Raw genomic sequence first — 144,179 nt, 5'->3', positions numbered from 1 at the left:
TAAAAACAATAACGAGGCTATACACAAGGAGTACCAGTACTGAGTCAATGTGCAGGGGTACGAGGTAAGGTGATTGAGGTAATACAACATTTAGATGTAGGTAGGGGTAAAAGTCACTTGGCAATCAGAATATACACAGAGTATACCAAATATTAGGAACACAGTCCCAATATTAAGTTACCCCCCCCACCCCCACTCTCCCTTTTGCTCTCAGAACAGGCTCAATTCAACAGGGCATGGACTCTACAAGGTGTCGAAAGTGATCCACAGGGATGCTGGCCCATGTTGACTCCAATGCTTCCCACAGTTGTGTCAAGTTGGCTGGATGTCCTTTGGGTGGTGGACCATTCTTGGTACACACAGGAAACTGTTAAGCGTGAAAAAACAGACGGCGTTGCAGTTCTTGACACAAACCGATGCAGTTCTACTACCATACCCATCCAAAGGCGCTTATGTATTTTGTCTTGCCCATTCACCCTCTGAATAGCAGACATACAGTCCATGTCTCAATTGTCTCAAAGCTTAAAAATGATTATTTGACATGACTCCTCCACGTCAGCTACACTGACAGAAGTGGCTTTAATAACAAATGACATGAATAAGAATCATAGCCGTTCTGTACCTGCCTGACTTTGACCCGTTTACGAACCTCTGCCTGTCCTGATCCCGAGTCTGCCTGCTGTTCTGTACCTTATTGACTCTGTCCTGGATTACGGACCTCTGCCTGCCTTTGACCTGACTTTGGCCTGCCCCCTGTTTGGGTCAATAAACATCTGCGACTCTAGCTGTCTGCATCTGGGTCTTATCCTGAGTTTTGATAAGTGTGTGTGAGCATAGAAAGGGGGATACCTAGTCAGCTGTACAACTGAATGCATTCAACTGAAATGTGTCTTCCGCATTTAACCCAACCCCTCTGAATCAGAGAAGTGCGGGGGGCTGCCATAATCCATATCCACATCTTTGGCGCCAGGGGAACAGTTGGTTAACTGCCTTGCTCAGGGGCAGGATGACAGATGTTACCTTGTTCGCTCAGGGATTCGATACAGCAACCTTTCGGTTACTGCCCAACGCTCTAACCACTAGGTTAACTGTACGTGTGTGTGTAGGAGTGTCATTGTAGTAAATGTGAGTGTGTGGGTAGAGTCTAGTGTCGGTGCAAAAAAACATACAATAATAAAGGGGGTCAACGTAAATAGTCAGGGTGGCCACTTGATTAACTGTTCACCAGTCTTATGGCTTGGGGGTAGAAGCGGTTCACGAGACTTTTGGTCCCAGACTTGGTTCTCAGGTACTGCTTGTGGTGCGTTAGCAGAGAACAGTCAATGACTTGGGTGGCAGGAGTCCTGGGTGAACAGGGAGTACAGGAGGGGACTGACCATGAACCCATGAGGGGCCCCTGGGGGCAGCCCGTCCGGAAGTCCGGGACCCAGTTGCAGAATGAGGTGTTCAATCGCAGACTTCTTAGCTAAGTGATGAGCTTGGAGGGAACTGTGGTTTTGAACGCTGAGCTGTAGTCAGTGAATAGCATTCTCACGTAGTTGTTCCTTTTTGTCCAGGTGGGAAAGGGCAGAGTGGAGTGCAATAGAGATATATATACATATCCCAATCAATTATAGCCAGCATCTGTACATCTTGCGTCATCTGTGGATCTGTTGGGGCGGTATGCGAATTGAAATGGGTTCACAGTTTCTGGGATGATGGTGTTGACGTGAGCCATGACCAGCCTTTCAAAGCATTTCATGGCTACAGAGGTGAGTGCTACTGGGCAGTAGTCATTTAGGCACGTTACCTTGGCGTTCTTGGGTACAGGGATTATGGTGGTTTGCTTGAAACATGTAGGTATTACAGACTCGGTCAGAGAGTGGTTGAAAATGTCAGTGAAGACACTTGCCAGCTGGTCAGCACATGCTCTGAGTATGATCTCTGGTAATCTGTCTGGCCCTGCGGCCTTGTGAATGTTGACCTATTTAAATGTCTTACTCACATCAGCTAGAGAGAGTGTGATCATACCTTCCTCCGGAACACCTGGTGCTCTCACGCAGGGTTCAGTGTTGCTTGCCTAGAAGGGAGCATAGAAGGCCTTTAGCTCATCTGGTAGGCTTGTGTCATTGGGCAGCTCTCGGCTGGGTTTCCCTTTGTAATCCGTAATAATCTGAAAGCTCTGCCACATCCGATGAGCGCCAGAGCCGGTGTAGTAGGATTCAATCTTAGTCCTCTATTGACGCTTGCCTGTTTGATGGTTCATCGGAGGGCATATCGGGAATTCTTATAAACTTCCGGATTAGTGTCCCCTCCTTGAAAACAGCAGCTCTAGACTTTAGCTCAGTACAGATGTTGCCTATAATTGATTGGGATACGTATATACAGTGCCTTGCGAAAGTATTCGGCCCCCTTGAACTTTGCGACCTTTTGCCACATTTCAGGCTTCAAACATAAAGATATAAAACTGTATTTTTTTGTGAAGAATCAACAACAAGTGGGACACAATCATGAAGTGGAACAACATTTATTGGATATTTCAAACTTTTTTAACAAATCAAAAACTGAAAAATTGGGCGTGCAAAATTATTCAGCCCCCTTATGTTAATACTTTGTAGCGCCACCTTTTGCTGCGATTACAGCTGTAAGTCGCTTGGGGTATGTCTCTATCAGTTTTGCACATCGAGAGACTGACATTTTTTCCCATTCCTCCTTGCAAAACAGCTCGAGCTCAGTGAGGTTGGATGGAGAGCATTTGTGAACAGCAGTTTTCAGTTCTTTCCACAGATTCTCGATTGGATTCAGGTCTGGACTTTGACTTGTCCATTCTAACACCTGGATATGTTTATTTTTGAACCATTCCATTGTAGATTTTGCTTTATGTTTTGGATCATTGTCTTGTTGGAAGACAAATCTCCGTCCCAGTCTCAGGTCTTTTGCAGACTCCATCAGGTTTTCTTCCAGAATGGTCCTGTATTTGGCTCCATCCATCTTCCCATCAATTTTAACCATCTTCCCTGTCCCTGCTGAAGAAAAGCAGGCCCAAACCATGATGCTGCCACCACCATGTTTGACAGTGGGGATGGTGTGTTCAGCTGTGTTGCTTTTACGCCAAACATAACGTTTTGCATTGTTGCCAAAAAGTTCAATTTTGGTTTCATCTGACCAGAGCACCTTCTTCCACATGTTTGGTGTGTCTCCCAGGTGACTTGTGGCAAACTTTAAACGACACTTTTTATGGATATCTTTAAGAAATGGCTTTCTTCTTGCCACTCTTCCATAAAGGCCAGATTTGTGCAATATACGACTGATTGTTGTCCTATGGACAGAGTCTCCCACCTCAGCTGTAGATCTCTGCAGTTCATCCAGAGTGATCATGGGCCTCTTGGCTGCATCTCTGATCAGTCTTCTCCTTGTATGAGCTGAAAGTTTAGAGGGACGGCCAGGTCTTGGTAGATTTGCAGTGGTCTGATACTCCTTCCATTTCAATATTATCGCTTGCACAGTGCTCCTTGGGATGTTTAAAGCTTGGGAAATCTTTTTGTATCCAAATCCGGCTTTAAACTTCTTCACAACAGTATCTCGGACCTGCCTGGTGTGTTCCTTGTTCTTCATGATGCTCTCTGCGCTTTTAACGGACCTCTGAGACTATCACAGTGCAGGTGCATTTATTCGGAGACTTGATTACACACAGGTGGATTGTATTTATCATCATTAGTCATTTAGGTCAACATTGGATCATTCAGAGATCCTCACTGAACTTCTGGAGAGAGTTTGCTGCACTGAAAGTAAAGGGGCTGAATAATTTTGCACGCCCAATTTTTCAGTTTTTGATTTGTTAAAAAAGTTTGAAATATCCAATAAATGTCGTTCCACTTCATGATTGTGTCCCACTTGTTGTTGATTCTTCACAAAAAAATACAGTTTTATATCTTTATGTTTGAAGCCTGAAATGTGGCAAAAGGTCACAAAGTTCAAGGGGGCCGAATACTTTCGCAAGGCACTGTAAGTTCACTGTGGGGATGACGTCGTCGATGCTTTTATTAAGGAAGCCAGTGACTGATGTTGCAAACTCCTCAATGACATCAGATGAATCTCAGAATATTCCAGTCTGTGCTAATGACACAGTCCTGTAGCTTAGCATCCGCTTCATCGGACAACTTCGAATTGAGTGTGTCACTGGTACTTTCTGTTTGAGTTTTTGCTTGTAAGTAGGAATCAGGAGGATAGAGTTATGGTCCGATTTGCCAAACGGAGAGCTTTGTATGCACCTCTGTGTGTGGAGTAAAGGTGATCTAGAGATGATTTCCTGTAGCTGCACAGGTGACATGCTGGTAGAAATGAGGTAAAACGGATTTCAGCTTTCCTGCATTAAAATCACAGGCCACTAGGAGCGCTGCCTCTGGATGAGCATTTTCTTGTTTGATTATGACTCAATACAGATTGTTGAGTGCTGTCTTAGTGCCAGCATCGGATTGTGGTGCAACAACAATGGCGCTGCACTGGAAAGCAGCTGTTTTACGTGCTTTACGGATTTTACAGACTCCTGACCAATGTTGTGTATTTTTTGGCACTGATCTGAACTTTTTTTGCATACTGTTTCCGAAAGAGCTTCTGGACATCAGAACAGCTTTCACTAACCTCAATTTGGACAAGGGCTTTTACTTCAATGAGTCAGAGGCGAAAGACATATTGATTTTTCCGGACCAGGCCTAAATCCCCAAAACTCGAAGAAGGAGTAGACAACGCTGTAGAGGCTGCACACTGCACACCCTAATGAGACTACACACCAAGATGTCCACATTCAAGGCCAACACTGCACATCACTGTTTACATTATTGAGCATTTCCCTCCATGGAACCAAAGACTGACCAACCACCTGTCATCATCACTCCAAGTACTAAATACTTCAGAACCAATCAATACCTCATAACCAATCAAAAAGATCCAAGGATCAATCACAAGGAACTGTAGAACATTAGAATACTTCAAGCCTCCGAACCTTAATAAACTGCAGTTCAGATTTGATTGTCATTATTTGACAGTGATAAAATGTAAAGTCGTACATTTCCTGACCATAAATATATTTTTATTAACCACTAAGCCTTTTGTTCTTATAGGAAATTGACAATATAGTACATTTAGTTATTTCTGGCAAGGCCATTGAGTGATATCCAGCTAAAGTTCAGCCACAACCTTCTACCATTACTAGGAAACATGATGCTGCCTGATTATAGGGTGGCAGGTAGCCTAGCAGTTAATGAGTGTTGGACCAGCAACTGCAAGGTTGCTGGTTCGATTCCCCGAGCTGGCAAGGTGGAAACATCTGCTGTTCTGCCATTGAGCAAGGCATTTAACCCCCAATGGAGGGGTTTGGTTAAATGCGGAAGACAGATTTCAGTTTAATGTATTCAGTTGTGTAACTGGCTAGGTGTCTCCTAAACAATGATCTTCTTCCACAACCCCCTTTGAAGATTTCTTTATCCGTTTTCCCTCACAATGACAGCATGCATAACCAAAGGTCGTGCGAGTGGCTGCTTTGGCGTTAAGTAAAATAGACGAATGTCAGAGCAGCAAAGGTCAACATGTAATCTCCTCTTATTGTCTCGTCCACATCGGCCCACCGAGTGCCGAACGCCCAGCAGTATCGACATGTTTACAGTAACGATTTATCTTCAGGTTTATTATTCACCTCGTTGGGTCCAGTTGTAATTACAGAAGTATGTTTCTATAGTAACTAGAATTGACACAGAACACGTTTGACATAAATACTATGTTTGTTGGTCTTCTGTCTTTATGTTAACGGTTGTCAGTGGTGTACATTGTTGTTTTACTAGTTATTTCTAATCATTGTTTTGTCCATGCTGAATGAATGATACGTTTACACCAAATATAGTGTTTGTGATTCTTTAATAGTAATTATCTCATATTTTCAAATAAACAACATTATGATTGTTGATCATTGACTACTGTTTCATTTCAGAAGAGTGTCCACACCTGATACTCTCTGTTATCTGCTTGAATAATCCTGTCCAGACTAATTAATAACTGATCTGGGATTTCAGAAAGCATTTTAAAGACTACTCAGTGATATTAAGCCTCACAAAGTAAACAACATTCACGATTGGACTGACTGGGTGGGTGCCTTAGCTGTGAGGCAATAGCCAAGTCTCCAGCAAAAATAACATATTGTTTGATTACGGATATGAGTAGGGGAAGATCGGACACCACAACGATGTCTCCAATAGTTTTATAATGAGTACTATCTCTTCTCTGACCCTGGTTCAGCAGTATCGACCATTATCTGACCACGCGTCGTGTGATTTGTATTTTAATGGCTGCGGTAGTGACAGTGTCAGGGAACCCAATAGCCAATAGCCATTTACAGTCATTTGTAAACCAGATGGTGACAAAGTTTGCCTCTGTGAAGTAAGTCTAAATGTTGCAACAATTAACTACAAAATACATTGAAATCCATTTGACAGAACTACAAATGAAAGAACAGTTCCCTGATGCTAACTATTGACTATGATCTACTTCATAAATCACTCATGGGGAAAATTGCTCATCTGGAAATAAGAACGATGACGTTCAACAGTTTAGTCTGCGACAGTTTACTACCATGTGTATATGGTTTAAAATCATCTGTTTAAAACCTGAGTAGATTCACAGTTCATCCTGGCAGAATCATAAATGATAAAAACAGAGACGTTTGAATCATTTTCCTTTTGGCTGTATCTGCTGTACATAATTCACACAAGCTATTCTGACACATTTTAATTGAACTAACAGAGCATCGAACACAGTGTAATCATTAATATCTAGTCACAGTGTCCTTGTGGACACATACCATACACACTGTCCAATGAAGTCTTCTCTCACCAATCCACCGCCTATCATCATCATAATGTTGTTGATTCTTCACAAAAAAATACAGTTTTATATCTTTATGTTTGAAGCCTGAAATGTGGCAAAAGGTCACAAAGTTCAAGGGGGCCGAATACTTTCGCAAGGCACTGTAAGTTCACTGTGGGGATGACGTCGTCGATGCTTTTATTAAGGAAGCCAGTGACTGATGTTGCAAACTCCTCAATGACATCAGATGAATCTCAGAATATTCCAGTCTGTGCTAATGACACAGTCCTGTAGCTTAGCATCCGCTTCATCGGACAACTTCGAATTGAGTGTGTCACTGGTACTTTCTGTTTGAGTTTTTGCTTGTAAGTAGGAATCAGGAGGATAGAGTTATGGTCCGATTTGCCAAACGGAGAGCTTTGTATGCACCTCTGTGTGTGGAGTAAAGGTGATCTAGAGATGATTTCCTGTAGCTGCACAGGTGACATGCTGGTAGAAATGAGGTAAAACGGATTTCAGCTTTCCTGCATTAAAATCACAGGCCACTAGGAGCGCTGCCTCTGGATGAGCATTTTCTTGTTTGATTATGACTCAATACAGATTGTTGAGTGCTGTCTTAGTGCCAGCATCGGATTGTGGTGCAACAACAATGGCGCTGCACTGGAAAGCAGCTGTTTTACGTGCTTTACGGATTTTACAGACTCCTGACCAATGTTGTGTATTTTTTGGCACTGATCTGAACTTTTTTTGCATACTGTTTCCGAAAGAGCTTCTGGACATCAGAACAGCTTTCACTAACCTCAATTTGGACAAGGGCTTTTACTTCAATGAGTCAGAGGCGAAAGACATATTGATTTTTCCGGACCAGGCCTAAATCCCCAAAACTCGAAGAAGGAGTAGACAACGCTGTAGAGGCTGCACACTGCACACCCTAATGAGACTACACACCAAGATGTCCACATTCAAGGCCAACACTGCACATCACTGTTTACATTATTGAGCATTTCCCTCCATGGAACCAAAGACTGACCAACCACCTGTCATCATCACTCCAAGTACTAAATACTTCAGAACCAATCAATACCTCATAACCAATCAAAAAGATCCAAGGATCAATCACAAGGAACTGTAGAACATTAGAATACTTCAAGCCTCCGAACCTTAATAAACTGCAGTTCAGATTTGATTGTCATTATTTGACAGTGATAAAATGTAAAGTCGTACATTTCCTGACCATAAATATATTTTTATTAACCACTAAGCCTTTTGTTCTTATAGGAAATTGACAATATAGTACATTTAGTTATTTCTGGCAAGGCCATTGAGTGATATCCAGCTAAAGTTCAGCCACAACCTTCTACCATTACTAGGAAACATGATGCTGCCTGATTATAGGGTGGCAGGTAGCCTAGCAGTTAATGAGTGTTGGACCAGCAACTGCAAGGTTGCTGGTTCGATTCCCCGAGCTGGCAAGGTGGAAACATCTGCTGTTCTGCCATTGAGCAAGGCATTTAACCCCCAATGGAGGGGTTTGGTTAAATGCGGAAGACAGATTTCAGTTTAATGTATTCAGTTGTGTAACTGGCTAGGTGTCTCCTAAACAATGATCTTCTTCCACAACCCCCTTTGAAGATTTCTTTATCCGTTTTCCCTCACAATGACAGCATGCATAACCAAAGGTCGTGCGAGTGGCTGCTTTGGCGTTAAGTAAAATAGACGAATGTCAGAGCAGCAAAGGTCAACATGTAATCTCCTCTTATTGTCTCGTCCACATCGGCCCACCGAGTGCCGAACGCCCAGCAGTATCGACATGTTTACAGTAACGATTTATCTTCAGGTTTATTATTCACCTCGTTGGGTCCAGTTGTAATTACAGAAGTATGTTTCTATAGTAACTAGAATTGACACAGAACACGTTTGACATAAATACTATGTTTGTTGGTCTTCTGTCTTTATGTTAACGGTTGTCAGTGGTGTACATTGTTGTTTTACTAGTTATTTCTAATCATTGTTTTGTCCATGCTGAATGAATGATACGTTTACACCAAATATAGTGTTTGTGATTCTTTAATAGTAATTATCTCATATTTTCAAATAAACAACATTATGATTGTTGATCATTGACTACTGTTTCATTTCAGAAGAGTGTCCACACCTGATACTCTCTGTTATCTGCTTGAATAATCCTGTCCAGACTAATTAATAACTGATCTGGGATTTCAGAAAGCATTTTAAAGACTACTCAGTGATATTAAGCCTCACAAAGTAAACAACATTCACGATTGGACTGACTGGGTGGGTGCCTTAGCTGTGAGGCAATAGCCAAGTCTCCAGCAAAAATAACATATTGTTTGATTACGGATATGAGTAGGGGAAGATCGGACACCACAACGATGTCTCCAATAGTTTTATAATGAGTACTATCTCTTCTCTGACCCTGGTTCAGCAGTATCGACCATTATCTGACCACGCGTCGTGTGATTTGTATTTTAATGGCTGCGGTAGTGACAGTGTCAGGGAACCCAATAGCCAATAGCCATTTACAGTCATTTGTAAACCAGATGGTGACAAAGTTTGCCTCTGTGAAGTAAGTCTAAATGTTGCAACAATTAACTACAAAATACATTGAAATCCATTTGACAGAACTACAAATGAAAGAACAGTTCCCTGATGCTAACTATTGACTATGATCTACTTCATAAATCACTCATGGGGAAAATTGCTCATCTGGAAATAAGAACGATGACGTTCAACAGTTTAGTCTGCGACAGTTTACTACCATGTGTATATGGTTTAAAATCATCTGTTTAAAACCTGAGTAGATTCACAGTTCATCCTGGCAGAATCATAAATGATAAAAACAGAGACGTTTGAATCATTTTCCTTTTGGCTGTATCTGCTGTACATAATTCACACAAGCTATTCTGACACATTTTAATTGAACTAACAGAGCATCGAACACAGTGTAATCATTAATATCTAGTCACAGTGTCCTTGTGGACACATACCATACACACTGTCCAATGAAGTCTTCTCTCACCAATCCACCGCCTATCATCATCATAATGTCCATGCCAGTTCATACAGTGAGGACATTTTGATCATTCATGTTCTTCGGTTAGAAGCGGGGGTTTGTGGCACGCATCCAATCAACCCCCACTGTTCCTGCACGGCTCTCTACTCAGCAGGTTACCCCTGCTATGTGGCCTGCATCCATTTTGGTCATGTCCTGGGGTGTGGACTGTGTGTGTGGTGGGGGAAGGGGTGGGTTTGCGGTTGGGTTGGGTGGGTGGGTGGGTGGGATGTGTGGTGTGTGTGTGTTTGCACAAGTGTATGTGTGTATTTTTCCCAGCCCCTGGACTGCTTGGCACTAAGCTCAGTCTCCTCTCCTGGCTGTTTAGAATCATTAATGTTCTCCAAACGGCTCAGTGCTCCCGCATCCTGCAGAGTACAGTGGACTGTAACACATAGCCTGTTGGGAAGCTGATAAAAACCCAGGGAGCTGGGGGATTTGGAAATAGAATCAAAGTCCAGCTTTAAAAAAAAAAAGACTGCATTCGATCTTTCCTGCACTGCTCCTTATGAAGATGTGAGAAAAATAGAGAGAAGGAGGAAGAGGGAAAGCGGGAGATGGAAAACATGAAGTTGGTCAGATACGCTTGGTTGACTGTTTGGGGAAGTCATATCAGACTCTGTAATGGGAATTTGTGATGGGACCCAGAGATGAGCGAAGAGCAGAAGTCTGTTTTCTCTCTCTCTCTCTCTCTCCCTCTCTCTTTTTCACACTCACAGATGGACCTCCAAATGTTTTGGGGGAGGAGGACGCTCATCGTGTTGGTAGCGAGGGTATATTTGGAAGTGAAACAGACAGTGTGGGACATGAAACAGACCACTGTTGTTGCTCACTGCTGATGCACAAGGGACCATCATGCAGACTGTGGCTTGTTGCTCATCATAGCCACTCATTCACCGCCCAGCATAACAAACTTCAGTCAGAGTCAGGATCATTAGTCTAATGGTTGATTTGATATATTGATTGTAAATAAAGGACAGATTGATCAGTGGGCTCATTTTGTGTCCTTTAGGGCTGCTATATTATTGCACCTTTCACATATACTACTGAAACCAGCCAAGTATGGGTAGCTGCAGCCCAATATGGCGACCGGAATATGGCCGAGTGGTTGTGTTGAAAGGAGTGGGTGTATGGAAAGCAAATCAGCTAATTGGGCAGATTTGTTGCCTCTCAAGACCGTTTTGAGTGGCTGATTGGGCTGCACAACTAAAGTGGCCATCTTTTTCCCTCCCATGATTTTATTTCAAGTAGGATAGCAGCCTACACAAGAAATAACTAATATTGATAACCATCTAGTCATCTTGATACACACATACAGTCTACTACTCAATGGGGAGGGCATGAACGTCAAGAACACCTGGACACAGTGCTCTTCACTCCCGCTTGCCAAGTACTGTTAACAGTGTGGGAAGTAACAGTATACCCATAATCAGTACTTTTTTATTTTTTTTAATTGTCAGTTTTATAACTGAAAATTATTACAATTATTTGTGTAAAACGTACAATGAAATAGGACTCAGAATCCTGTGGCTTCAAAAGTCCAAACTCTTGTGCTCCAAAAAAAAATCTCAATAAAACATAGCTCAATCAAAACCGTCTAACCGATAACAGTCTTTTTGACACACCCACTCCTTTCCACACGCCCACTACTTTCCTTGACTCTCAAAGCACTCCATGATGATGGAAGTGATAGTTGTTTAGCTCAGTTACCTTTGCTTTCTTGGGAACAGGAACAATGGTTGAAGCATGTGGGAACAGCAGACTGGGATTGAATATGTCCATAAACACACCAGCCAGCTGGTCTGCGCATGCTCTGAGGACGCGGCTGGGTATGCCGTCTGGGCCTGCAGCCTTGCGAGGGTTAACACGTTTAAATGTTTTACTCAAGTCGGCTGCAGTGAAGGAGAGTCCGCAGGTTTTGGTAGCGGGCTGTGTCAGTGGCACTGTATTGTCCTCAACGCGAGCAAAGAAGTTGTTTAGTCTGTCTGGGAGCAAGACATCCTGGTACGCAACGGGGCAGGTTTTCTTTTTGTAATCCGTGATTGACTGTAGACCCTGCCACATACCTCTTCTCTACTTGGTCTCTATACTGACGCTTAATATAATGTTTACATACCCTACATTACTCACCTCATATGTACAGTGCCTTGCGAAAGTATTCAGCCCCCTTGAACTTTGCGACCTTTTGCCACAGTTCAGGCTTCAAACATAAAGATATAAAACTGTATTTTTTTGTGAAGAATCAACAACAAGTGGGACACAATCATGAAGTGGAACGACATTTATTGGATATTTCAAACTTTTTTAACAAATCAAAAACTGAAAAATTGGGCGTGCAAAATTATTCAGCCCCCTTAAGTTAATACATTGTAGCGCCACCTTTTGCTGCGATTACAGCTGTAAGTCGCTTGGGGTATGTCTCTATCAATTTTGCACATCGAGAGACTGAATTTTTTTCCCATTCCTCCTTGCAAAACAGCTCGAGCTCAGTGAGGTTGGATGGAGAGCATTTGTGAACAGCAGTTTTCAGTTCTTTCCACAGATTCTCGATTGGATTCAGGTCTGGACTTTGACTTGGCCATTCTAACACCTGGATATGTTTATTTTTGAACCATTCCATTGTAGATTTTGCTTTATGTTTTGGATCATTGTCTTGTTGGAAGACAAATCTCCGTCCCAGTCTCAGGTCTTTTGCAGACTCCATCAGGTTTTCTTCCAGAATGGTCCTGTATTTGGCTCCATCCATCTTCCCATCAATTTTAACCATCTTCCCTGTCCCTGCTGAAGAAAAGCAGGCCCAAACCATGATGCTGCCACCACCATGTTTGACAGTTGGGATGGTGTGTTCAGCTGTGTTGCTTTTACGCCAAACATAACGTTTTGCATTGTTGCCAAAAAGTTCAATTTTGGTTTCATCTGACCAGAGCACCTTCTTCCACATGTTTGGTGTGTCTCCCAGGTGGCTTGTGGCAAACTTTAAACAACACTTTTTTATGGATATCTTTAAGAAATGGCTTTCTTCTTGCCACTCTTCCATAAAGGCCAGATTTGTGCAATATACGACTGATTGTTGTCCTATGGACAGAGTCTCCCACCTCAGCTGTAGATCTCTGCAGTTCATCCAGAGTGATCATGGGCCTCTTGGCTGCATCTCTGATCAGTCTTCTCCTTGTATGAGCTGAAAGTTTAGAGGGACGGCCAGGTCTTGGTAGATTTGCAGTGGTCTGATACTCCTTCCATTTCAATATTATCGCTTGCACAGTGCTCCTTGGGATGTTTAAAGCTTGGGAAATCTTTTTGTATCCACCTGCCTGGTGTGTTCCTTGTTCTTCATGATGCTCTCTGCGCTTTTGACGGACCTCTGAGACTATCACAGTGCAGGTGCATTTATACGGAGACTTGATTACACACAGGTGGATTGTATTTATCATCATTAGTCATTTAGGTCAACATTGGATCATTCAGAGATCCTCACTGAACTTCTGGAGAGAGTTTGCTGCACTGAAAGTAAAGGGGCTGAATAATTTTGCACGCCCAATTTTTCAGTTTTTGATTTGTTAAAAAAGTTTGAAATATCCAATAAATGTCGTTCCACTTCATGATTGTGTCCCACTTGTTGTTGATTCTTCACAAAAAAATACAGTTTTATATCTTTATGTTTGAAGCCTGAAATGTGGTAAAAGGTCGCAAAGTTCAAGGGGGCCGAATACTTTCGCAAGGCACTGTATATACTGTACTCTATGCCATTTACTGCATCTTGCCATCTTTATGTAATACATGTATCACTAGCCACTTTAAACAATGACTCTTTTATATGTTTACATACCCTACATTTCTCATCTCATATGTATATACTGTACTCGATACCATCTACTGCATCTTGCCTATGCCGTTCTGTACCATCACTCATTCATATATCTTTATGTACATATTCTTCATCCCTTTACACTTGTGTAAATAAGGTAGTTATTGTGAAATTGTTAGGTTAGATTACTCGTTGGTTATTACTGCAGTGTCGGAACTAGAAGCACATGCATTTCGCTACACTCGCATTAACATCTGCATGTAACAAATACAATTTGTTTGATTTGATTTGACACACCCACTCGCCCATACTCCGGTCACCATATTAGGCTGCAGCTACCCCCTTCTCAATCCAGCAGGAACCACTAGCAGAAACCAGATTTCCATATCAGAGGTAGGTAAGGGCCCTGGAGTTCTTTTGACATGGATGCTTCTAGGCTGATTTCATGCAAGAGAGGGAAGCTGAGGAATGGACATGTTTGGCAAGGGATAGTGTCATGATGAGTACTGACATACCTACTGACTAAATACAGTAACAAGAGTTTGGTTAGGCAATTGAATATGACTATGTTCTCTTACCACAGGAACAAGCCAAGCCATGCTGATGTGTCCCGACAGATGACAGGTCTCTGATCAGTGCGGTTATGGGCAGACCTGCACAGCAGCTTCAAAACTTCCCTCTCTACTGATCTGGTGTCAGGGGTCTGGGATGAGAGGATGAGGGTAATTTAAGGCAGGGGGAGGTGGGTTACAGAGGGTAATGGCACACATGGGACTGCCAGACACACACACACGCACGCGCATACAAACACACACAAACACACACACGTACAGACCCCCCCCCCCCCCACACACACACACGCACACACACCAACACTTACTCCTACATACTTTGCAAGCACTGCACGTTTGGCCACGCGCTCCCTCTGCCCTCTGACATAAAACAATGGCACCCTTGTTGCTGCTCACAAGGGGGAGTCATTAAAAGTGAACACTGCTGTGACATACCAGGTGGAGATCAATGGAGGCTGCAGCATACATGAAGAGATGGCAGCTCAATGGAAACACACTCCTAGCTTTGAAGCTGACACTGTCAGCTACTGCATACAGCTGAACCAGGCGACATTGTAATCATTTTTATTTATATATTTTTTTAAAGTGAACCCAATGAGCAAGGTGCAGTATAAAGACCTGCAATGCCTTTTAAATTCAGCCTAGAGTTCTTTAGGATATGGTTTCTATTGTAAAAGAGAATGACTTAGAGACCTGGTTAAACAAAGATTATACAGTGTCCAGGATGTACAATGTCAACAAATTAATCCGTCTGATTTCCATATAAATGTGTAATACTGTTGCCACAAAACTGCTTAGATAATGTTATATCCTTCCTTCTCAAGTGTCTTGTTGTATAAAGCCAGTGGAACCATGCCATTTCGAAACTGGTGTAAGGTGCGCCCAGTTTAAGTCTAATCTCCTGTGTGTTTAGGCCAAATATTGTCCCCTTCTTCCAATCCACACTCAGGGGTGGACAGCTCCATTACAACTCCCATAGCCGGAGGCATTGTCTCTCCCCAGCCGTCCACTGCACTCTGTAGACGTAAATAAAAGCACAGGTTTTTATTTCGACTGGGGATGAAATATTCATGGCATATATTTTATTCACAGGCCAAGCCGCTACTGCTACACCGGTGCAGCTCTACAGCTGTTGCAGTCAGGTTTTCGGGAAAGGCTGTGGTTTCTCTCTCTCTCTCTGTGTGTGTGTATTGTTTACATATGCCCTTAAGAGACAATACATTTCACTTCAAAAACTGCAGGATGTATCAGAATATATAAATATCTCATTCATGTGTATGTGGTGTACAACTACCTCCCTCCCCCCAACGCATACAAATATACACACGTGCGCACATGCACACACACACACACACACACACACACACACACACACACACACACACACACACACACACACACACACACACACACACACACACACACACACACACACACACTGTGTTCACAGCCTTTGAAACAACCGCAGAGCGATACAAAACTGTGTTTTTATTCAAGACCTGTATGCATTTAATTCTGTCTTGCGTTTTTTGTTGTTGTTTTGTGTATCGTCTGGAGAGGGATGTTTTGACACTGTATACAGTCACTCGTATTATCCCGTTTTTAGGAGACTTTACAGGATATTTTCAGATCTGAAAGACTGTATCAGGTTATTCACACTATCCCACCGACCATGGGGTTTGATTACTGGCATATAACCTCAGTGACTGTAAACAGCGAAGCAGAGACAAGACTAATAACTGGCTTGTTTTGTTTCTATTTAGAATTTAAAATATGACAATTGCTTCTCCACTTGGAAAGCCGGTATTAACACCCCTGGGAAAAGACAGGGAATTACTCAGATGGAAGCAGAGTAGAAATGATTTACAGGATTCACCTTGACTTTTAAAATGTTTTGTTACTTTACAGCCTTAATCTAAAATGTATTAAATTGTTTTTCCCCCTCATTAATCTACACACAATACCCCATAATGACAAAGCAAAAACAGTTTTTATTTCAATTTTTGCAAATTATACTAAAAATAAATGGAAAAATCACATTTACATAAGTATTCAGACCATTTACTCAGTATTTTGTTGAAGCACAGCGATTACAGCTTCAAGACTTCTTGGGTATGACGATAGAAGCTTGGCACACCTGTATTTGGGGAGATTCTCGCATTCTTCTCTGCAGATCCTCTCAAACTATGTCAGGTTGGATGGAGAGCAGTGGTGCACATCTATTTTCAGGTCTCTCCAGAGAAGTTCGATCTGGTTCAAGTCCGGGCTCTGGCTGGGCTACTCAAGGACATTCAGAGACTTGTTCGGAAGCCACTCCTGCGTTGTCTTGGCTCTGTGCTTAAGGTCGTTGTCCTGTTGGAAGAAAAAACATCACCCCAATCTCGCTCTGGAGCAGGTTTTCATCAATGATCTTTATGTACCTTGCTCCGTTCATCTTTCCCTCGATCCTGACTAGTCTCCCTGTCCCTGCCTCTGAAAAACATCCCCACAGCATGATGCTGCCACCACCATGCTTCACCGCAGGGATGGTGCCAGGTTTCCTCCAGACGTGACGCTTGGCATACAGGCTCTTTGTGGTTGAATCTGTGTTTGAAATGCACTGCTTAGATGAGGCTCCCGAGTGGTGCAGTGGTCTAAGGCACTGTATCTCAGTGCTAGAGGCATCACTACAGACCCTATTTTAATTCCAGGCTGTATCACAACTGGCTGTGATTGGGAGTCCCATAGGGCGGTGCACAATTGGTCTGGGTTTGGCCGGGTTAGGCTGTCATTGTAAATAAGAATTTGTTCTTAACTGACTTGCCTAGTTAAAGATAATTGTATGTGTGGAGTACATAGATGAGGTAGTCATTCATTGTAATGATTCTCTTCTTCGTCTGAGGAAGAGTAGTCAAGATCGGACCAATATGCAGCGTGGTAAGTGTCCATGTGAATTTATTAGAACTGAACACACAAAACAAAATAACAAAGTGAATGAAAGAAACGAAACAGTCCTGTCAGGTGAAACAACACACTAAACAGAAAATAACTACCCACAACTCAAGGGCGAAACCAGGCTGCCTAAGTATGGTTCTCAATCAGAGACAACGATTGACAGCTGCCTCTGATTGGGAACCATACCAGGCCAAACACATAGAAATACAAACATAGAACAAAACATAGAATACCCCACCCACACCCTGACCAAACTAAAAATAGAAACATACAAAGCAATCTACGGTCAGGCCTTGACATTCATGTTAAACACTATGATTGTAAACAGAGTGAGCACGTGTTATTTGTTAAACCGGTTTTTATTCCTGAACTTATTTGGCTTGCCATAACAAATTGTTTGAATACTTATTGACTCAAGACATTTCAGCTTTTCATTTTTTATTAATTTGTAAATATTTCTAAAAACATCATTCCACTTTGACAAATTCAGGTTGTAACGCAAGAAAACATGGAAAAAGTCAAGTGGTGTGAATACTTTCTGAAGGCATTGTATGTTTGTAAATTAATTTGATCAAGCTATGTAGCCTATTGATTAATAAAGAAAACAAACATGTTTTTTTTGTTTTTTTTGTAATTCTAGTCAACTAGTAGTTGACTTCAGCTAGCCAGCAAGATAGATTCCCAATTTCCCAACCTCATAATTAGCAACCAAGCCATTTCAGGCTATCAATCAAGTTAGAGTAGCTTGTCTAACTGTAATGGCTGGCATGCCTGCTGGCAAGGTTGCTAGACTTTTAAAAAAGCAAGCAATTACTAAATGTACTGAATAAGACTCACGTTCCTTTAAATCTTTTACCCAGATTTAATCAGAGACGCAAAGAGGCATATTGAGTTTCTTAAAAAAGAGAACAACCAATCAGGAGGATACAGACAGCTCAAGAGGTATGCTTAGATATGCAGAAAAATACTTGGTTTAAATGTAATCTGGCACCTTATGATCATACCATGATATTTGTGTATTAATATTGATTCCGTGATATGTGATATGTGTATTTATGAGGTGTGTTATAATCACCATGTTCTGGGTTGAAATGTGGACATAATATCCTGGGCATGTTAGTGTAGTATATTGTGATGTGTGATATACAACAGTCAGAATGACAATTCAACAGGTAAAGAGGTATGCTTAGGTAACCTGTGCAGAAAAATAGACTTATATATTTTTACATACATTAGACATAATGATTATGGCTCTAGATTGCAAGAAAAAGCAGTTTCAGGTTTTAGATTTTTTTAAAGTTCTCTTCCATCCCCCCACTCCATCCTCCCATACTTCGTGACCCCTCTAAAATAACGGGTGCATGACGCCCCTGGACCAGCTGGTCATCGGTGGCACTGAAAACAGAACAGCAGAGCAGCACTCTGCGTAGCATCTCTGATTAGCTAAACCGGTGCAAATGGGCATCCTGTTCTAACAGTGCATGATAATGAGAAGTCTAAATCAATATCAGTGAGGCGAGGGCGAGCAGAAGAGCCCTGAAACAGGGCCAAATCACTGCTCCTTCACAATGGGCTCATTAAAGCCTTAGGTTACTGCAGGCCGTCATCACTGGGATCTATAGCAGCCTGCCCACCCACCCAGACTCTCTCGCACACAGGCACACACACACAGGCACACACACACACACAGGCACGCACGCACGCACTCACGCACACACACACACACACACACACACACACACACACACACACACACACACACACACACACACACACACACACACACACACACACACACACACACACACACACACACACACACACACACCCTTGTTCACCCCCACTTCCCCATGATATACGTGGCTATGCGAGGTCATAGTGGTCAGGCTGATACTGATACTCTCCTATGCAGTGGAGGATGCATGCAGAGGTGATGTGGAGGATAGAGCATCCTCGCTGCATGGGGGGTCTTGACTGGGGTTGAATTAGGAAATGAAGGGAATTGGTTACAGCAGCGTGTTCACATCATACCTATTCTGTTCATAGTGGAATGTGTGAGTTGTTTTACAGCATTTGTGTATGTGACAAGTATGTGAGTGAATATGTGTATATGCATAAATCTGTCTGTGTGAATGCCTTTCAGCATGTCACATACAATTGCTAAAAACGTTAACATGGTCAGCCTTAACAGCACAAACAACAACTAGCTAAATGCATTGAGTGAGGGATTTGGCATTAGGTCAGAAAATTATGGGGAGAATGGGAGAGTATGCTCGGTGAAGCTGCCATAAGCCTAATTATTTAAATAGGCTCAGTCTCCTCTGTACAGACGAGTAGCTGCTCCCCGTTTGGAAAAACTCATCTCTCTTTCTCTTTAAGTCTGTCTATCTCGCAGTATGTATGTGTATTGTACAGTATAGTAAAATACTGTATGTCTCTCTGTGTGTCTGTGTGTGTGTGTCTTGCTCTCTCCCTCAGTCACGCCCTCTCAGTCTCTCTGTCTGTTTCTGTCTCTATCCTCTACCCTTCCAACCCCCTTCCCACCTCCCCTCTCAGCCCCTCTGTCTGTTTCGGACTCAATCACTCTCTACCCCTCTATTTTGTTTTTGAGCTTGCCTCTGACTTCCATTATGTGTTCTCTCTTTTTTTTTTTTTATCCACTCTCTCCAGTGATGGAGCCTCGTTACTGGAACGACATCCGTGCTTGTTTACAATAATACAGGTGCAATATCCTCTGTTTCAGATGCTGGGGAAATCAGTGTGGCACATGGCTGACAACTACCTCTGCTGAGATGTCACGTCCAGCTTGCCTTCCCATCAGCACGGTGTCAGAGAGTTCACCAGTGTTTCTGTATGTGTGTGTGTGTGTGTGTGTGTGTGTGTGTTACTGTGGGTGTGTGCGTGTGTTTCTAAATTGTTTTACAACTTCTAAATTGTATTTCACTTGACCCTTTCTTCTGGGAGCCATCGGAAACCCCCACTGATCACTGTAACACCAGTGTACTGCAACATATTCTCACTGTAGTAAATGAGAGTTGGTCTTTGTGTGACTCCAGTGGAGGGAGGGAGAGGGTGAGTGGGAGAGCGAGAGAAAGTAAGAGAGAGAGAGGAAGATAGAGCAAGAGCGTGTGAGAGAGAGTGAGAATGAGAGAGAGAGAGAGAGAGAGAGAGAGAGAGGGAGAGAGACTGGAGAGAGAGAGAGAGAGAGAGAGAGAGAGAGAGAGAGAGAGAGACTGGAGGAACAGAGAGGATTATGAGAATGTGCTGAGATAAAGTGAAGCGAGAGATCTGAGGAAAAGACAGTCAGAGAACAGAGGAAGAGATACAGAGAACACAGGAGGATAAAAGAGTGGCGACACCCACCATTACAGTACAGACTGTTAGGGTGTATGTGTATGTGTATGTGTGTGTGTGTGTGTGTGTGTGCATGTGCGCATGTGCGTGTGCATGCGTGTTTATGTGCATTTGTACATGCACGCCTGGGTGTGTGCCTGCGTCTGTGCATAAGTGTCCTTGCTGGTGGATTCTTCATTGAGTGTGTGTGCGCCCTGACTTACATCATACGCAAGGGCACCTTTGAAGTCCATACAGTCCAATCTTGGGTACACGTATCTACCAAAGCCTAAGAAACTTCCTGGCCTCTTGCTACAGAGATAGCATGTTTATATCCACCTTAATCTCTGCTTAGGAGCAAAGCATTATTCAAGAGACTATCTTCTTCCAAACACTGGTATGGGCTCATTGGTAGCACAGTTACAGTCCAACAGGCTGCAACTCTATCAACTGGGTGAATAAGGTTATCTCAGGTGCATTGGCTATTCTAATACAGACTACAACATTATTGTACACCCGCACCGACCATCACCGTTTAATGGACATCTATCTACATTCATTTTGGGGAATCCTTAAAGGGTGACCACACTTCCTGATTTGGCCTCGTTTTAGATTTGGTTAATTAAGAAACGCTATCGGCCATGACAGAATTCAAGTGTGAGTTGGTTTCAGGGTGGGGTTCGATGTTGGTGTCTTGTGTGTGTCCGCTGGTGGGAAGAGTAAGCCAAACTATTTAGCCAATTAGCTTCAGCTGTCTGGTGTGCAACCGTGGCAAAGTTGGTTTGGCTTTGGATACCCTATCTCTGGGGCTAGTTAGAGTGTCAATAAATGAGACAATATAAATATATGTTCTACACCTTTTAGTTTTCTCATTAAATGCTTTCAATATTTGTATATGAATTTCTACAATTTATAGTTGGTTTGAGGTTTTTATGTCATTTAAATTTGTAGCTATTGGAATTTGTACACATTGTCTCATGTACATTGTGTAATATATCTATGGTCCCTTACTAGCCCCATAAGGATATCCAAACCAAATTTACCACAGCATTACGATTGGGTCGTGTGCAGCTGCACTCCAAACTGAGCATTACTTGTTTGCTGCCAGCTATGGGCATGTTGACAGAATTGAAACAAACCCAACCTTCACTTACATTGTAATGCAGTCATGACAACAAGCCTCACAAAACTCAGTTTTGGATGAAATTGACATTATGACAAAATAAATCCTATTTGCACTTTGTAGTCAATTTTGACCATAGAATATATATTTTATATCGACGCCACATATATTGTTTTCTAAATGAGAAGTTGGTTTTTAGGGGCAGTTGCTCTTTGACATAATCGATAATAGCATTAGCCATCAATTCACATCCTTACTCTGACCAAGCCTTTCTCCTCTTACTCTCTTGGAATAAAGGTGCTATCTAGAACTAAATAGGGTTATTCGACTGTCCCCATAGGATAACCCTTTGAAGAACCCCTTTTGGTTCCAGGTAGAACTGTTTTGGTTCCAGATGAAGTTCTACATGGAACCAAAAAGGGTTCTCCTATGGGGACAGTTGCAGAACCTATTTGGAACCCTTTTTTTCTAAAGGGATCAAAATGTACTGTGGGGGAGGGGTGGTCCAAATTAAGGGGGAGGTTTGTCCAAAAAAAATTGTCGCTTTGGGGAGGGTTGTGTGTTTGGTTTTTTGGACATGACCAAAAGTTTAAGAGCAGCTACTAATTCAAGGGTTTTTCTTTATTTTTACTATTTTCTACATTGTAGACTAATAGTGAAGACATCAAAACTATAAAAAATAATACATAAGGAATCATGTAGTAAACAAAAAAGTGTTCAAATGTATTTTATATTTGAGATTCTTCAAAGTAGCCACCCTTTGCCTTGATGACAGCTTTGCACACTTGGCATTCTCTCAAACAGCTTCATGAGGTAGTCACCTGGAATGCATTTCAATTAACAGGTGTGCCTTGTTAAAAGTTAATTTGCATAATGTCTTTCCTTCTTAGTGCGTTTGAGCCAATCAGTTGTGTTGTGACAATGTAGGTGTGGTATACAGAAGATATCCCTATTTGGTAAAAGACCAAGTCCATATTATGGCAATAACATCTCAAATAAGCAAAGAGAAATGACAGACCATCATTACTTTAAGATATGAAGGTCAGTCAATCTGGAAAATGGCAAGAACTTTGAAAGTTTCTTCAAGTGGAGTGGCAAAAACCCTCAAGCGCTATGATGTTACTTGCTCTCATGAGGACTGCCACAGGAAACGAAGACTCCTCTGCTGCAGGATAAGTTCATTACAGTTAACTGCACCTCAGATTGCAGCCAAAATATATGCTTCACAGAGTTCAAGTAACAGACACATCTCAACATCAACTGTTCAGAGGAGACTGCATGAATCAGGCCTTCATGGTCAAATTACTTTAAAGAAACCACTACTAAAGGACACCAATAAGAAGAAGAGACATGCTTGGGCCAAGAAAAACGAGCAATGGACATTAGACCGGTGGAAATCTGTCCTTTGGTCTGATGAGTCCAAATTTTTGTATTTTGGTTCCAAACTCCATGTCTTTGTGAGATGCAGAGTAGGTGAATGGATGATCTCCACATGTGAGGTTCCCAACGTGAATCATGGAGGAAGAAGTGTGATGGTTTGGGGGTGCTTTGCTGGTGACACTGTTGGTGATTTCCTTAGAATTCAAGGCACACTTAACCAGCATGGCTACCACAGCATTCTGCAGCGATATGCCATCCCATCTGGTTTGCGCTTAGTGGGACTATCATTTGTTGTTCAACAGGACAATAACCCAAAACACACCTCCAGGCTGTGTAAGGGCTATTTGACCAAGAAGGAGAGTGATGGCGTGCTGCATCAGATGACCTGGCCTCCACAATCACCCGACCTGGGATGAGTTGGACAGAGAGGTGAAGGAAAAGCAGCCAACAAGTGCTCAGCATATGTGAGAACTCCTTCAAGACTCTTGGAAAAGCTTTCCTTGTGAAACTGGTTGAGAGAATGCCAAGAGTGTGCAAAGCTGTCATCAATACAAAGGGTGGCTACTTTGAAGAATCTCAAATATAAAATATATATAGATTTGTTTAACACTTTTTTTTCGATTACCACATGATTCCACATGATTCCACATTACCACATGATTCCATACGCGTTAGTTCACAGTTTTGGCTAAAACTTAACAAAATGTGGAATAAAGTCAAGGGGTCTGAATACTTTCTGAAATGCACAGTATGCAAGTGTATATGTATTTATGTAAAAAAAAGTAGGGACCAAAATGGAAATAAATCCCCAACTAAGGTTGTTCAATCCCAGTCACTTTTAAAATATTTTTTATCTACACACAATACCCCATAATGACAAAGAAAATAAAGGCTTTTTCATTTTTTAAATAATATCACATTTACATAAGTGTTCAGACCCTTTACTCAGTACTTTGTTGAAGCACCTTTTGCAGCGATTGCAGCCTCAAGTCTTCTTAGGTATGATGCTACAAGCTTGGCACACCTGTATTTGGGGAGTTTCTCGCATTTTTCTCTGCAGATCCTCTCAAGCTCTGTCATGTTAGATAGGGAGACTCTTTGCACAGATATTTTCTCTCCAGAGATGTTCGATCTGGTTCAAGGCTCTGGCTGGGCCACTCAAGGACATTCAGAGACTTAACCCGAAGCCACTAATGTGTTGTCTTGGCTGTGTGCTTTGGTCGTTGTCCTCCTGGAAGGTGAACCTTCGCCCCAGTCTGAGGTCCTGAGCGCACTGGAGCAGGTTTTCATCTTTCCCTCGATCCTGACTAGTCTCCCAGTCCCTACAACTGATAAACATTCCCACAGCATGATGCTGCCACCACCATGCTTCACCATAGGGATGGTGCCAGGTTTACTTCAGACGTGACACTTGGCATTCAGACCAAAGAGTTCAATCTTGGTTTTAGGTGCCTTTTGGCAAACTCCAAGCGGGCTGTCATGTACTTTTACTGAGAAGTGGCTTCCGTCAGGCCACTCTACCCTAAAGGCCTGATTGGTGGAGTGCTGAAATGGTTGTCTTTCTGGAAGGTTCTACCATCGCCACAAAAGATCTCTGGAGCTCTGTTACTTCCCTGACCAAGGCCCTTCTCCCCCGATTGCTCAGTTTGGCCGGGCGGCCAGCTCTTGGAAGAGTCTTGTTGGTTCCAAACTTTTTTAATTTAAGAATGATGGAGACCACAATGTTCTTGAGGACCTTCAATGCTATAAAAAAAATGTTGGTACCCTTCCCCAGATCTGTGTCTTGACACAATCCTGTTTCGGAGCTCTACGGACAATTTCTTCGACCTCATGGCTTGATTTTTGCTCTGACATGCACTCTCAACTGTGGAACCTTATATAGACAGGTGAGTGCCTTTCCAAATCATGTCCAATCAATTGAATTTACCACAGGTGGACTCCAATCAACAATCAAGTTGTAGAAACTTCTCAAGGATGATCAATGGAAACAGGATGCAGCTGAGCTCAATTTCGAGCCTCATAGTAAAGGGTCTGAATATTTATGCAAATAAGGTATTTTTTTATTTTTTTATCATACATTTGCAAAAAAATGATTGCTTTGTAATTTTCTCTTTGCCATTATGTGGTAGTGTGTTTAGATTGATGAGGAATTGTTTTTTTATAATCCATTTTAGAAAAAGGCTGTAACTTAACAATATGTGGAAAAGGTCAAGGGGTCGAAATACTTTCCGACAATTTTTTTTTTACTGACAATTCAAATCTATCAATCAATTCAAACTGTGCAGCGGTCAATTGATGAATGGAAAGAGACACCTGTTACAAAACATCAAAACGTTTAATGACCCTCGGAGATTGTCAAGCCAAGCCTTCTGTATTGGCTAAGCTTACGAAGTAGGGAGGGATGTATTATTTTCTGTTCAAAGAGATTGACATAGTTTATTTTTTTGTGGTGTTAAATGCAAACCATGGTATTGAAGTGCCCGAAGTAGGTATGCTTTGTTTATGGGTTGTGATGTGCATTGGCACAGAAACCTGTTGCTGGAAAATGGATATAATTATAAATGAAAATCTGATTTCCCCCTTGCTGATCATTTTCTGCAGCCAGCTCTGATGGTAGTCTAAAGAAACAGGCAAGGAGAGTGAGTTCATCTATGGTGATCAGCAAACCCCCAACATTCTGGCTTTTAGCCCTGCGTGGCCTCGACTGTGCTACAAAAGCATGCTGAAGTGGCAAAGTCGATATCCATGTCTATAAACAAAGGGTTGCTACAGTTATTGTTATTTGTGGCCATTAACATTCTTTTTATTTCATTCGGTGAAGGGGTAGGGTGTTCAATTTATTTTATTGTACAAGGAGAGGGTGATGTGGAAATATGTTTAATGTCAGGGAGGGGGGTGCATCTTTTATTATGACACCTTGAGTTGGACCAGACCCTCAACCCCAGTAAATTTGTCCCTAGGAGTGTACAATACCATTCTATCCAGACAGGGTATCTTGAGGAGCCTTCACAGCAGCCAGCCTGACCAATGACACTAATATATCCCACTGTCAGGGATAGTGGGAGAGATAGGATGTGACATTAGGGAGGGCTGATCTATGGAACCTGCTGTTGAGTGGGCGGCTAGGTTAGTGATAGCTATAGCGTTAACCATGATGAGTGGGTGGCTAGGTTAGCGATAGCGTTAGCCATGATCTGATTACCAGCTTGCATTGATGGAGGTCTGGGACAGCCACATCAGCATCGCCAGCCCCCAATTCAGGACAGGATGCATGGCCTTCCTTCTCACTACAGGCAAATGCTGGAGAGCAGCTAAGAAGGCATTTATCTTCATGGCGTTATGGGGTTTTCTGTCTCCCTGCATGTGTTTGGTATAAAGTTGTGTCTCCATGTTGTCTAGCTAGCAGGCTGACTTCCATCATCTCTAAACGTATTAGACCCAGGGTTTGTTCTCCTGCTTTTATGCAATGCCATTTATACATTGTGCCAATGCCATCAAAGTCGATCTTTAATCAATGTACAACGATTGTCATGTTAGAATTTTTGATTTCTTTATCTCTGTGTAATTCCATTTTTTTTTGTGGTTTCAGATTTTTGTTTTCATGTATACATGTTTTTATCTGGGAATGCGTTTCAGATTTGAAATTAATCGGGTTTGAATGAATCTTATATAATCTGATAAAGATAAAATGCCATTATGAAGTTAGTTGGATGAATAGGGTCTGGTTTACTTGACCTTTTCTGTGTCTGTTGCCACAGCAGGCTGATATCCCACCAGTGCCAGGGCTGACCTTTGTCAAAATGCCCTGATGTCACCCAGTCTGAGGGGAGGGCAATGCCCAACTCACTTCCCTATAGCTTGTCTAAAAGGTTAGAGACAATTTGACAGTGACAATGAAAGCAATCAATGGCTGCAGCACACACCACACACCAAACCATAGCCCCTATGCTCTATCCCCTACTCTCTACGCACCACAGTAGATCAGCAAGGATTAGACAGGGAGAAGAAAAAGCTCTACCTGGTCTATTAGAGGGCAAGGTGGAGACATTACCATATTGATTATACCTGGCAGAGATAGGTGTTGCATACATGTTTTGACCTTACTGTACCTTACCCTAAATACGCCATTGGAAATGCTTAAAAATATACGTGTATAGGAAAAACATGGGATCGTATGAAACACATAATCCATTTGCCAATAGAACCATGCTCTAATTATTTCAGTACATTATGGAAATTATAAATTAAGCCAAAACTATCAAGTGGATTATTTTGACCATGTTACACAAAGGGTTTCCCTTATGGCATGACATGCAGATGCACCAATAAACTCCCAGAACAACAGTGACACCTTTTGGATGAATCACAGAATAGAGACACAACATAATCTGACCAATGATCAAGGATCAGTCTGCAGCATTTACAGAAATACTGGGTGGACGGACACTGGATCTCAGATGAATCGGTAATGTCATATAGGATAAGTATGGCCTCTGTACCAAACGATTGATGATCAATTATTGTATTTATGGCAATCGAAATGGAGGTAGTACTCAAAAATGTGGGGCAAAAGATCAGAATTGGCTGCCTGTGTAAACGCAGCCTTATACTTACTGTGCTTCAAATGATATTTCAGGGATCGCGTAGCAAAAATCTTGGAGTTCACTTCATACCTCTTAAAATGTTCCAATTAGGAGTAGATTAGAGCTGTTTTCCTGGAGCTGTTTCGGCAGGGTACATGTGAGCCCTGTTCCTTTGTGAGAGGAAGCCAGTCCTGTGCCGTATCTGCCGGTGCTGGATGGAGAGGCCTAAGACAGCTGGAGATGGGGAAAGTCAGCCGTCTGACAAAAGCCTCTAATTTCTCTCTCATTAGAGTCACTCATTCACCCAATAGGTTTATAGTCCCTTTGGAGCACATTTAAAAAAAAAAAAAACTTTTTTTAAGGATTCTCTTCCTTATCTTTTTTTTGTGAAAGTGGATTTCTCTACTGGTGTTATAATCACTGTCCTGAATCCACGGAGGGCTTGTTCACATTATGGGATAATCCAATTTGAACTCAGCATTGAGGAGTAGGCTCTCACACCCTCAGTGATGTATCCATTTTTTTTTTCTCGATGGAAATTTCCAAATAAATATATACATGCAACATTAAAAGAAGCATGAATCGTGTATACAAACCTTTTAATATGTGTAGAGGATGTATGTCTATCGTATGTCGTGTTACATCTATTTGAATTTGATGGTGCATTTCAACCTTATCGATCTCCTCTCCTCTACTATTCCTGTAAAGTGTTGAGCTGCTGGCAGCTTTGACCTGAGAAAAAAAGGTCGGTGAAAAAAAATCCAAAGAGGATAAAGAGGTGATGATGAAACTGATTAAAAAAAACACAGGGTTCATTAGCTTATACAGCTCATATTGTGGCGTCTTACCTCACCCTTCCTTCTCTGCAGTAAATAAAAAAAGACTACGGATTGTTTGATTTCAATTTGATTTGATTTTCAAAACAACTATAGTATCGTTAGTCATTAAAGCTGCTGAAACATTCCACAAAGCAATGCAACCACATGATTTCAAAAAAACTTCCTGAGAGGTAAATCACCTTTTAAATGAATACCATAATATACCAAAATATTGAGTTTCTAGCCATGATATTGGGTATTGGAGACCTGCGCCATTTAAGGCACAATGTTTGTTTATTTGCATGTGGAGCTGCACAACTGTCCTACCTGATGCAAATCAAATCAAAACAAAGGTGTACTAACAGCTTTAATCCAATAGGTGGGGGCATTGCAATAACAAAATAAGTACCCACTCAGAAAAACCATCTTGCTCTTTTCCTGATTTACCTTGGGAAAGCAGAAATGTTACAATTAATTAACAAATAACATAGTATATTTTAGTTAGCAATCAATATAATACACCCAAATCAATTTTGAGTCCACTTAGGGAGTTTTGCCTGACAACTGACAACTTCCTAATATGGAGGCCATAAAAAGCCAAACAATCTAAGGGAGTTCACCAAGTTCACAGTGGCTCAGTTGGTGTTTAAAAAATATATATTTTAGTGTTTCCACGGCAATGTTGTTTTAACAGCAGGCTTAGTCATTGTAACTAATAAGATGACCTGGCTAGAGAGAGAGACAGTACCGGACACAGAGATCACTGAGAACAGTATGCACAACCCAGCAGCTAGCGCATTTGGTTCCTTGGAAGTTGTTGGAACGTAGGTTTTTGGTTTCCCATTGGTTCTGGGAATGAAGCCACAAGTTTCCTGACCGGTGAAACTGAAAGTTTAAAAAAATATATATAGAACGGAAGTGAAAATGTCACCTGTTCTCGGAATGTTAAAGCTGCAATATGTGACTTTTTGGATTATCCGACCAAATTCAGATAGAGATGTGAGTTATAGCTTTGCCATTCTTATTGAAAGTAAGTCTAATAAACGGTAGATCTGTTCTATGTGAGCTATTTCTATGTTTCCCGTTCTTAAATTTCATTTTCGCATCTTTTGCTTTCGGGTTTGTACACCAGCTTCAAACATCTAAAAATACAATATTTTTGGTTATGGAAAATATATTTTTCTGTGATTTAGATGGTACAATGATTCCCTACTACACCATACTGCCATGTTTTGTCACATAAACTGAAATTAGGGGAACTGTTTACATTTTTGCAACCAGGATATGGTGGAGTGATTTCTATATAGTGCAAGCTTAAATGTTTTGTTTGCAGGGAGGTTCTGACAACGTTTCATTATGGTTCCCTGAATGTTTTCAGGGAACATGTTTCAATAACAATGCACACTTAGTTTAACTGTTTTACACACCTGAACACACTTAACAAGATAGAGGATAGAGAGAGTTTTGTTGACACTGAGAACGGAATGTATATGTTTTAAAATAACATTCTTAGAACGTCCTTTGAACATTACTAATGTTTTCTTGTGGGTTTTTTTAGAACATTTTCTTAGTGTTCTGAGGACATGACTTTGAATAGAACCACGAGGAAACCTCTAGAAACATTATGCTGAAGTACTGAAATTTCTCTTAACGTTCTCGGAACAATTTGAGAACATTACTCAGAGGAGGATTGGCCACTGGCAATTCTGGCAAATGCCAGATGGGCCGGACAATTTTTCTGTTGGGTGGGCTGGTCGAAATTGACACACACACATTTTTTTTTAAATATATAAAATTAAAAAACTAAAACGGTGACATGGCCAGAAGTTCATGGGCCTGTTAATTAGGATTTTTGTTTTAAGATTTTTGCTCAATTTCTCTGTTACGCGTATCTATAATGACCCCCTACCATGATGGGCTAGGCTGAGTTGAGGTCACGCAAGCTCACATTCAAAGTCAAACGCAACATCAGCCTAGAAGACCTGCTCCGATTCTGTTATCAGTTAGACAGCCAAGATCGTGAATCGTAAAAAAACGAAATGCATTCAACCAAAATGCGTCTTCCGCATCTAACCCAACCCCTCTGAATCAGAGAGGTGCAGGGGGCTTCCTTAATCAAGCTGCCTGGGGATAACTGCCTTGCTCAAAGGCAGAACAGATTTATCCAGCTTGCCAGCTCGCCAGCTCGGGGATTTGAACCAGCAACGTTTTGGTTCCTTGTCCAATGCTCTTAACCACTAGATTACCTGCTGCCCGTTCTACATTGTCACCTCAATGTAGGGTGGCTAAACCCATGTTTTGGTCAAACAGGAAAGTGTATTATCCTCATGATTCCTGTAATGAAAGTGGGATCCTGCCCCTGAGCCTGTTTCGCTGTGGCCTGCTGCTGTATGAGCGAACCACTCTCCTCTCTCCCCATGCGATGGCGAGACCATTTAGTTCAGATTGTATAACATTTCAAAATGCAATTGTGGGAAAACACTGCTTTGGAAGGTTCATCCCCTTGTCCCTGTCGAAGTGAGGAGGATCTCAGCTTTCTGTAGGTATAATTTTTATTCCTCAACTGTCAATATTCAGGTCAATAGCAACTATTTTAATACCAAGATATTTTATGTGGCTTTGAGATATGGAGTGGCGCGAGCTCGAAATGCGCACTGGCCATTGCAAGGGCATAGGCCCATAGGTCTCATGGGTAGTATCTTCCAACTGCCATTTCTTTAAGGACATTCAATTTACCGTTACTAGCAGTGGAAATTGTGTTTAGAGTTAGTGATCTAATTAATGTGTTCGTAGTTTACACTTCCTCAGGTGTTGAACCCCAAAGTAATTATCCGATGATAGTTGGTGCACAAAAAGATGTATACAATTCAAATCAACTGAACAAAATAAAAATATGGAAATTCTGGAGTCCTATTTTGACAGTAAAACATAGCAAAATTCATGACAATCATTAGATTAGGTTGTACGAAATAACTCCTGCTTGGACGTGTTAGATGAAACAACGTATTTCTTGAATACCTCAGTAGTCTATTCATTACACTTCTTAATAAAGTACTATGAAATACTTTATACGATGATTACTCATGATTTGGGTCTGATGGTGAGTTGGTGGCAAGCACAGTGATGTGGGCTCGTGTGGATAAAATGCCAGGGCCGAATGATTGTACCAGTCCGCCCCTGACATTACTTTAAATAGAGGAAATCTGTAGGAAACTTTATGCTGAACAGTGGTGTAAAGTACTTGAGTAAAAATACTTGAAAGTACTACTCAAGTAGTTTTTTGGGGTATCTGTTCTTTACTTTACTATTTATATTTTTGACAACTTTTACTTTTACTCACTACATTCCTAAAGAAAATAATAAAGAAAACAAAGATAACTAAGGTCAGGGCGTGACAATGTTGGTATTTGAAGTCGGTCTTGTTAGCGTTTATTATGTATCTATTTCATGTTGCACTGTTCCACAAGTAGGCTAAAATGTTTTTTCCATTATTTTATTTACCTATAGCAAGGGGCACGCTCCAACACTCAGACATGATTTAAAAACAAAGCATGTCTTTATTGAGTCCGCTGGATCAGAGACAGTATGGATGACCAGTTCTCTTGATACTGTAAGCGTGTGAATTAGATCATTTTCCTGTCCTGCTAAGCATTCAAAATGTAAAGAGTATGCTACTTTTTGGTGTCGGGGAAAATGTATGGAGTAAAAAGTACATAATTGTGGTTAGGTCAGGGTGTGACGAGAGTGGTATGTGTGTTTTTGACTTGTCTAGGGTTTTTTGTGTATCTATGGGGTTTTTGTTTGTCTAGGTAAATGTAGGTCTGTGGTGGCATGAATTGCTTCCCAATCAGAGGCAGCTGTTTATCGTTGTCTCTGATTGGGGATCCTATTTAGGTTGCCATTTTACGTTTTGGTTTTGTGGGTTATTGTCTATGTGTAGTTGCCTGTCAGCACTCGTGTTAAATAGTTTCATGTTCATGTTGTTTTGTTAGTTTGTTTAGTGTTCTTTGTTAAGAACGTATGCTTTTCACGCAGCGCCTCGGTCTCCTCGTTATGACGAACGTGACAGAATAACCCACCTAATAAGGACCAAGCAGCGTGTGAATGAGGAGTGGACATTCTGGGCCCAGGAGAAATATGAGTGGAGGACATCCTGGACCTGGGAGGAGGTAATGGCAGGGACAAGACCCTGCCATGGAAGCAGGTGGAGATAGCACAGGAGGAAAGGCGATGATACGAGGAGTCAAGGCAACCACAGAAACTCCAATATTTTTTTGGGGGGGGGCACATGGAGCAGTCGGCGGTGCAGGGGAGTAAACCAGTGCCAGTCTTGGAGAAGAAGGAAGATTCGGGGGAGAGAGAAATGGGGGAGCTGTTGAGTTGGTGGAGGACGCACAGATTTGGAATAAAATAATGTGTTTGGTGCCACCTAAGTCAGCTCTCCGTACTCATCCTGAAACGTGTGTTAAAGTTCCGTAACAATTGATGCCGGCTATACACACCAGGTCTCCAGTGTACCTTCAAGATCCAGTGCGTCCTGAGCCAACTCCTCGCACTCTCCCTCAAGTGCGCTTTCCCAATCAGGTGTGTCCAGTGCCGGCACCACGCACCAGGCCTACAGTGCGCCTCGGCAGTCCAGAGCGTCCGGCGACAGTACCCAGTCCAGAGCGTCCGGCGACAGTACCCAGTCCAGAGCGTCCGGCGACAGTACCCAGTCCAGAGCGTCCGGCGACAGTACCCAGTCCAGAGCGTCCGGCGACAGTACCCAGTCCAGAGCGTCCGGCGACAGTACCCAGTCCAGAGCGTCTGGCGACAGTACCCAGTCCAGAGCGTCTGGCGACAGTACCCAGTCCAGAGCGTCCGGCGACAGTACCCAGTCCAGAGGGTCCGGCGACAGTACCCAGTCCAGAGCGTCCGGCGACAGTACCCAGTCCAGAGCGTCTGGCGACAGTACCCAGTCCAGAGCGTCTGGCGACAGTACCCAGTCCAGAGCGTCCGGCGACAGTACCCAGTCCAGAGCGTCTCGCGACAGTACCCAGTCCAGAGCGTCCGGCGACAGTACCCAGTCCAGAGCGTCCGGCGACAGTACCCAGTCCAGAGCGTCCGGCGACAGTACCCAGTCCAGAGCGTCCGGCGACAGTACCCAGTCCAGAGCGTCCGGCGACAGTACCCAGTCCAGAGCGTCTGGCGACAGTACCCAGTCCAGAGCGTCTGGCGACAGTACCCAGTCCAGAGCGTCCGGCGACAGTACCCAGTCCAGAGCGTCCGGCGACAGTACCCAGTCCAGAGCGTCCGGCGACAGTACCCAGTCCAGAGCGTCAGGCGACAGTACCCAGTCCAGAGCGTCAGGCGACAGTACCCAGTCCAGAGCGTCCGGCGACAGTACCCAGTCCAGAGCGTCCGGCGACAGTACCCAGTCCAGAGCGTCCGGCGACAGTACCCAGTCCAGAGCGTCCGGCGACAGTACCCAGTCCAGAGCGTAATTTTTTTTTTTTACATAAATCAAATGATTTCTTAGGCCTTCAGCCGACAAGGACGCGTAGAGACAAACAAACTCGACCATGGAATGAAGAAAATCATGAAATACTAAAGGACAAAATCTAGATTAAGGCCGTACCCTTGATTCAGAAACTCCTCGGGAACAGGTAGGCATGGAGCTCCATGGCGTATTACTGAATGGACAGTGTCTCTGTACTAGCCAGCTAGAATTAGGCTATGCAGTTTGTGGGCAGTTATCATTTTTTTTGTGCACAGTTGAGTAGCCTACAATGCTTATACGAAAATCATAAATTGTTGGATCAATTGTAAATTGCCACTCATATAAAAAAAGGTGTGCCACCCACTGCTATAGGCTATATGAAGCCCCCCTTGTGGAACGGCGAGTACAGTGCACTACTTTTGTAGTTCCAAAAATATATTTTTTATTATTCAGATTTTTCAACACCCTTACTTCCCGCGGCTATGCATAGAACATAGATCAATGAACACAGGAAATAGCAATATACAGTAGGTACCTAATGTACAGTACCTACATAAAATACAGAACAAAGGCTAGATATAATACTTGAACAATGAACAGCAGGGAAGCCTGAATACAGAACAAGAACAATGAGTCACATAGGGCGGCGCACAATTGGCCCAGCATCGTCCGGGTTAGAGGAAGGTTTGGCCATAGTAGGCCGTCATTGTAAATAAGAATTTGTTCTTAACTGACTTGCCTAGTTAAATAAAGGTTAAATAAAAATGATAATAATGAAATTGAAAGCAAAGTACACAGAACAATGAACACAACCCGGCCACTGAGCAATTAGATGATTATGTCAGTGCCCCAGCTGTGTTCAGTGAAGTCTCCTTCTGTTGGGCCACGGGCTGGAACAGCCATTTACACAACACAGCACACATAGTCAAAGTATCCAACACGCAACATACGGCATCCATATTAGGAAGTCCCTCAGTTGTCAGACTAAATTAGTTTTGTCTGACAACTAAGAGAACTTCATAATGTGGATACTATACACACATCGAAACTGAAAGAGACAGTACATATGAGGCTTTATTTTGCAGGCAGTAGCTCTTTAAGTTCAGAGGTGTGTGGGAAATATTTGAGCTATTTTCATTATCACTATCATAATTATTTGAAACAAATAAAATGGGACGTTTAAAAAAAAAAGTTTTTATGTGTACAGGCACCAAAATCACATTAGGCTACTCTTGTTCCATGCACGTATGGGTAGTGTGTGTCACTGCTGGATACACTGCGTTTCCACCGTCAGAATTCATTCCATAACCAGCTGCATTACTGCTAAAACCAGCTTTTGGTTGGTCTTAAATGTATTTATTTTTTTATTTCACCTTTATTTAACCAGGTAGGCTAGTTGAGAACAAGTTCTCATTTGCAACTGCGACCTGGCCAAGATAAAGCATAGCAGTGTGAACAGACAACACAGAGTTACACATGGAGTAAACAATTAACAAGTCAATAACACAGAAGAAAAAAAAGAGAGTCTATATACATTGTGTGCAAAAGGCAGGAGGTAGGCGAATAATTACAATTTTGCAGATTAACAGTGGAGTGATAAATGATCAGATGGTCATGTACAGGTGTGCAAAAGAGCAGAAAAGTAAATAAATAAAAACAGTATGGGGATGAGGTAGGTAAAAATGGGTGGGCTATTTACCGATAGACTATGTACAGCTGCAGCGATCAGTTAGCTGCTCAGATAGCAGATGTTTGAAGTTGGTGAGGGAGATAAAAGTCTCCAACTTCAGCGATTTTTGCAATTCGTTCCAGTCACAGGCAGCAGAGAACTGGAACGAAAGGCGGCCAAATGAGATGTTGGCTTTAGGGATGATCAGTGAGATACACCTGCTGGAAATATCCCTATAAGCGCTGCCTGAAATTAGCACTTTGGATCATGTTTTTAAGAACACACCTCAAATATTTCCACCATGCCCATCTGAGAACAAGCGAGCTTATATAAGACAGGTAAATTGCAGAACCTGGCGTTAGGGCTGGAAAATGCCAGTGTGACAGTTTTTACATGATGAAATTGCAAACTAAACGTTTGACACTAGCAAAGCCTTAACGCCGTATGAAAATAGATCCCATACTGTACACAGTATCACAAATGTGGACATGCCTTCGTGCAAGCACACATTAGCGAACCTGAAAGATGCAGGGCTCTACTTTAACAAATCTAACACAATGCTAAATCTAAGTGCGGCAAGGTAGCCTAGTGGTTAGAGCATTGGACTAGCAGCCAAAAGGTTGCAAGTTCAAATCCCTGAGCTGTTGTTCTGCCCCAGAACAAGGCAGTTAACCCACTGTCCCTAGGTTGTCATTGAAATTAAGCATTTGTTCTTAACTGACTTGCCTCGTTAAACAAAAAGTCCAAGCGGTAGTGCTATTTGTTCAGGGGTGTGATATAAATTATTTAGCTAATTTCACTATCACAATTATTGGCACATTTCCTGGTGCTGGCGCAAAAGGGCTGGGTTTTAATGAATGAAGAAGTTGTGGGTGTGTCGAGGATTGGCCCCTCACTGGCCGATCAGAACGTGCTCCATGGAGAAATATGTGGTTGCTTCAGGTTGTCTATTAATTGCCTTTTATGTATTGCCTTGGAATCCACTCCAATTCCAAACTTAGTCCTTAAAATGGCTTACAAAAACGAAATGCCAAAACAATACAGACTACATCCAAAATGGGACTTGCATGGCTAAAATAATGTGGGCCTGCCTACAATGCATAGATAGAAAGGAAACGTCAGCTCACTGTTTAACTTCTCTCAAACTTCACATTTTAATAAAGCTTTGATGATTAAGATTTATTCCCTTGCAGTCTCAGGAGCCGAACCCTTTATCGGCAGTTTTGACTACTTTGCGATTGTATTGGGCAGATCCACAAAAAAAAAGACAAATCGAGAGGGGAGGCTATGCTTGGTTTATAATCAAATAAAAGGAAAATGGAAAAAAAACATCAGTTTTTATGTTTCTAAATAGGAAGTGTACAGGCACCAAAAGCACATTAGGATAGTCTTGTTCGGGTGTGCGTCACGCTGGATAGGCCGCATTTCCGCTGTCAAAATGTTTGCCATAACCAACTGCGTTACTGCTAAATGCAGCTTTTGGTTTACAAGACAAAACTGCAAACCTCTGTGTGTTTGACACTAGCGCTGACTTAACGGAAGACGAAAAAAGAGCCCACAGAGAGACATGTATGCACGCACACATGTAAGTACGCACACATGCACTTTCTTGTGAGAGTACCATAGTCTCTCTGATTAAGGATCACTCTGGATGAAAGAAAGCAGATACTTAGAGCTACTCTCATTTACCAAGAACAAAGCATTTGATTGCAGGCAGCCAAAGAGCCCTTATGATATGCAAGTGGCTAGTTTCAATATGGGTCCAATAATTCAGAACCAGCCTGTAAACATCTTTCATTGAGCTTTCTCATTAGAAGTGCACTCTTGAGATAATTGGAGCAACATAATTTTGGTGTTGTGGGAATTTCAAATATTGCATAAAACACAAATTGTAAATTATGTTTTTCAATTGAATTACTTTGTTCATGGAGCTATAGTAATGTTGGTGCATGGGAGGGATAGCAATTGGGCACCGGTCATGTAGAGTCATGTCAATCAATCGTCACAAGAGGACTCCACAGCTACAGCTGCAACTATTAACATATCAGAGAGTTCATCAAATGCTCAAGGCTGTCCTCACCTTTGGATGCAGTATTATGTCAACACATACTGTACCTCTCCAGAATAGTCTCTTCCCACTGCTGCCGTGGAGTGCCGTGAATCTGGTAAGCGAGACTCGTCCAGAAAGCCTCTATGAGCTCACAAACATTTTGAGCCAGTGGCCATGATACTGTGCGGAACTAATGGAGCAAAAACAACAGATTCTTGCAATCATTTGAACCAATCAACTGCCTTGGTCGAGCAAGGTTATGATCACGGCTTCCATCCATCCGTACCCATACATTCATTACCACTGTGATGTTTTACTTCCTCTTCAAGTCAGTGAAACAAACAAACTCTCCCATGCCCGAGGCTTCCTTGCTTCTTCCCTGTTGTCTTCAGAGAATGATCAACAAGCCAATGAATAATTGATGGTGATGCCACTCCAGGAGGTGCAGCCCCTTGTCTTATTAATACAGCGTCCCCGGCTTGGAAATTGCAGCTTGATAATTAGTGTCGATTCCAGGGTCGTGAACAGACAAGTCAAGTCACGCTCAAGGATGGTGAGTTTTTTTCCCCCTCATGTCTGCGCTGCTGTGCCAGCAATGACAATGGAAGTCACATTTAGGGACGGAGAGAAGAGAAGTTACAGAAATTCCTCTGAACTATGGCTGTCCTGAAAGACGCCATGTTATAGCTGACACTAGAGTCTCTAGTGTCAGCTCTATCCCCAGTCTATCACCACACACAGTCATGGGTGGTATTTACTATGAAAGATCTGAGTGACGGGTATTTCATTCCGGACATCAGGATGAGATTGCCTGACTATCAATGCTTTTCACGGTAGTTTTACTGTTATTTAATGACCCCAAACTACTGCCACTCATATCTGAAATAAATCTTTGGAATATTGTTAAACTCCCCCTGAGAAGTCTATCAGCGTCTGCAGGTGGGCGGTGACTAGAGAAGGTATAATGTAAAAAAGACGAGTTTCTCTCATCTTCTATAAATGGCACTGTTAATAACTTTCAGGTAATGCAACTTCCAGGGGATTGCCATGGTGATGCCATGGCAACAAGGATTATTACTGAAAGAGGTGGACACGGTCTGCATCAATTAAGGACATTGATTTAGCAGAGTGTTTGTCACATCTAAATCCACCTAAATGCTATGTGGGAGTAAGAGGACTTATTCAAACGTGCATCCAAAAAAATGTATGTGTAGGGTACAAAAAGCAATGTCCTGAAAAAAAACAAGAATAACCCAAACATGTTGAATGCTCCTACACTTATTGAACACTAATGTTGTTTTGCAAAGTGCAATGTGTCAAGAAGATGGTTTTCCTAAAATACACTCTGTTTACAGCTAATGCTCTCGCAAGTTTTGTACAACTGTACATGACCCAACATTAACATTGGCGGTAAGGATAATCTATCGATTTGAACCGTGGATCCATTCACTTGCTGTGTAGTAGTCATTAGGGTGTGACACGGCTTAGTCAATAACAGAGCCAGTGTATCATCCTACAGTGTATCATCCTGCATCCTGCAGTCCTGGCGACTCCCGATGCTGGGAGGAGAGATGCTGTCTGAGAGAGGCAGTTTGCTAAAGGTCAGGGGGAAACAGAACAGCAGGGTCCTCACATGAACCACCAGCTGGACTAACCTCCTCTGACAGGGAACTGTCACTCACTGCATGGGCCTCCGGTTCTTGGTCAATCGCATACCAAAGGGGGGACAGGAGTGTCCACCTTGAGCTTGAATCTAGGCTAGATTGAATTGTAAGTATGTGTCTCTGTATGTGACCATGTGTGATATATGACATGTGACATATAAGGAGTATAACCAGAAAAGTTAAATGTCACTATTTCGACATATTCTAATGAGACCATTTTGTGACTATTCAAAGAGTTGATACATAGAATTGGTGATACAGTCTGTATCTGCATAGCTTCCATCTTTAACGTACAGACATGTAGACAGCTCTGCTCCAGAGGATGTGATGCTGAGTGGGTTTGATGAGGCAGAGAGTTTGTGAAGAGGGGGTAATGAGGTAACTGAACCTGAAGATGAGTGAGTCTCTGGTATGCTGTCAGTCACAGTCTGATGCAAGCCAAATGATAGTCATTGAAAGGGTGAGCAAGGAGGCTGAGCTTCTGGTGGTTTACATGAGGTGATTTACATGAAGGGGTTTAGTCTCACATTTAACACTAAACATGGTGCCAAGTAGAATGTTCAAAATAATAACATGATAATACGACCTACAGGTACTTTTTCCTCGTCAGAAACTTGATCAGACGAGCTATTTATTTCCTATTTCTTGTCACAACACGGGTTAGACAGACAATGATGGCTGCTTCAAATGTTAGGACCTCTGGCACCCATGGTTTTTGCATGTATTCCCTCCACCACCGGAGCCTTGGACTTGGATGCTTACCAGACTCTGTCTGACCTCCAGCGGATTGAACAGGCTCCACTGTTGGTTGTTGTGAGGGTGTCTGTACGAAGGAATTGCAGGTGAGTGGGTGGAATTGCCCTCAGGCTGAACTGTGGTCACTTGGTCTAGGACAGTTCAAAAAGGCCTTAGTGAAAACAGAGGAAGAGGATATAACACACAGTTATGGGTCTGTGTACTTTATGTATGTTACTCTGGTTGCTTGATGCTGTAAGTGTTTGAATATGAATGTGTGCCTTTCCGCTGTCACAGTAATCTTTCAAGTTAGTGCTTCAAAAGCGATCCTTGCCATATGTACTGAGGACTAGGAAATAAACTTCCAAGCAGTTAAAGGAAAATAAAATACTAACTAGAAAACTGTTTTCCTCTCAAGTGTATGTTAATAAGGCACACATAAAGGGCAGACTCAGCGTGATATGTCTGCGTGATCAGATTCTAAGTACTGATGTTACTCTTCAATAACACAGACCACAAAGCAAATCAGGGGGAAAAAAATAGGTTTATTTAAAAAGGACAAATCATAGATGTTATGCTGAGAGGTAGATGTTCATCCTTTAGTCCTCTTGACCTTTAGTCCTCTGTGTTGTGTATTTATCTTCAAAATATCCGTAGAGTAGGTTATCGACTTGGCTTAATAAAATTAAATATTCAAATCGCATTTTCTGAGATAAAAAGGGAAAAAAGAGAGGGACTCCAGTGTCATCGATCTCAGTTTGTCATATATAGGCCCACCTGTTTTCCAGAATGGCAGGCAATGACAAAACACCAATTCAGAGGGATTGACACAAGTGATTTCCAAGCAGCCTGTCATGTGAGGTTGTCAGTGGCAACTGATACGGTTGAACAAATTTAGTAGTATGATAGCGATATTACCAACAAGTTTTCTGATAGTTTTCTTGGTCACTAACTACGTTGGAACGTGATTCTTATGTAGGGTCTGTAACGTCTGCTTCCAACTCACACTCTCAAACACGTAGATCCCTTGAACGCAGCTCACTTTCCAGCCCACTTTCCAGCTCACACACTCAAACACAGATCCCCTGAACGCAGCTCACTCTCAAGATCCCAATCACTGTAATAGTGCCTGTGTGTAGCTGGTGTAGAGGAGTCAGGCGCAGGACAGCAGATATGAGTAATAAACGTAATTTACTCAAATATTCCCAAATACAACACAATAAATTGAGCGCACAATAACGTACCGTATTACAAACAAACAATCACTCACAAACAACCATGGGGGAACAGAGGGTTAAATAATGAACAAGTAATTTGGGGATTGAAACAAGGTGTGTATGACAAGGACAAAACAAATGGAAAATGAAAAGTGGATCTGCGATGGCTAGAAGGCCGGTGACGTCGACTGCCGAAAGCCGCCCGGACAAGGAGAGGGACCGACTTCGGCGGAAGTCATGACAGTACGATCTGGCTCTGATGCCAAGGTGCCAGAACCGACTGATACCCCAGTACGCACTGGGAGGGGGAGAGGTTAGTGGAGGAGTGGCGGAGTGAGTTGTGGGCCATCTCTGCCCAGGGAATGAACGCTGCCCACTCCCCCGGCCGGTGCTGGCAATATTACCGCAGAAACCTATCCACATCCTGATTTACTCTCTCCACCTGCCCATTACTCTCGGGGTGAAAACCTGAGGTGAGGCTGACCGAGATCCCCAGACGTTCCATGAATGCCCTCCAGACCCTGGACGTGAACTGGGGACCCCGATCAGAGACTATATCCTCAGGCACCCCGTAGTGCCGGAAGACGTGAGTGAACAGGGCCTCCGCAGTCTGTAGGTCCGTAGGGAGACCGGGCAAAGGGAGGAGACGGCAGGACTTAGAGAACCAATCCACAACAACCAGGATTGTGGTGTTGCCCTGTGAGGGAGGAAGATCCATCAGGAAGTCCACCGACGGGTGCGACCACGGCCGTGGTGGAACGGGTAGGGGTTGTAACTTCACTCTGGGCAGGCCTGGGAGCCTTGCTCTGGGCGCACTCCGAGCAGGAGGAAACATAAACCCTCACGTCCTTGGCCAAGGTGGACCACCAGTACTTCCCACTAAGACAGCGCACCGTCCGACTGATGCCAGGATGACCAGAGGAGGGTGACGTGTGGGCCCAATAGATCAACCGGTCGCGAACAGCAGATGGGATGTACAGACGCCCAGCTGGACACTGGAGGGGAGTGGGCTCTATACGTAACGCCCGCTCAATGTCCGCGTCCAGCTCCCACACCACCGGTGCCACCAGGCAAGAGGCCAGGAGTATGGGAGTGTGATCCATGGACCGCTCCTCTGTGTCATACATCCGGGACAGTGCATCTGCCTTAGCGTTCTGGGGAACCTGGTCGGTAGGACAGGGTGAACACAAAACGGGTAAAAAACATGGCCCACCTTGCCTGGCGAGGGTTCAGTCTCCTCGCCGCCCGGATGTACTCCAGATTGCAGTGGTCAGTCCAGATGAGAAACGGGTGTCTCGCCTCCTCAAGCCAATGTCTCCACGCCTTCAGAGCCTAGACGATCCCCCACATCATAGTTTTGCTCCCGGTCCCCCACATCATAGTTTTACTCCGCCGGGCTGAGCTTCTTTGAAAATAAGGCACAGGGGTGGAGCTTCGGTGGCGTAGCGGAGTATATCAGAATGTCGTCGATATACAGCACTACACCCTGCCCGTGCAGGTCCCGGAAAATCTCGTCAACAAAGGCCTGGAAGATTGATGGAGCATTCATCAACCCGTACGGCATGACGAGGTACTCATAGTGCCCTGAGATGGCACTAAATGCCGTCTTCCACTCTTCCCCCTCCCGGAAACGCACCAGGTTGTAAGCCCTCTTGAGATCCAATTTTGTGAAGAAGGGCGCCCTGTGCATTGACTCGATTGCACTGGTGATGAGAGGCAGCGGGTAGCTGTACCTCACAGTGATCTGATTGATACCCTGATAGTCAATACACAGGCGCAGACCGCCATCCTTCTTCACAAAAAAAGAAACTCGAGCAGGCAGGTGAAGCCGAGGGCCGAAAGTATCCCTGCACCAGGGATTCGGAAACATATATTTCCATAGCCGCCGTCTCCTCATGTGACAGAGGATACATGTGACTCCTGGGAAGTGCTGCGTCTACCAGGAGATTTATCGCACTATCCCCCCGTCAGTGGGGTGGTAATTGAGTCACCCTCTTCTTACAGTAGGCGAGAGCTAAATCGACATATTCTGAGGGGATGCACACGATGGAGACCTGGTCTGGACTTTCCACTGTAGTCGCACCGATGGAAACCCCTACACACCTCCCTGAGCACTTCCGTGACCACCCCTTGAGAGCCCTCTGTTGCCACGAAATATTGGGGTCATGACAGGCCAACCAGGGTAAGCCCAGCCTCACAGGAAACGCAGGATAATCAATAAGGAAGAGACTGATTCTCTCCTTGTGACCCTCCTGCGTAACCATGCCTCGTGGAGCGGTGGCCTCCATAATCAGCCCTGACCCTAATGGTCGACTATCTAGGGCATGCACAGGGAAGGGCATATCCGCAGGAACAAGGGGGACCCCTAAACTATGGGCAAATGAACGGTCAATAAAATTCCCTGAATCTCCACCTGAATCTACGATGCTGGGAATGCGGGGAAACCCTAAGGAAATTTAATAAACACATACATGTGAGCAACAGGGGGCTCTGGGTGAGTCTGGTGCCGACTCACCTGGGGTGACACGGTAGTGCCCTGCATGCTGCCTCGACTCCCTGAGGAACCCCACCAGCACCGACCAGCAGTGTGCCCTCTGCGGCCACAGATGGTGCAGGGAATGGCCCCTCCTCCGGTCGCCCTAAGCGCAGCACCTCCCAGCTCCATGGGCTTTTGAACGGAGGTGCTGGGGGATGGAACTTACAGGCCCCGATCCGGACGTCTGCGGGTAGCCAGCAGGTTGTCCAGCCGGATGGACAGGTCCACCAGCTGGTCCAACGTGAGGGTGGTGTCTCGGCAGGCCAACTCCCGACGGACGTCCTCGCCCAGACTGCACCCTGCGACCCTGTTGTCGAAAACTGGCGGGTGGTCGAAAACTGGCGGGTGGACTCTGCGTAATGGTCCCACTCCAGGGGGTTGCCTGAGAGGCAGGAGACGAGGGCGGACACACTCTTACGTCCCGAAGGGGCCGGGTGGACAGTCGCCAGGTAGTGTTCCAGCTGGAGTAGAAACCCCTGGCATCCGGCAGCAGTCCCATCATACTCCCTCGGGAGCGCGAGCCGAGTCCTGCTGGGACCGGGTGAAGGAATGGTGGACAGTGGGGCCTGCTGTAGTGGGGCTGGTGGCGGCGCTGGAAGACCTCCTCCTCTCTCCCAACGATCCCATCGCATGCTGCACGCGATCCATGGCGGTGCCCAGACGGTGCAACATGGTCGCGTGCTGCTGGACGCGCTCCTCTATCGCCACAGGGAGGGCATCTGCTCCTGCTGACTCCATTCGGTGGTGAGTGATTCTGTAATAGTGTCTGTGTGTAGCTGGTGTAGAGGAGTCAGGCGCAGGACAGCAGATATGAGTAATAAACGTAATTTAATCAAATATTCACAAATACAACACAATAAATCGAGCGCACAATAACATACCGTATTACAAACAAACAATCACTCAAAAACAACCACGGGGGGACAGAGGGTTAAATAATGAGCAAGTCATTGGGGGATTGAAACCAGGTGTGTAAGACAAGGACAAAACAAATGAAAAATGAAAAGTGGATCGGCGATGGCTAGAAGGCCGGTGACGTCGACCGCCGCCCGAACAAGGAGAGGGACTGACTTCGGCAGAAGTCGTGACAATCACCTGCTATCACCTGTTCACACCTGTATGTCATTATCACACACTATTTAGTTCAGTTCCTTGCACCCCATCACTGTGAGGTATTGTTTGTTTTGTGACACACTCCTTTCAGTGTGCTGGTTTTCCCGTAATTTAATCCTCCCTTGTCTGATGGTTTATGCCTGCCTCACTCACAACGCCTTTTGCCTATTCCCTGCCTGTACTTTAGCCTATCAGATTTCCTGTTATCAAACTATTGCTTGATCTCCCAGATGACATTACTAGCCTTTTCCCTGCCTGTACTGTTGCCTTTGTGGACCCCCTGTGTATGACCTTCTGCCTGCCCCTGGACTCAGCTACCTGCCTCCTCCTGTGGTCCTTTACAATAAACACCAGCGCCCTGCGCTTGAAACCAGCTCTCTGTCTCCGATCGTGTTCATTACAGGGTTAACTTTACTAACTTTACTGCCTATTATCAGCTACCATCACTCCTGTGTTCCAACGACATGTTGTGTTAGCTAATGCAAGTTGAGCACTTTAAAAGGCTGATTGATCATTAGAAAACCATTTTGCAATTATGTTAGCACAGCTGAAAACTGTTGGTCTGATTAAAACTTTTTGGGGATAGGTGGCAGTATTTTCACTTTGGATGAATTGTGTGCCCATAGTGAACTGCATCCTACTCTGTCCTAGATTGCTAAAATATGCATATTATTATTACTATTGGATAGAAAACACTCTGAAGTTTCTAAAACTGTTTGAATTATGTCTGTGAGTATAACAGAACTCATAGGGCAGGCAATCTTCCAAACAGGAAGTGAAATTCTGAATACATGTCTAATTTCAAGTCATCGCCTATCCACTTCCAAATAAGATATGGATCTGGTAGCACTTCCTACGCCTTCCACTGGATGTCCTCATTCAGTAGAACGTGGAATGGAGCTTCTGGTGTGAACTTTGACCGAATGGGAGGGGAAATAGTCACTGTCCCGAAAGAATGACATTTTCCTGTAGCCATTTGTCTGTGGGTGTCACCATCGTTACATTTGGCTGCAGATGAAAACGTATGCTCCGGTTGGAACGTTATTGGATATATATGTTTATCTTTCATTTGCTGTATTTGACTTGTTAATGTGTGAAAGTTAAATACTTCGAAATAATATTTTTGAATTCCCTGCGCCACCTTTTCAGGTGAATGGGGGGGGGGGAGTTCCCCTAGGGGATCGCCTTGCCATAACAGGTTGATTAAAGAAGCAATACAACGGACCTTCTTTAGATTAGTTGAGTATCAGCATTTGCGGGTTCGTTTACAGGCTCAAAATGGTCAGAAACAAATACTTTTCTTCCGACACGTGTCAGTCTATTTTTGTTCTGAGAAATGAAGGCTATTCCATGCGAGAAATTGCCAAGAAACTGAAAATCTTGTACAACGCTGTGTACTACTCCCGTCACAGAACATTCCAAACTGGCTATAACCAGAATATAAAGAGGAGTGGGAGGCCCAGGTGCACAACTGAGCAAGAGGACAAGTACAAGTCCTCAACTTGCAGTTTCATTAAATAGTACCCGCAAAACACCAGTCTCAACATCAACAGTGAAGAGGCGTCTCCGGGATGCTGGCCTTCTAGGCAGAGTTCCTCTGTCCAGTGTCTGTGTTCTTATGCCCATCTTTATCTTTTATTTTATTGGCCAGTCTGAGATATGGCTTTTTCTTTGCAACTCTGCCTTGAAGGCCAGCATCCCGGAATCGCCTCTTCACTGTTGACTTTGAGACTGGTGTTTTCCGGAAACTATTTAATGAAGCTGCCAGTTGAGGCAAGATTTTGAATGGAAGTGTAGTTGTGGTAAGATGTTTTGAGTGTGGGGGGTTGAAAAAAAATCCCTTTTATAATAAAGTATTTGCAGGCTGACAATAAAATACAATTCCTAAGGTGTGGAGTAGCCTAACCATAGAACCACATTCTGTAACATTAGTCACTGCAGCCAAAAGTAAATTGAAATAAAGTTAAACCCACTTGTGTTTGGGTTCTTCAAAATTGACTGCAATGTCTGGAGAATCGGAACGTAAGAAAATATATCAGTTATGACTATTTGATCACAAGTTCCAGTAGTGTTGTTTCTTCCATTGTCAAATCTAACACTCTTCCCCATTTTTGTATGAAATAAGCACTTCGTTTTGATACCGAATTCAACAATGTGAAAAGATTTTCAATATCCTGAAACGAATGTTGGATTTTTCTGACAGTTTCTGTGTCTTTTGATGAAATGCATGTATGAGCAGTCGCTTCAGCTTGACCCTGTATCTCTTGAACCGCTTCTTCCATGGAAGATACAAAACAATTTACAGTCGTCTGACCTACACCTGCAGCCTGCAGTTGTGCAATAGCAGACGCACACATATCAAGTGTGTTCTTGTTAGAAATTGGAACAACATGGTTAAAACTAGAATTTTGAAGGAAAATCAGTATTACTTGGCTGATTATCAATGGCTGTATTAGCATCCAAGTTAGTGTTTAACAAAATTTGACAGTCTCCGGAATGTGCCCTGTTCAAATTCTTCCTAAAGCCTGAAAATGTACCAAACACACAACAATCTGCTTGAACACATTTTAGTCTAAGAGTTCTGCCAGGGCACATTCCATGCATCAACTTGAGATGAAAGTTGGCAATTACATGACTGGCATGGCAAACAAAACATACAGTTGAAGTCAACAAGTTGACATACACTTATGTTGGAATCATTAAAACTAATTTTTCAACCACTACACAAATTTCTTGTTAACAAACCATTGTATTGGCAAGTAGGTTAGGACATCTACTTTGTGCATGACACAAGTCATTTTTCCAACAATTGTTAACAGACAGATTATTTCCCCTTTAATGAATTCACTGTATCACAATTCCAGTGGGGCAGAAGTTTTCATACACTAAGTTGATTGTGCCTTTAAACAGCTTAGAAAATTCCAGATAATTATGTCATTGCTTTAGATGCTTCTGATAGGCTAATTGACATCATTTGAGTCAATTGGAGGTGAACTTGTGTATGTATTTCAAGGCCTACCTTAAAACCCAGTGCCTCTTTGCTTGACATCATGGAAAAATCAAAGAGTCAGCCAAGACCTCAGAAAATAAATTGTAGACCTCCACAAGTCTGGTTCATCCTTGGGAGCAATTTCCAAATGCCTGAAAGTACCACATTCATCTGTACAAACAATAGTACACAAGTATAAACACCATGGGACCACGCAGCTGTCATACCGCTCAGGAAGGAGACGCGTTCTGTCTCCTAGAGATGAACGTACTTTGGTGTGAAATGTGCAAATCAATCCCAGAACAACAGCAGCAAAGGACCTTGTGAAGATTCTGGAGGAAACAGGTACAAAAGTATCTATATCCACAGTAAAACGAGTCCTATATCGACATAACCTGAAAGGCTGCTCAGCAAGGAAGAAGCCACTGCTCCAAAACCACCATGAAAAAGCCAGACTACGGTTTGCTACTGCACACGAGGACAAAGATTGTACTTTTTGGAGAAATGTTCTCTGGTCTGATGAAACAAAAATAGAACTGTTTGGCCATAATGGCCATCGTTATGTTTGGAGGAAAAAGGGGGAGGCTTGCCAGCCAAAGAACATCATCCCAACCGTGAAGCACGGGGGTTGCAGCATCATGTTGTGGGGTGCTTTGCTGCAGGAGGGACTGGTGCAATTCACAAAATAGATGGCATCATGAGGAAGAAAAATTATGTGGATATATTGAAGCAACATCTCAAGACATCAGTCAGGAAGTTAAAGCTTGGTCGCAAATGAGTCTTCCAAATGGACAATGACCTCAAGTATACTTACAAAGTTTTGACAAAATGGCTGAAGGAGAACAAAGTCAAGGTATTGGCTCGGCCATCACAAAGCCCTGACCTCAATCCAATAGACAATTTGTGGGTAGAACTGAAAAAGCAAGTACGAGCAAGGAGGCCTACACACCTGACTCAGTTACACCAGCTCTGTCAGGAGGAAGAGGCAACTCTGGGATGCTGGCCTTCTAGGCAGAGTGCAAAGAAAAAGCCACATCTCAGACTGGCCAATAAAAATAAAAGATTAAGATGGGCAAAAGAACACAGACACTGGACAGACGAACTCTGCCTAGAAGGCCATTATCCCGGAGTCACCTCTTCGCTGTTGACGTTGAGACTGGTGTTTTGCGGATACTATTTAATGGAGCTGCCAGTTGAGGACTTGTGAGGTGTCTGTTTCTCTAACTATACACTCTAATGTACTTGTCCTCTTGCTCAGTTGTGCACCAGGGCCTCCCACTCCTCTTTCTATTCTGGTTAGTGCCAGTTTGCGAGGTTCTTTGAAGGGAGTAGTACACAGCTTTGTACGCGAATTTCAGTTTCTTAGCAATTTCTCACACGGAATAGCGTTCATTTCTCAGAACAAGAATAATTTTTCAGTTTTTGATTGTTAAAAAAGTTTGAAATATCCAATAAATGTTGTTCCACTTCATTATTGTGTCCCACTTGTTGTTGATTCTTCACAAAAAAATACAGTTTTATATCTTTATGTTTGAAGCCTGAAATGTGGCAAAAGGTCGCAAAGTTCAAGGGGGCCGAATACTTTCGCAAGGCACTGTACACTCATAGAAATTGCTAATACTTTGAATATGAACAACCGCTCATTCAAAAAGAAATTGCAATTGACATATTTACGAGTGTATGTATTGTTGTCTCTCTCTTTGGTCGCCGGTCCATCTGCTGGAGAGAGTCAACAGAAAAGTCTCTGGTTGCGTTCCTAATGGATACGTTAGACGTACCCATGTTGTCGCATAGAATAGATGTTTCGGCGGTTGTTGGTATTCTTCATCCTACAACGTACATTTCTAGCTGCAGACTGAAAAGGCCTCGTCTAAGATTTGCTCTTTCTGTGGCAATGTTTTAGAGTTTAACCATGTCTAGCCGTGTAGCCAACGCTACACGCTGTATGGTCTCCTCAGCCTATAGAGTTGTAGTTCTTAACCATTTCACATGTAGCTACCACTCCATGTTTTTCTGGTCTTGTAGTTTTAAACTATTTGTCAGCCGTGTAGCCACCGCTGCACGCTGTCAGGTCTAATTTTGTAGGAATTGGGTTTTAATACTCTGTGGAAGAAGGGGGCGTTCCATGACCCAGACCAAGCCTATGCTTACGTGTGCGTGGCCACTGACTAGTTAAAACTTTACATCTTAACAAGTATCTCATTTAGAAGGCCAACATAAAATCAAATAAAATGTTATTGGTCACATACACATGGTTAGCAGATGTTAATGCGAGTGTAGCGAAGTGCCTGTGCTTCTTGTTCTGACTATGCAGTAATATCTAACAAGTAATCTAACAAATTCACAACTACCTCATACACTGAAATACACACAAATGTAAAGGGATGAATAGAATATGTACATATAAATATATGGATGAGCGATGGCGTGTGGCATAGGCAAGATGCAGTAGATGGTATATAATACAGTATATATTGATGTTTCATCATCAACAGCAGCATGGGGAAGAGGAATAAAGTTGACTGGCATTATCAGGTTGCGATGTACTGTCTTCTCCCGTCCAGTGGAGCTGTTCTGAATCTTAAAAGTGTGATTGTCCACATTCATTCCAGTGACAAGATAGACAGTATCCTCCCAACGGTCAGCGAGCTTCCTGCTTTCAACACTCCACCTTGTTAGCCGGCAACACTCGATCACCAATCTCCACTTCTGCTCCTCTGACTCTGTCATACAGATCAGCATGCCTCTTCAACTCCTCTGCTACAGATGCCTGTGCTGTATTCATGGCTTCTTTTAGATCTCTCCTCAAGGACTGAACAAACTTGTCATAGTCGACAACTTCTGGGTTCTCTATGACAGAGCCAAAGACTATGTCAACAGTCAGTCTTGGCGTCCTCCCAAACATTATCAGGAAATGGGCAAAGCCTGTGGTCTCGTGGATTGTACAATTGTACGCAAAAGTGAGGGACTTCAGCGCCTAAGGTCATCTGTGCTTTGCTCTCGCCAGCAGTGCCCAGATCATGTTTCCCAACATCCTATTCATCCTTCCGCGGGACCCGTTCCCTATCAGATGGTACAGCGTGGTGTGAGATTTCTGAACACCTGCAACACTCAACAGTTTGGCTATTAGAGAGCTCTCAAAGTTGGCTCCCTGAGTGTATACGGCAAGGCATCCCGTAGACACAGAAAGTGATGAGCTACAGACTTAGCAGACTGGTTTGGACACAAGAAGCCAATTTGGTAAAGGGGTCAGTAACAATGAGCACATCCAGGTACTTGTTTGAAGAATCTTCTGCAGAGCAAAAGTCTATGCACACTAGCTCAAGAAGCTCGGTTGTTATTATGCTCTCCAGAGGAGCTCTTGCTTCTGGATCAGGAGTTTTGCTCACAACTTATCTCCTGCAGCACTTCACATTTTCCTTTACCTCCCTCTCCAGGCCACGCCAGAAGAACCTCAGTCTTGTCAGGTACACTGTTCTCTGTTGGCCCTAGTGGCCAGCTTCATCATGGGCACCCTTCAACACCATTGCTTTCATGGAGGCTGGAACCACATGCAGATACGTTTTCCTCTTTGTAACCACATTCTTCGAAACACGAAACAGTACACCCATCTTCATGGTCAACTTGTCCCAACTTCTGAGAAGACACAAAACCTCAACACTCTCGTGGGCACGCTCTCTCCGGGATGGTCTTCTCCCCCTCTCCACAAAGAAGATCGCTCTGCTCATCACATTGTCTTGGCGCTGCTTACTCATCAGTTGGTCGTGTGGCAGAACATCGACATAGGTCTGCTCTGATGGCATAACAGCCAGCGGAAGCTGTGGCAACAGCAGTGCATGTGAGCCCACATCACCCACCCAGCACCTGTGTGAATGAAGTACAGCTGCAACTTCATGTCTTGATAAAGCACCAGATTGGGGGTCAACAGTAGCCTGGCAGCTAATGACCACCTCGTTGGAGTCAGATGCTTTGTCAAAGGGGTGGTTGGACCAGCGAAACACGTCTTGCACTCTGTCTATGCGCAAAGCATTAGCTTCTGCTAGTAAGGTCTCGTATGGGACCCTTGTCAGGCGATGGAGTGCAATGGGTCATAAGATTGGCTCTCTGCTCAAAGAATCTGCAACAACATTTTTTTGGCCCAGGGATGTACTCTTGATGTAGAAAGGGTTTGTCGAAGTCTGGATGGGCCAACAAAACCTGGTCCAGTAAGGCTTGCTTTAGCTGGAATAAGGCCTGTCTGCATTCTGCTGTCCAGTCGGCAACCATCAACTTTCTGACAGGTGAGTGTCGCCCCTTTTTCCAGCGTGGAGCCTTGTGCCCAGTTGTCAATCCAAAGGGAAGCTTTGCAATGGTCGAGCAACCTTCAATGGTTGGTAATCACCGTCCCAAGGAATGACCTCAATTTCTTCTGAGATGGAATGTCAGTGCCATCTTCCATCAGATCAGCTTCTGTCACTCCTCTAATGGCCCTCACCTTCTCAGGGTCTGTAGCTACACCCCCCGCACGAATGACATGCCCCAGAAACTTCACAGGCCTCTGCATAAAGTGACACTTTTTTGGCGCCAACTTCAGGTTGTGAGCTTTGAGACGCTCAAAAAACATTTCCAGGTGCTGTATAGCCAGATCTTCAGCATAGACCAACACATCGTCAAGTTAACACAACAGGCTAAGAAAGTTCATATCCCCAAAGATGTTTAGCTTCATCCTCATAAAGGTTGCAGGACTTTTACATAACCCCTGTGGCATTTGGTTGTATTCGTACAATCCAAATGGCAATGTAAAATCTGTGAATCTCCGGTCATCCTCATGCACTTCCACATTATAGTAGCCGAAGGTAAGGTCCATTGTCGATAAAAAGACATTGGGTGGGAGTCTTTGATGGTGCGAGCATTGAGCAAATGAAAATCAGTACAGAGTCTCAGGTCTTCAGACGTCTTCCAGACAAGGACAAGGCGTGAGGCGAACTCACTAATAGACTTCCTTATGATTTCACATTCTTCCATCTCATTCAACGCTTGCTTGAGCATCTCATAATGATTGGGTGAAAGGCATCGGGATGGCATCCGAATGGGTTTCTCATCACTCAGTTGAATGCGATGAAGACATCCAGTAGCTTTTCCACAATCCAACTTGTGCCTGGAAAAGAAGGACTGGTACTTGGCTATGAGCTGGATGAGTTTCTTCTTACCAGCAGGAGACACTTGACGTAAATATCAGTAAGACCCCAGGACTGCTTGAACTGTCAGGTCCGTCAAGTCGGCGTGAACCGTCATCAGTCAGAGTCAAGTCATCTTGGCAGTCAGTGAGTGTGCCAGCTCTTCTCTGCACTTGCTACTGTAAAGCTGCTGATGAATCATCATTCACATCCTTGGGCATTTCCATGGGGAAACTATCATCAAAACTCTTAAAACCCTCCAGTTTAGGCATAGGTGTAGAAGCAACTAAAATCCCTGCTGCAGTGTGTGCAAACCTGGTCAAGAACTACAGGAAACGTATGATCTCTGTAATTGCAAACAAAGGTTTCTGTACCAAATATTAAGTTCTGCTTTTCTGATGTATCAAATACTTATGTCATGCAATAAAATGCTAATGAATTACTTAAAAATCATACAATGTGATTTTCTGGTTTTTGTTTTAGATTCCGTCTCCCACAGTTGAAGTGTACCTATGATAAAACATTACAGACCTCTACATGCTTTGTAAGTTGGAAAACCTGAAAAATCGGCAGTGTATCAAATACTTGTTCTCCCCACTGTAAGTGTGTATGTGTGGTTTACAGTGATGAGGTAGTCATAACAAATTATGTTAAACAGTATTATAACACACAGAGTGAGTCCATGCAACTTATTATGTGACTTGTTAAGCAAATGTTTACTCCTGAACTTATTTAGGCTTGCCATAACAAAGGGGTTGAATACATTTTGACTGAAGACATTTCAGCTTTTTGTTTTTTAAATAATTTGCAAATATTTCTAAAAATATCATTCCAAATGGACATTATGGGGTATTGTGTGTAGGCCAGTGACACAAAATCTAAATGTAATCCATTTTAAATTTAGGCTGTAACACAAAAAAAGTGTGGATAAAGTCAAGGGGTGTGAATACTGTATGAAGGCACTGTGAATATCCCATGTGTTTTATCATCTCCCCTACCTCATTCCCAGTATAATTTATATCAATAATGCAACAGAAAAATAGCTTAATATTTTTTTTTATTGCAACACAAATTCTTGCAGTTTACCATCGCACCACCAGGGTGTGGTGCTTCACCTCTAGCGCCTGTACGTCCCGAGGCTATGCTTGCAGAATCAACACAATTTTGTCCAGAAATTCTCAAAACCTGAGTGGCGCAGTGATCTAAGGCACTGCATCTCAGTGCTAGAAAGTGTCATTACAGACCCTGGTTCACTCCTTGAACTTGCTTCCCAACTCTCGCTGCACCTTGTTTCAGTGTCGTTAGGGGATGGTTTGGCTGGGGTAGGCTGTCATTGCCTGGTTAAAGAATTATAATAACTGAAACAGCTGAGCATTAAGACCCCTGAGCATATATAGCCCCTAAATAAAAATATATTTGCTTTTAGATTAGCCCAGGTGGTTTGGAAGGACAGGGAGAGAGAACAGAGAACAGCTCTGTCCAGATCCATTGTCTGATAGCGCCATCTCTGCCACGCAGTAGACACACACTTACCCCTGGCCTTTCCCTGGCGCTGCCGCCCAGTTAAACTGTTGACCTTTATGTTTTTTGTGCACATTTTTATTGGTTTTGTTATTCTTTTGTTGAGGGGTTTACGGGTACATTATCCATTTCAAATGATGAATTCATAAATCATGTACCCGTAGGCTGAAAGAAATGAGAGAATGTGTCACTGTGTCCTTCCTTTCTGGCCTCTAGGTCACCAGGCCGCTCGTTTATTGTGCACACCTGTCACCAGCGTTACACGCATTTGCGTATAATGACACTCACCTGGACTCCATCACCTCATTGATGTCACTCCCTTTGGTTTCTTCCCCAGTCGTCATTGTTTCTGTTTCAGTTTCATGTCTGTGCGTTGTTGTGTTTCTTATTTTGGATTATGTTGCGTTTATTTATTAAAACACTGTGTTTAACACTTTTTTGGTCTTCACTATTATTCTACAATGTAGAAATAAAAAACCCTTGAATGAGTAGGTGTGCCCAAACTTTTGACTGGTTCTGTATATATTTAAAACAACAAAAAATTGGGGATTGGAAATGATGCAGACAATTACATTGATGGAAGCTACAGTTTATTGGCAATATTAAGGCTGATCAAAAAAACATTGGCAGTAGAATGGCTTCACTGAAGATCTCAGTGACTTTCAACGTGGCAGCGTCATAGGATGCCACCTTTCCAACAAGTTAGTTTGTCAAATTTCTGCCCTGCTAGAGCTGCCGGTGCAAAAGTTGCTATTGTGAAGTGGACATTTCTTGGAGCAACAAGGGCTCAGTGGTAGGCAAGAAAAGCTCATAGAACGGGACCACCGAGTGCTGAAGCGCTTGAACATCATCTGTCCTTGGTTGTAACACTCACTACCAAGTTCCAAACTACCTCTGGAAGCAATGTCAGCACAAGAACTGTTCATCGGGAGCTTCATGAAATGGCCGAGCAGGCGCACACAAGCTTAAGATCACCATGCGCAATGCCAAGCGTTGGCTGCATTGGTGTACAGCTCGCCACCATTAGACTCTGGAGCACTGGAAACACGTTCTCTGGAGTGATGAATCACGCTCTACCATCTGGCAGTCTTGACGGACAAATCTGGGTTTGGAGGATGCCAGGAGAAAGCTACCGGCCCCAATGCATAGTGTCAACTGTATAGTTTGATGGAGGAGAAATAATGTTCTGGGGCTGTTTTTCATGGTTCGCGCTAGGCCTCTTAGTTCCAGTGAAGGGAAATCTTAACGCTAGAGCATACAATGACATTCTAGATGATTCTGTGCTTCCAACTTTATGGCAACAGTTTGGGGAAGATCCTTTCCTGTTTCGGCGTGACAATGCCCCCATGCACAAAGCGAGGTCCATACAGAAATAGTTTGTCGAGAGCGGTGTGGAATAACTTGACTCGCCTGCACAGAGGCCTGACCTCAACTCCATCAAATACCTTTGGGATGAATTGGGACGCTGACTGCGAGCCAGGCCTAAATGCCCAACATCAGAGCCCGACCTCACTAATGCTCTTGTAACTGAATGGAATCAAGTCCCTGCATCAATGTTAAAACATCTAGTGGAAAGCCTTCCCAGAGGAGTGGAGGCTGTTATAGCAGCAAAGGGGGGACCAACTCCATATTAATGCCCATGATTTGGGAATGAGATGTTTGACTGGCAGGTGTCCACATACTTTTGGTCATGTTGTGTATTTCTCAATATTGTCCACCATTAATTGGATATTTGAGTGATATAAAATACAAGTGAACTATACCTGACAAGTATGAGTTGCTTAGGTTCATTTCACCTTCTTTGTGGGCTTTGTCTGTCAAGCAGCAGAAGGGCGCATTTGCTGATGTACTGTTAGCCGATGGTGTTTGCTTTGCAAGCTATCGGTAGAAACTTTGAACAGCTGGCTAAACATAGTGGTGGAGTAGACCTAATATACTTTTTTCTCTCCAATTAATGTAAGCCTACCTAGCAAAGTTAGCTAACATTATCCCCTTTTCAACGTTATTCAATCGTGTTTAATCACAATTGCTGACAGGTATGATAGGCTACATTGATTAAAAGGACCACGTTAAAATTGGCTAGTGAGGTAATAACTGATCACGTCGAGCTAATTAACAAGCTAACCTTCAGGGGATAAACTAGATGGCTAAATCTAAGTGTTGTTTGATTCACGTGCCATCTGTAGTGGTGATAACAGTAGTCCGACTGATAGCTTTACCAGGATGAGTAACTGCCAAATCAACAAAACTAACACAAAATGTCACCATGTCATTGGGTTTAGATTAAAAGTCAATGACTTTTAGCAAATCCAATAAATTTTCCACGTTGATTCAACGTCATCTCAGTGTTTTTTTGGGTTGAAATTATGTGGAAACATTGTTGATTTAACCAGTTTTTGCCCAGTGGGTTTTTGAATGACAAATTGCATGTTATATGATGCAGGCCTGCGAATGTAATGCGAATGCCTTCAGAGCACCTTTTACTCTACAGTCTGAATACGCTCCTAAGTAAACACGAAAGGAAGAAAGGGCTGAGCGCATTGGAGATGGACTGCTGAGAAAGAGAGACGGACATGAGGACCTGACAACCCTCACTGTATGGCGCTTTCCTTTCTTTCACTGTCTCTTATCGCCTTCCTCTCACCCCTTAGACTCATTAACAGCCAACCGCACTCACCGCCAGTGTCAAAATAACCAACAACCTTATTTTCCAAAAGTTCACTGCAGGATAGAAATGTACTTTCCCTTTCTCTTCCTGCATGCTGAGTCGTTCTTTGCCTTTCATAAAGATCTCATTATTATTTTTTTTGCAAGGGGTTGTAGAATGGCTGAAGCCACTTTCTTCGTGTCTGCTCATACAAGTAAAGATTTCCCGTCCATCTTACTGTGTACAGATGTAGGTACCCTCAAGCAGTGCCTTTCTTTACCTAATGCAGGACGAAAGGAATTAATAAAATGTGAACCAGAATGTTTTGCCCCTTTTTTCCACCTTTATTTAACCAGGTAGGCTAGTTGAGAACAAGTTCTCATTTGCAACTGCGACCTGGCCAAGATACAGCATAGCAGTTCGACACATACAACAACACAGAGTTACACTTGGAATGAACAAAACATACAGTCAATAATACAGTAGAAAAAAAGAAAACAAAGTCTATATACAGTGAGTGCAAATTAGGTCAAATAAGGGAGTTAGGCCATAGTGGCGAATTAATTACAATATGACAATTAATCACTGGAATGGTAGATGTGCAAAAGATGGATGTGCAAGTAGAGATACTGTGGTATCTAAACATGGTGAGGTTTGAATTTCATTGTAGATAAAATGCACCTTCCAATTACAACGTCTGCCTACAGTATGCCATTTTCAATTTATAAAACTCTCAAAGACCAAGTTAAGGCATACCTTATTTCAAAATAGACCATCAACACTGTCAATTGTGAATTTAAATTCTTCACGTTTTACCGGCGAAATGTCCACATCTGCATGCCAATCATTTGATCTCAATCAGTTTCATGGGAATATGCCTTTGGAGCTTCTTGAATGACTGTTTTGTGAGGGAATTAAGTAGAGGTCGACCGATTAATCGGAATGGCCGATTATACCTTTATCTGACCAGGCAAGTCAGTTAAGAACACATTCTTATTTTCAATTAAGGCCTTGGAACGGTGGGTTAACTGCCTTGTTCAGGGGCAGAATGACAGATTTTCACCTTGTCAGCTCAGGGGATCCAATCTTGCAACCGTACAGTTAACTAGTCCAACGCTCTAACCATTGCACTCCACGGGGAGCCTGCCTGTTACGCGAATGCAGTAGAAGCCAAGGTAAATTGCTAGCTAAAATTAGACTTATCTTATAAAAAACAATCAATCATAATCACTAGTTATAACTACTTATCCAGTTTAGCAGGTAATATTAACCAGGTGAAATTGTGTCATTTCTCTTGCGTTCATTGCACGCAGAGTCAGGGTATATGCAACAGTTTGGGCTGCCTGGCTCATTGCGAACTAATTTGCCAGAATGTTACGTAATTGTGACATAACATTGAAGGTTGTGCAATGTAACAAGAATATTTAGAGTAAGGGATGAAACCCATTAGATAAAATACAGAACGGTTCCGTATTTCACTAAAATAATAAACGTTTTGTTTTCAAAATGATAGTTTCCGGATTCGACCATATTAATGACCAAAGGCTCGTATTTCTGTGTGTTATTATGTTATAATTAAGTCTGATTTGATAGAGCAGTGTGACTGAGCAGCAGCAGGCCCGTAATCATTCATTCAAACAGCACTTTCGTGCTTTTGCCATCAGCTCTTCACAATCACAGGGCTGTTTATGACTTCAAGCCTATCAGCCTAATGGCTGGTGTAACCAATGTGAAATGGCTAGCTAGTTAGCTGGGTGTGCGCTAATACCGTTTCAAACGTCACTCGCTTTTAGATTTGGAGTAGTTATTCCCCTTGCGCTGCAAGGGCCGTGGCTTATGTGGAGCGATGGGTAACGCTGCTTCGAGTGTGGCTGTTGTCGATGTGTTCCTGGTCCGAGCCCAGGTAGGGGCGAGGAGAGGGACGGAAGCTATACTGTTACACTGGCAATACTATAGTGCCTATAAGAACATCCAATAGTCAAAGGTATATGGAATACAAATGGTATAGAGAGAAATAGTCCTATAAATACTATATTAACTACAACCTAAAACCTCTTACCTTGGAAAATTGAAGTCTCATGTTAAAAGGAACCACCAACTTTCATATGGGTAGCCTAGTGGTTAGAGCGTTGGACTAGTAACCGAAAGGTTTCATGTTCAAAACCCCGAGCTGACAAGGTACAGTGCCTTGCGAAAGTATTCGGCCCCCTTGAACTTTGCGACCTTTTGCCACATTTCAGGCTTCAAACATAAAGATATAAAACTGTATTTTTTTGTGAAGAATCAACAACAAGTGGGACACAATCATGAAGTGGAACGACATTTATTGGATATTTCAAACTTTTTTAACAAATCAAAAACTGAAAAATTGGGCGTGCAAAATTATTCAGCCCCTTTACTTTCAGTGCAGCAAACTCTCTCCAGAAGTTCAGTGAGGATCTCTGAATGATCCAATTTTGACCTAAATGACTAATGATGATAAATACAATCCACCTGTGTGTAATCAAGTCTCTGTATAAATGCACCTGCACTGTGATAGTCTCAGAGGTCCGTTAAAAGCACAGAGAGCATCATGAAGAACAAGGAACACACCAGGCAGGTCCGAGATACTGTTGTGAAGAAGTTTAAAGCCGGATTTGGATACAACAAGATTTCCCAAGCTTTAAACATCCCAAGGAGCACTGTGCAAGCGATAATATTGAAATGGAAGGAGTATAGTATCAGTATCAGACCACTGCAAATCTACCAAGACCTGTCCGTCCCTCTAAACTTTCAGCTCATACAAGGAGAAGACTGATCAGAGATGCAGCCAAGAGGCCCATGATCACTCTGGATGAACTGCAGAGATCTACAGCTGAGGTGGGAGACTCTGTCCATAGGACAACAATCAGTCGTATATTGCACAAATCTGGCCTTTATGGAAGAGTGGCAAGAAGAAAGCCATTTCTTAAAGATATCCATAAAAAAGTGTCGTTTAAAGTTTGCCACAAGCCACCTGGGAGACACACCAAACATGTGGAAGAAGGTGCTCTGGTCAGATGAAACCAAAATGTAACTTTTTGGCAACAATGCAAAACGTTATGTTTGGCGTAAAAGCAACACAGCTGAACACACCATCCCCACTGTCAAACATGGTGGTGGCAGCATCATGGTTTGGGCCTGCTTTTCTTCAGCAGGGACAGGGAAGATGGTTAAAATTGATGGGAAGATGGATGGAGCCAAATACAGGACCATTCTGGAAGAAAACCTGATGGAGTCTGCAAAAGACCTGAGACTGGGACGGAGATTTGTCTTCCAACAAGACAATGATCCAAAACATAAAGCAAAATCTACAATGGAATGGTTCAAAAATAAACATATCCAGGTGTTAGAATGGCCAAGTCAAAGTCCAGACCTGAATCCAATCGAGAATCTGTGGAAAGAACTGAAAACTGCTGTTCACAAATGCTCTCCATCCAACCTCACTGAGCTCGAGCTGTTTTGCAAGGAGGAATGTGAAAAAATGTCAGTCTCTCGATGTGCAAAACTGATAGAGACATACCCCAAGCGACTTACAGCTGTAATCGCAGCAAAAGGTGGCGCTACAAAGTATTAACTTAAGGGGGCTGAATAATTTTGCACGCCCAATTTTTCAGTTTTTGATTTGTTAAAAAAGTTTGAAATATCCAATAAATGTCGTTCCACTTCATGATTGTGTCCCACTTGTTGTTGATTCTTCACAAAAAAATACAGTTTTATATCTTTATGTTTGAAGCCTGAAATGTGGCAAAAGGTCGCAAAGTTCAAGGGGGCCGAATACTTTCGCAAGGCACTGTACATCTGTCGTTCTGCCCCTGAACAGGCAGTTAACCCACTGTTCCTAAGCCGTCATTGAAAATAACAATTTGTTCTTAACTGACTTGCCTAGGTCGCAGGTGCAAATGAGAACTTGTTCTCAACTAGCCTACCTAGTTAAATAACAGTGAAATATACACTGCTCAAAAAAATAAAGGGAACACTGAAATAACACATCCTAGATCTGAATGAATGAAATATTCTTATTAAATACTTTTTTCTTTACATAGTTGAATGTGCTGACAACAAAATCACACAAAAAGTATCAAAGGAAATCAAATTTATCAACCCATGGAGGTCTGGATTTGGAGTCACACTCAAAATTAAAGTGGAAAACCACACTACAGGCTGATCCAACTGTGATGTAACGTCCTTAAAACAAGTCAAAATGAGGCTCAGTATTGTGTGTGGCCTCCACATGCCTGTATGACCTCCCTACAACGCCTGGGCATGCTCCTGATGAGGTGGTGGATGGTCTCCTGAGGGATCTCCTCCCAGACCTGGACTAAAGCATCCAAGACATGATGTCCCAGATGTGCTCATCTGGGGAACGGGCGGGCCAGTCCATAGCATCAATGCCTTCCTCTTGCAGGAACTGCTAACACACTCCAGCCACATGAGGTCTAGCATTGTCTTGCATTAGGATGATCCAGGGCCAACCGCACCAGCATATGGTCTCACAAGGGGTCTGAGGATCTCATCTCGGTACCTAATGGCAGTCAGGCTACCTCTGGCGAGAACATGGAGGGCTGTGCGGCCCCCCAAAGAATGCCACCCACACCATGACTGACCCACCGCCAAACCGGTCATGCTGGAGGATGCTGTGCAGGACGTTTGGTATTTGCCAGAGAACACCAAGATTGGCAAATCCGCCACTGGCGCCCTGTGCTCTTCACAGATGAAAGCAGTGATGAAAGCAGCTCAGTGTGAACCTGCTTTCATCTGTGAAGAGCACAGGGCGCCAGTGGCGGATTTGCCAATCTTGGTGTTCTCTGGCAAATACCAAACGTCCTGCACAGTGTTGGGCTGTATGCACAACCCCCACATGTGGACGTCTGGCCCTCATATACCACCCTCATGGAGTCTGTTTCTGACCGTTTGAGCAGACACCTGCACATTTGTGGCCTGCTGGAGGTCATTTTGCAGGGCTCTGGCAGTGCTCCTCCTGCTCCTCCTTGCACAAAGGCAGATGTAGCGGTCCTGCTGCTGGGTTGTTTCCCTCCTACGGCCTCCTCCACGTCTCCTGGTGTACTGGCCTGTCTCCTGGTAGTGCCTCCATGCTCTGACACTACGCTGACAGACACAGCAAACCTTTTTGCCACAGCTCGCATTGATGTGCCATCCTGGATGAGCTGCACTACTTGAGCCACTTGTGTGGGTTGTAGACTCCGTCTCATGCTACCACTAGAGTGAAAGCACCGCCAACATTCAAAAGTGACCAAAACATCAGCCAGGAAGCATAGGAACTGAGAAGTGGTCTGTGGTCACCACCTGCAGAACCACTCCTTTATTGGGGGTGTCTTGCTAATTGCCTATAATTTCCATCTGTTGTCTATTCCATTTGCACAACAGCATGTGAAATGTATTGCCAATCAGTGTTGCTTCCTAAGTGGACAGCTTGATTTCACAGAAGTGTGATTGACTTGGAGTTACATTGTGTTGTTTAAGTGTTCCCTTTATTTTTTTGATCAGTGTATTTTTTAAACGGTAACGTCTACACTTGTTGTATTTGGCGCATGTGACAAATAAAATTTGATTTGATTTTAACTCAGCTTCTCTACATCTAGAATGGTGAAAACAGGAGCCCCTCGAGGTTGCGTACTTTTACTGAGACTGTACACACTGTACACAAACAATTGTCAAGCCTCTGACGCAGCACAAGCATTTTTTAAATGTACAGATGACACCGCTGTTGTGGGTTTTCTCCACCCAGACCAAGCCTATCTTCAAGGTTTTTACAAAAAAAGGACATAAACGTCAACAAAACAAAAGAGATGGAACTTGATTTCAGAAGGGAAAAAACGCCACTACCCCTTACGAAGATCAATGGGGAATCAGTTGATCGAGTGACCACAAATAAGTAACTGGGAATCGAAATAGACAATATTCAATGACTGTGCCTTTGTAAAGATAAAGACATTGCATATCTTTCAAATGTTCTATAAATCTGTCCTGCAGAATGTGCCGTCCTTTGGTCGGATATGCGTGTTCGGAAACATGCGAGTGCAAGACCAAATCAAGCTTCAGCACTTGATGAAGACGGCGGGAAGGATAATTGGTATAGATCAAGGAATCAGCCACCAACCTGCACACAAAACTCATCGAGACATTGATTCAGCTTTGATCTAACTACTAAACGAGCACCATTATGAGAAGTGACAACCTTCTATAATAATAAGTGATGAGTAGGATTATTAGGCGTAGGCAACATAACTCGATCAGGGTTATTTTAAGCGATTATAAAGTCATGGTGCTGAAAGGCCAGCACCGTATCTTTCAGGGTTCCACTGCACAAGAGGGGGGGGGGGGGGGATCTGTGGAGTTTTATGAACAACAAGGCAGATCTGGTTGGTGGATGCGGTGGATCATGCGGTGGATCAATTTGTCTGCATACGCAATAGAGGTGGTGCGTTTCTGTTTTCTTAGCACTTGGACAGTAGGATGAGTTCGAGTGCGTCTTACAGGAGCCTCAAGTCCATAACGGAAGTAACGAATGTAACTGTGGTTCTGCGAATACCTGGAAGACCGTCAGTACGGTTGAAATTATGGATTATATCCCTGGCGCTCCACGCTGCTGACGTGACAGCGTGGGAGGACATGACAGCATGGGAGGACGTGCCCCCACGCCCTCCCACGCGGTGGAATCATGTAGTAACCAAAAGTGTTAAACAAATAAAAATATATTTGAGATTCTTCAAATAGCCACCCCTTGCCTTCATGGCAGCTTTGCACACTCTTGGCTATCTCTCAACCAGCTTCATGAGGCAGTCACCTGGAATGCAATTCAAATTAACCGGTGTCAATTTTAGGAGTTCCTTTCATTCTTCTCTTCTTGGCCTGTTGGGGGAGGTTTATGACCCCCATAAATACATCCTACCCCCCCCCCCCATTTCTCTCTCTCTACTCTATAGAGTTGACTCTTGAAAAGCCCTTTGTTAACATAGAGAGTCTGGGAACATCAAAAGGTGGGGGAAAGAAACCATGTTTCGGTAATCCAAACAGCTGAAAATATGCATTGGTACTTAGAGAATATGATGTCAGATCAGTTGGCGTCTGAAACATTATTACTGATGATAGGACGACATAAACTGTATCTTGGAAAGTCGATACATTCTAGTTGTCATATTCACATGGAATTGTTGTGCAATTTAAATTGAAACTATTTGTGAAAAGATTAAATGTAATTTTAGCTTTTTAAATGAGAGAACGGTTTGTCATAGAGAAAATCTGCTCACTCAGAGACTCCGCCCAAGTGAACAGACTTTGGTTGTAAACTATGAAACACGCCCTTCTTTTACCAATATATAAACCCGTTGACGAAAATTCAACTTCCTGTTCCAAGGACGTGAGGACTTGCGATCCCCGCATTAAACGGGACAAGGTCACCTACAGAACTAAGACTACCTCAGCGTGAGCTCTGGTTTAATGACAAGAACCTAAGGAAATTAGCATTGAATTTCAACATGAAGATGACAATCCACACGACAAAAGGATGAATTTCGACTATACCAGCCAGAATATTCTACCACACAACGACGATACTATCAAGTACCCGTTCTACCACCAGAAATTCTTCAAATGACAACAAGACCTTCCATCTATGACCAACCGATCAAAGCGCAGCTCAGAGTAAATATTTATTGCATTTTCCTTTTCCAAATGGGTGGTTATTTAGAATGCATAAGATTCTGTATTAAGAAGATAACCAAGAATTTACAACTTTCAGATGAGACTAAATAAGGTGACGATTAAATATTGACTGCTATTGAGGTAAAAGATTACCAGGCTTTAACAATTCATTCGGAAGATAACAGCTCTATAAACATTATTTCGTGGTGGCCCGACTTTCTGGTTAATTACATTTACCTGATTAGCTTAATCAGGTAATGTTAATTACAGAGAAATTATTTTATAGAATAGCATGTCATATCACTTAATCTGGCATAGCCAAAGACACGACACTGTCTGTGATTTATTTAGAATTCAAGGCACACTTAACCAACATGGTTACCACAGCATTCTGCAGCAATAGGCCATCTCATCTGGTTTGCGCTTAGTAGGATTATCATTTGTTTTTCAACAGGACAATGACCCAACACACCTCCAGGTTGTGTAAGGGCTATTTTACCAAGAAGGAGAGTGATGGAGTGCTGCATCAGATGACCTGGCCTCCACAATCCCCGACCTCAACAAAATTGAGATGGTTTGGGTTGAGTTGGACCGCAGAGTGAAGGAAAAGCAGCCAACAAGTGCTCAGCATATGTGGGAATTCCTTCAAGACTGTTGGAAAAGCATTCCAGGTGAAGATGGTTGAGAGAATGGCATGAGTGTGCAAAACTGTCATTGAAGAATCTCAAATATGAAATATGTTTTGATTTGTTTAACACTTTTTGATTACTACATGATTCCATATGTGTTATTTTATAGTTTTGATATCTTCACTATTATTCTACAATGTAGAAAATAGTCAAAATAAAGACAAACCCTTGAATGAGTAGGTGTTCTAAAACTTTTGACCGGTAGTGTAACTCCCCACTGACCATTCCCCACATTCTTATGTTAGAAATACTGATCCAATATCCACTTTCGACCGTGTTAGAGTTTAAGAGGGAAAACTGTCTGTGAAACAAAGATACTGAAGGCGGAGAAAGACCCCCCCCTTGTGAACTGTGAACTGTCGAACCGGCCCAGTTCCCTCTTCCCCTTTTCTGTGGGTGAGAGAAGGTCTGGTTATTGTCAATCATTGCCAAGCTGATCTGACCCATTGTGATCCTCACATGACAGTCATGACAACATGCAGGGCAATGACAAGGTAGCAGCTGCGCATATGTTATTCATGGGGACGGCTCTCTGTGCAGCCCAGGATGTGGCGACATTTCTGGTCGAGTGACATATCACACCTTCTGGGACAGGGAGCCCTACACCCTCGTAGGCCTGAGTGATGACATCCACAACCCGGTGTGAAAGCCTCTGCTTGGACAATGCAAGGACTTTTGACTTCCTAGCTCAGAAACAGCTGGTCTGATTTCCTGTAGTGCTCCGATGCTTGCATATAGCGTTTGAGGGAACTGACTGGACACGGGAGATTTGCTCGCTCGTCCTCCACATTCTGGAAAGGAGAGGGGCAGTAGGCCGCCAGTTCGATGTCTAGATTGATGTGAAATGGTGATAAACTTGTCTAGTTAAATAAAGGTAAAATAAAAAAGTAAAACCTTAAGCAAAAAGACTGGATTGGGCCATAAAGGCCTTCCATCATAGGCAGAGAGGGCTCATATAGACTGTATGGAGCTCACTCACATGTTTTGCTAAGAGGAAAGTCGTTTTCAGAGAGAACCATTTTATGTCTAGCACCTCTGTTTGCTCAAATGGAAGTTTCATCAAAGCCTCCATTACTAGTGGCAGCTCCCAAGATGTAGCACGGACAGCCCTGGGGAGATGCAGCCAGCGAACACCTTGGAAGAATTGGCAGATGATGTAGTGGGCCCCTGCTGATTTTCCATTGATATGTAAATGGTTAGCCGATATGGCTGAGGCATTCACCTTCAAGGTAGAGTACAATATTTTGTGCATGTAAAAAAATATTTTTTCTCCTCAATTTCGATTTTGGCTCATCGCTGCACCTCGACCAACGAGCTTGGGAGACAAAGGTTGAGTCATGCGTCCTCTGAAACATGACCCACCAAACCACGCTTCTTAACACCTGCCCGCTTAACCCAGCCGCACCAATATGTCAGAGGAAACACCGTTCAACTGATGACCGAGGTCAGCCTGCAGGCGCCCGGCCCGCCACAAGGAGTTGCTAGTGTGCGATGAGCCAAGTAAAGCCCCCCCGGCCAAAACCTCCCCTAAAACGGACGATGCTGGGCCAACTGTGTGCCGCCCTATGAGTCTCCTGATCACGGCCGGTTGTGACACAGCCCGGGATCAAACCCTGGTTTGTAGCAATGCCTTAGACCACTGAGCCACTCGGGAGGCACTGAGTTCAATAGTTTCTGAAGGAAACTCAATATAACAGGTACAGAGCAGTACATCAGTTCGTCCCCCCCGGTAGAGCACCATTTGGTAAATAGCTTCCAGAACCATCATACATCATCCTGGTCGACTGGGCTTTGGCGTTTTGTAACATCTGGAAAATAGCAGGATCACAGCTGATCAGTAGAGGGTCTGGCTCTTCAGATGCCACACCCATAGCTGTAGTTGGTCTGGGCTGGGGTGCCATTTCCTGCCATCCAACTGTGAGAGCAGGTCCTGTATGTGAGGGAGCTGCCATGGCTCTCCCTACAGAAGACTGGGGGGTCTCAATGGCTATCTGGGTGATACAAGCAGCATCCTGTGCTTTGCCTAAGAGACCCTATACAGTGTTTCTAAAATTAGAGGGGGGGCAGAGGGAAAGCATACAGTAGGCCCTCCGGCCATGTGTGGGCTAAGGCGTCCATGCCCAGTGGGATGTTTGCTCTGAGGTGAACAGGTCCACATGTGCTGTTCCAAACCGCTGCTATATCATCTTTACTACTTGTGGGTGAAGTCTCCATTCCCTTGGGGGCAGTTTCTGTCTCGACAAGAAGTCCACCACATCATTCACCTTGCCTGGGAGAGACCTGTAGGGACTGTACAGACCTCGTTCCCCCTTGATGATGGTTGATGTGGAACACTGTCATTATGTTGTCTGATTGTATCAGGACATGTTTGAGAACCGGCAAAAAGTGATTTAGGGCAAAGGTAAAGTGTCTGAAGTTCTAGCAAGTTGATGTGCTCTTTCCTCCAGTGGGGGCACCTCTCTCCCAGTCTGTTAGTGAAGCGTCGGTGGTCACCACTTCCCGCCTTCCCGGAATTGATCTGAGGAGGACACCTGGTTCTCTTCCTCTCCGGCTGCAGAGTAGAGTAGCACGCCCTTGTCACCCATATTTTGGTGTTTCTAACCCGCTTGGGGTCCAAGCAGAAGTCATTAAACCAAACTTGTAGTGGTCGCTTTAAAGACAGCAGGCCTAACGGTGTTACTGCGAGCATGACCATGAGTTGTTGGAATGTTTGTACCTTCACTAATGCACTCAACTGGAAATGTTTCAGAAGAAGAATGCTGTCCATGCACTGAGGCATTTATACCTGCCCTCATAGTTTGGGAGTTCAGAGCCATGCCAATAAAGGTAAAAAATAAATAATAACATATACAGTACCAGTCAAAAGTTTGGACACAGCTACTCATTCAAGACTTTTTCAGCAACAACATAAGCAGAAACACTTCCTCAAAATAGTCCAAATTAATCTAAGATAAATCAAGAAATCTATCAATCATTTAGATGTTTTTGCCAAGGTCTTAGTTACGCAATTTTACATCTAGCTAAGATATTTGGTGTATTATTCCTCTAGTGAAAAAATGTGCATGAAAACCAGTCGTCGACACCAAACACTTCATGTTCCCACTCCTACTAAGATTAGCACTGTTGACCAATAACCAAGGAAGGGGTGTAGACTTCGACTTGTCAGCCGAAAAAAAATGTTGTGTGCAAAAACAGCACAAAAAAAACCTGCAGAAGCAAATAAAAACGTCAACATTTCGTCATAATATATGCGCAAACTGTTTCAATTGGGAAGTATACGGCAAGCTTAAGTCAGCCAGATGCGGTGATAGACAACTATCTGCTGTTCACGCACTGGCTACCTAGCGTTACGTTAGCTTTGAGCTCTTGAGTGTCATGGACCTTTGGATTATTATGGGTCCCTTCGACAATGTGGATCCTGTCATATCTGTTCCCGTTGGCCGAAAAAGTCAACTTTCTAAACATGCTCATGAAAAGGAGAGAGCCAAGATCCAGCAACGGGAAAAACTGCAAACATACGGAGGCAAACAGCTGGCTGTGTCACTCTGACAATAAGAATCAATCCATCCTTGACAAGCAAATTCATTGCAACCGACTTTCAATGTCCTTATTACTCCTTAAATCCTTCCCTAAAGTGTACAGTGCCTTCAGAAAGTATTCAAGTACCCCTTGACCTTTCCCACATTTTGGTGGGATTGAAATGGGTTTAATTGTCATTTTTTTGTCAACGATCTACACAAAATACTCTGTATTATCAACATGAAAGAAAAATTATAAAAATGTATGAAAAATAAAACACTAATATATCTTCATTACATACTGTAAGTATTCAATCCCCTGAGTCAATACATGTTAGCATCACCTTTGGCAGCGATTACAGCTGTGTGTCTTTCTGGGTAAATCTTTAAGAGCTTTGCACACCTGGATTGTACAATATTTGCACATTATTATTTAGATATTCTTCAAGCTCTGTCAAGTTGGGTGTTGATCATTGCTAGACAGCCATTTTCAAGTCTTGCCATATATTTTAGAATTGATTAAAGTCAGAACTGTAACTAGGCCACTCAGGAACATTCCATGTTGTCTTGGTAAGCAACTCCAGGGTATATTTGGCCTTGTGTCTTAGGTTATTGTCCTGCTGAAAGGTGAATGTCTTCCAGTGTATGTTGGAAAACAGACTGAACTAAGTTTTCCTTTTCCTTTCTGTTTCTTTTTATCCTAAAAAAAACTCCCTAGTCCTTGCCGATGACAAGCAAACCCATAACATGATGCCGCCAACACCACGTTTAAAAATATGAAGAGTGGTACTCAGTGTGTCACGCCCTGATCTGTTTCACCTGTCCTTGTGATTTTCTCCACCCCTCCAGGTGTCACTTATTTTCCCAGGTGTATTTATCCCTGTGTTTCCTATCTCTCTGTGCCAGTTCGTCTTGTCAAGTCAAGTCAACCAGTGTGGTTTTCCCGTGCTCCTGCTTTTTCTTCTCTTTTTCTAGTCCTCCCGGTTTTGACCCTTGCCTGCCCTGACTCTGAACCCGCCTGCCTGATCATTCTGCCTGCCCTGACCTTGAGCCTGCCTGCCACTCTGTACTTCCAAGACTCTTTTAAGATCAAGTTATGATCTTTTTGCCGGTCCACGACCATTCTCTTGCCTGCCCCTTGGATACTAATAAATATCAGAGACTTGAACCATCTGCCTCCCGTGTCTGCATCTGGGTCTCACTCTGTGCCCTTAAACAGTGGTGTGTTGTGTTCGATTTGCCCCATTCAGGACATAAAGTACATTTCTTTGGCAATTTTTTTGTAGGTTTACTTTAGTGGCTTATTGCAAACAGGATACATGTTTTGGAAAATGTTTATTCTGTACATGCTTCCTTCTTTTCACTCTGTCATTTAGGTTAGTATTGTGGAGTAACTACAATGTTGTTGATCCATCCTCAGTTTTCTATTACAGCCCTTCAATTGTGTAACTGTTAAAGTCACCATTGGCCTCATGGTAAAATATAAGAGTGGTTTCCTTCCTCTCTGGCAACTGAGTTGGGAAAGATACGCCTGTATCTTTGTAGTGACTGGGTGTATTGATACACCATCCAAAGTATAATTAATAACTTCACCATTCTAAAAGGAATATTCAATGTCTCTTATTTTTTTTACAATTTTTTTACCCATCTACCAATAGGTGCACTTCTTTGGGAGGCATTGAAAATCTGAGTTTGAAATTCGTTGCTTGACTAAGCTAATTGTATGTGTGGGTTACAGAGATGAGGTAGTCATTCAAAAATCATGTTAAACACTTATTTCCATGCAACTTATTGTGACTTGTTAAGCACATTTTTACTCCTGAACTTATTTAGGCTTGCCATAATAAAAGGGTTCAATACGTATTGACTTATTGAGAAATTTCAGCTTTAAATGTTGTGTTAATTCATAAAAATGTCTAAAAACATAATTCCACTTTGACATTATGTGATATTATGTGTAGGCCAGTAAAAAATAATTCAATTTAATCCATTTTAAATTCAGGCTGTAACACAACATAATGTGGAAAAAGTCAAGTGGTGTGAATACTTTTTGAAGGCACTGTATAATGAAACTCAAGAAGCTGTCCTTAATTTATCCTAATGATAAAACCTGTAAAACCTGCTGAATTTGTTTCAAAAGTTGCTTAAATGTTCAAAAAAAAAAAACACATTGTATACACTGTTTGCTCTCTGGATACAATAAATTGGCAATGTGATATAGGCTATTTTGCACAATAAAGTTGAAAGAAATTGATTATTTTAATATTTTTTAATCATTTAGGTATCGATACTTTCTTACATGCAACTGTTTAAATCCCAATCATGATACTTTTTCTATTGGAGTTTTGTTGTTTGAAGTGGATTATTAGCATTTTGCCACAAAGCATGGTTATTTGTCTCTCTAAAATAAAATGACCTTGCAATATGTTTGAAACAAAATTATATCTGTCTTTTCACTAGCCCATGTCATGTTAAGATGAAAAAAGCTGAGCTCTATCTCTTTCACAAGATGTGTTGTTAATTCATGTCAATTTAAAAACATTTCTGAAAATGGATATATAGTATCAGGTTTTGAAATGAAACTTCAAAACAGACATGCTTGAGTCAAACCTATTTATTTTGATTTCATTCAAATACATTTACACCGCAACTTTCTCGCAGTTTAGTTATTTTTTCATTTTCTACAGTGTAAGAGGTCCTGCAGCTGCTGCTGGGTTAATGTTACTCATAGTGATGAGATCAATAAACAAAGATCTGGTATAATGGGACAATATCAAAACAAAAGAGTTATAAAAGTAACGAAATCTGTACAAGCGAAAAAACTAACACTCAGAAACTATATATAAGATCAAAACAATACACAAATCCAACTTTAATATTATACATTTTATATTATATATTATAATTAATATATTTACATATTTTTTAAGTAACGAAATGGTTGATAGTGAACAACATCTCCAGAATCATTCAAATGCCCCCTACATTTTCTATAAAAACTAAGACAAAGTAAATAATGAGATGTTAAAAGTATAAAAACCATGCCATCACATTGTACATGTATAGAAACCTTTTCTAACTGCACATGAATAGTAGAACCCTCTATTTTCAGATGACGGTCTGAGACTGTTAGGGGTCATACAGTACGACATACCATTCAGACAGTACACGGTAAACAGTACAGCAACGTACAGTACAACAGTGTAAAAATGTCATCTTGGAGATTAACATATAACAGGGGTTTTCATCAAATTGTGGTGGTATAAAAATAACTTTACCCATAATGCATTTGGGAAACTGAAGTCTGGTCATACATCAACTATGAATATCATTGCTGGCCTCTTGAGTTTAAAGCAATACTCCATATTGTGCTTAACAGGTATCTGACATATCAACAAACAGTATAGATCCATGCTTTTGCAACACAATAAAATAGGAGGAATGAAACCCGAGAAATGAAAAAACATCTCTTTATTTCCATATTATTTCCGCACTGGCTCTGTTGCCTGACCGTGGTCATATTATGGTTGTTGATTGTCTGGCAAGCCCTAAGCAACATCCTTCAATCCACAAGAGAAAATTATGTTCAAAGGTTTATCAAGCACACACACACGGACACACTTTTACGGCTCCATGCGCATATGCACACACAGTCGCATAGCTGCACACCTAAATGCCCATGTATTTCGAGCTAATCGTAAGAGGGACACAATTCATTCATGGATTTCTCTGAAAACTACCAAAGCCTATATAAAATGGCAATGATCTTTGGCTCTTCATTCTCTCAGGTCTGGTTGGTAAAATCTAGACAGAAGTAGGCCCATACATATTGGCTCTGACAAGATACAGCTTGGATTGCACTTTCACAAGCAAGCACATAAAAAGTAATAAACAGCCATGATAGAAAACACATTATACACGTTTACGCTGTTGGCTAGGATTCATGATCGTTGACATTGAAGGAAATAAAATAAAAATGCCGTACAATACATATATATATACACACATACTGTATATGAGACGTGTTTGATACAGTAACTTATAGTATATACAAATAAGGAATACTTTTTGGGAAATCAATGATCAATGAACACCATTCATCAGTCAAAGAACAGAAGGAGGGAACATGTTGATTGGAGAGCAAAAAAAAAGTAAAGCTAAAGGATGTTTGATTTGGAAATCGGGTCATACTGTATAGATCAAGGTTGGGGTCAATTTGAATTGAAGTCAATTCTTGAAGTGATTTGAATTTAAAATAAAATAATGGAAAACAACATTTTTTTTTTGTTTATTGAGAATTCTTGAAAACAGATGCTTTTTTTCAATTATTGAATTTCAGTTTACTTCCAGAATTCACTAAATACTACTGACCACAACCCTGTTATACATAGATATCATCTTCAGGATCTGTGTTGCCCTCTGGAGACCATGGCAGTGAGCAGCAACCACATCCAACTGCGTGTCAGGTGACACATTCATTGTCATGTGACCTCGGCGAAAGTATTTGAATTCTAATGGAAAAAAGAAGCAAAAGAAGAAACAGAACAAAAATGCGTCTTCAATGATTCAGTATATTTAATATTCAAGACATTCTCTGCATTCAATACATCCCAAGATTAGTAATGCCATAAATGAACTATTAAGTACTGAAGCATTTTTATGAAGTAAACTGATTACTTTAGATTAGACATTTCTTGGTAACATGATATTTGCGATCTTGATATATAAAAAAAACACAAATTAGCACAGTCAAGATACAGTATCAGTCCTGTGACATCTTGGTCCCCAACATCTCTTGCTTTCCGTATTTTAATTATATAACGATCCTTACATAACCTCGAGCTAATGAGTCAGTTGCTTTGATTGTGCTGAGGGGCTTGTTAGGCTGACAGTCCACACACGCATGCACACACACAAAATGTAAACGCACACAAACAACACACACAAAGTGGGCCAAGTAGCATGAGGTTAGCACAGTGTACAGCTCTTGGGTTGCCTCTAAAGTGGTTGCTCAACTAAAAGATTTCAGATTATGCTGTGGGACATAGAGGTAATTTGTGGATTAGTACGGTACCCTGCGTCACTACTTCATTTCTCCAGGTCAGCGCAATGGGGAGTTAGAGCACTGATTGTGCTTTTGGATCCCAAGGCGCTAATGTGTCTCTAACTGACAATTAATGGGTGACATAAACCAAATAGAAACTGATAATTAAGCACGACTTGCAATTTCAATTAACTGAATGATGAGGATGAAGAAGGTGATTGAATTTAGAACAATAGTGTAAGAATTGCTCTGTCCTGCACGCACACACCCTACTCGTCAGTATTACTTACTAAAACTGTTGTTACACTAAGTTTTTTCTTCTAAGAGAAATGAAAATGTTCAATTATATTCCATGATATTCTTAAAATATACAGTTGAAGTCGGAAGTTTACATACACCTTAGCCAAATACATTTAAAATAAGTTTTTCCACAATTCCTGACAATTCATCTTTGTACAAATTCCCTATCTTAGGTCAGTTAGGATCACCACTTTATTTTAAGAATATGAAATGTCAGAATAATAGTAGAGAGAATGATTTATTTCAGCTTTTATTTCTATCATCACATTCCCAGTGGGTCAGAAGTTAACATACACTCAATTAGTATTTGGTAGCATTGCCTCTAAATTGTTTAACTTGGGTCAAACGTTTACGGTAGCCTTCCACAAGCTTCCCACAATAAGTTGGGTGAATTTTGGTCCATTCCTCCTGACAGAGCTGGTGTAACCGAGTCAGGTGTGTAGGCCTCCTTACTCGCACACACGTTTTCTATTCTGCCCACAAATTGTCTATAAGATTGAGATCAGGGCTTTGTGATGGCCACTCCAATACCTTGACTTTGTTGTCCTTAAGCCATTTTACCACAACTTTTCAAGTATGCTTGGGGTCATTGTCCATTTGGAAGATCCATTTGCAACCAAGCTTTTACATCTTGGCTGATGTCTTGAGATGTTGCTTCAATATATCAACATAATTTTCCTGCCTCATGATGCCATCTACTTTGTGAAGTGCACCAGTCCCTCCTGCAGCAAAGCACCACCACAACATGATGCTGCAACCCCGTGATTCACGGTTGGGATGATGTTCTTCGGCCTGCAAGCCTCTCCCTTTTTCCTCCAAACATAATGATGGTCAGGATGACCAAACAGTTCTATTTTTGTTTCATCAGATTAGAGGACTTATCTCCAAAAAGTACGATCTTTGTCCCCATGTGCAGTTGCAAACCGTAGTCTGGCTTTTTTAATGGCTGTTTTGGAGCAGTGACTTCTTCCTTGCTGAGTGGCCTTTCAGGCTATGTCGATATAGGACTCGTTTTACTGTGGATGTAGATACTTTTGGACCCGTTTCCTCCAGCATTTTCATAAGGTCCTTTGCTGTTGTTCTGGGATTGATTTGCACTTTTCGCACTAAAGTACGTTAATCTCTAGGAGAAAGAACACGTCTCCTTCCTGAGCGGTATGACGGCTGCGTTGTCCTGTGGTGTTTATACTTGCGTACTATTGTTTGTACAGATGAACGTGGTACCTTCAGGCGTTTGGAAATTGCTCCCAATGATGAACCAGACTTGTGGAGGTCTACCATTATTTTGCTGAGGTCTTGGCTGATTTCTTTTGATTTTCCCATGATGTCAAGCAAAGAGACACTGAGTTTGAAGGTAGGCATTGAAATACATCCACAGGTACACCTCCAATTGACTCAAATGATGACAATAAGCCTATCAGAAGCTTCTAAAGGACATCACATCATTTTCTGGATTTTTTTTTGTGTCATGCACAAAGTAGATGTCCTAACCAACTAAACAAAACTATAGTTTGCTAACAAGAAATTTGTGGAGTGGTTGAAAAATGAGATTTAATGACTCCAACATAAGTGTATGTAAACTTCCGACTTCAACTGTAACTGTCAGGAGAGAAGAACAGAACTGCTGGCCTGACACTGAAAACGTACAAGCTACTGGAAATACACAGTGCTTGTAGATGGATGGGGTTATGTGTTCCACAACATGAATTATTCATTTTTATAATAACTTAACTTAGCTTTAGTTATTGTTTTCAGATGAATTCATGTATCCTATATACACCAATAGCATCAATTGGGAAAATGCCTTTTAAAATAATAATGGTATATTATTTTTCATTCTTTCTTACTTAGCAAGGCATGATATCCTTCACTACTAACTACTGGCTTAATTATGGGATGGTGTATGCGTGTTTAATTTACCTCCCTTAAAATCTATGAACACTGAAGCAGGCAGCCAGGCAGTCAAAGCGAGCAGTGAGCCTGGATCCAAAAGGTTTTCTAACGCATCCTAATGTGTCAGATTTATTTGGGTCACCTTCTGTACTGAGTTTGAAGATGGCCTATGGCCATGTTGATGTTGTGTGTGGCAATGCATTTAGTGTGGAAATGCATTTAGCTACAGTCTCCCTGCTGCTACACTAAACTGTGCAATGAGTGAATCCATACAGCAGTTTAGGTTTCCACTGGGTGTTTTTGGATTTCTAAAGTACATATAGTCCCTGAAACCTCAACTACTACATATTTGACTATTCTTGCCATTAATGCTTTGCTCATCTACCTCTCACGCATGCATGCATGAACGCAAACACAAACACACCTCTCCACATCTCCTCGTTCTTATTCACCTCACACACCTCAGTCTAATGAGATGTGGTCATCCTCCTTTGCGTTGATGAATGGCCCAATGTAACTTCCCCTGGACTCATTGTGATTTCAAATAGGGGGAGCACTGGGTCTCCATAAGGCACTTCATCAAAATTACCAAGGGGGCCGGAGACATACTGTATGTCCCTGTAATGCATGACCTTGCATTTCCCTCGCTATAGGGTCTGCAAAGGCTACATCATTAATCTTCAGGAGCAATGCTACTGTATTATGCTTATAGAGGCAACCCAGGAGCTGTACAGTGTGCTAGCCTCATGCTACTTTGCCCACTTTGTGTGTGTGTGTGTGTGTGTGTGTGTGTGTGTGTGTGTGTGTATGTGGACAGACAGCCTAACAAGCCCCTCAGCGCATTCAAAGTGCAGTGGTTCTTCCTGTAAGGTGTGCTTCATACTGCAGCACACCTTGCAGGCTGCCGCAGAGATCTATGGCAAGTTATTTAATTGTCAGCCATTGTTACCATTAATGTTAGTTAGTGCTAGCTTGACCACCAGAGGATATGTGTGAATGCATGTTTAGGGCGGCAGGGTAGCCTAGTGGTTAGAGCGTTGGACTAGTAACCGGAAGGTTGCAAGTTCGAATCCCATAGCTGACAAGGTACAAATCTGTTGTTCTGCCCCTGAACAGGCAGTTAGTTAGCTGTTCCTAGGCCGTCATTGAAAATAAGTATTTGGTCTTAACTGACTTGCCTAGTTAAATATAAAATAAAAATGTTTGTAAAGTGTTTGATAGCCTTCAATATTGGCTGTACTAGAGAATTTAAAACCTTTTTTTGTAAGAACATAGTATATGGGATTGATTTTAAGAAATGTAGCTTAATTTAATTAATATTATAGTGTTTCTATTCCAAGAAAAACGAAACCCTCAGTGTTTCCGTTAGGAAAATATGGCACTGTACTACGTGACGGTCGGGAGTAGGCTACAGTACTAAGAGCATAACATTTCCACATCCTAATTGTAGTCTAACCAATACCCAAATGGAAATTCAGTGAAAATACAAATCTCATTGATTTATCAAGACCAGTCCCCAACGGTGCTAAATAGTTGACCACAGCGGGTAGGCTACTGCTTCAAATCCTATTGCTTCTAACTTCAATATGCTTTTCAACACTAGTGAGACTCATGTCGCCGACGGTAGGCCTACAGTATATTGAAAAATACTTTTTCAATGACGTGACTCTCCGCCAATAATTAGATTTAGATGATTGGAGGATTTTAAATTAATATCTATGGGGTATTTTTCTTTAGAGCAAATCTAAAGAGAATCTATGAGAATATCTAAGGGGCTTTTATATCATTCTAAATGAATTCAGAATGATAATAATAATCACTTTGTTTAAAAAATAACAATATTTTGTAGATTTCAAATAACCTAAAGTGAGTGAGAAAAAGGCCATTCTTGAACATGGGGTGAGATATTCTTACTAAATTGTAAATAAAGCCAGTTTGTTATTTAGAATTATTTCTTTCTGTTTTTAGAGGGAGATGAAACCAAAAGCCCAAAGTCACCTCATGGGTCTCCCGGTCGCGGTCGGGACGGGAGGGGTATCGAACCAGCATCTTGCAAAACGCAGTTTGCACTGCTTTTAATTGTTTTTAATGCTGATCAATTGCATTTCTTTACATTTCTTTATTAAAGTCTATCAGAAAGAATGTTGGTACTTATTTATTTTGATCCAAAGCTATGAATGAGTGAGTCACTCAGCTCTATGTAGGTGCCGAGGCTATATGACTGCACCATCAACTAGATTATTTAGCTTATATTCAGTCAACACATACAGTTGAAGTCGGAAGTTTACATACACTTACGTTGGAGTCATTAAAACACATTTTTCAACCACTCCACAATACTTTGTGCATAACACAAGTAATTTTTCCAACAATCGTTTACAGACAGATTACTTCACTTATAATTCACTGTATCACAATTCCAGTGGATCAGAAGTTTACATACACTAAGTTGACTGTGCCTTTAAACAGCTTGGAAAATTCCAGAAAATGATGTGATGGCTTTAGAATCTTCTGATAGGCTGATTGACATCCTTTGAGTCAATTGGAGGTGTACCTGTGGATGTATTTCAAGGCCTATATTCAAACTCAGTGCATCTTTGCTTGACATCATGGGAAAATCAAAAGAAATCAGCCAAGACCTCAGAAAACAATGGTAGACCTCCACAAGTCTGGTTCATCATTGGGAGCAATTTCCAAACGCCTGAAGGTACCACGCTCATCTGTACAAACAATAGTACGCAAGTATAAACACCATGGGACCATGCAGCCGTCATACCCCTCAGGAAGGAGACGCATTCTGTCTGCTAGAGGTGAATGTACTTTGGTGTCAAAATGTGCAAATCAATCCCAGAACAACAGCAAAGGACCTTGTGAAGATGCTGGAGGAAACGGGTACAAAAGTATCTACAGTGCCTTGCGAAAATATTCGGCCCCCTTGAACTTTGCGACCTTTTGCCACATTTCAGGCTTCAAACATAAAGATATAAACTGTATTTTTTTGTGAAGAATCAACAACAAGTGGGACACAATCATGAAGTGGAACGACATTTATTGGATATTTCAAACTTTTTTAACAAATCAAAAACTGAAAAATTGGGCGTGCAAAATTATTCAGCCCTTTTACTTTCAGTGCAGCAAACTCTCTCCAGAAGTTCAGTGAGGATCTCTGAATGATCCAATGTTGACCTAAATGACTAATGATGATAAATACAATCCACCTGTGTGTAATCAAGTCTCCGTATAAATGCACCTGCACTGTGATAGTCTCAGAGGTCCGTCAAAAGCGCAGAGAGCATCATGAAGAACAAGGAACACACCAGGCAGGTCCGAGATACTGTTGTGAAGAAGTTTAAAGCCGGATTTGGATACAAAAAGATTTCCCAAGCTTTAAACATCCCAAGGAGCACTGTGCAAGCGATAATATTGAAATGGAAGGAGTATCAGACCACTGCAAATCTACCAAGACCTGGCCGTCCCTCTAAACTTTCAGCTCATACAAGGAGAAGACTGATCAGAGATGCAGCCAAGAGGCCCATGATCACTCTGGATGAACTGCAGAGATCTACAGCTGAGGTGGGAGACTCTGTCCATAGGACAACAATCAGTCGTATATTGCACAAATCTGGCCTTTATGGAAGAGTGGCAAGAAGAAAGCCATTTCTTAAAGATATCCATAAAAAGTGTCGTTTAAAGTTTGCCACAAGCCACCTGTGAGACACACCAAACATGTGGAAGAAGGTGCTCTGGTCAGATGAAACCAAAATTGAACTTTTTGGCAACAATGCAAAATGTTATATTTGGCGTAAAAGCAACACAGCTGAACACACCATCCCCACTGTCAAACATGGTGGTGGCAGCATCATGGTTTGGGCCTGCTTTTCTTCAGCAGGGACAGGGAAGATGGTTAAAATTGATGGGAAAATGGATGGAGCCAAATACAGGACCATTCTGGAAGAAAACCTGATGGAGTCTGCAAAATACCTGAGACTGGGACGGAGATTTGTCTTCCAACAAGACAATGATCCAAAACATAAAGCAAAATCTACAATGGAATGGTTCAAAAATAAACATATCCAGGTGTTAGAATGGCCAAGTCAAAGTCCAGACCTGAATCCAATCGAGAATCTGTGGAAAGAACTGAAAACTGCTGTTCACAAATGCTCTCCATCCAACCTCACTGAGCTCGAGCTGTTTTGCAAGGAGGAATGGGAAAAAATTTCAGTCTCTCGATGTGCAAAACTGATAGAGACATACCCCAAGCGATTTACAGCTGTAATCGCAGCAAAAGGTGGCGCTACAAAGTATTAACTTAAGGGGGCTGAATAATTTTGCATGGCCAATTTTTCAGTTTTTGATTTGTTAAAAAAGTTTTAAATATCCAATAAATGCCGTTCCACTTCATGATTGTGTCCCACTTGTTGTTGATTCTTCACAAAAAAATACAGTTTTATATCTTTATGTTTGAAGCCTGAAATGTGGCAAAAGGTCGCAAAGTTCAAGGGGGCCGAATACTTTCGCAAGGCACTGTATATCCACAGTAAAACGAGTCCTATATCGACATAACCTGAAAGGCCCCTCAGAAAGGAAGACGTCACTGCTCCAAAACAGCCATAAAAAACAGACAGACTACGGTTTGCAACTGCACATGGGGACGAAGATCGTACTTTTTGGAGAAAGGTTCTCTGGTCTGATGAAACAAAAATAGAACTGTTAGGTCATAATGACCATCGTTATGTTTGGAGGGAAAAGGGGGAGGCTTTCAAGCCGAAGAACACCATCCCAACCATGAAGCACGGGGTTGCAGCATCATGTTGTGGGGGTGCTTTGCTGCAGGAGGGACTGGTGCAGTTCACAAAATAGATGGCCGCATGAGGATGGAAAATTATGTTGATAGATTGAAGCAACATCTCAAGACATCAGTCAGGAAGTTAAAGCTTGGTTGCAAATGGGTCTTCCAAATGGACAATGGAACCAAGCATACTTCCAAAGTTGTGACAAAATGGCTTAAGGACAACAAAGTCAAGGTATTGGAGTGGCCATCACAAAGCCCTGACCTCAAATCCTATAGAACATTTGTGGCCAGAACTTAAAAAGTGTGTGTGAGCAAGGAGGCCTACAAACCTTACTCAGCTACAAACCTTACTCAGCTCTGTCAGGAGGAATGGGCCAAAATTCACCCAACTTATTGTGGGAAGCTTGTGGAAGGCTAACAGAAATGTTTGATCCAAGTTAAACAATTTAGAGGCAATGCTACCAAATACTAATTGAGTGTATGTAATCTTCTGACCCACTGGGAATGTGATGAAATAAATAAAAGCTGAAATAAATCATTATTTCTACTATTTTTCTGACATTTCACATTCTTAAAATAAAGTGGTGATCCTAACTGACCTAAGAGAGGGAATTTTACTAGGTTTAAATGTCATGAATTGTGAAGAACTGAGTTGAAATGTATTTGGCTAAGGTGTATGTAAACTGTTGCTCCCAATGCTCTGAACAGTGTTTTAACCAGTTATGCATTAGGGGGCGCTATTAAAAATTTTGGATGAAAAACGTTCCCGTTTTAAACAAGATATTTTGTCTCGAAAAGATGCTCGACTATGCATATAATTGACAGCTTTGGAAAGAAAACACTCTGACGGCAAAGATATTATCTGTGAGTGCCACAGAACTGATCTACAGGCGAAACCAAGATGAAATTTCAAACAGGAAATGCCCCAGATTTTGGAGGCGCTGTGTTCCAATGTCTCCTTATATGGCTGTGAATGCGCAAAGAATGAGCCTACACTTTCTGTCGTTTCCCCAAGGTGTATGCTGCATTGTGACGTATTTGTAGGCATATTATTGGAAGATTGACCATAAGAGACTACATTTACCAGGTGTCCGCTTGGTGTCCCCCGTCAAAATTATTGCGTAATCTCCAGCTGCATGCATTTTCCATGTGGTTCAGAGGAGAAACCAAACTTTCGTTTGCCATGTTTCTGTCGATATTATGGAGTTAATTTGGAAAAAAGTTTGGCGTTGTAATGACTGGATTTTCGTTTTTTTTATTAGCCAAACGTGATGAACAAAACGGAGCGATTTCTCCTACACAAATAATATTTTTGGAAAAACTGAACATTTGCTATCTAACTGAGTCTCCTCATTGAAAACATCCGAAGTTCTTCAAAGGTAAATGATTTTATTTGAATGCTTTCCTTGTTTTTGTGAAAATGTTGCCTGCTGAATGCTAGGCTTAATGCTATGCTAGCTATCAATACTCTTACACAAATGCTTGTTTAGCTATGGTTGAAAAGCATATTTTGAAAATCTGAGATGACAGTGTTGTTAACAAAAGGCTAAGCTTGAGAGCCAATATATTTATTTCATTTCATTTGCGATTTTCATGAATAGTTAACGTTTCGTTATGGTAATTAGCTTGAGGCTATAATTACGATCCCGGATACGGGATTGCTCGTTTTCAATACACAGCAAATGGGCTACTTAACCCAATTTGACACACAATGTTTATACCTGAACAGCTTTGCTATCAAGACACTTTGTATAGACAGGTAACGAGGCATGCAGGTTTTCATTCTTACATGATCAGTTTAAACAGTGTGCGATTTAGTCCAATGTAACAATGTGTGTGGCTTCTTGCTAATCGCCTGTATACAGATGATTAGTAGACAGACTATTTTCAGGGACTGGGATTGTGTACCACTTGCCAGAGGCATTGTAAATGCTTATAGAAATGTTACCTGGACTACAAAACTAAGAAGATGAGACTCTCAACCCAAAGTGATACATACTTTATATTCCAAACCCCAATGTATATTTTTGTCAATGTTCATATTCTTTGGTCAATTTTCAACCTTCATAATACACATCTGGAAGACATTTGTATCTTTCTATACAGATAATGAAGGATATACTGTATCTGATGTGTCTTTCTGTATGATGGACACAGCAGAATGGACTGAGGCTGACAAACAAGGTACTCTAGAAAACTTCCAAGCAAAAGCACATTATATTGCATTTAGCCTACTGCAGTGAAGTGTAGCTGACAATACCTGTGAGGCTATGCACTTCTCCATGGTGTTGTCCATGATGCGGGGCTGGCCCATCATAGGAACACTGCCGACCACTCTCTCCTCCGGTGGGATCTCGTTCAGCAGGGTCTTCCCTTTGAAGTTCTGCACCACCCCTAGAACCTGCACTCACAGCCACGGTCACGGGGCAGACAAAGGAAAATAGATAGGGGGGATAGATGTGCGCGGAAGAGAGACGGAAAGAAAGAAGAAATAGAGATGTGAGAGAGAGGAGAAGGAGTGGGAGACTTAGTAAGTTAGTTAGGCTGAGATGGAAATAGAGTGTCTGTGGTGTTTTTGCAGAGCTGAGTGCCTGGCAGAGTGCCTTTCACTTCTCATAACATGGGTTATGTTAGTATGGGTTATGTAAGTATTTTTTTCTATTATAAAGGAATCGCATGGCTTGTTGCCCAAAAACATGAATTCAATGAGTTTCATGAATTCATGTGTCTTCAAGGAGTTTCATCCATTACCAGAGCCCAAATTTGCTTTGCTATCTAAGGCAATGTTCAGATGGAGGAGAAATGCAACTCAGAGAACAATGATCATCTAGAGCTGTGGTCACCAACCAGTCGATCGTGGTCACCAACCTGTTCAATCTCTAAGGTTTTTGTAGTCGTTTCCCAAACATTTCTGTAAAAAAAAAATCTAAAATCGATAAAGCCTTGCGTTCCTATAATTCTTTCTTTGTTGGTGGTAGGTGCACATGATTCAGCAGCACTAGCGCCAAGAAGGCAAAGTGTTCCTATTTTGAACCATTTAATGTGTCTGAAGGTAGAACTCTTCATACCCGGCAGGCCCAGAGAGCAAGTGCACCTATAGGCCTATCGCTGGCCAATCAGATAGTTCAGATCACTGTGTCTGCAGTTTCCTCGAGCCATAGACATAAAGCAAAGCCACTGCAAAGTTGATACTGTGAGATTTCCAAACGTTTAAAACCGTGACTAGAGAGAGACAATGAATACAGCAAAGAGCTGCTGTTTTTAAAAGTAAATTCATGTTTAAGTTGTTATTCAGTACTATCAACATTTTATTCAATACTTTTACAAGTCTTAAATGTGTGTTCTCACTACTTCCACTCACGCTACAACCAGCACGGCAGCTGCAATGAATGAGTATAGAAAAGCGTTTCGATAAGCTTGCAAGATTCTCTTTAGCGGCTTGTGTATTTTTTAATATTGAGGAATATTTCATTTCCTCTGGTCATTTTAAAATAAACTATTATTAATATTATTGCAAATAGTTCGGGTAGCCATTTAATTACCTGTTCAGGAGTCTTATGGCTTGGGGGTGAAAGCTGTTGAGAAGCCTTTTGGTCCTAGACTTGGCACTCCGGTACAGCTTGCCATGCGGTAGCAGAGAGAACAGTCTATGACTGGGGTGGCTGGGGTCTTTGACAATTTGTAGGGCCTTCCTCTGACACCGCCTGGTATAGAGGTCCTGGATGGCAGGCAGCTTAGCCCAGTGATGTACTGGGCCGTATGCAGCACCCTCTGTAGTGCCTTGCAGTCGGAGGTCGAATAGTTGCTGTACCAAGCAGTGATGTTCTCTATGTTGCAGCTGTAGAACCTTTTGAGAATCTGAGGACCCATGTCAAATCTTTTCAGTCTCCTGAGGGGGAATAGGTTTTGTCGTGCCCTCTTCACGACTGTTTTGGTGTGTTTGAACCATTCTAGTTTGATGGTGATGTGGACACCAAGGAACATGAAGCTCTCAACCTGCTCTACTACAGCCCCGTCGATGAGAATGGGGGCGTGCTCGGTCCTCCTTTTCCTGTAGTCCACAATCATCTCCTTTGTTTTGAATACGTTGAGGGAAAGGTTGTTATTCTGGCACCACACGGCCAGGTCTCTGACCTCCTCCCTATAGGCTGTCTCTTTGTTGTCGGTGTTGTGTAGTCTACAAACTTAATGATGGTGTCGGAACAATGCTTGGCCATGCAGTCGTGGGTGAACAAGCCGTCAGGATGGGACTGAGCATGCAACCCTGAGGGGCTCCAGTGTTGAGGATCAGCGTGGAAGATGTGTTGCTACCTACCCTCACCACCTGGGGGCGGCCCGTCAAGAAGTCAAGGATCCAGATGCAGAGGGACGTGTTTAGTCCCAGGATCCTTAGCTTAGTGATGAACTTTGAGGGCACTATGGTGTTGAACTCTGAGCTGTAGTCAAGGAGTAGCATTCTCACGTAGGTGTTCCTTTAGTCCAGGTGGGAAAGGGCAGTGTGGAGTGCAATAGAGATTGCATCATCTGTGGATCTGTTTGAGCGGTATGCAAATTGGAGTGGGTCCAGGGTTTCTGGGATAATGGTGTTAATTTGAGCCATTACCAGCATTTCAAAGCACTTCATGGCTATGGTCATGAGTGCTACAGGTCTGTAGTCATTTAGGCAGGTTACCTTAGTGCTATTGGGCACAGGGACTATGGTGGTCTGCTTGAAGCATGTTGGTATTACAGACTCAATCAGGGACATGTTGAAAATGTCAGTGAAGACACCTGCCAGTTGGTCAGCACATGCTTCGGAGCACAAGTCCTTGCAATCCGTCTAGCCCAGCGGCTTTGTGACTGTTGACCTGTTTAAAGGTCTTACTCATGTTGGTTACAGAGAGCGAGATCACACAGAACATCTGATACTCTCAACGATGCATCAGTGTTGCTTACCTCGAAGCAAGCATAGAATGTATTTAGCTCGTCTAGTAGGCTCGTGTCCCTGGGCAGCTCGTGGCTGTGCTTCCCTTTGTAGTCTGTAATAGTTTGCAGGTCCTGCCACATCTTTCGAGCGTTGGAGCCGGTGTAGTACGATAGCAGGATTTCTTATAAGCTTCCGGGTTAGAGTCCCACACCTTGAAAGTGGCAGCTCTACGGCTTTTGGTTGGGGTATGTACGTACAATCATTATGGGGACTACATCCTCGATGCACTTATTGACAATGCCAGTGACTGATGTGGTGTACTCCACATTGCCATCGGAAGAATCCTGGAACATATTCCAGTCTGTGCAAGCAAAACAGTCCTTTAGTTTAGCATCTGCTTCATCTGACCACTTTTTTATAGACAGTCACTGGTGCTTCCTGCTTTAATTTTTGCTTGTAAGCAGGAATCAAGAGGATAGAATTATGGTCAGATTTGCCAAATGGAGGTCGAAGGAGAGCTTTGTACACATCTCTGTGTGTGGAGTAAAGGTGATCTAGAATTTTTTTCCCTCTGGTTGCGCTTTTAACATGCTGATAGAAATTAGGTAAAACTGATTTAAGTTTCCCTGCATTAAAGTCCCCGGCCACTAGGAGCGCTGCCCTTGGGTGAGCGATTTCCTGTTTGCTTATTTCCTTATACAGCTGACTCAGTGCGGTCTTAGCGCCAGCGTCCGTCTGTGGTGGTAAATAAACAGACACGAAAAAAATAGATGAAATAGTGTGGCAAATAGTGTGGTCTACAGCTTATCATGAGGAGATACTCTACTTCAGGCGAGCAAAATCTAGAGACTTCCTTAGATTTCGTGCACCAGCTGTTGTTTACAAATATACACAGACCGCCCCCCCACCCTCATCATACCGGAGTGTGCTGTTCTGTCTAGTCAGTGCAGCATAGCTGAATGTTTTCCATGTTGTCATTTAGCCACGATTCGGTGAAACATAAGATATTACAGTTTTTGATGTCCCATTGATTGGATATTCGTGATCGATGTTGTCCAATGTTTGTAAGTTGGCAAGTAATATTGATGTAATATTGATGGTAAGGGGCGTCGGCGGATCCTAACGAGGCACCCCGCCCCGTGTCTCTTTCTCTTGCCTATGACGGGGATTTTGGCCTTGTCGAAAGTTGTCTGAAGTACATCCTGTGCGTCCTGCTCTTTGAAGAAAAAATCTTTGTCTAATCCGAGGTGAGTGGTCACTGTCCTAATATCCAGAAGCTTTTTATGTACAAAATATTATGTACAAAATAAGTTACAAATAACGCAAAAAACCCCCACATAATAGCACAATTGGTTAGGCGCCTGTAAAACGGCTGCCATTTCTTCCGGCACTATCTTAACTCATTACGTTACTACCATGCAGGAATCGGTAGGTAGCTAACCAACCAGGTTTAATGATAGCTACAGTAGCTAACATTAGGCTATAACTAGTCAAGCAAATGGGTCTGAGATACAAATAATAAGATCACACACGGAACAATAGCTAGCTGGCCAGCCAGTCAAGGATCGGTAGGAAATAGGAAGCCGATTCTAGATTTAACTTTGGATTGGAGATGCTTAATGTGAGTCTGGAAGGAGAGTTTACAGTCTAGCCAGACACCTAGGTATTTATAGTTGTCAACATATTCTAAGTCAGAACCGTCCAGAGTAGTGATGCTAGTCGGGCGGGCGGATGAGGGCAGCGATCGGTTGAAGAGCATGCATTTAGTTTTACTAGCATTTGAGAGCAGTTGGAGGCCACGAAAAGAGTGTTGTATGGCGTTGAAGCTCGTTTGGTTTGTTAACACAGTGTCCAAAAAAGGGCCAGATGAATACAGAATGGTGTCGTCTGCGTAGAGGTTGATCAAAGATTCACCAGCAGCATGAGCGACATCATTGATATATACAGAGAAAGGAGTCGGCCCAAGAATTTAACCCTGTGGCACCCCCATAGAGACTGCCAGAGGTCCGGACAACAGGCCCTCCGATTTGACACACTGAACTCTATCTCAGCCAATCACTGAACTCTATCTCAGCCAATCATGGCTAGTGGGAAGGTTGCTGTCTATTTATGTGGCCAACTATGCTTGTCAAACCAACTATGCTTGTCATTTAACAATTTTATTTGTATTTACAGATGGCATACAAGTTTGTTATTAAAGCACATGAAAGTTCACATGTTCCAGAAGGCATTTCTTCTGTTTAAACTTTTTAAAGTTTAAACGGCTCTCCTGTGAAGTAGTGTCCCCCGACATATGCAGTCAATTGAAATAAATTCATTAGGCCCTAATCTATGGATTTCACGACTGGGAAGGAGCGCAGCTATGGGTGGGCCTGGGAGGGTATAGGCCCACCACACTGGGAGCCAGGCCTACCTACTGGGGAGAAAGGCCCAGCCAATCAGAATGGGTTTTCCCACAAAAGGGCTTTATTACAGACAGAAATACTCCTCAGTTTCATCAGCTGTCTGGGTGGCTGGTCTCAGACGATCCCGCTGGTGAAGAAGCCGGAAGTGTAGGTCTTGGGCTTGCATGGTTACACGTGGTCTGTGGTTGTGAGGTTGGTTGGATATACTGCCAAATTCTCTAAAATTACGTTTCAGGCGGCTTATGATATTAACATTAAATTCTCTGGCAACAGCTCTGGTGGACATTCCTGCAGTCAGCATGCCAATTGCACGCTCTCTCAAACTTGAGACATCTGTGACATTGTGTTGTGTGACAAAACTGCAGATTTTAGAGTGGCTTTTTAGTGTCCCCAGCACAAGGTGCACCTGTGTAATGATCATGCTGTTGAATCAGCTTCTAGATATGCCACACCTGTCAGGTGGATGGATTATCTTGGCAAAGGATAAATGCTCACTAACCCGGATGTAAACAAATTTGTACACAAAATTTGAAAGAAATAAGCTTTTTGTGCATATGGAACATTTCTGGGATCTTTTATTTCAGCTCATGCAACATGGGACCAATACGTTACATGTAGCATTTATATTAATTAACAACATTGGCAAGTCAATTCAAGCAAAGCCAGTATGCAGTAATAATGTATTGGGCCTATAGCCTACTGCACAAACCTCATTGCTACAGAACTGTTTTTTAACAAGTTAATGTTGCATTCGCTTATGTTTTTTTAAAGTAATGTTTAATAGATCCTGCCTTGCTTTTGGACTCAGAAAGTGATCTTGACTCAGAAAAGGTTGGTGACCACTGATCTAGAGGGACTCTTCCATTACAAGGCCAAAAGGCCCTGCAGTCATTTGTTGACTTATATCCCAATAATAAATAATACTGTATGTGTGGTACTTCTTTTCAGTATATGGGTCAGTATACTTCCGCTTCAGATATGGTATGTTATGAAATTGCAATGTAGTAATAATAGTTTGTGCGCAAGTTGTAATCTTACGCCACGGCACTAAATTATATACACATGCATGACTGAACACTGCATGTGAGAGTGAATAACACAAGCAGGGCACAGGCGTACAGAGAATTGACAAAAGTAGGGCACATCAAAGGTAAAAGACATATTTGACTTAACGTGAGACACATACACATGTTGTGAATACATCCAGGAAATAGCATTCTGTCGTTATAGGTTCATGTACTCTATTTCACTTTAGGGGGAAAAACATGCAGTCACACACAAGACACAGACATGGATGCAAGTAAACCTGCACACACACACACACCTTTACCCCATGGCCCAGGCACCCTGCGGTTTTCACACACACACACACACACACACACACACACACACACACACACACACACACACACACACACACACACACACACACCCCATGGCCCAGGCACCCTGCTGTTTTCTGTTAGGCACTGTGCTTTCTTGCTGATGATGCGTGATGTGCTCCTGCTCGCCTGTTATACGGTGGTTTGATCTCCGATATCTCCTGCTGGGTCCTTTCCCACCTTTCCCCTTTCCCCATTCTCGTTAACTAGGTCATACCAGACTGTGTCCCAAATGGCACCCTATTCCCTACATAGTGCACTACTTTTGACAAGGGCCATTAGAAAAGTGGTGCACTACATAGGGAATAGAGTGCCATTTGGGACGTACAGTAGCACAACCCTCCACCTCTCCTCTACCCAGGGATACACTACAACTCTCCACCTATCCTGTCAGAAATGGATGATCTTTGTGCTAGTAGTAATTTAGAGTTGTTGAGGATAAACATGCCATGAGCAGCAACTTTGCACTGTTTCCACACCCAATTTGTATGCACAACCAATTAAGAAAAATTTCTCCATAGACGAGTGCTCTGAAATCTGAGAAACTCAAGCAAATCTAACGGTTTTCATACTCGCTCTAGCAAGAGACACACCAACTAATACGTGTATTGCAGAGATATCAAAAGGAGCCCACTCATAGAGGAGCTCAGTCACATTCCCTATAGTAAACACAACAGATCCACATGGCCCTACTGTGTTCATCTGAGCCAATTATCCAGCCATACTAGGGGGAAAACCCAGTGTTTTCCATAAGTGCTGGCCCGTAACAGAGTCATTGTAAGCTGGTTACTTTTTCCACTTCATAAATGAACTAGGTTTCTTTTCATTTAGACGTTTCAATTCGCTAGTCAGAAAGATCCGTAGTCTTCTCCCGCTAGAATGAACGATATGCATCTTACATTGATCTATTGGTAGGACAGGCACCTGTCAGTCACAAAGCGAGCGATGACAGGGAGACTGCTGGTTTGTACAGTTTTTCAATCTGCTGTCTGTTCCACCTCTTGGTACCGGTGTTATTTTTGTGCCCGGTGGTTGGCTGAAGTCAAATCTATTTATGGAGGAGAGCATGATGCTTCTTCCTCATCTCCTGTGAGTGAATTTACACGTCCTATGTAATGTAACTGGTAACAATGAGTTGAAATCCACTTAATTATTGTTTTGTGGCACGTGAATACTGGTAGGCTGCTACTGCTTTTTGCCGATTATCTGCAGATAAATAATGAAAACATTCGACGGTGTTGAATCCTCACTGCAGGATCAATAGGAAGTGAAGAGAGTGCCTCATTCTGGTCCAAAATACGATAAAAGACAACAGATTTGCATTTGTATTTATTAAGGATCCCCATTAGCTGCTGCCAATGTCCAAACAGGATTAAGGCAATTACGTCACCCAACATGTACTGCTTTATTTAACATCATACAACACATTATTACACCACTACTCTACTACTACATAATTACAATACAAAATATATAATACCATAATATTTCAACGTTACAATGTACGTGTAGTGTGTTTAGAATATGTTTGCGTATGCGTGTGCATGCCTGTCCTTGTTGTTCCATAAGGTGTAGTTTTATCTGATTATTAAATCTGATTTTACTGCTTGCTTGAGTTACTTGATGTGGAATAGAGTTCCATGTAGTCATGGCTCTATGTAGTACTGTGTGTTTCCCAGAGTCTGTTCTGGACTTGGGGACTGTGAAGAGACCCCTGGTGGCATGTCTTGTTGGGTATGCATGGGTGTGCTAGCCGTTTGAACAGACCGATCGGTACTTTCAACAAGTCAATCCCTCTCAAAAAGACAAGCAGTGATGCAGTCAATCGCTTCTCTATTTGGAGCCAGGAGAGATTGACATGCATGTTATTGATGTTAGCTCTCCGTGTACATTTAAGGGCCAGAGGTGCTGATCTGTTCTGGGCCAATTGTAATTTTACTATGTCCCTCTTTGTGGCAATTGACCATATGCCTGGACAGTAGTCCAGGTGCAATACAACTAGGGCCTGTAGGACTTGTTTTGTTGATAGCGATGTCAAGAAAGCAGACCTCTCTCCATCTTAGCTACCGTTGCATCAATATGTTTTGACTATGACAGTTTACAATCCAGGGTGACATCAAGCAGTTGCTCAATTTCCACATTACTCATTACAAGATTTAGTTGAGGTTTAGGGTTTAGTTAATGATTTGTCCCTAATACAATGGTTTTATTATAAGAAATATTTAGGACTAGCTTATTACTTGCCACCCATTCTAAAACTGACTGTAGCTCTTTGTTAAGTATTGTTGTGATTTAACTTGCTGTGGTAGCGGACAAGTATAATGTTGAGTCATCAGCATACATAGACACACAGGCTTTACTCAGTGCCAGTGGCAGGTCATTAGTAGAAAGCTGCCCTGGGGTTGTGCCCGACTCTACCTGGATTATGTTGAAGAGAATTCCATTAAAGGACACCCTCTGTTTTCGGTTAGACAGGTTACTCTTGATCCACGATATAGCAGAGAACGTAAATCAATAACATATACGTTTTTTCAGCAAAGTCAAAAGTCTAGCAAAAGTTTTTATTATCAATTTCTTGATTGAAAGCCATTGAACACCATTTATTGATTGAACACTCACCTTCAACAACATAGTGCCCTTCAAGCTCATCACTAATCTCGGGGCCCTTGGTCTGAACCGCGCCCTGTGCAACTGGGCCTGGACTTCCTGACGGGCCGACGCCAGGTGGTGAAGATAGGCAACAACACTCCCGCCAAGCTGATCCTCAACACAGTGCCCCAAAAGGGTGCATGCTTAGCCCCCTACTTCCTCTCCCTGTTCAAGATCATCACTAAGCTCGGGGCCCTGGGTCTGAAGCCCGACCTGTGCAACTATCCTGAACTTCCTGACTGGCCGACCCCAGGTGGTAAAGGTAGGCAACAACTCCTCCGCCACGATAATCCTCGCCATGTGGGCCCCACAAAGGTGCGTGCTCAGCCCCCTCCTGTACACCCATGACTGCGTGGCCAGACACGTCTCCAACTCAATCATCAAGTTTGCTGATGACACAATGCCTGATCACCAACATGCTTCAATCACGTTTCAAGTTTTATTAGTCGTATGTACAGGATACACATGGTATACACTGTCCAACGAAATGCTTACTTGCAGGTTCCTTCTCGACAATGCAACAACAATAAGAAATAAGAAAATAAAAATATGAACATAAAGTAAATGGCTGAATAGAATAGAATAGACATTTTAGCATAGGTATACTACAGGAAGGCACAATTTATAGTACAATATTTACACAAGGAGGGATTGGAGGGCAAGTGTTTAAATTGTGCAGTATGAGCAAATTGAGTATGGTAGCAGTCGTTGTAATTTGTGTGTAGCATGAATGCATATACTCTATGTGTGTGTGCACCACACAGGTGGATTTGCGGAGCTCCTAGCTACTTGCATTCTACGCGTTGCGCGACACAGAGTCGTCGGGGTTCGACATTGAATTCTGAACCTCGGGCTCTCAGCAAGGTATGGATTTCTCAGTTCATCCAGTTTTTTTGGTTGGGGTATGTCCAGATTGTTATTGTGGGTACATCATCATCAACGCATTTCCTAATGAAGCCCGTGACTGACGATGTATATTCCTCAATGTTGATGGATGAATCCTGGGTTGAGGAATCTTTGAGCATATTCCAATCAGTATTTTCAAAAACAGTCCTGCAAGCATCGAGTCTGCCTCCTATGTCCAGCGCCTCACTATTCTCTGTATTGATGGCTGCCTCTTGAGTTGCTGCTTGTAGGCTTGGAGAAGGAACAGAGAGACGCTATCTGATTGGCCGAAGTGAGGGTGGGGGATGGCGTTTTACACATCACGGCTGTTTGCGTACACATGGTCCAGCACGTTGTTTCCATTCGTGTGGCAGTTTACATGTTGGTGATACTTTGGAATCATTTGTTTACAATTTGCTTGGTTAAAATCTCCCACGGCAATCAAGACTGCTTCCAGGTGAGACAATTCTTGCTGGTTAATGTGCTTATATAGTTCACTAGGTGCGGCCTTAATGTGTGCTTGTAGGGGTATGTACAAAGCTGTGATAATAGGAGGTCGAGATGTTTTCAACTTCGGTACACAAGGAATTGTTGACGAGGAAACATACACCTTCCACCATACCTTAATCAGAAGCCACCATACGCAAAATTACAAAGCACAGTCGAGTGAATTGTATGTAAGCCATGTGTCTGTAAAAACAAAGATACAGCATTCCCTGATGTCCTTCTGTAATTGAAGCCTTACTCGAGTTCACAAAGTTTATTATCCAGCAATTGGATATTAGTCATCAGGATACAAGGAATCATACCACAGGAGGTTGGTGGCACCTTAATTGGGGAGGATGGGCTCGTGGTAATGGCTGGAGCATTATGACTGGAATGGTGTCAAATACATCAAACACATGGTTTGATAACATTCCGTTTACTCCGTTCCATACATTGTTATGAGCCGTCCGCCCCGCGACAGCAGCCTCCACTGAATCATACCTGTAGGTCTATTCATGGGTGCCTGACTTTGTATCTGTCTGAGGGTCCTCCCCCTGAAAATGTAGCATTTTTAAAACCATTTCCTGTGATTCTATATTTTTTCACAACAGGGAATCAATGTTTACTTGAAAGAACACAAAAGATTTTATTAGGTTTTTGCCACAATACATTCAATTGAAGTGTAGACTAGATTTAGATTTTGCTACAATAAATTCAATTCAAATAGTAGACTAAACTAGTTTTTCTGACTTGACTACTAATCTACAGCCTTCCTCTAAGTCCCACCCACAGTGATTGACAGGTCTGAAACCCTAAATACTCTGTGACTCAAAAACAACCTGCCCCCTCCCCTGACAGTCCCACCCACAGTGATTGATTGAAAGTACAAACTGTTAAAGGGATAGTTCACCCAAATTACAAAATGACATTGCTTTCCTTACCCTAAGTGTCCACAGCAGCAGAGCCAATAAAATACATTCAGTGCAATCGGAAAGTATTCAGACCCCTTGAATTTTTCCACATTTTGTTACGTTACGGCCTTATTCTAAAATGTATTAAATCATCAATCTACATGCAAAACCCCATAATGACAAAGCAACAACTGTTTTAAATGTACAAATAAAAAACAGAAATTCCTTATTTACATAAGTATTGCTATGAGACTCAATCGCGCTCCGGTGCATCCTGTTTCCATTGATCATCCTTGAGATGTTTCTACAACTTGATTGGAGTCCACCTGTGGTAAATTCAATTGATTGGACATGATTTAGAAAGGCACACACACCTGTCTATATAAGGTCCGACAGTCGACCAAGCCATGATGATTGAAGAAATTGTCCAGCTCCGAGACAGGGGAAAGGGTACCAAAAAATGTCTGCAGCATTGAAGGTCCCGAAGAACAGTGGCCTCCATCATTTTTAAATGGAAGAACTTTGGAACTGCCAAGAATCTTCCTAGAGCTGGCCTCCCATCCAAACTGAGCAATCAGGCAAGGGCCTTATTCAGGGTGGTGACCAAGAACCAGATGATCACCCTGACAGAGCACCAGAATTCCTCTGTGCAGATGGGAGAACTTTCCAGAAGGACAACCGTCTCTGCAGCACTCCACCAATCAGGCCTTTACGGTAGAGTGACCAGACAGAAGACACACCTCAGTAAAAGGCACATGACAGCCTGCTTGGAGTTTACCAAAAGGCACCTACATTACTTTCAGACCATGAGCAACAAGATTCTCTGGTCTGATGAAAACAAGATTGGCCTCTTTGCCTGAATGCCAAGTGTCAAGTCTGGAGGAAACCTGGAACCATCCCTACAATGAAGCATGGCGGTGGCAGCATCATGCTGTGGGGATGTTTTTCAGAGGCAGACTAGACAGGATCGAGGGAAAGATGAATGGTGCAAAAGACAGAGAGATCCTTGATGAAAACCTGCTCCAGAGCGCTCAGACTGGGACAAAGGATCAACTTCCAACAGGAAAACGACCCTAAGCACACAGCCAAGACAACGCAGGAGTGGCTTTGGGACAAGTCTCTGAAAGTCCTTGAGTGGCCCAGCCAGAGCCCGGACTTGAACCCGAACGAACAACTCTGACCTGACAATAGCTGTATAGCAACGCTACCCATCCAACCTGACAGAGCTTGAGAGGATCTGCAGAGAAGAATGGGAGAAGCTCCGCCAAGCTTGTAGTGTCATACCCAAGAAGACTCGAGGCTGTGATCGCTGCTTCAACAAAGTACTGAGTAAAGGGTCTGAATACTTATGTAAATGCATTATTTCTGGGGGGGGTTTGTTTCATAAATGTGCAAAAAAAATCTAAAAACTGTTTTTGCTTTGTCATTATGGCGTATTGTGTGTATATTGATGAGGGGGAAAAAAACAATTTCATCCATTTTAGAATAAGGCTATAGTAACAAAATGTGGAAAAAGTCAAGGGGTCTGAATACTTCCCGAATGCACTGTCATTTGACGAACAAACATTATTGTGGCAATTCATATATTGCAGTAAAACTGTAAATATGATTTTAATCTCAAGAGGACACTGGTTAAATGTTTAAAAAAGGTTATCTTACTTAGAAAAATTGTCCTGATCATATAGGCCTAGACAATAGATGATATCCGAAACACTGAATTCATACATTTTTAGTCATTTTAATTGTAAAGTAATGTCTTTTTACTCAATACCACAATCTTGGAGGTAAAGTTGTTAAAGTATTAAAATTAGCTGTGTATTTCAAGGCATTCGCATGTACCAGAGGCCACAAAAATAGAGCTTGTTCTGCAATGTTTTCCCCCCGAACCTCTTAAGCCCAGAACTCCCTGTTTGGTTACTTTTGTTATTTGGCTGGCTACTCCATGTACTTACAGAAAACAGAACTGAGCCATGACCATTGATTTTCCAGGTTTTCCACCCAGATCTACAGTAGATAGTTAAACAAGGATCAATCTATGACAGTCTTAAGATTAATCATTGGGAGGAAATGGTAAAACCGGCCTTAGATCAGTGCTTAGAAGAAATGTCATCCTACATCTTGTGGCTATCCCTGGTGCCTCTTTTTTTAAAAGATGGTGAGAGAAAAGGGACGCACACAGGGTTGTATTCACTACCCAGCAAACAGGGGACGTCCTAAGGACATTCTGCAAAGTTCCCATTAGGTCCCTTTAAGGGTTTTGGCGAGACTTTATCCAACTCACGTTCTGGGAACGTTCCAGGAATATTAAAACATATCGTTAACCTCGGGACCAGAAGAGGATGTTCAGTATAGGTCCCGGTTTGGTCACAGTATAACAAGTTGTTATGATGTCCATTACATGCTGACCTCACCGCCCGCGTTGTGTGTGCCAAAAGTGGTCAGGATTTTGTGTCATGGTCATCTGGAGGTTTGTGTAGTTCCCGCATTTACCCAGGGACGTCCACAAGGACGATTTTAGGACGTTCTTGGGCATTGTATTATGGTCCCCTGGAGATTTTGTCTAGTTCCCGGTATGTTCCAGGGGCATCCCAGAGGATGTTATTAGGACAGTCTTGGAATGTGGTGTCATAGTCCCCTACAGATTGTCATCTCTGCATTCATCTCATATAAAATATTCATAGAGCAGTCTTTTCTATTCCCTGAAATCTTACCAAGGCTTAACTCGCAGACCGGCGAGGGGTTAATAGGGCCATTGAGAAAATCACTACCCATAGTTTCAATGGCCAAGACAAGACAAAAAAACTTAGCGGAAAAGCATCAAAGCGTAGGGAGACTGAGTCCTGTTTTAGGAGTGGGGCTATTGGTCATTGAAAAAGGGACTGGAGAAAATGCTGCCAGGCAAACGTTTGCATCATTTTCAAAAGCGCAACAACAAATCCTCCGGAAAGTAGAAGGAATGGAACTTTCACCGAGCGGTGTATAGTCTCTGTTCTATTGGTGTATAGCCTCTGTTCTATTGGTGTATAGTCTCTGTTCTATCAATAAGTGGTTCATAGACATTTTATGTGCGAGACCGCAACACATTGGTAGACAATTTGGCGTAACAGGGTCATAAAGCATCATATGACAAAGCACAACTACCAAAGCAAGAGGTAACTTATTTTGGGGTTTTGATTTCTAAGGGCAAGATACGCATTACCGGGGATCGGGTAGAAACAATGCATTCTTTGGCATGACCAAACACTCCTCGCACGCTCAGGAAAACCTCAGGAGTTTTCAATTTTGTAAGACATTTTATTTCGTCATTTTCTGAAATTGTTGAGACACTTACAAAGTTGACGAAAGGGGGGGGGGTCCCCCATGAGAGGATAGAGTGGAATCAAGAGTGTGAGGAAGCGTTTGTCGAGTTAAAGAAGCAATTGTGTCAAGTGCCAGCATTGGGATTGCCAAATCTAAAATGATCTGTTAAAAAATGTTGTTCGTGAACAGGAAAAACATTGTAGCGCGATGGTTACGCAAAAATGAAGAGGGCCAAGAGGAATGCTACTACCGTACCTTAGGGAGGTACAGGCGACAGAAACAGTGTTGCATAACACGGCTTCCATTACAATGGGTCAAAAAGTTGATTTGTATGTTACACACGCAGTAGCAACCATAGTGAACATCACATGAAAATATAAAATTTCAGGAGATTGGTGCTTTGAAACCTGCGTCGTTAATGCCGTTGCATGGGGAGGGTGAATCGCAGACATGTCACCCAGATCAGATTACTCCAAAACCTAGGTCTGATTTGCAAGAGACAGCATTGGAATCGGGAAAAATATTGTATACAGATGGCTCTAGATACATGAACACTGAAGGGAAGAGAGTAACATAACGGGGTACGCTGTGTGTGGTATGCATTTGGAGTAGTTCATGATTTCGGTACATTGTGGTCACAACGGGGCATGTTAAGCGACAGGAACACCATTAAAAATGGTCTGGAGGTATTATCAGAAGCATGTCAGTTACCCAGTAAATTAACAGTGGTGAAATGTGAAGCTCATACTAGTCGTACAGATAAAATCGGCATAAGGAATCGTAAAGCAGACAGAATGGCTAAGGCGGCTGCCTTGGTGAGAGAAAGTGTTAGAAAACCACATGTATATATTGCGAATTCCTTACGATGACAAATTGTCTAAATTTGCCACAGGAAAATGTATTTTGGGTTGAAGAATCAAGGCAAAATGCCAGGGGAATGGATTCTAAAGGTAAAACATTTTAATTATATGGCCAAACACTCCTTAGGATTTGTTTAAATCAGACATTTTATTTGGTTTCATTTTTAAATAAATTTACATTTGATGTCTTATTCTGGAATGGAATTCTAGAATGGACGAAAGAGTGGAGGGGTCACGAGGAATTGGTATAGGGCTTACCAAACCTAAAATTTACTTTTCATATTTTATGTGGTGTGGTGGTTATAGAGAATCATGGGGAAAAGGAGACCAGTGAATCGTTGGACTCGGTAGAGAGAAACATTTTAATGGTGTAGAAAGCTCTGTACACAAAAAAAATCCTAATGAGGAATGATCACCCTCATTAGAAATTGACGGAACAGGGGGATTTCATTATAAAATTCATGAGAAACACCATTCTCTATCCAAATTGTACCATTACTTTAGGAAATTATTATTATTTCCGATGGGGGTTATAAAGAGTTGTAAGTCTAAGTGGATTAGTTATTCGAATTGGTTCATTTTTGATTTAACATGTTTTTGTTTAATCACGTGTTTGAAAGGGGAAAATGACCAGTTCCCTGAGGTCCTGGTCTTTGGGTACTTATACAGTGGTACTGTGTTCCGGCTGCATATAGAAAGGCAAATAGGGATGACAGTTACTTCAAATGGATTGCGATATATGTATTGCTGATTTCATGTTGTGTTTTTGTTTTGATACAAATATCACCAGATTGGGATCCGGGAGTTGGAATACGCCCTGCTAACTATTTAGACTCTAGAATGCATTGAGATACTGATCTTTCTTTACCAGGCCAATCATGACAGGAAAACAGGGACAAGGGGGGGGGGGGGGGGGGGGGGGGGGGCTGTATTGAGAAGAGTTATGACCAGCAATAAAAGGTTGTTTATAAATGTATGTTCTAGCAGGGATGATCTGTGCTAAGTTGGTCAACTGGAATTTGAGCCCTAGACTCAAAGTCAGCACTGAGGTCAGTCAATCTAAATATGGGTTGGAGAATTGATCAAACGTTTCAGTTGTGATTGGGATACTTATCTCTGAGTGTCATCCTGAGGGGAGGTGGATTGTTTGGGGGGGAATCACTGGATGAAAGCTTGGGACAACCATGAAGGTTTTAACTGTTTTACCCTGCACTCAGAATTGTGACGTTACATCGCATCAATGAGTTGTGCTAAGCTATTAAACATGTACTTTGTGTTAGTATGTTTATAACTGTAAATAACTGAAAATGCATTAGGAGTATAGTGTGTTATGGGTTAGATTATGGAGGAGTATCATTCCCCGGAGACTGTATATTGTTACAGGAGACCTCTAATGGAAGAGGGAGAGCAGCTAACTGTACACAATATGGGGATTTAGTTGAACATTACACATACCTAGATCGTGGTAAGAGTAGAAGAGATTGTGGTGGCATTTCAGACTCTATGGTAAAGCTTTCAGGACACCTGTGACTCAGAGTTTTGTTAGTTTGGATATTATTCCCAACTCGTTCATTTTTCTCTAATTTCTAACAGCCGGTGAACATTTGACAGATTACATGCAGGAGGTGTTCTCACGGCAGGCGCAGTAGGGACAGTAACTGAAGGAGCAGTATTAGTAGCGAAGGATGCTATATTGATAGCATGGAATTGGGCTACTGCACAAATGACGGTATTGTGAGACTATTGTCATGGTCCATGTTGGAAGTAGCAATGGTTACTAAGTAGCAATGGTTACTTTAGTAGCATTGTTGGGATATCAGTTTATGACGACTCATGTCACATGGATTAGTAACTGGTAACTGGGGGGCCGATGGGAGGACACGGGATGTGGTTATTCAAATATCACAAATGATGTTGTCAGGAAATGACCCATGTGCTGCAGTGTGTATATCCTCAGGTGGAAGCAGAGGTATAACCAAGGGCACGGGCTGAATACTGGAGAATGAGTGTACATCAAGAGACACCAGGCGGGGGTGTTGGGACAGCGTTGGTTTGGGACCCACACTACTCCATACAGTACCTGCAGCGGTAAAGATCGTCATGTCTCTCCTTGGGGGGGTGCATAGTTCTCACGTGAAGTGAGTTCCAGCTGCATGATGGGTGGGTGAAAACACCATGACTGAGGAAGCGGAGCGAGAGAGAGATTCCACTGTAAGACATACAGATGTGTGGGGTCTGGGAGCTACTATAAACATCATAGTTGGGGTTAGCTGCTTTTTTGGTTAATGCATCATATGATAAAGGATAGAGGGGTCATTGTACTCTGAACAAAAATGTTGAAGGCATTGATGTGAAAGCAGATACAGTGCTGAGTGACCTCAAGATGATGTAATGTTGATTAGGGATACGTACTTGCATATCAGGTGACGTGCCTATCAGTTGAAATGGAGGAGATGGGGAACAAAGTGGAAATGACATGACTTGGGAACACCTCTCGGAACCTGGGGCCGAAAGGGGAAGACTGGGTGTAAGCATGAGGAAGCTTTTTTAGAGCTTTTTTTAGAGAATTTTTGTGGAACTCAGCAGGAAAGTATCCGGGAGGCATAGAGTCGGGTGAAGAGAGAGTGGGAATTGTCAGGGTCTCAGACTTTGGTTTTCATTTATATATAATTATGCATAGCTTATCACATTGTTTATACTGTTATGTTTTGTGTGTCTTTTTGTTGCTTTCCAAGTCTTGTGCTATTACTCTCTTAGGAACCAGAAGGGGGAAGTGGAGAAACCAAAGCCACTCCATCTGACATATAACAAGACAGCGTGATTCAGCTGGAATGGCATTTTGTTATGTGATGATAGATGGGAATTACAATTGTGTGATCATAGTACAGGTGAATGTTGTTCATTGTTTGTTCCATTTGTTAGATTGTGTAATTCATGTTTTATAATAATTTGTTTTTGTTTTTGTGTAAATTCATGTTTTATTATCATGGTTTATCCATTTATAAGTCATTTCGAAGTTTTTGTAAATTGAACATTAGGACGCTATTGTTCAAGAGGAAGGACTGTTGGAATCGGCTAAACGTTGAACATTGAGATATTAAATAAACGATAGAGAAGAAGCCTTGAATAGAAAGAGTGAAAGATACTGGGTTTTATGTCACAAGTTAATGGTTCTCTGTAGAAAGCCAGAAGGCTTTGGAATGTGTTGAGCGAACAAGAGGAGAGCAACTGTTGATATAGGGAAGACAGATGGATATCTGTGGATTAGGTGACGGAGGGATTGAGGTCAGGAGGTGAGGACAGATTCCCTTAAGGTAGTAATAAGGGTTTGGTATCCTGTTACCCTCTTTACCCTCTTTCTGTTGAACCATAAGATGTAAGGATTGGAGAGAAGGAGGAGTGTCTTAAGTGGGATGTATATAACTGTGATGAGAGAAATGTTTTGCTGTCTGAATACATCTGTACAGAACCTTTGGGAATAATTAAACTTGGTTAAAGCTTCTCTAGTGTCCGTGAGTCATTTACTCTGAAAAATAAGAACCTAACAATACGTAACAAACCCGTTCAAAGAAACGATCCCTCTATCTTTAAAAAGAAGGCTGTAGTATAAAGATGTTGAGATCCCTCACCATGAAGACTGCTATGGCCCCTCCAATGATGAATCCGGCGATGACGTCACACCAGTGGTTGCGGTACTCCACCACCCTGTTGATGCCCGTGAGAAACGCCAGACATATGAGACCCAGAGATAGGACAGGCTTGGCCAGCTTGGTCCCCTTGGCCTTCACTGTTAACGTGATGTACATCTGCAGCAGGGAGACACACATCAAATCCAACAACAGGTGTAGACGTTACAGAGAAATGCTTACTTATGAGCCCATTCCCAACAATGCAGTTAAAAAGTAAGACGAATATTTGCTAAATAAAAAAAGAAAATAGTAACACAATAAAAATTATAACGAGGCTATACACAAGGAGTACCAGTACTGAGTCAATGTGCAGGGGTACGAGGTAGTTGAGGTAATACAGTATGTACATGTGGGTAGGGGTAAAAGTAACTAGGCAATCAGAATACAGAATAAACAGAGTAGCAGCAGCGTGTGTGTGTGTGTGTGTGTGTGTGTGTGTGGTGTGTGGTGTGTGGTGTGTGTGTGTGTGTGTGTGTGTGTGTGTTTGTGTGTTGGAGTGTCAGAGTAGTATGTGTGAGTGTGCGGGTAGAGTCTAGTGAGTGTAGTGAGTGAGTCAATGTAAATTCCAAATGGCTTGGGTAGGCTGGAGTCTTTGAAAAATTTTAGGGCCTTCCTCTGACACCACCTGGTCGCCTGGTATAGAGGTCCTGGATGGCAGGGAGTTTGGCCCCAGTGATGTACTGGGTCGTATGCACTACACTCTGTAGCATCTTACGGTCGGATGCCGAGCAGTTGCCATACGAAGCAGCCATACGAAGCAGTGATGGAGCCAGTCAAAGTGCTTTCAATGGTGCAGCTGTAGAACATAGAGGATCTGAGGGCCCAGGACAAATCTTTTCAGCCTCCTGAGGGGGAAGAGGCGTTTTCATGCCCTCTTCACGACTGTGTTGGTGTGTTTGGACCATGATAGGTCCTTAATTGATGTGTACACCCGCTCCACTATTGCCCTGTTTATATGAATGGGGGGACCTGTTCGGGCTTCCGTTTCCTGTAGTCCACGATTAGCTCCTTTGTCTTGCCGAGGATGAGGGAGAGGTTGTTGTCTTGGCACCACACTGCCAGGTCTCTGACCTACTCCCTATAGTCTCATCGTCATTGGTGATCAGGCCTACCACCGGCGCATCGTTGGCAGACTTTAAAGTATGCTGTTGGGGTCGTGCGCGGCCACGCAGTCGTGTGTGACCAAGGCGTACAGGAGGGGACTCAGCACGCACCCCTGAGGGGCCCACACCTTGAGGGTCAGCATGGTGGATGTGTTGTTGCCTAAACTCACCACCTGGTGGCGGTCCATCAGGAAATCCAGGATCCATTTGCAGAGGGAGGTGTTCAATCCCAGGGTCCTTAGCTTAGTGATGAGCTTGTAGGGCACTGAACGCTGGGCTGTAGTCAATGAACAGCACTCTCACATAGGTGTTCCTTTTGTCCAGGTGGGAAAGGTCAGTGTGGAATGAAATAGAGATTGCATCATCTGTGGATCTGCTGGGGCAGTATGCGAACTGGAGTGGGTCCAGGGTGTCTGGGATTATGGTGTTGATGTGAGCCATGACCAGCTATTCAAAGCATTTCATGGCTACAGAGGCGGTAGTCATTTAGACATGTTACTTTGCCGTTCTTAGGCACAGGGCCTATGGTGGTTTGCTTGAAACATGTAGATATTACAGACGTGCCAGAGAGAGGTTGAAAATGTCAGTGAGGACACTTGCCAACTGGTAAGCACAAGCTCTATGTACACGTCCTGGTAATTCTTCTGAATGTTAACCTGTTTAAATATCTTACTCACCACAGAGAGCGTGATTTGAGTGTTTGCTTGTCAGCAGGAATCAGGAGGATATATTTATGGTCCAATTTGCCAAAAGGAGGGCCGGGGAGCTTGGTATGTGTCTCTGTGTGTGGAGTAAAGGTGATCTAGAGTTTGTATGCTGGTAGAAATTATGTCAAACGGACTTCAGTTTTCCTGCATTAAAATCACCGGCCACTAGGATGCATGAGCATTTTCGGTTTTGCTTATTACGCTATACAGCTCGGTGAGTGCGGCCTTAGTGCCAGCATCGGTTTGTGATGATAAATAGACAGCTACGGAAAATACAGTTGAAAACTATCTTGGTGAATAGTGTGGTCTTACAGTCCTCAAAGTCAACACTGAACCTCGAAGCCAGTTCCACAGACCTCGTAGGGCAAGCTTTGAATAACCCTGGTATAGAGCTTATAATGAGGTGTTCTACACTCTTAGAAAAAAAGCTGCTATCTAGAACCTAAACGGGTTCTCCGACAGGAAAACCCTTTGAAGAATGCTTTTTGGTTCCAGGTAGAACCCTTTTATGTTCCATGTAAAACCTTTTCCCCACAGGCTTCTACCTGGAACCAAAAAGGGTTTTCCTATGGGGACAGCCAAAGAACCCTTTTGGAACCTTGAGACTTCCTTAATATCAGAGATCGTTCACCAGCTGTTGTTAATAAAGAGACACACATCACCCCCCTGATCTTATCGGAATCTGCCATTCTGTCCTGCCGATGCATAGAAAAACTAGCTAGATGTATATTATCCATGTCCTTGTTCAGCCATGAGGGGGAAGAGGCACAACCCCTTGGGTTGTGCCGTGGCGGAGGTCTTTGTGGGCTATACTCAGCCTTGTCTCAGGATGGTAAGTTGGTGGTTGAAGATATCCCTCTAGTGTTGTGGGGGCTGTGCTTTGGCAAAGTGGGTGGGGTTATATCCTTCCTGTTTGGCCCTGTCCGGGGGTGTCCTCGGATGGGGCCACAGTGTCTCCTGACCCCTCCTGTCTCAGCCTCCAGTATTTATGCTGCAGTAGTTTATGTGTCGGGGGGCTAGGGTCAGTTTGTTATATCTGGAGTACTTCTCCTGTCCTATTCGGTGTCCTGTGTGAATCTAAGTGTGCGTTCTCTAATTCTCTCCTTCTCTCTTTCTCTCTCTCGGAGGACCTGAGCCCTAGGACCATGCCCCAGGACTACCTGACATGATGACTCCTTGCTGTCCCCAGTCCACCTGGCTGTGCTGCTGCTCCAGTTTCAACTGACCTGAGCCATAGGACCATGCCCCAGGAATACCTGACATGATGACTCCTTGCTGTCCCCAGTCCACCTGACTGTGCTGCTGCTCCAGTTTCAACTATTCTGCCTTATTATAATTCGACCATGCTGGTCATTTATGAACATTTGAACATCTTGACCATGTTTTGTTATAATCTCCACCCGGCACAGCCAGAAGAGGACTGGCCACCCCACATAGCCTGGTTCCTCTCTAGGTTTCTTCCTAGGTTTTGGCCTTTCTAGGGAGTTTTTCCTAGCCACCGTGCTTCTACACCTACATTGCTTGCTGTTTGGGGTTTTAGGCTGGGTTTCTGTACAGCACTTTGAGATATCAGCTGATGTACGAAGGGCTATATAAATACATTTGATTTGATTTGATTTGATTTGATTTGATTTGACTCCGAGAAGCATAGTCTCCGTACTCAGCACATCAGATTGGAAGGTTGGGTGTTCGATTTCCAGTCATTTCATATGAAAGACAAAACATTTGGGACCTGGTGTCTCTGCTGTCTATGGGGCTGTGCTTGTATGTCAAGCTGCCTCACACTATAGAAACAGAAGATAGAATAGCCCATAGGGAAGGAGTCTGACTCAGGCAAGGCTTACTTTTCCTACTGCTGCAGGGTCAATTGCAATGAACACTGTTAAGAGTTCTAAGTTCTATGTCTCTGTAGTTAATTTGCTGAATGAAAAGTAATGTTGAATCTGCCACCAAAGGTTAATTATACTGAACAAAAATATAAACACAACATGCAACAATTTCAAAGATTTAGTTACAGTTCATAGAAGGAAATCAGTCAATTGAAATACATTCGTTAGGCCCTACTTTATGGATTTCACATGACTTGGCAGGGGCAGCCATGGGCGGGCCTGGGAGGGCACAGGCCCACCCACTGTGGGGCAGGGCCCAGCCAAACAGAATGAGTTTTTCCCCACAAAAAGATTTTATTACAGACAGAAATACTCTTCAGAACTGCCCCCTCAGATGATCCAGCAGGTGAAGAAGCCGGATGTGGAGGTCCTGGGCTAGCGTGGTTACTTTCCTGCAGTCAGCATGCCAATTGCACACTCCCTCAACTTGAGACATCTGTGGCATTGTGTTGTGTGACAAAACTACACATTTTAGAATGGCCTGCTATTGTTCCCAGCACAAGGTGCAGCTCTGTAATGATCATGCTGATTCTTGATATGCCACGCCTGTCAGGTTGATAGATTATCTTGGAGAAGGAGAAATGCTCACTACAGTATTAACCAGAAAGCAATTTGAATAACTAGCCCTGCATTGACTCCAAATGCACCCCTCCTCTGGCAACAATAAATAATTCAAACAAAACATTAGACATGATTGCGCAAATATAAATACTGTCTTCTAAACATTCTTAATGCTGGATGAGTGTTAATGATAAGCATGTCACCAAACTGCTGTGTCTAGCCTCTACCCTCAGGCTTCACATACAATCAGTCACTTTGAGAAAAACAGAGACATCCAATCTTAGAGGGCGGGCCACTTGAGCTGAAATTGGAAAGGAGGGAGAACAGAATAGGATGGGGGAAGTGATTTTGGAGCACCCTTTTCCCTGCACCGTCTTCAGAGAGGAAATTCTTCAATAAGAACTAATTTGATCAAGGTGCTCAATGGCATAGACACCACCAACAACAGCAGCAACCCTCCAAAATATCAACGGAGCAGCATTCTGAGCAGAGAAAAGCATTCTGCTCAGTCTAGATCCAACTGTTTCATTCAATAGCACAGCAGCAGCACAATATAGTCTCGGAGTGAAAAGCCATGGGCCTACTTTTCTGAAAACCTGGATGCAATTTGGTTCTACATCTGAACTAAACAGATGGTTACCACAAGGACATTGTAAAAAATGTCTGTTGTACACATTTAACATAATTTGGCTGTTCAAAGAAGTAAAGCCGAAAACCTTACAATGAAACTAAGCTCAGTCTCATAAAAATGAATGGGCAATCATTAACATTCTGAAATAAGCAGAAATTCCGTTTTGGATTTGATAGCAACAACCTCGCTTGAGCAGATCGGGGAAGATTCTCTATCAACATCAAATTTCTGAAGTAGGACCACCAATAGAAATGAACTATGGATAATAGGCCTTTTAAACAAAGTGGTATAGATCATCTTCAAACTGTCCTTAGAAGTACATTTGGCGTAGTCGGCAGGATCAGATATGCATAGTTAGCATGAGATCCCCCACTTCACCGTATGTACTGTATAATAGATAACTGTGGTAATATCATCCTGCATCCCTAATAGTCCACCAACAAACAAACAAATACGTAATAGTAATAAATAATACATAATAGTAACTTCTACAAATAGTGTACTACACTTACCGCTGTGTAGAGCGCGGCGTAGACACTGAGTGCCGCCTCTTTGGAGGGGAAGGATTTGCGGGCGCGCATGATGTCGTCCTCGTTTCCCGTGCACACCCCCTTTTGGTTGACGAAGCGGGCGGTCTCCATGCAGCCCAGGGCCGTGTAGTTGGGCTTACACACCGTCAGGAAGTGGGGGGACAGGTTTCCTGTTACAACCTGGCCTGCGTTTACAAAGATGTCTGTGGAGAACAGTCCGAACGCATACACACCTGGAGAGAGATGGAAATCAGAGAGAGAGAGAGAGAGAGAGAGAGAGAGAGAGAGAGAGAGAAAGAGAGAGAGAGAAAAATCAACAAAGGTTAGAGGTGAGGAAGTGAAGAGACAGGATGGTCTCCAACCACTGTGTTAAATTAGTCATAGACTAATGATGAGTATGTGATTATCTTTGTCTAGATGAGAATCCTTCACCTTGAATGTCTTCCTTCAGCTTGAAATCCTCCAGAAAATGAAAAATTGTTATAGGCTTGACTGCAGTGTCTGATTAGACCAGGGATGGGCAACTTGTGGCAGAATAGTTTTTTGGGGGGGAACTGATGCCGCATTCACGTGCTAGTCAGAACTAGGAAACTCTGAAATGTCTAACTTGTAGTTAATTACGTGTCGTGTTCAACAAATGACCAAATCAGACATTTCAGAGTTTCCTAGTTCCGACTAGCATGTGAATGCGGCATCAGTGGAGGTCTCAACTTACTGTTGAGAGTTAGAACAGTAGAATACACAAAGTGCAATTTAGAAGTTTGGTTGTGTATCAGCTGTTTTTCTATTGTCATGTCAGTCACTGGCAGTCACTCACTTAGCCCATGCCAGCCAAAGTGTTGGATTGGTAAATTAATCTACCCAGCTATCTAAACTTGTAGTAATCATAGTACATTTTTTAAGTCACTCTCACTCAGATATCATTTTAAAAATGGCAAGCATTTCTCTCCACCCTATGGCAAAATGTGTAGAAATACAGGACATTGGCTGTGAAACTGCACATTTGACAGAATGGTTACAATTGCAGCAAACTTTCTTTAAAACTACAACATTTTCTCTATACGTAGAATCACAGGTAATTAGCTGTAAACTGCACATTTCTCTCTCCACCAACATAGTTTATGTCCCAGGGACTGTTTGTATGTCAATGCAACAGGTCAAACTGACAATAATTATAAGAGAGGGGCTCTGGGATTGTTAACTTCAGTAGGTACCTATTCACCTTATCGGGGACACTGCATAATCTAATGTGTCTGAATTCCATATACAACTGTTTATGAATGATTACATATCTCTCCCTTTGAAAGGCTTCCTAAGGCAAGTGCCTTGGGAGAGCAGTTAAAGGTGCCCGGATCATTAACAAGTTTATAATTGATCAATAGTCCTATGTGTGCTTCAGGCCACGTGAATGTCAGGGAGAGAGCGCTGCCCCTGAATGTGGGACACCTGTCTCTAGTCTGTTTTTACCATTACCTCATGAGATACAATTATTTTTACTTTATGGAGTTATCAAGAGCTGTAATTTGATTTGTTATTTTTTATTTATTAGGCAGTGTTGGTTTTTGGGGACGCATGAGTCACGCTGTGAGTCACGATGTGAGAGTCATGTATCCAAAGGGGTATTACCGGTCCCCTATGGTACATATGCAAATTAGGTTCTCTGGGCCTTTGGTAAATATGCAAATAGCTTTTCTTCACTTGCCTGCCAGTAAAAGGAAAAATATGTTGGTAATGGTTGAATTACTCCAAATGGGTTGAAGTTTACTTTGTTTTTTTCTTGCTTCAATAACAACTTTAACCAGATTGGGTCTGCTGGATGGTCAGGATGTCTTTCTAAGGATTAGCCCTCTAACTCTCTGACCCTGTAACTCTGCAGTGAGATCGCCAAGGTGATCGGTGAATACAAGCCACTTTTGAATATTTTTTTTTTTTTTGAGCTGTGTGTTATTCTCTTTGACTTTTGTTTTAGAAATATGTATTAACAATATTGGTAGTAGTATTAATTTGTCATACAGTAAATAATTTGCCTTGATGACAAGAGGACCAGAGTGTCCAGAGAGGCAACTGACCACCTGGCAGCATTCCGGTATGTGTGGGACCTTGTCCAGCAAACTGTGAAGGTTCATACCCAGCGACTGCGTCACAGTGAATGAGCAGCTTTCCTCCAGACGTGACGCTTCACATTCCATCCAAAGGGTTCAATCTTGGCTTCATCAGACCAGAGAATCTTTGTTTCTCATGGTCTGAGAGTCCTTTAGGTGCCTTTTGGCAAACCCCAAGCGGGCTGTCATGTGCCTTTTACTGAGGAGTGGCTTCCGTCTGGCAGGTCTACCTTAAGGCCTGATTGGTGGAGTGCTGCAGAGATGGTTATTCTTCTGGACGGTTCTCCCATCTCCACAGAAGAACTGAGGCAATGGAAAGATGTGGGGTGATGCAAGAGAGCCATGCCACCACCACTCAGAGCAGCCAGGTCCAGAAGAGGAAGAGGTGCCAGCTCTGCCCAAGCGCAAAGGATGGAAAAGTCAGCTGCTGGTGTTCTCAGTGCAACACACTTGTCTGCAAAGAGCAGTCACTTTGTTCCTTTTAGTGTTCATGTTTTCTGAATTCACAATTGTTAGTGTTGTCGTTGAAATTGATGATGAACTTCGGATTTTCAAATAAATGTTTTGAAATATTATAAACAGTCTTAAAGGTGGTTTTATTTTGTTCTTCACACTAAAAGGTTGAATGTGAAACTTTGATTGTAAGATTGATTGTAATAAAAAATATGCTAAGATTTTCAATAGCTGTAATGAATTTTCATAATATGTTATCATTGAAATGTGCATCAAACTGAGCGGCTAAAAGCATTTCAAACAAAATAATTATTGAAAGGTCCAAATCATCACTCAAAATAATTATGTTCCACAAAATGGATAATATTTTAGACACATATTAATAAAACACAGATATTACATTATCGGGTCATTTTGACCCGGCATATGCATTCTTGGGGCGCCATGTTTACTATGCATCCTAGGGTTAAAGTAGAAATAGAATGAAACAAACAGGCATTCTATGTTTGCTCTATTATAGTGGCCACTATAGGAGACATTGATCAAGTGCAAAAATAACCCCCCTCACTCACACAAAAGTGTTACTGTCAAGTTCAACACAAAAAAAAAGCTATATCCTTGAGCTACACTGCACATTATTACATTGTACACTTTCTGCCTGTGGACATCTGTTCTACAATGTGTCAGCAGAGCATGATACCCTTGGTTGGTATAATCTCTTTCAGGCAGAGAGTACACCCGGCATACCCCTTTTATCCACTGTATTGAGAGGGTTAGTGTATGGCATTTCTTTCACCTCTATTAGCATCTAGCATAATAAACCAGGCCCAACTCCAGCTACACATTTTCACCTAATTCTCTCATTCTGAAAATGAACCGCATTCTGTAGAGGGAAAACATTAGTTCACAGATAGTAGTTAGTTTGTTAGCTAGTTAGCTAGTTAACATTTCACACAGCAACTAAAGCAACAAACGCGTTATAACTTGAGGAACGGCAAGGAGTCGTATACCAGTTAATACTGTAGCGAATTGGTTAAGTTACTAACGTTAGCTCATCTGATGTTGTAACGTTAGCTAGCTAATGTTAGCTGTCTGACTTTATTAGCCAGAAAAGTTTCACACATTAAACTCAATTATTAGATCAGCTAAGTAGGCTAATGTTGCTCAACATTTCTCTGGCTAGCTAAAAGGCTTCTCATCTACCTCTTCGTTAGAGTTCAGGGGACACACTGCTGTAACTGTCTTTGCACTATCTGCTGTCTTTCTAGAGCGCACGCTGATTCTGTAACTAGCAAATTGGTTGTCTCTTCGCTTCAGTCGCGTGCGGCATTCTGTTGTTATGTGAACGACTGGCTGAGCCTTGGATACAGCAGGTATTTCTCCAAACGCACATCACTCGTTTGCTTACAGCCAGTAATGATCCAAAGCCTCTCCCCCCTAAACTTTTCTCATCGGATCTGCACGATTCACGTAGGTCACCTATTTTGGATTCAAAACAACTAATTTCACCGAAAGGTGACTTGTTCGCATCCGCATCCCTGCAATAACATCTGCTAAATATGTGTATGTGACCAATAACACTTGATTTGATTTGATTACACTAGCATTGGGCTTCTTGTCCTATAAGCTGTCACTGGCCAAAACACAGTCTCACAGTCTGTACAAAAAAAATAGCACAGACTATATTACAGATATTCAAACAGCTTTTAACCAATCAATTCCGCTCCACTTCATTTCTTTAGGGCTTTTGGAAATGTTATTTTCTTACAGCAAGGGTAAACACCACAGAGCATGGCTTCAAGCAAGCACAGGCAATGACAAACACTCCATTCACCATCTTGACTGCAGCCAGACCTAGGCATATGTGGGTAGGTTTAACTTTGTTGACACTACTGATAGCTTAGAAAATGTTGCTACATTGTACTTTACTAGCTGCATTAAATATAGGTAAACATCACTCATCATCACTCATCATTTTGAGTCAGACATTTCCTGTACACCACTTACTGTATACCAACAATCTTTGTCTTATTTTGAGTGCAGACCTTTGACATCACATTGCAACGAAGGTCCTTGCTACCACATCATGAATTTGGGCAGCCATTCTGCATGGGGACAGTAAGCATTCGGCAAGTGGTATGGAGGTAGGTTACTGCCAAAACACGTACCCAGGAAGCGGAAGGTCCTGCGCACCAGAGGATTGAGGTAACAGCAGTCTCCCATGACGATGATCTTCTCTCTGTTGTCCAGGTCCTCTGACATATACTGAAGCAGAAACAACACCGACTCTATGGCTGTGATCTAAAATACAGAGGGAGAGAGAGAGACTTTAATCACTGATAACAGGATCTGAATATTGTGAATTCTTTGGGCAAAGAATGCACACCATGGTCCCCGTTAAACCATCTTCCCTGTAGCAATGCCTTCGTGCCACATCAACCAAATGTCCTATTGAGGGCATGCATTAACATCTATTTTGTTTTCTCTCTGCAACCACGCATAGAGTACAACACTTAGACCTAAGACGGAAGAATACTGCACCAATGAACAATGAAATTGATTTGGGCTGAGATTCGGTTCAGCTGTAATGCCAGTGTTCAACTACAGCTGTTGGACTTGACTGGGCCATTTAGCCCAATTGCCAAAGTTCAATGGGGTGATAAGCACCTTTAGGTAAAGACACTGCAGACACCCAGTATAATGTCTGCAATAATTTCCCGGAAACAAACATAGGCGTTTTGTGGTGGTAGAGTGTTAATCATTAGTATGTGACAAGATAGGTTGACGATCATGACACATTCGTGACACAGGGCATCAGGTTTAGTCTGCAGGTTTACCTATTCCAACACCTAGACCAGCGCATCAGGTATGCTGTGTTTAATCCACTTCAGTGAGTTGAATCCATTTCAGTGAGATTATATTATACTGTTTCCCTGGTGTCCCTAGACTCTAGCTGCAGTCAGAACCCCACCTGTTTTGAGCCCCACATTATTTTGGAAAAAAAGTGTTGGCATTAATATGTGTTATATATCAGTTTGCAAACAATGTAAAAATAATAATAATAATAATCTTTGAGTTAATAAAGAATGGTCTCTTTATTGCTTTCTTGAGTAAGACAGCTCCAAAATGTAGGCGTTTCAGCCTAGCTCAGTGTTTCCTGTTGTGGTGGGGCAGCCAGCAGAAAATACGGAGCGTAGGGATTGGTAATGTTCTCTAGTTGCGCCATGATTGGCTCAGTGTTCTGTCACTCATGGGGACACAGTGAAAATTCAAGCCCCTTGGGTGCTGCCATATAGTTGCATTAGAAGTGCCCATCCAAGAAGACTCAAGGTCATTGGCCACAGATAAAATGACGTCAAATCACGTTATATCTATAGTAGCTTTGATTGGACTGATCAACATCATACTTTCAAAATCTTAGATAGCAGTCATCATCATGAATCAAGTTGACATTCTACTGTCAAATCATTTTTAATTCTTGTCATATGAAGAGAAATTATAAAGAGAAATTATAGACAAAATGTATCGGTGCTCATCGACCATTGCATATAAACATTACAAGTTGGAAATCGTAAACTTAACAATGAGTGGTTTGGAAGGAATCAGTGGCTAACTGCAAGCATTGCAAAGCAATCACTAGCCTGCTATTCAGTGGAGTGGGTGTGTGGTCCTAATTCTGGGTCTAAGTGTCTCTATTCCAAGCTTAAAATGATAAACATTCAACATTGGCCATGCTGTCAATCCAGCATGATTTCTGCCACGCTCAAAACAACTGTTAACACAGACCTGGGAAATCTGACTTCAATGAGTTCAACACAACTGGGAACTCTGGGGAAAAAACGAGCTCCGACTGGGAAAATACGTTTTGAACGGTCAGCCAACTCGGAATTGTAAGTCGGAAACTCGGGCCTCTTTCTAGAGCTACGACCTGAAGATCACTGACGTCATCATGATTCGACCTTGTTTACAAATTCCCAGTTGTCTTGAAAGCACCATAAATCCAGAGAATGCCATACTTTGATGACAAAGTTTAATGACAAAATTTGCCCACAAAGGACTGGCGCACCACCTTCCTGTGCAAGTGAGCACAGCACAACAAGGTGAGTCCATAAACGTCTTGTACGCTGCTGCATAAATTATGTAATATGGCAGGGAGATATGTATACTGTAGGTAAGAAAGTAATACTAAGTGTATGTTGTGTAGTAAGCTGTTAGTAGCCCATGTGCCTCACCCTAATAATTTGGTATATTTTCCCCTCTTAAATTCACCTACTGTTCTGACTTTGTGGTGCACAGGTATCACATTGGTGGTGCACATGTAGCCAATAACCTGTTTTAGAGAAATGTAATCATCAAATATTGTAAGAGCTTTCATTGCCTGCTTATATGCCCCCTTTCTTTTACCTACTGTTCCGACTTGGTGTACAGGGAGAACACTGAAAGAATGGCCCATGTTCTGAATTCTGTCACTGTACATTTAAAAAATGCTGAACCAATAGTTAAATTGACTACGTCTGTCCTAGCTCGCTCATTAATGTCTTAATCGAAATTACGGATTGCCTCTTATCTGCTTGTTGTCCCCTTATGCCATAGTTTGTACATCTCAATTGTCAGTATTAACCACATTTGTTTAAGAAAGTGAGCCATATCAGCTATGTTTTTTTAAAGGCATTAAATGAGGCTGAATGAACTGTTTCGCTGCCAGACAAGGCTCTGCTGATAGCCAGGTGTAGCAGTGGTAAGGTGTTGGGACTGCTGTTGGGACGCTGCTGTTGGGACAGCCATAACAGTTTGTGGGCACCATTTGTCACCGTTATAGTGCAATTAATGTATTGTTTAGTGTTGTGTTGTATAGTGTAGTGGCTTTGCTGGCATGCATCACATATTTTTTTGTTTTGTTTGCCACTGTTTGTGAGTGTGGTCCAATCAAGAACATAATCATGATGGAATCACACCAGAAAAGTATGCCAACTGGGCTTATCCCTTGTAAGTACTTTGATTTTCAGCACTACGTAAGCTGTAAACATACATTTCACAAGTCATAATGGTACAGTTATGAAGCACTCAAACATTTGACATAAGTTGCATGGACTCATTCTGTGTGCAAGAATAGTGTTTAACATGATTTTTGAATGACTACATAATCTCTGTACCCCACACATTGTAAGGTTCCTCAGTCGAGCAGTGAATTTCAAACACAGATTCAACCACCAGAGAGGTTTTCCTCTCTTTTGCCTCACAAAGAAGGGCACCTATTTGTAAAGAAAAAAGAAAGCAAACATTGAATATACCTTTGAGCATGAAGTTATTAATTACACTTTGGATGGTGTATCAATACCCGTGGTGGAAAAAGTACTCAATTCTCATACTTCGTAAAAGTAAAGATACCTTAATAGAAAATGACTCAATTAAAAGTGAATGTCGCCTACTTGAGTAGAAGTACATTTTTTACATTTTAAATATACTTAAGTATCAAAAGTAAATGTAGTTGCTAAAATATATTTAAGTAAAGGGATGTTCTCTTGATAAGTGTGCTGTCACGACTTCCGCCGAAGTCGGGTTCTCTCCTTGTTCGGGCGGCGCTTGGCGGTCGTCGCCAGTCTTCTAGCCATCATCGATCCACTTTTCATTTTCCATGTGTTTTGTCTTATATTTATTCCATGTATTTAACCCTCTGTCCCCCCCCCCCCCCCCCCCCCCCCATGTCTTTGTGTGGGATTGTTTATTGTAAGTGCTTGTGCACGTGTTGATTGGTGCGCGACGGGTTTTTGTACCCAATATCTTGTTATTTTTATGCCGTTGGTTTTGCTATTAAACTGCTCTGGCTATTACAAAGTTCTGCTCTCCTGAGTCTGACTTCCCTGCCACCGGTTACACACCCCTTACATGTGTGAATTTGACCATTTTCTGTCCTGCTAAGCATTCAAAATGTAACTTTTGGGTGTCAGGGAAAATGTATGGAAAAAAAAATACATAATTTTCTTTCGGAATGTAGTGAAGTAAAAGTAAAAGTTGTCAAAAACATAAATAGTAAAGTACAGATACCCCCAAAAACGACGTCAGTAGTACTTTAAAGTATTTTTACTTCATTACTTTACATCACTTATCAATACACTACAAAGATACAGGCGTCTTTTCTAACTCATTTGGTGGAGAGGAAGAAAACCTCTCAGGGATTTCACCATGAGGCCAATGGTGACTTTAAAATAGTTACAGAGTTTAATAGCTGTGATAGGAGAAAACTGAGGATGAATAAACAACATTGTAGTTTCTCCACAATACTAACCTAATTGACAGAGTGAAAAGAAGGAAGGCACTTAAGTAAAACTGCAAAACATGTGGCAAAGAAATTCACTTTATGTCCTGAATACAAAGTGTTATATTTGGGGAAAATCGAACACAACACATCCCTGAGTACCGCTCTTCATATTTTCAAGCATGGTGGTGACTGCATCATGTTATGTGTATGCTTGTCATCGGCAAGGAAGATTACGTTTTTTGTATAAAAATAAATGGAATAGACCTAAGCACAGGCAAATCCTAGAAAACCTGGTTATCTGCATTCCAACAGACACTGGAAGATAAATTCACCTTTCAGCAGGACAATAACCTAAAACAGAAGGCCAAATATACACTGGAGTTGCTTTCCAAGATGACATTGAATGTTCCTGAGTGGCCTACTGTAGTTACAGTTTTGACTTAAATCGGCTTGAAACTCTATGGCAAGACTTGAACATGGCTGTCTAGCAATGATCAACAACCAACTTGACAGAGCATGTCAAGAGAATGTTAAAAAGAATAATGCGCAAATATTGCACAATCCAGGTGTGCAAATCTCTTGAAAGACTCACTGCTGTAATAACTGCCAAATGTGATTCTAACATGTATTGACTCTGGGGGTTGAATACTTACCTAATCAAGATATATTTGTTTATTTCGTATTTATTTTTACTTTGACATTACAGAGCATTTAGTGTAGTCGTTCACAAACGAGCCAGAGCCTTATTCACTGCTCACTAATAATAGCAATCATGCCATCTTTGGCCCACACATGTCAACAACCCTGATAAGTGGGAATGTTCCTCTGGCCGCTTTACAAGGACTTCAGCAGGTTATTATTTGATTCTTGTTCATTTCTCTGTATAGTGACAGCGCCGAGCTATATTTGCAGCCTATCGAGCCAATGAAAAATCTCAAAGTTATAGTAGGATTCTGTGACGCTGTTGGCTGCCTTTACATCCCGCTTTGCGTGTCCCAAACTCTACCCAAATGTGTCACTTTGACTTGATCACCAGTTTGGTGGGAATGGTCAAGTCTAGAGGTCGACCGATTAATCGGAATGGCAGATTAATTAGGGCCGATTTCAAGTTTTCATAACAATCGGAAATCGGTATTTCTGGACGCATAATTTTTTTATATATATTTTTTTTTCAGTTTTATTTTTAGAGTTTTATTTAACTAGGCAAGTCAGTTAAGAACACATTTAAGAACTGCCTTGTTCTGGGGCAGAATGACAGATTTGTACCTTGTCAGCTCAGGGATTCAATCTTGCAACCTTACGGTTAACTAGTCCAACGCTCTAACCACCTGCCTCACAAGGAGCCTGCCTGTTACGCGAATGCAGTAAGAAGCCACGGTAAATTGGTAGCTAGCATTAAACGTATCTTATAAAAAACGATCAATCAATCAATCATATTCCCTAGTTATAACTACACATGGTTGATGATATTACTAGTTTATCTAGCGTGTCCTGTCGTTGCTCCAACATGTACCTAACCATAAACATCAATGCCTTTCTTAAAATCAATACACAGAAGTATATATTTTTAAACCTGCATATATAGCTAAAAGAAATCCAGGTTATCAGGCAATATTAACCAGGTGAAATTGTGTCACTTCTCTTGCGTTCATTGCACGCAGAGTCAGGGTATATGCAACAGTTTGGGCCGCCTGGCTCATTGCGAACTACTTTGCCAGAATATTACGTAATTATGACATTACATTGAAGGTTGTGCAATGTAACAGCAATATTTAGACTTAGGGATGCCATCCTTTAGATAAAATACGGAACGGTTCAGTATTTCACTGAAAGAATAAACATTTTGTTTTCGAAATGATAGTTTCCGGATTCGACCATATTAATTACCTAAGGCTCGTATTTCTGTGTTATAATTAAGTTTATGATTTGATAGAGCAGTCTGACAGAGCGATGGTAGGCACCAGCAGGCTCGTAAGCATTTATTCAAACAGCACTTTCGTGCGTTTTGCCAGCAGCTCTTCGCAATGCTTCAAGCATTGCACTGTTTATGACTTCAAGCCTATCAACTCCAGAGATTAGGCTGGTGTAACCGATGTGAAATGGCTAGCTAGTTAGCGGGGTGAGCGCCAATAGCGTTTCAAACGTCACTCGATCTGAGACTTGGAGTAGTTGTTCCCCTTGCTCTGCATGGGTAACGCTGCTTAGAGGGTGGTTCGAGCCCACATAGGGGCGAGGAGAGGGATGGAAGCTATACTGTTACACTGGCAATACTAAAGTGCCTATAAAAACATTCAATTGTCAAAGGTATATGAAATACAAATGGTATAGAGGGAAATAGTCCTATAATAACTACAACCTAAAACTTCTTACCTGGGAATATTCATATTAAAAGGAACCACCAGCTTTCATATGTTCTCATGTTCTGAGCAAGGAACTTAAACGTGAGCTTTCTTACATGGCACATATTGCACTTTTACTTTCTTCTCCAACACTTTGTTTTTGCATTATTTAAACCAAATTGAACATATTTCATTATTTATTTGAGGCTAAATTGATTTTATTTATGTATTATATTAAGTTAAAATAAGTGTTAATTCAGTATTGTTGTAATTGTCATTATTACAAATTTTTGGGTCCTCCAATAATTGGTATCGGTGTTGAAAAATCATAATCGGTTGACCTCTAGTCAAGTCTATTCTGATCTATGGAGCTCAATCATGATTAGGGTTGCAAAATTCTGGCAACTTTCAATGGTTGAGGAGGTAGTACTCCAACCGGGATTTTGGGAAAATCAGGGAATATATAGTGCCTTGCAAAAGTATTCGGCCCCCTTGAACTTTGCGACCTTTTGCCACATTTCAGGCTTCAAACATAAAGATATAAAACTGTATTTTTTTGTGAAGAATCAACAACAAGTGGGACACAATCATGAAGTGGAACGACATTTATTGGATATTTCAAACTTTTTTAACAAATCAAAAACTGAAAAATTGGGCGTGCAAAATTATTCAGCCCCCCTTAAGTTAATACTTTGTAGCGCCACCTTTTGCTGCGATTACAGCTGTAAGTCGCTTGGGGTATGTCTCTATCAGTTTTGCACATCGAGAGACTGACATTTTTTCCCATTCCTCCTTGCAAAACAGCTCGAGCTCAGTGAGGTTGGATGGAGAGCATTTGTGAACAGCAGTCGATTCTCGATTGGATTCAGGTCTGGACTTTGACTTGGCCATTCTAACACCTGGATATGTTTATTTTTGAACCATTCCATTGTAGATTTTGCTTTATGTTTTGGATCATTGTCTTGTTGGAAGACAAATCTCCGTCCCAGTCTCAGGTCTTTTGCAGACTCCATCAGGTTTTCTTCCAGAATGGTCCTGTATTTGGCTCCATCCATCTTCCCATCAATTTTAACCATCTTTAAGAAATGGCTTTCTTCTTGCCACTCTTCCATAAAGGCCAGATTTGTGCAATATACAACTGATTGTTGTCCTATGGACAGAGTCTCCCACCTCAGCTGTAGATCTCTGCAGTTCATCCAGAGTGATCATGGGCCTCTTGGCTGCATCTCTGATCAGTCTTCTCCTTGTATGAGCTGAAAGTTTAGAGGGACGGCCAGGTCTTGGTAGATTTGCAGTGGTCTGATACTCCTTCCATTTCAATATTATCGCTTGCACAGTGCTCCTTGGGATGTTTAAAGCTTGGGAAATCTTTTTGTATCCAAATCCGGCTTTAAACTTCTTCACAACAGTATCTCGGACCTGCCTGGTGTGTTCGTTGTTCTTCATGATGCTCTCTGCGCTTTTAACAGACCTCTGAGACTATCACAGTGCAGGTGCATTTAGAGAGAGTTTGCTGCACTGAAAGTAAAGGGGCTGAATAATTTTGCACGCCCAATTTTTCAGTTTTTTATTTGTTAAAAAGGTTTGAAATATCCAATAAATGTCGTTCCACTTCATGATTGTGTCCCACTTGTTGTTGATTCTTCACAAAAAAATACAGTTTTATATCTTTATGTTTGAAGCCTGAAATGTGGCAAAAGGTCGCAAAGTTCAAGGGGGCCGAATACTTTCGCAAGGCACTGTATATCTGGAGTATTTCTCCAGATATATCTTATCCGGTGTAAATTTAAGTTATTTCTCTCTCTCTCTCTCCTTGAGCCCTATGACCATGCCTCAGGACTACCTGGCCTGATGACTTCTTGCTGTCCCCAGTCCACCTGGTCATGCTGCTGCTCCAGTTTCAACTGTTCTCCCTGCGGCTATGGAACCCTGACCTGTTCACCGGATGTGCTACCTTGTCCCAGACCTGCTGTTTTCAACTCTCTAGAGACAGAGGGAGCGGTAGAGTACTCTGAATGGTCGGCTATTATCATTTGACCCTGCTGGTCATCTATGAACATTTGAACATCTTGGCCATGTTCTGTTATAATCTCCACCCGGCACAGCCAGAAGAGGACTGGCCTCCCCTCATAGTCTGGTTCCTCTCTAGGTTTCTTCCTAGGTTCCGGTTTTTCCTAGCCACCGTGCTTCTACACCTGCATTGCTTGCTGTTTGGGGTTTTAGGCTGGGTTTCTGTACAGTACTTTGTGACATCAACTGATGTAAGAAGCGCTTTATGAATAAATTTGACTGATAGATTGATAATCATGATTGACAGAAGACCAGGGGAGGGGAGCTAGTCTGGAGTTGGTGGGAGGTTTTAAATGGGTCACGAGTTTCAGATTTATTTAATGAAAAATACTACAGTCTAAACTTAAACGACTAAAACCAGGTAGAAACTAACCTTTGAAGTTTGAACTATGTCTTCAATCACAGTATTTTCAATATAGAGTTATTAGCAGCGCTATTTAGCGTATTTGGTTGATGTTGTGGTCTCATAGCAGTGAGCTTAACATTCTTCATCAAGAATATGGGCAAAATGGAATTATTGACAACGAAAAAGTGGGGACTTTCGTTCCCTTGTAATATAACTGATACATTTACTATCAATATATCATTAAAAATAGTTTTCCAGATTGCATTTTTGCAACAACAAAAACATTGTGATGTGAATATTGGATCGCGACTGAGACAACCTGGTTCAATTTGGGTCCCAAATCAAAACAAGTTGAGAACCACTGGTCTAGTATTGAAACCAACCCATACCTGTGGCTCTGTCACAGATGACACCTCATTCCCATATGGGGCACAACTTTGGGTGGAATTTGATTCTTGCACTTTATGCCTCTCATAAGTACACATTTGATTGGGTGAAACATCATAGATTGCTTTAAACTTTGCAGGTTACACTGCTCATTTGAAGCTTCAAATTACATTGAAATGAGGTGAGTATTAGTTAGAGGTTACTCAAGCTGTGCGGCTAGTGGTCAATCAGAGCTGGCCTGGACAATCAGAGCTAGGCTACATCTGAAAATGATGTGCTAACATCACGGCGCCGTAAGAAGTAGACCAAAGAGCAGCGTTGTACTCGTACATTTACCTTTTATTTTAGTAAATGTCACCAACAAAACAACAAACGAAAAACAACCGTGACGCTTACAGGGCTAGAGTGCCACTAACAAAGATAACGACCCACACTGAAAGGAGGGTAAAAAGGGCTACCTAAGTATGATTCCCAATCAGAGACAACGATAGACAGCTGTCCCTGATTGAGAACCATACCCGGCCAAAACATAGAAATAAAGAAACATAGAAAACAAAACATTGCCCACCCCACATCACACCCTGACCTAACCAAATAGAGAAATTAAACGGCTCTCTAAGGTCAGGGCGTGACAATGGCAAAGAGGACATATTGGACAACCTTTACATTTTGGAATGTCCTCAACTGCTGTATAACTTAACTAGTATATTTACTAGTATATTGTGTCTGCCTCTGAAGAACTTGTGAAGACATTGAAGAACTGAACAAAGCAGAACAACTGTGAAATAAAAGCCTGAAAGACAAGACTGTCTACAACTGCTATAGCAATTAACTATTTGTTATCTAATGCCTTGGAGAATCTTGTAAAAAGATAACTGATCTGTTGCATCCTAATATGCTGGGTTCTTTTACTGAAGAGTCGACTACTGTCTCCAGTGTCTTCAGCCCAACTCTCCAATACATCATTGAACTTTTACCGCCCTTGCACCTCATAATCCAATCCCTTCAATGCAAGAACGGAAACCCCATTATCATTTGTTAATTCAAATAACTCTACCCCTGCATACAAATCCCATTGGCTATTTGCAACCATTTTTACAGCGAAACTCATGAACACATTTCCCAATACACCACATGATCCATTTAAAGAATTACAAATAAACATTTCCACTTGAAATTAAGTTTTGTGACTACCAATGATGACCCAAATTCAGTCTTTCACAATATTGAGATTAGGGAAAGAGACCAACTCCCCCTAAAATCTCACTTGCGTAAATTACCCTGGTAAAGTGAGTCCACCTCGTGGAGTCAAATTATCTCTTTTAAAGCAACGCGTCAAGTGGAAAATCTCACAACGCAGCACCGTGGATTAATAAATGCCTAGATCTAGCTTTAATCATCCTGAGATCCAGTCGCATGGACCTGAAGTGCTTTAAACAGATGATGTACAGTATAAATAAAGCTGGAAGCTAAAGGAGGGGAGGAAGCAAGTGTATGTGTGGGGACTGTACTAGTAATGACAGGTTCACATAGCTCCGGTTTTAATGATATTGTATTTATTTATTTTTATTTTACCTTTATTTAACTAGGCAAGTCAGTTAAGAACAAATTCTTATTTTCAATGGTGGCCTAGGAGCAGTGGGTTAACTGCCTGTTCAGGGGCAGAACAACAGATTTGTACCTTGTCAGCTCGGGGGATTTGAACTTGCAACCTCATCCATCAAAAGGAAAAATAGAATTGTTGTCCAACAACCAAGGGGAAGTTATAAGTGTGTATGAGTGTGTGTGTGTCCAAATGATTGAGTAGATGCATGATTGAGTAGATGCATGGGTGTGTTCATGTGTGTTTTAATCAATGTGTGGTTTAATCAATGTGGACATACTCTACTGGACATGGAGAGAAACTGATGTCCTGATGAAGTCAGAAGCAGTGCACAATGTGTAGAGCTAATGTGTCCCATCCCATGATGCTATACATGTCATGGTATGAAAATAAATAATACCATGACAATAATTAAATAGCAGGCATGGACTTTTTTTCACATTGTGGATAATGGATGTCAAATCACTACTCAATAATGATCATTACAATGTTTTGGAGGGACCTGAGATTTTCCTCGTCCTTTCAAGGCTACAATGAGAGCAAAGTGATTGCAACCAATATATTGTTTGATGAGTTGGGGAGAGGTACAATATATGTCAGGATGGTTGAGGCTACTAAATACAGTAATACACACTACTATACAAACTGTAAGCACAGGGAGTTGGCGCAGGTCTCCTACCATACTTCGCCACACCCCCCGTGTGCCCCCCCCAATAATTTTTTGGGGGCTGCCTCTCGTGCTTCCAGCCGCGCTGCCGTGCTGCCTCCTCATACCGCCACCTCTCAGCTTTCGCTGCCTCCAGCTCTGCCTTGGGGCGGCGCTATTCCACAGCCTGTGCCCAGGGTCCTTTGCTGTCCAGGATCTCCTCCCATGTCCAGGAGTTCTGAGATCGCTGCTGCTGCCCGTTACCACGCTGCTTGGTCCTTTGGAGGGGGGGGCGGGGTAGTTCTGTAACGTTCGGAGGAGTAGGAGAGATCGGACCAATATGCAGCGTGGTTCGTGTCCATGTTCATATTTATTAAACAGAGAACACTTAACAAAATAACAATGGCGTGGGGGGATGGTAGGGGACGCCATGTGCGACTGACGTGTTTTCCGTTTGCTCCCGTGGTATTCTTAAAGTTTATGTGAATTTATGAGTTGGTATTCTTAAAGTTTATGTGTATTTATTTTCAAATATTAATTTGGTGATCCCTTTCCGTAAAAAACAAGACCCGAAAAAAAAAAACAAGATCCGTAAAAAAGAAAACCCGGCCTACAAGACCCGCTCTCATCACCGCCCTCTCCTGAGTCTGAGGGCCCGGGAACGCACACTTTACCCGTGGGCGCGGCTTGGCCTGGCGGCGCTGAAATGAACATTCTCGAGGCCATCAAACTACTACGCTCTGAGATAGTTGAAATGAAAACACAGGTGGTTGCTACGATTGAGGCCAGAATACAGGAGGTTTCTGATACTTTAAAAGCAGATTTAACCATCCTGCGGAACGAGACTGTGCCGGCAATTACATCACTCAAAACAACAACTGCGTCACACACTACAACGATTGCAGCACTGGAGGCCTCCGCTACTAATGTCTCTGATTTAACTACATCCCTGGAGGCTGAAGTTAAACGCCTAGCTGCGGATTTGAAAAAGGTGAGGGAGAGCTGTGTGAGTTTAGAGGGATTCTCTCGCCGCAATAATCTGAGGCTTGTATCAGTCCCAGAGTCCGCGGAAATGCATCGCGCCACGGATTTCGTTTCAGGGCTGCTGAAGGATGTTCTTGCCTTAGATGAAAAGCCCCTGATTGATCGAGCCCACCGGTCGCTGCGCCCAAAGCCCCGGGATGGGGAGAGGCCCCGTGACATAATTCTTCGAGTGCACTTTTTTCATGAGAAGATGGAGATCCTCCGACGAGCCCGCAATACCACTCTGAGCTTTCAAGGACAGAGCTTTTCCATATACCAGGACTACTCCCCCACTGTTTCCAGGCAGCGCGCAGCTTTCGGACAGGCCAAACGAGTACATCGGGACCATCCAAGTGTGAAGTATGGACTGCGATTCCCGGCCCGTTTATGGATATCTCATGAGGGTAAAGACCACACATTTGAATCTCCGGAGGAGGCTATGGCTCACATTCAACGTCACATCAAGAAGTCTTGAATATGCTCACAGTTTAGCAACTGTTGCTTGCGAACTGTGGATAGTAAGTACCCCACTTGTGGTACAATTATGTTTAGATATAACAGGCTAGTCTTGTATAGTTGGTGAACTATTCAGGCTTATTTGATGTGATCTAATGTTTTGATCATGTAGTGTGCGTGCCTTATCTCGCTCACCTATTTAGTTTGTTTACACATTGTCTCAGTGACTCAAAATAGTTTTGGTTATTTGTTTACTGCATCCGTTTGCATTGACCCAGTAAACAGTAAATGTCTCCCGAGGCTACACGGTTTCTGGGGCCTCACTTTAATTTTAAAAGTTTTGAGCGTCATTTAAGCCCAGCAAACGTTCAACGTTGCGCAGACGTAGTTTTTTGGGATTGGTTGTAAGCTGTCTCAGCTTCAATTAGACTACTATTATAATTACTATTATTTTTGATTGTCTTACTACGATTTCCTTACTTCAAATTAGATTTTTGTCTGAGAGCCTTTATACATTTTATTTATTTTCTCTCAATGCCTGTTATAAGACGGGGAATACAATTATATACATCTACAAGTGGTGCTTTTGTCATTCCGTTTGCACAGGGGATTCGCCTTTTTTTTATTTGAAAAAAATACATACAAATCTTTCTTTTTGCTGCTTGATCCACTAACAAAACGCGACTTTAAAGAGCGGGACTGTGGGTTTAGGTTTAAGACCGCACTCTCACAGACATACTGTGCGAAGAGAACATGTTCTATTTAGGCTTGTACCTCGTTTGGGGAGGTATTGTCTGGGATGGGGGGAGGGGGTGGGGGGGCAGGTTGAATTGTTCAGTTCTAATGTTGTCATTCTGTCTTTTTAGTTTTTTTTTCAGTTTTTTTTTCTGTACTTTTTCCAAACATTTACCACCGTACATTATTACTCTGAGACAAGTTATTCTGGGGGTTTTGGGTGCTCATTGCTTTTCCATTCTATGCTCTAATGACAGGGTTGAATAACGGGAATGCCCAGAGGGGCCGAAATAATACGATCAAGTACATTTCTTGGAATACCAAAGGGGTTAACAACCCGGTGAAGCGTAAGAGGGTGTTGACACACTTAAAGGGTTTGAATGCAAATATTGCATTTCTACAAGAGACTCACTTGAGGACTGGTGAGCATTTTAGGATGCGTAAGGACTGGGTTGGTCAAGTGTTCCACTCAAACTTTCATAGTAAATCAAGAGGTGCTGCTATTCTGGTTGATAAGGCTACTCCCTTTGTAGCTTCTGAGGTTATTGCTGATCCTAAGGGACGATAGGTCATAGTAACGGTGAACTGTTTTCTACCCCTCTTGTTTTGGCTAGTGTTTATGCTCCCAATTGGGATGGCGCAAGTTTCATTTCTTCCTTTCTGTCTGCTATTCCCAATTTAGATTCTCATTTGTTGATTTTAGGGGGGGATTTCAACTGTAAAATGTCCCCAGTTCTTGACAAGTCCTCACAAACAAATACAGGCCCATCTAAATGTGCCCTACTTATTCAATCCTTTCTTCAGAAATATGCTATGTTTGAGGCCTGGCGTTTCCTACATCCTACAGATAGACAGTATTCCTTTTATTCTCATGTTCATCAAACATACTCCCGGATTGATTACTTCTTCTTGGACAAAAAACTTCTGCCTAACCTTCGGCAGTGTACTTACGAGAGTATTGTTATCTCTGACCATTCACCATTAGTGCTTGAACTAGAGTTTCCCCAGCGACCTCCTAGGTGTTATCAATGGCGTCTCAACCCCATTTTACTCTCAGATAAGGAGTTTGTCAATTTCATTTCTTCTGAAATTACCTTATTCCTAGAAATTAATTCAACACCAGGTATGTCCTGCTCTACCATATAGGAGTCTCTCAAAGCATACCTACGTGGCCAAATTATTTCTTATACAGCCAACCAAAACAGAGTTCGCTCCCAGCGACTTCGGGACCTGAGCGAGTCCATAGCCACATTGGATGAGAAGTATGCTACGGATCCTTCCTCTGATCTGCATAAAGAGCGCCAACTACTCCAATCTGAATTTGATCAGCTTTCTACCAGGCAAGCTGAACAGTTACTCTTGCGAGCTCGATACAAAGTCTATGAACAAGGCGACAAGGCCAGTAAACTCCTTGCACATCAGATCCGTAAATCTGAGGCCTCACGTTTAATCCCACAAATAAGGACCCCGTCTGGTTTTTCAATATTAGGCGCCTTATGAATATACTGTACTCCCCAGCGTCGGAGGACCCGGAGGTGGTGGTCTCACTTGATGCCGAAAAAGCGTTTGACCGCGTTGAGTGGGATTACCTAACAGCTGCCCTTTATAGATTTGGCTTTGGCCCCAAATTCATTCCGTGGATAAAGATTCTTTATTTTTCCCCCATGGCTTCGGTACGGACCAATAACTTGTCCTCTGACTATTTTCCCTTGCACCGCGGATCCAGACAGGGTTGCCCACTCTCCCCCTTGCTGTTTGCTTTTGCAATTGAGCCTCTCGCCATTGCACTACGCTCTAATGATGCCATTCAAGGCATAATCAGGGCGGGCTGGGAGCAGAAAGTCTCGCTATATGCTGACGACCTCCTTTTGTTTATCTCCAACCCCGATACCTCATTGCCACGTGCCCTATCTGTTCTTAAAAAGTTTGGATCAATCTCAGGGTACAAGCTGAATCTAGGCAAGAGTGAGCTCTTTCCGGTAAACAAGGCTGCTTTAAAGTGCTCTTTCACAAGTTCTCAGTTTAGGATTGTCCGGGATCAATTCACTTACTTGGGAGTAAAAGTGACAAGGAAATATTCAAATTTGTTTCAGGAAAACTTTGTTGCTCTAGCAGACAGATTGAAACAATCTTTTACTTTTTGGAATTCGCTACCCCTTTCTCTTATCGGAAGGATTAATGTCATTAAAATGAATGTGTTGCCCAAATTTTTATATTTATTTCAATGTTTACCCATTTTTATTCCAAAATCTTTTTTTATTTCAATGGATCAAACATTCATGCATTTTATTTGGAATGGCAAGGTACCACGGATTGGTAGAAAACATTTACAGAAGCCTAGGTCATTGGGGGGTTTAGCTTTACCAAATTTTCAGACATACTACTGGGCTGCAAATTTCAGAGCCGTTCTGTACTGGCTGCAGACTGATCCTACTGGCCCTAGACCACTCTGGGCCCAGATGGAGTCTGAATCGTGTAAACCTGCAGCACTTTCTTCTGTGCTGTGCTCGTCTCTCCCAGTGTCCCTAGGCAAAAGGTGTGCCAACCCAATTGTAAAGCAGTCTCTTAAAATTTGGAATCAGTTCCGTTTAGCCTTTAGCCTCCGAGGCTTTTCTCTATCAGGCCCAATCAATCAGAACATTTTATTTCCTCCATCTTTGAATGATGGGGCTTTTGGCATTTGGCACTCACTAGGCCTTTCCTCGCTAGCCCAATTATTCTTTGATGATACATTTGCCTCTTTTTCTCAGCTGCAGGAAAAGTTCAATCTCCCCCAATCCCACTTTTTCCTCTATCTCCAGACTAGAAACTTTGTCAGGGCTAACACACCTGGATTTCCCAATAGGCCTGCGAATACTGCTATAGAGAGCATCTTGGAGCTGAACAAGCTTCCTAGAGGCGCAATTTCAGATGTATATGCAATCATTCATGACCTACAGAACCCTTCTCTGGTGCCTTTAAAGACTCGATGGGAAAAGGATTTGGGGGAGGAACTTGGGGAAGACGCCTGGGAATCTGTGCTGCGCATGGTACACTCGTCCTCTTTTAGCACTAGACACAGCCTCATTCAATTCAAGGTGGTTCACCGTATCCACTGGTCGGGGGCCAAACTTGTAAGAATATTCTCTGATTTTGATCCTACCTGTGTCAGATGTAAGGTGGAACCAGCCACACTGTTGCATATGTTTTGGGGCTGTCATAAACTGTCAGGTTTCTGGGAATTAATATTTCAATGTTTCTCTGATATATATGACACTGTTATAGATCTGTCTCCCCTTACAGCCCTTTTTGGAGTACTGCCCATGGGTACCCCCCTATCAAGAATCCAGTCGGACACTGTTGCTTATACAACTCTTTTAGCTAGACGGCTAATACTACAGAACTGGAAGATGGCAGCTCCCCCATCTTATAAATATTGGGTGAGGGATGTGTTGTGCTCTCTGAAACTAGAAAAAATTTAATTCAATTCACGTGGGAACCCCAAACTGTTTGATGAGGCTTGGGCTCCATTCCGGTCTTACTTTAAACAGTCCATCCTCTGATGGCATTCCAATTAATACTAAAATAAGTCTGTGACTTAAGGATTGGAGGAGCTTCTCTCTGTGCTTTTGCTGGGGGGGGTATTAAGGTCCATGTGCTTATTGATTGTGGTCCGCAGATGCCTTGTTCATCTTGCCCAGGCAGAGACTGAAGTGTTAGCTTGTTTTTCCCAGTTATTTTTACATTTTGTTCACGCCTACATGAATAATCATTTTATTTTTTTATTTTAAAGCATTGTAAACTTTTTTTTTTGTCCAGTGGATGGTCGGTCTGTGGCCATGACTCTCTGTGAGTGGTTGCATTTCTCCACCCTTATCCCTTGACTGTTTACAGGAACAATGGTGAGGTGTTTGCTCTGTCCCTGTACTATAGATTGCCCTTTAACCTCTGTAGCCTTCTGCCCGGTGTGTTTAACTTGTCTAAAGTATGGTATCTTTAAAGCTATTTTTTTATTTGTATTTTTATTTGTATTTTTTTTCTAGTTGAGTATATTATTTATATTGCTTTGTCTTGTCTGTGTGTGTGTATGTTCAAAACTTAATAAACAGAGTTTAAAAAAAAATAATAATAACAACGGCGAATGAAACAAAACAGTTCTGTAAGGTGAAATACACTAAACAGAAAACAACTACCCACAAATCAAGTGGGGAAAAACAGGCTACCTAAATATGGTTCTCAATCAGAGACAATGATTGACAGCTGCCTCTTATTGAGAACCATACCAGGCCAAACACATAGAAAACCAAAACTAGAACAACACATAGAATGCCCACCCCAACTCACGCCCTTCCCAACCTAAACAAGAAACATAACAAAGGAACTAAGGTCCGGACGTGACAGCTATAGAGTGTTTGTTTGCAATTATACTGAATAAAAACATGAACGCAACCACTTCAAAGATTTTACTGAGTTACAGTTCACCGAAGGAAATCAGTCAATTGAAATACATTCATTAGGCCCTAATCTTTGGATTTCACACGACTGGTCACAGATACCTTTTTTTTAAAAGTAGGGGTGTGGATCAGAAAACCAGTCAGTTTCTGGTGTGACCACCAGGAATTGTGTACAGATCCTTGCGATATGGGGCCGTGCATTATCATGCTGAAACATGAGGTGACGGTGGCGGATGAATGGCACGATAATGGGCCTCAGGATCTCGTCACGCTATATCTGTGCATACAAATTGCCATCAATAATATGCATTTGTGTTCATTGTCCATAGACAATACCTGCCCATAACATAACTCCACCACCACCATGGGGCACTCTGTTCACAACGTTGACCTCAGCATACCGCTCACCCACACATCACCATACATGTGATCTTCAGTTGTGAGGCCGGTTGGGAGTACTACCAAATTCTCTAAAACGACATTGAAGGCGGATTATGGTAGAGAAATAAACATTCAGTTCTCTGGCAACAGCTCTGGTGGACATTCCTGAAGTCAGCATGCCAATTGCACGCTCCCTCAAAACCTGAGACATCTGTGCTATTGTGTTGTGTGACAAAACTGCACATTTAGAGTAGTCTTTTATAGTCCCCCCATCACAAGGTGCACCTGTGTAATGATCATGCTGTTTAATCCTTGATATACTTGATAATAATACTTGATATACCACACCTGTCTCAGCAAATATACCACACCTATCTTGGAAAAGGAGATATACTCACTTACAGGGATGTAAACAAATTTGTGCACAACATTTGAGAAAAATAAGCTTTTTGTGTGTATGGAACATTTCTGGGATCTTTTATTTCAGCAGTGGTGTAAAGTACTGCAGTAAAAATGCTTTAAAATACTACCTAAGTAATTTTTGGGGGTATCTGTACTTTACTATTTATATTTTTCAACTTTTCTACTTCACTACATTCCTAAAGAAAATAATGCAATTTTTACTCCATACATTTCACCTGACAACAAAAGTACTTGTTACATTTTGAATGCTTAGCAGGACAGAAAAATGTACCAATTCACACACTTATCAAGAGAACACATGGTCATACCTTCTGCCTCTGATCCGGCGGACTCACTAAACACAAATACATCTTTTGTAAATGATGTCTGAGTGTTGGAGTGTGCCCCTGGCTATCCATACATTAAAAAAAATAAGAAAATGATGACGTCTGCTTTGCTTAAAAGAAGGAATTTGAAATGATGTATACTTCTACTTTTACTTTTGATACTCAAGTGTATTTATAACCGAATACTTTTAGACTTTTACTGGGTGATTTTACTGGGTAACTTTCTATTAAAAAGTTTTTTTCTAATATTTTTACTCAAGTATGACAATTGGGTACTTTTTCCACCACTGTATTTCAGCTCATGAAACATGGGACCAACACTTTATATCATGCGTTTACATTTTTGTTCAGTGTACATCGCTAACAAACTACGGAGTAAAACAAGCTTATATTGAACAGTGGAACTAAGCTCATGAGCGATGAATAAGTTATATTCTTCATGAATCAATGGGTACACATCATTCATTTATAAGTCCAAAAATGTATGTAGCAAGTGCAGATTGTCGCTTTCAACTATATTCTCTACAACAACCAAATATGCCTCTCTAGTTCCACTGTGGGACTGTATTTCACAGTCTCTGTTTTTACAGTCTCTTAACTCCTTTGTTAAGACAGACAGACAGATGGCACAGTGGATAACTGGGCCGTCTCCTTTGATTCAGCTTGAGTAGTCCTTGTTCGAATTGTCAGTGTGTGTGAGTAAGTGCCTGCATGTATGTCTGTGTGTGTGTGTGTGTGTGTGTGTGTGTGTGTGTGTGTGTGTGTGTGTGTGTGTGTGTGTGCGGAGACAGCTCTCCACACACATATCGATTTCTCCTGCAGTGTTTATTTCTTACAGCTGCGAGTTACTGCTGTGGGTCAGGACAAGACAGAGTAGTGAGGACCTGTGGTTATGAATCAAAAACGGTTTGATCGTAAAGTCAATGTTTACAACGGCTTGTCACCCTCATGTTGTGAGACATCAGTCCAAGGAGCACCATTCCCTAAAATACCAAAGAAATACCCTTTGTAGCTCATAACATGTATAATATGTGCATTACATGTGTTTGTGCTCATAACACGTTCACAAATGAGGCATGGTTCCTGTCCTTGTTTTGTATACTCTCTTTGTAAGTTATCAACCTTGCAGCAAAGCTAGCACCCTTAGCCATTGTCAAGATTACTAAATGGATGTGCACCACCATAACCCTCAAGGTGCAGGAGAGAATTTGTTCGCTTTTCAGTGCATCCCTGAACAGCTTCTGGAGGGTTTCTGATAATAATGGCTATCATTACGTGTCTAGTGGAGTGTGAGATTATGACCTGTTAGTAGTCCCATCCATCCTAGCCCATTATCGAACACAATTCCCCAGAACATAGCAGATAATAATAGTGATTGGGAGAGGGAATCTAAGAGGCCTTGGTATCAGGCAAGGGCAACCTTTCATTGATCAAGTTATGGTGCGGAGAAATGCGTCTCAATGGTCACGCTGCTACTGTTTTATTGATAGCTGGGTCCGTCAATATCCGCTCATCATAAATTCCCCCTCAACATTACATAGGGCCATAAGGGATGTCCGGGGAAGTCTAGGGGAAGGCTAGGGGAAGTCTAGGGGAAGGCTAGGGGTGAGACACTCTTCAGTGGATGTTTCTGATTCTCGTCTGTCAAGGATTCGGGGGTTGGACTGGGCCAGGCTTGAACCATTACTGATTCTCGTCTGCCTAGGATTCAGGAGTTGGACTGTCCCATCTAATGATGTAACATCCATCGCTGTCCGCCCAGGATAGGAACCCACAGAGTCAAGGATTGGTGCACTCAAAAAGGACTCGAGTTCACAACAATACGTAAGACCATAGCTACTGACAATCAGTAGCCTACCAAAACCATGGTAGTACTTCATGGCCCAAATGAAGGTGACCACTCGACAAGCTATAACGTGCTCTCGCTAGCTAGTTCAAATTTGCAATAGTGCTGTCACGTTCTGACCTTAGTTCCTTTGTTATGTCTTTGTTTTATTATGGTCAGGCCGTGAGTTGGGGTGGGCAGTCTATGTTCTTTTTTCTATGATTTGGGATTTCTGTGTTTGGCCTGGTATGGTTCTCAATCAGAGGCAGCTGTCAATCGTTGTCCCTGATTGGGAACCATACTTAGGTAGCCTGTTTTCACCCTTGAGTTGTGGGTGATTATTTTCTGTTGTGTGTCTTCACCAGACAGGACTGTTTCGGTCTTTCACTTTGTTGTTTTGTATTTCAGTGTTCAGTTTGATTCATTAAATATTAACATCATGAACACATACCACGCTGCGCTTTGGTCCTCACCTTCTTCCACCAACAACGGCCGTGACAAGTACACGGAGGTGTCGAATCATGCTTTTTAATCTAGCTCTCTACCTCTGTAAATTTGCCCAAAGCTCAGGTCTCGGTGCAGTTGAGTAAAAGCTTAATTTTTTATGAACCTCTTCGCTGTTCCCTCTCTATTTGCAAAAAAAAAAACTAATCTTATATTGGTATGGATTTAATTTTTTCTGTCCCCTTCTTTCTCAAAGCTAACAACTCTGGGGGAATGAATGGGAATGGATGGGTCTAGAGGAGCGGTGTGCGAGATGATTGAGACTATCACAGTGCAGGTGCATTTATACGGAGACTTGATTACACACAGGTGGATTGTATTTATCATCATTAGTCATTTAGGTCAACATTGAATCATTCAGAGATCCTCACTGAACTTCTGGAGAGAGTTTGCTGCACTGAAAGTAAAGGGGCTGAATAATTTTGCACGCCCAATTTTTCAGTTTTTGATTTGTTAAAAAAGTTTGAAATATCCAATAAATGTCGTTCCACTTCATGATTGTGTCCCACTTGTTGTTGATTCTTCACAAAAAAATACAGTTTTATATCTTTATGTTTGAAGCCTGAAATGTGGCAAAAGGTCGCAAAGTTCAAGGGGGCCGAATACTTTCGCAAGGCACTGTATTTAAACTTTGTTTAACTGAACCACGCCAAAAACATCCTTCATTTGCTATTCAAGTACATAGATTACTTGTATTCCCGCTGCCCCTGTTTCGATACAGGTGCATGATAATGGTCCATTCTAAATCAAAAACAAATTTCACACATAAATTATTTAGTATATGTAAAGACAAGATTAAATCAAGAATAGTCTGATGGGTGACAATATTAGCCTATCACTTGTGAATGATGCCCAGCATAAGGAACAATGCCTTTTTTTTGTCTTTTTCGAATCAGTCTCACACCTCATGTAGCCTAGTCCATAGGCCTGTATGTTTTGATAATGTTTGTATCACAACTAAAGTTGCCAAATAACTTCTTAAAATTAAGCACATTACAAGGGGTGCAGAGCCTAACTGGCATACATAAGCAGCATGTGAGTTTCAAGTTTGGGGAAGACCATTTTCACCATAAAAATGCGCATTTATAATAAAAGTATAACAATTTGATAATGGAACATTCGCGCTTATAGCCTACTACCTTGTGCGCATTGCAATATCTTCAATTCCAACTCGGGAATTGGATAAGGACCCGCGCAATTGCGTCCCCGATGTGTCTGTCTTCACTTGTAGCCTGTGAGAAAGACCCGATCACGTGATGAAGAGTCATGAGAGTGAGAGGTAATTCAGAGCGCTCAGCACTCAGGGAGAAGGGCACACAGGCCACTGGCTGCAAAAGGCATGGATTTTTTTATGGTGCGTTACGCCCACACAAAGGGGATGCCGGCGTTAAATTCTAGGCATTATCCAGTGCTTGTCAAATTGTGAATGAGTGACTGATCTAGTGTACAGCCTGCGCAAAAAAAACAAAGCAGAGCTGATGCCTTCAAGCGACTTTTTTGAAATCATCATTAGAGTCGTATCATGCAGCCTTACAATATATTAAAAATCAAAACACACAGCCCAACGTTTGTATAAAAACTAAAGTTACATTAATAACTAAATTAAGCATCTGGAATACCTATTTCTTTGTTAACCGCTCAACACAGAATAGCTGTATGTGCGCACTCCCTCAAATCTTTTGGAGAAAATATCCTTTCTATTTTATTCAGCTTTGTTCAATTGTATTCTTCATACTATAAAAAAAATATGCCATAGAATTCTAAGCAAATCTTGTCTGCTAAATGAACTAGTTTAGCCCACAGCCATTTGACATTGCCAGATCAGGACCTAACATAAGGACAACTCCGAGTATGCTATTCTGTTCTTCTGAAATAGACTACATTTTCTTCAATCAATTAGCTTAATTTCTCTGAGATCAAATTATATGTCAACTAAATAACGTTTCAGAAGTGATACTCGTATCTGTTTCTAACTACAGAAATGATTTCAGAGCAATCTGAGATGGTGGGTGTCATGGCTTGCTGAAATGCCATGGAACGACCCTGTAAGCGAACAGACTCAGGGGACCACATCTTGACAAATAGGACATATCTTGACAGATACGAAGAGATAAGTATAAGAATATGAGTAAATTCATAGACAGGGTTTGCCTGTGTTTTTCACAAATAAACCAGATAGGTTTGGCAAACGGCAGGGCCCCATGGGCCATGGCCAATAATTATACATATTATCCTTGTTACCCAATGCATCTAGCTGTTTTTTAAGCCTGAATCCAAAACAGCAGAGTACAACACCTGAATGACGATTGAAAGTTACATTATGCCTAGTAGTTCTATTTGGCCATATGGCAACTTCACTATTCCTTTCAGACATCTGCTTGATGCAGACATACATTTATTTATATGCAAAATTACCCACTTGGCACGTTTAATTTTGATGTACATTTGGTTAAGTTGTTAACTAACGTTAATTCAACGTGAAATAAAAAATATATTAAAATTTCACCATGTCATTGGATTTAGGTAAAAATTTGGGTTAAAAGAAGGATGAAATGCCCTTACTTTAATGACTTTTTGCTAGTTTTTTAAACCACTAATTGCCTGAAATAAATTAGGTTCAATTATTTGAATTCCATTCTGTTTGTTTCTATTATGTAAACTCAATGCGCACATTGCACTGTTTCTCTAGAGATAAATCAAATCAACCCCGAACTGTGTGATATAGTAGGGAGTTGTAGTTTCCAAAAGACCAAAAATCAACATATTAGCTCAGAAAACGTGGTAATTAACTACATTGTCCATTGAGCGCCTACATGTCCAGTGTGTGTTTTTTTATGCCTGCTACATTAGGTTAGTGTGGGCCAGACAGGGAGAGGAGAGAGAAGAATGCGTGATAGAGAGGGGTTGCTTCGTGAGGTATCTATACTTGAAAATACATTATCTAAGTGATTGATAGTTGGTATTCAGCAGTCATAAAAGTATGCCTTATTTACTTTGAAGAATTACTAAAATAGTGATTTTGTCAGACGGCATAGGCAGCAGCTCTATAGAGATCTGATGATGATTTGGAATGAAATAATAAAGTAATCAAATAAAACAAATGTAATATACACAACCAGGAGTTGGAACCAAAATGATTCTGAACTCAAATATAAACGCAGCATGCAACAATTTCAGTTACAGTTCACATAAGGAAATCAGGAAACTAAAATAAATTAATTGGGCCCTAATCTATGGATTTCACATGACTGGGAATACAGATATGCATCTGTTGGTCACAGATACCTTTTTTTAAAAAAGCAGGGGCATGGATCTGAAAACCAGTAAGTATCTGGTGTGACCAACATTTGCCTCAGGCAGCGTGACACATCTCCTTCACATAGAGCTGATCAAGCTCCTCTTCAATGGCTGTGCAAAGTTACCGGATATTGGCGGGAACTGGAACATGCTATCGTACACTTTGATCCAGAGCATCCCAAACGTGCTCAATGGGTGACATGTCTGGTGATTATGCAGAACATCGAAGAACTGGGACATTTTCAGCTTCCAGGAATTGTGTACAGATCCTTGGGGCCATGCATTATCATGCAGAAACACGAGGTGATGAATGAACTGGATGCAGTCTATCACAGTGCCATCCGTTTTGTCACCAAAGCCCCATACACTACCCACCATTGCAACCTGTACGCTCTCGTTGGTTGGCCCTCGCTTCATACTCGTCGCCAAACCCACTGGCTGCAGGTTATCTACAAGTCTCTGCTAGGTAAAGCCCCGCCTTATCTCAGCTCACTGGTCACCATAGCAGCACCCACTCGTAGCACGCGCTCCAGCAGGTATATCTCACTGGTCACCCCCAAAGCCAATTCCTCCTTTGGTGGTCTTTCCTTCCAGTTCTCTGCTGGCCATGACTGGAACGAATTGCAAAAATCTCTGAAGCTGATGACTCACATCTCCCTCACTAGCTTTAAGCACGCACCAGCTGTCAGAGCAGTTTACAGATCAGCCTATCTGTTAACAGCCCATCTATCTACCTACCTCATCCCCATACTGATATTTATTTATTTATTTTGCTCCTTTGCACCCCAGTATCTCTACCTGCACATTCATCTTCTGCCGATCTCCCATTCCAGTGTTTAATTGCTATATTGTAATTACTTCGCCACCATGGCCTATTTATTTCCTTAACTTACCTCATTTGCACTCACTGTATATAGACATTTTGTTTTCTTTTGTTCTACTGTATTATTGACTGTATGTTTTGTTTATTCCATGTGTAACTCTGTGTTGTTGTATGTATCGAATTGCTACTGTCACGTTCTGACCATCGTTCGTGTGTGTTTTCCTTGTTTTAGTGTTGGTCAGGACGTGAACTGGGTGGGCATTCTATGTTGGATGTCTTGTTTGTCTATTTCTATGTCTGGCCTGATATGGTTCTCAATCAGAGGCAGGTGTTAGTCATTGTCTCTGATTGGGAACCATATTTAGGTAGCCTGGGTTTCACTGTGTGTTTGTGGGTGATTGTCCTTAGTGTTAGTTTGCACCAGTTTAGGCTGTTTCGGTTTTCATTACGTTTATTATTTTGCACTGTTTGTATTTAGATTCGTGTTGCTATAGTCACAATAAACATGGATCGCAATCTACACGCCGCATTTTGGTCCGACTCTCCTTCTCATCAAGAAAACCGTTACAGAATCACCCACCACAAAAGGACCAAGTAGCGTGTCAACAGGCAGGAGCAGCGCGAGGAGACGCGCAATAAGGATTTCTGGACATGGGAGGAAATCCTCGACGGGAGAGGACCCTGGGCTAAACCAGGGGAGTGTAGCCGCCCAAAGGTGCAGCAGGAGAAGAGGCAACAGGAGCAGCCCAAAGAGGAGGTATGGACATGGGAGGACGAATTAGAAGGAAGAGGACCCTGGGCTCAGCCAGGAGAATATCGCCGCCCCAAAGAAGAACTGGAGGCGGCGAAAGCTGAGAGGCGCAGATATGAGGAGGCAGCACGACGTAGCGGATGGAAGCCTGAGAGGCAGCCCCAAAAATTTCTTGGGGGGGGGCTAACAGGGAGTATGGCTACGTCAGGTAGGAGACCTGGGCAGACTCCCTGTGCTTACCGGCGGGCTAGAGAGACCGGACAGGCACCGTGTTATGCAGTGGTGCGCACGGTGTCTCCAGTGCGGGTGCATAGCCCGGTGCGGTATATTCCAGCTCCGCGTGTCGGCCGGGCTAGATTGAGCGTCGAGCCTAATGCCATGAAGCCGGCTCTACGCAGCTGGTCCCCAGTGCGTCTCCTTGGGCCGGCTTACATGGCACCAGCCTTGCGCTCGGTGTCTCCGGTTCGCCTGCATAGCCCAGTGCGGGCTATTCCACCTCGCCGCACTGGCAGGGCGACCGTGAGCATTCAACCAGGTAAGGTTGGGCAGGCTCGGTGCTCAAGAGCTCCAGTGCGCCTGCACGGTCCGGTTTTTCCAGTACCACCTCCACACCCCAGCCCTCCGGTAGCAGCTCCCCGCACCAGGCTTCCTGTGCGTGTCCTCGGCCCAGTACCACCAGTGCCAGCACCACGCATCAGGCCTACAGTGCGCCTCGCCTGTCCAGCGCTGCCAGAGCCTTCCTCCTCTCCAGCGCTGTCGGAGTCTCCCGCCTGTTTAGCGCTGTTAGAGCCTTCCTTCTCTACAGCGCTGCCGGAGTCTCCCGCCTGTTCAGAACTGCCAGTCTGCATAGAGCTGTCAGTCTGCAAGGAGCTGCCAGTCTGCATAGAGCTGCCAGTCTGCAAGGAGCTGCCAGTCTGCAAGGAGCTGCCAGTCTGCAAGGAGCTGCCAGTCTGCAGGGAGCTGCCAGTCTGCAAGGAGCTGCCAGTCTGCATAGAGCTGCCAGTCTGCAAGGAGCTGCCAGTCTGCAAGGAGCCGCCAGAGCTGCCTTTCTGCAGGATGCCGCCAAAGCTGCCAGTCTGCAAGGAGCCGCCAGAGCTGCCAGTCTGCAAGGAGCCGCCAGAGCTGCCAGTCTGCAAGGAGCCGCCAGAGCTGCCAGTTAGCATGGAGCAGCCAGGGCCGCCAGTCAGCATGGAGCAGCCAGGGCCGCCAGTCAGCATGGAGCAGCCAGTCAGCATGGAGCAGCCAGAGCAGCCAGTCAGCATGGAGCAGCCAGAGATGCCAGTCAGCATGGAGCAGCCAGTCAGCATGGAGCAGCCAGAGCTGCCAGTCATCATGGAGCAGCCAGTCAGCATGGAGCAGCCAGAGCAGCCAGTCGACCAGACTCTTCCAGATCTGCCAGTCGACCAGACTCTTCCAGATCTGCCAGTCGACCAGACTCTTCCAGATCTGCCAGTCGACCAGACTCTTCCAGATCTGCCAGTCGACCAGACTCTTCCAGATCTGCCAGTCGACCAGACTCTTCCAGATCTGCCAGTCGACCAGACTCTTCCAGATCTGCCAGTCGACCAGAATCTTCCAGATCTGCCAGTCGACCAGACTCTTCCAGATCCGCCAGTCGACCAGACTCTTCCGGATCCGCCAGTCGACCAGACTCTTCCGGATCCGCCAGTCGACCAGACTCTTCTCTTCCGCCAGTCAGCCAGGATCTTCCAGAACCGCCAGCCAGCCAGGATCTGCCGGATCCAACCACCTGCCTGAGCTTCCTCTCAGTGCTGAGCTTCCTCTCAGTGCTGAGCTTCCTCTCAGTGCTGAGCTACCCATCAGTCCTGAGCTACCTCTGTCCCGAGCTGCCCCTCTGTCCCGAGCGGTCTTTAAGGAGGGTAACCTATCTAGGGACGCTAAGGAGGTGGACTAAAACTGTTATGGAGTGGGGTCCACGTCCAGCGCCAGAGCCGCCACCGCGGACAGATGCCCACCCACACCCTCCCCCATAGGTTTAAGTTGTGCGTCCGGAGTCCGCACCTTGGAGGGGGGGTACTGTCACGTTCTGACCATCGTTCGTGTGTGTTTTCCTTGTTTTAGTGTTGGTCAGGACGTGAACTGGGTGGGCATTCTATGTTGGATGTCTTGTTTGTCTATTTCTATGTCTGGCCTGATATGGTTCTCAATCAGAGGCAGGTGTTAGTCATTGTCTCTGATTGGGAACCATATTTAGGTAGCCTGGGTTTCACTGTGTGTTTGTGGGTGATTGTCCTTAGTGTTAGTTTGCACCAGTTTAGGCTGTTTCGGTTTTCATTACGTTTATTATTTTGCACTGTTTGTATTTAGATTCGTGTTGCTATAGTCACAATAAACATGGATCGCAATCTACACGCCGCATTTTGGTCCGACTCTCCTTCTCATCAAGAAAACCGTTACAGCTACGCTTTATCTTGGCCAGGTCGCAGTTGCAAATGAGAACTTGTTCTCAACTTGCCTACCTGGTTAAATAAAGGTGAAATAAAATAAATAAATAAAAATTGCACGACAATGGGCCTCAGGATCTCGTCACGGTATCTCTGTGTATTGAAATTGCCATCAATAAAATGCAATTGTGTTTGTTGTCCATAGTTTATGCCTGCCCATACCATAACCCCACTGCCACCATGGGGCACTCTGTTCACAATGTTGACATCAGCAAACCGCTCGCCCACACGACACCATACACGTGGTCTGCGGTTGTGAGAACAGTTGGAGGTACTGCCAAATTCTCTAAAATGACATTGGAGGCAGCATATGGTAGAGAAATGGATATTCAATTCTCCTGCAGTCAGCATGCCAATTGAATGCTCCTTCAAAACTTGAGACATCTGTGGCATTGTGTTGTGTGACAAAACTTCACAAAGTGCACCTGTGTAATGATCATGCTGTTTAATCAGCTTCTTGATATGCCATGCCTGTCAGGTGGATGGATTATCTTGGCAAAACCTAACAGGGACGTAAACAGATTTGTGCACAAAATTGTGCGTATGGAACATTTCTGGGATTTTTTATATCAGCTCATGAAACATGGGACCAACACTTTACATGTTGCATTTATATTTTTGTTCAGCGTATAGAGCCAATGGTTTCGTTCTGAACAAAATCTTTTTTTTTTTATCCGTTCCACTGTTCCGACGGGCAAAATAAAGTTCTGAACCGGTTAGAACCCCAAAAAGTACCGGTTAATATCATTCCTTTCTGTTCCTTTTTTTACATTTATTTTTTTACATTTAGCTCAACATTAAATTACTTCACCAATCAGTGTGGATAGAGCAGTATGCTGTGGAGCATTAAGAGGTTAACAAGAACTTAAAAAGTTAATGCATTCTTCTAAACATTTCTCCCTAATTTCTGAATCACTCTTGTAATGGCATCAGCAGGCAACAGTAACCTACTGTATGCTTCAGAGGGGAGGGGCATGTAGCCTACACACCCACCGGCACTAGATTTCCAGCTGGCAGGCAGACGCTGGAATACATTTCTGTGACAGAGTGAGTGAGTGCTTTGCATAGGCGCTTTGTTGCGATATTTGTGGGGCTGGAAAATGCACGGAACGTAAAATAACGTTATTAAGCGGTTCCCATGCTTTTAAAATAATGTTTCTCTTTCGGAACAGTATAGATCGCTTCCGGTTTGGGTTTTGTTCCTCAAATAATTTCGTTATTTTCCAGTTTTAGGTTATGTTCCCTGAACCATTCTAACCCGTATATAACAATTTAATTATTTTATTAAAGTAATCATGGGGCACACTACCATCATGGGGCTTTTATTAATTGTTGTATACTGTGTTGTTACAGAATTCAACCCACAAAATGTATAGTGCATTTAATGTTTTAAAAAAACTAGCAAAACCGAAATTGAAAACCGTTATATATTTTTTTAAATAATTGAACCAAACCGACTTCAAAAAGCACTAACTCAGCACCACTTTTTGCAAATCCAATTAGTTTTCCGCATTGATTAAACTTAATCACATATTATTATTTTTTGAAATGACGTGGAAACAACGTTGATTCAACCAGTTTTTGCCCAGTAGAAAGTTACATGTCACGAAACACCTGAAAACATCCATGGGGCCCGTCAAAAGGGTATAGTACAGCGGGTGCTACACAGTATCAGCCATGTAAAAGCAACGGGTATATATTGTATGTCTTATCAATAAGATATATGGTTGGCACGACTAACTTCCGTCGATTCATTGCCAATGTAGAAAAACAAACACTTAATGTTTACCTAGACAGGTTGCACCATTGAGGTCTGAATACCTCTTTCCCAATGGAGACCTGTTCAACTGCTACTGTTGTAACCTAAAGTTGTACATTTGTGTGGTTCATCCCTATGCAGTTGGTGTGTCCATTAGTTTATGCCTTCCTTATACAAATATTTGCCCATTTTCCAAAACTCACCAAAAGCAACGGCAATCCGCAGACCACTGCGTAAAGTATTACAGGAGGAACAGCGCTGGACGCCTCGGGTCCATGGTAAGGCTTGGTGTAGGCATTGTCATAGCAGAAAAACCCTTGGACGTGCACGTTGAAAGTGTCGGTGTACTCAAAGTAGTATGCCAACATGACAGTCCCAGCCATGATCACCAGCTGGAAGTAAAGCATGGTTGAATGGAACGCCCAGCCGCCCGGTTTTTAGGCTACTGCTGTAACCCGTCCAGTACTCCACCTCGCTCCGCGTTCCATCCACATATATCTCTCGCTACTACAATGGAAGATAATCCATAAAACATCGTGTTTAGGTGAAGAGGCGAGCTCAGTCTTGACACCGCTCAGAGATCCATGCGAGGGTGAGCGCTAAGACAGAAAAAGAGTGTGGAGCGGGTTGGGAACATGAGCGCGTGGGATGGAATATACTTTCCTTCCGTGGCGTGAGAGATATGCGTGGAATGTACGGAACCATAGGCATGCAGACTTCTTACCGCCT

The 144,179-nt window shown here is 42.5% G+C and overlaps 1 protein-coding gene across 1 annotated transcript; it reads right to left on the bottom strand.

The window, feature by feature from the left end:
* Nucleotides 1–73,473: 73,473 nt before the first annotated feature.
* Nucleotides 73,474–143,955, bottom strand: LOC139386898 (phospholipid phosphatase-related protein type 5-like). The gene is made up of 6 exons (XM_071132770.1): nucleotides 143,654–143,955; nucleotides 112,768–112,900; nucleotides 108,027–108,277; nucleotides 102,564–102,740; nucleotides 83,411–83,551; nucleotides 73,474–73,632 (listed from the first exon to the last, which is right to left on the bottom strand). The coding sequence occupies exons 1-6, from the start codon at nucleotides 143,855–143,857 to the stop codon at nucleotides 73,603–73,605; spliced, it is 936 nt and encodes a 311-aa protein (XP_070988871.1). The 5' UTR covers nucleotides 143,858–143,955; the 3' UTR covers nucleotides 73,474–73,602.
* Between the last annotated feature and the right edge of the window lie 224 nt (nucleotides 143,956–144,179).

Source organism: Oncorhynchus clarkii, chromosome 28 (assembly GCF_045791955.1).
Source record: "Oncorhynchus clarkii lewisi isolate Uvic-CL-2024 chromosome 28, UVic_Ocla_1.0, whole genome shotgun sequence".
In the NCBI taxonomy this organism is placed as follows: Eukaryota; Metazoa; Chordata; class Actinopteri; order Salmoniformes; family Salmonidae; genus Oncorhynchus; species Oncorhynchus clarkii.
This window is presented reverse-complemented; position numbering and strand designations above follow the sequence as displayed.

Bases quoted from the DNA above. Each gene is read 5' to 3' on its own strand.
- LOC139386898 (XM_071132770.1), bottom strand. From the start codon at position 143,857: ATGCTTTACTTCCAGCTGGTGATCATGGCTGGGACTGTCATGTTGGCA. The intron at 108,278-112,767 runs GTACGTGTTTTG...ATCTCTCTCCAG, and splicing joins CAGGACCTTCCGCTTCCTGG to GTGTGTATGCGTTCGGACTG. The intron at 83,552-102,563 runs GTGAGGGATCTC...CTGTGAGTGCAG, and splicing joins GGGCCATAGCAGTCTTCATG to GTTCTAGGGGTGGTGCAGAA.